A 126,161-nucleotide genomic window follows, 5' to 3' on the forward strand; every position below is an offset into this window, starting at 1 on the left:
GGCCTTCAAATCCATCTAATACTACAACTGTTATGATATGTGGCATCGGGCCATTTTGTAAACCCCTTCTGTGCTTATATCTCGCCCCATCAAATAAACATTAATTTTGAAAAGGTTTTAAGGTTTTAATTGAAGCCTACACATCAAATATAACTTGCCATCAGGACTGGAAAAAAACTGCTCATATCAGCTACATTTCAATTTACTGCGGCCAATTACTGATGACAAGATTATTAGACCTATTATTTCCACCGTAATTAAGACTATCTTGTACAGATGCGCTACAGGCCTAGAAGGACCACTGGCCCTTGACTGCTGCTCTGCTGTGATTTTGTTTATTTCTCTTTAACCTCCGGACTGATTCGTGGCACATTTTTCCAGCCATACCTCCGCTGTCTCTCTCTCTCTCTGTCCTTCCATTATAATGTTGCAGTATCCCACGGAGATAAGCTACTGTAGATCTCAAAACATTCAAAACGCTTTAATGGGCCATGTTACTGTGATCGACCAATGACATGAACGGAGGGGGGAAACACTACTGAGAGCGCCACTGGCAGCATGAATAAAAGCAGGCAACGTGCGGAGGGAGGGAGGGAGGTTCGAGTCAGGGGTAGGCTACGGGAAAACGAGGTAGAGGGCGGAGTCTCTTTGTGCGTGCGTGTGTGTGTATGTATGTGTGTGTGTGTGTGTGTGTGTGTGTCCTTCCTCGCTCGTCCCTCCTCCTTTTAGACAAACCACCCCCACCCCCACCACCTCATGCCCCCCCCTCCCTCCCTCCTCCCCCTCCCCCCGCCCCCCCTCAGCCGCCCGCCCCTGAGTCTGGAGCAGCAGCAGCAGTGGAGCTCACTGCCTCTCCTCGCCTCACAGTGCGGGAATATACCAGTGGAGCAGAATGGATACGGAAGGGAGCCAGAGCAGCCTGTCCTCCACCACGGACAACTCCCCCCACGACCCCTGGTAAAAGCCCGAGCCTGCCCGCCTGCCTTGTGCCTGCCTTTGGGCCCGGTTTGTTTGTTTTTTTTGCAGGAGTTCACCTTGGACTTTAGCTGAGTTCAGTGCGGAGCTGAGCGGAGCAGCGCCGAGACAAAAGACAAGCATGCTGTGTGGGATCCGCTGAGCAGAGGAGACACAGACGCACCGCTGCTTTCTGCCCGCTTTCTTGTTTGTTTGTCTCGGTTTGCTTCAAAAGGGCACACTGCAACTTTTCCTTCATCATCTGGAAATCCCTCTTTTTTTTTTTCCTCCTCTAGGGGATTATAACGGCCCGACTGGCCAATTGGTGACTTCGCAACATGGCCGATGTTGTCTTCTTACTTTATTGATGCTATAATATGTCTAAATCCTCAATTCTGTGGGCTGGTGTTACCTGTATTGTCTTTGAAAGATGTGTGTTGTGCCATATTACTCACAGCCTCTATTTCTCTCATTCAGCAAAATGTTCATCGGGGGTCTGAGTTGGCAGACAACACAAGGTGAGCTGTCCCGCACGCTACTTCAATAAGTCAGTGGATGAAAGCCCTGTATAGTCCTGTTTTGTTCTTACCTAATGCATTTGACATGTCCCAATATTTGCTTCTGTACTTTCCTCCGGGAGCTTCTCGAAGTTTATGAGGAACAGAGTGAATAGCTCCAAATCAAAGCCTCCTATTCAATAAGGATCAGCTCTTGGGATTTAGACTTGCTGAGACGCTGGGAGATTAACGCTGGAAATGCGTATACAACGACTCGTCTGGGTTTTTTTTTTCTCTTGTGTGGTTATTACACTGATATTGCGAGAGAGCGTAATTTATCGTTGAAGCGATGTGGCATTCGTGTTTACACCACCTACCAGGCTATTGAGAAGTTGAGACCATTTAGATGCTCAGCGCAGGTTTTGTTTTCCTCATTGTTGCTTTACTCCGCTGTATCCATTCATTTATTTTAAGACCCTGAGCGCAGGCTACAGGATGGATACAGTTTATTCTGCGATGCGATGGCCAGCGTATTATTTCTGTATGAAAACAACAATCGCCACATAGTGCAGCTTTGTTTGCCATACGCAGGGCCTAATGGGCTATTATGCTGAATGGCCAAATAGCCAATGTTTCTCTGAGGACCGGAGGGACACAAACACAACGTGGTCTGCCCGACCCCATTGTCTCCCCACTCCACTGCCAGCCTATAGTTTTATAAGGCCTGCCGTAAAGTGATTTTCCAGTTTTTCGATTTAACGGTATTCCCGCTGTTTTTGTTTCCAGAGGGCTTGAAGGAGTACTTCTGTAAATTTGGCGAGGTAAAGGAGTGTATGGTGATGCGGGATCCCGTTACCAAGCGGTCGAGGTAAGGGAGGCGTGTGCGCTCCGCCGTCCTATCACTGGGTGCCTCATTCTTGCTTGTATGTTTCCATGAGAGTGTTTTGATGGGACGGCGGTGAGTTCTCACTCTGTCTCTTGTTGCTTTGCCCTTTTTTTTTTGCAGGGGATTCGGGTTTGTAACATACGCAGAACAAGCTGGTGTGGATAAAGTTTTGGCGCAAAACAGACACGAGCTGGATTCTAAAACGGTGAGTTCCCCCTTTAAAACTTAGGAGTGGGATGGTGCTGGTGGCCTTGAAGAGCTCTTCCTATATGCAGTCTCTCAGATTCTGTCTAGCATATTTTTTCCTCAGAGCATTTTCCTCCCACCGTATGGCTTGTAAAGTTGAGCACTGCATTTTGGAGCGGCCCCCTCTCTCTCCCTGCTCATTTCCCCCTCCAAATCCCGGTTCAGGGCGCCAACATGAAAGCGTTCTTTCTTGGTGTTCATTGCCATGGTTACCTGGGGACCTGAATGGGGTAGGAGCCCCTGCAAAACTCACAGTTTTTTCTTTTTTTTTTTTTGCTGGGAATTCACAGGGTTATTTTGCAGGAAAATACAGCACATTTTTAGCAGCAGTTCTGTTAATTCTTGAAAAAAGAGGAAACAAATCATTTGGAGCAGTAGTTCCCAAACTGATGTCCCGTGACCTTCATGTTTCCTCCATGCCTTTGAATGAGGGAGAGCTTAATTTCAGTATTAGTGCATCACACAAAGTTAGAGGAGAATGCATGAGAACCTCTTTTCTGATCAGAGGTTGTCGTTACTGTTATTTCCCCACCCACGGTACAGGTATGCATCAACAATATTCTCAGACAGAATAACCCCTTTATTAAATGTGCATCTATGGTTTATAATTTACAGACATGAGGTTGCTTAAGTGCTTGGGAGTCCCTGGTTCATTGTAACTGCTGTCATGGTTTGCAGTTTGGAGGCATTTTGCAGTGTCACAGGCTCATTTTGTTATACAAGTGGCTGTAAGCTGCCTTTTTGCAGATTGTCATTAAAACACACAAAGGCCCAGTGCTAGGCTCAGATTTGAATCTCTATGAAGGTGTGAAAAGTCCCTGTCTTGGTCATGTAGATGGGTTGTATGAATGGGACTGGGTGTGTCTTCGACAGCTTGTGGTCTTTCCTAGCCACACACACACATAGACACTGTAGGATCATTTGAGAGTGAAAATCAGTGGCACAGAACGGCAGGAGAGGGGTGGAGGAAGGTAAAGTTGGTTGGTTGGTTGTTGGAGCAGGCCTGTTGCCAGGGGTGACACCAGCCACGGGGGACAGTGCTGAGACTCCACAGCCTGATGGGATTTATGTCTCCATAACAACTTCCCAGCTTTGTACATCACCTTATGAGTTTGATAGCAGAGCTCTGGCACATAATGTCATGTCATGTCAGACCTCTACACTTTGGAGTGTGTGTATGATTGAGAGAGTATGAGGGAGTGCTCTGTGTATTTTGAGGTCTGATGATAAATGCATATTAGGTTTTAAGCTGCTGTGTAGCTCAGGGGAGCATTATCGCCCCCATGAAAAAATTAGATACTTGTACTTAAGTAAATGGTGGAAAGTAGCTGTTTCTGTACAGTGGGCTATCTCCTCTATAACATTCACAACAAAAGAAACACCTTCCACCCAGCTTAACAGTTTATGCCAAACTGTTATTTTACTCTGAGTTTGGAAATAAGTTCTGAGCCACTGCAAACTCTTATTCAATGACTAATATTACCTCTTAAAACTGTGGAGACTTTTGAGACTGGAGACTCTGAGGCAGAGCTGGTGTTTGTGCGTGTGTGTGATGCTAATACTGGTTTGGAGGCAGAGGCTTTTGGAAGCTCAGCTTGGCAGGCCACTGGTGGGGTTAGGCGTTGCCCTATTATAAACCAAAATACGGCACAAGGCTAAACAATAATAATGTGAACAACTCAAACGCAGCTTTGGATCTCAGGTTGTTGGGCCAGCAGACGGCCCAGGAAGCACTCCGTTGTAACAGTTTTCCAACCGTGCATCTTAAATAAGGGCGCGGTTGCCATTTTGTCTTCCTTTGATTTATGAAATAATAGCGCAATTGTTTTGTTTTGTTTGCAAACCTCAGCTTTACAAACAGGGCTATACATTTAAGGGAAGTAATGACTCCAAATGGTAATTTTTTATTGCTTACAGCCTAATATAGACAGTTACATAATAAAGTATAACTGAATAAAATGATTGCACACAGTGAGCGTGTGGGCCCACGACAGCAAAACAGCGAATTTATAGCAACAAAACGTTATTCAAGGTCACTGGGTTTCAACTCATTTTAATTATGTAAAGTTACAAGGCCTTTCAGAAGTTGAGCATTTCTTGTCAAAACATGCAGGAGCTTCGAGTAAACCGTGGATTAAATAATGCTGCAAATAATGCGAAGACTGGAAACCTTGATAAGCAGCATTTTGAACCACCATGCGGGGCGGTGTCAATCTCCGTGACATTTCCAGCACCTGTCCACTCTTACATTATTTTCTGCATTCGTATTTATTCCTTGCGTATTCTGTCTCTCCCTCTCCCCTGGACTCTTTCTCCCTCCCTCTCTCCCCAGTTGGAGGGGGATAACCATTGTTTGATCAGCATGAGATGAGAGGAGAAGAAGGAGGTTGACATTCCTCCCTGGAATTAGGGAGAATGTTCTATGCTTTGCGTGTTTTTTTATGCTCACCCCATGGAGGGTGAGAAAACCTGAGAGGAAGCAGGGAGGGAGGAGAGGGGGCAAGGTGAATGAGATGGGTCTTGCAGAGAGAGCAACAGGGTGTTATGTAAAGCACAGGTGAAGAATAATAGGGAAGAATAGAGGAAAAATATGTAGCATGGTGTAAATATGTAACTGGTACAAGGTCCACGGTACTGTTGGTAGAACTGGGCAGAGATGGTATTAAACATTTACAGTCCTGTTGTATCAATTATGGCTTCATCCAGCCTTAGACAAATTAAGCCACCGGCTAAATGCTGATTGAGCCCAATAATTGCAAACTTTCTGTGATTATGCTAAAAATCTCAAACGCAGTGGATGAGAGCTAGTCGGCTCTTTTTAGAGAGCGGTCTATTGAAGTTGTTTTGGTAAGAGGTTAGATTTCCTGTCGGGGCAGAATAGATGGCCTTAGGGCAGTGGTGTGCTGTTGTGTTTCTCTGGACAGAGAAGAAGGACACAACTGGTATTTGTTTTCTTGGACAACTTCGCTGGGACCAGTTTCAGGAAAGAGAAAGGAACAGTTTGGATACTCTCTCCCTCGACTGAGGGCTAAGTGATATTAAATTGTTCGGTGTGATGTTATTGATAGTGTGTTTTCAGATGAAACCAAATGGCACCTATGTGATTGATTATGTGGAAATTCTCGACAAACGCTTTTCTTTACTGATCTGTGCTGCTGAAGGTCTGTGGTGCACTTTTTAACTCATAAATTAGTAGAATTTTTCAGTTGTACTCAGGGTACAGTAGAGAGTACTTACGAATCACATATTAAATGATAGTGAGTTAGTAATGTGTGATAATTTAGTAATTTTTATTTTTAATGTGCAGTGTCCTAAGAAGACCCTAAATTTTGGTATAGGCACACAATTTAATGTTCAGTGCTGCATTTCTTATGAGAAAAAATGGTCGATAACAGTGTGTGTGTATTATACAGCAATAGATACACAATCATGTATTGCACTGTAGTGATCCCATATCTTTTAATGTATATAAATTGGAAGTATGTGATGATGAGATTATTTGCTCATATTTTTACACCATATAAACAGGTATGTTCCCTTAGAAGTGTGATAGGTGTGTATTAATCAGGATACAGTCAACAGCATGGTGCTGATATAGTTGCTTTCATCTGTAGCCACGTACTGCGAGGACACGTGTTAGCACCAGGCCGTATGGACGGGGCCACACAGGACCTCTGGCGCCAAAACCAGTGGCGGCTACTGGTTCGAGACTTGGTTAGTGGAGTTCGATGCTAGCAACATCTCCTAGCTGTCTGGAGATTAGCTGTTAATGCTGACGTGGACAAGACTGGAGAGGGGGATGGAGAGAGACGGGAGGGAGGGAAAGACAGAGAGAGAGAGAGAGAGGCCCAGCTCCTGAGCTGTAATTAGTATAGATCTGAAAAGCAACTAATCGGATTGAAGGAAACAAGCTGGATTGGGCTTCCGAGGTGCATGTACGGCTTCGGAGCTGAGGCTAAAGCCAGGACCTGCTCTATAGGTGGAAGGAGGGCGCTCTCCATGCTGCATGTGCACACCCCCACCACACACACACACACACACCCGCCCTGGCGAGCCGTTCTAGCTGGGTTGTAGGGATGGGGTGGGGTTGGGGGTCCTCATTAGTGAGCTTCGTTAACTAATTACTGTGCTATTGTTCAGCTGTGCAGATTGACCCTGCTGGCCTGGGCCCAAACCAAGTCTCTCTCTCTCTTTCTCGCTCGCTCTCTCTCTTGCACTCTCTTTCTCTGTCTTTGCATTGACACGCCAACTCCTTTTGTTTCCTCTTTTGTTTATAGCTTTTGGTATAGCTTATATTGATTGTATTGCCATAATGGTATGGCCTACAGTGCCTTTCATCAATATGTTGTTGGCCATTTTGTTATGCGTCTTTGGAGGCAGTGTCTTGGCAGGCTGTGCAGTGTGTCGCAGCTTGGATGTGTGTGTGTGTGTGTGTGTATATGTGACTGACACATTTTGCATGCTTAGAAAATGTGTGTGACATGTTTAAGATTGGCTTGTCATTAATAGATACGGAGAGGTGGCCGAGTGTGTGCGTGTGTGTATAGCGTATGCGTGTGTAAGCATGAAACTACAGATTGTGCTTGGCTGTCCAAAGTTGCATGTGTGTGCAACTTTGTACCTTGTATGTACACACGTGTTGGCGTTTGGTGAGGTTGGTGTGTATGTTTACACTGTATTATGAGGGTGCTTTTTTTTGCATGTGTGTGTGTGCGTGTGTGTGCCTGTGGGGGTAGCAGGGGAGCCCCAGTTCCTCTTCGGGCCCATCTGTTTTGTCCTCTTTGTCCTGTTAATTAATGAAATCAGAGGGGCTGCCTGCTGGGACGGCCCCACTGCACCGCTACACTGGACAGGCCCACTTTCTCATGGGCTGACTCTCTTTTCCAAATGAATGGCCCCTCTCTCTTTTCTGCATACTCAGTTTCTCTCGCGCTCTCCCCTGCCTCTGTTTTCTCAATTGTTCAATTCTATCTATCTATCTGACTGGGGCTTATAGTGGAAGGGCCTTCTCTTAAAGTGTTTGAGGGCTGCAATACTGTTATGCTGTTTTGCAATTCTTTGCTCCCAAGGATTTTTGTGTGTATTGATTTGCCTCTTTTTGTTTTGTTTGTTTGTTTCAGTATGTTACACTGGTGGACGGGCTGGGCCACGTGAGGTGACTATTGGTTATAGATTAGTCTAGTCTTACAAGCTGTACCACTAAAATCTTATTGTAGGCTCTGCCGCCACTATGCTGCCTAGATTCAATGGAGGTTGGATGTCATGAAGCAGGATGGATACGTTAGTCAGGCCATTTCACGAACACTCAGTCATAACTCTCTCTCTCGCTCCATGTCGAAAACAAAAAACAGATGAAACTACTCCGGGTTTTTAACGGCATTTCGGAGCAGTCACATTTTCAACAGTCTGATTGGGTTCATGGAGTTGCCTCTCAAATTTCAAGCGTTTCTCTCCGAGCTATTTCTGAGTGTTGCAAACGGTGACCTGGCTAAGTCATTTTACTTTTGCTTTGTGGCCTATCTGTCTTCCTGGAGGCTAACCTGGCAGTCTAGCATGCAGAGTCTCTGATAGTTGCTTTAGTTTTCATTCATTGTACCTGTGCTTTCCTCCGAGCACAGCCAGATGTAGAAACCAACGTACGGTAGATAAATTCTGTTACTATGCTCAAGTGGGATGATTTTTAACAGCATGGCATGACTTAGCTGTAGCTGCACTACTATAGATATTGCATTAAGCCTAACGTAGTCTGGTTGGTAACTTACTGTGTTTTAGGCTGTTTATCAGGATACACTCTTGATAAGTGAAGCACATCAAACATTGATGGTTTGCTGACTTGAAGAATAGCGGCACCTCCAAGCAGAATTCAAGATGAAATGCATGTTGCAAGATTAACTGACCAAGACAGCTCTTGGAAATCACACTGGCTCTTGGTTGCTCTGATTGCATGTTACATCGTATGCAGACAAGTTTGAAGACACAGTTTTTTTTGCAAACAAGACGTCACTGTTTTTTTTTTTTTTTTTTTTTTTTTTTTTTGCCATGGCTGCTGTTGTGTGACTGCAGCCTTGTGTCAGTGCACATATGTGGGAATCTGACCACTGTCACTGTAAGCCCATGGGCTTACACTGACAGTATCTTTGTCTGTGTGGCAGTACTCTATGTCTCTGTCTCATAATCGCTTTAGGGCAGCTCATATCCTGTAGTCTTGTTAAAACAGTTAAAACGCTGGTGGACTGACCTGAGCGCAAGAGCCTATTACCGAGTCCTGCATTGTCGTCCTCTTAGCATTTTAACATGTGTTTGGTCCCAAGTCGCTCAGGACAGGTCACTTCTATTTCTATAACTCTGACCAGAGCAGTCCACAACACAACTGTTTGTTTTGAAAATTCAATATGTGATGTAATAAATCCCAATATGTGCGTTCTTGTGTTAGCATAAAAAATGTACAATACAATATCATACAATGATGGTGAATTGGTGTGGCTGTTGCCTGTTGTAGTAGTTTCTCTGTCAGTGTTACACTTCAGTTTTTGCGTGGTATATTTTGCCATAATAACTGTGCATGTGAAACAGCTCGGTGTCTGAATGCTAAACCACATGCTTCAGAAAGAAAAAAAATACAAATTCAACTCAGTTATCCTTTGCAATGCAGCACTACTGAGTTGAATTTAGTGTATGCCGTGAATAAAGTGAGACTTGTGTAACAATGGCTACATCTGCACTTTTGTGGCAATTTTCACTTCGTCATTCTTTGTCAGCTGTGTATCTATCTTTTCCCTCTGCTGGTTGCAGTTTTGTCTTGTCACCTTTTTGTTTTCTGTTGAAGTCTGAAAGGGAGGATAGGCAGGCGCCGTGTGTTGTTAATCAAACAATATCAAGGCTCACATTTATAAAGTTAAATTTGGCACGCTTAAGCGCTGATCCAGCCGGGAATGCTGTGCTGCCGTGTTTGCGAGAGCACTCTGCTGTTGTGGTTAGTCAGGGGCGGCTTTGCGTGTCCTTGTCACCTTTGTCTCTGTGCTCAGACCAGCTGGAGGTGACATGACTCCTCTCATCTTTGTCCCACTTCAAGGTGCAAAGTCCTTCTCCAATCCCCTCCAAGGACATTGCAGCCACGTCTTTATTACCCCGATATTTTGCTCTCGAACTAGTGGTAAATCTCATGTTGATAAAGTTGCTCATAAGATATTTTTGTTGGTGTGAAATTATCAAAGGAGAGGGATGAGATGCTTGTTGAGATTGCATGACCCCCATCCCTTGTATTGTGTATTTTGTTATTATAACAGTAGAAATAGCATCTGCCCCTTCGATAGGCTCTTTTCAAGTGCTAATATCAATCCAATACCTCTGATAGCTGCTGCTTGAGACTCAGCGGGTTTTGCTGCACACACGCAATTATTCGAACAAAGATGGAATTCTAAGTCAGTAATACACGGCAAAGTCCTGTGATCTAAACTCATCACTCTTGTTGGCTCGAGTGAGAACAATATGAAATTCCACACAAATTTAAAATGCCAGACCAGGCGTGTGCATATTTAGCATTATTACAGTAAAGGCCAGCTCATTCAAAACTCATTTGCTTCTAATTTTATCTGTAACCTTGACCACTGTGTTGAGACATTCCACTGGGGGGGAAATACAGATACACTAAAATCCAAAAAGCAGGCTGTCTGGATTTGTGAGATTTTTTTTTCTTTTTTCCAAAATACCCATCCACAAGGAATTCATAATATTAGAAGATTCAGATTATAGCCGTGTGGAATTTTGTGCTTAAGATACATTTAGCTGCGCTCCAGCACACAAATCAAAAATACTGCACACAATTAATAGAATGTATTTGTGTCTCTCTCTGTGTATTTTGTTCCCTTCGCCTGTTTGTTTAGCTGGTCTGTTTATATTTTTGAGGCTTGCAAAAACAAGGGTGTAGTATACATACTCAAAAATTAGCATAGGTACTATTGCAAGGCTTGTAGGCTTTCTAATAGAGGCAGACCTAGAAGCTGAGTGCCATAACTAATTCCTAAACATTATACCATATACAATATAACACCACATCTGGAGCTGGTAGGGATCCAGTGTCTTACACAGGGAAACTTGAGCAAGACGTCCACAGCAGTCAGAATGTTTTCTGACATGGGAGCTCGAACCCTGGCCCTGGTCTTTTCAGAGGAGAAATTATGTTTGCTCTCTGTTTCACCTTTCTTGATTTACAGTTTATACAGAATTATCCCATCCACTTAACCTATTTGACTCAAGAATCTTAGTCTGCTCCCTCTGCCGCAATTAAAACTGCAACAGAATTATGTCATTGCCGTAATCCTGATGCTTTTCAGTGACTTGTCAAAAGTGGTGTAAGGTGTTTTTTCCCTCCTAACTTTCATACCCCTTCATTTCTCCCCCACAGATCGACCCAAAGGTGGCGTTTCCCCGTCGAGCCCAGCCTAAGGTGAGTGCGCCCTGAAAGAGTTAACAGGAAGGAGGAGTAGTGATGATGTCATGTGTCACTCCTAATCACTCAGCCCTGGTTGGCTGGGATTAGAGTCAGGCACGTGACCAAGGAGGGGCAGCAATCCACTTGTCCACCCTGACACTGTGACCCTCTGCCCTGATCCCGCCCTTGATCACCACCAGTAGCCAGCATCGCACACACACACACACACTCACATGCACACGCACACCCACATGAATGAATTCTTATCCACTTACTCGCATGTGCTCAATGCCTGTACATGTATATATTGACTCTTACGCAGCAGTCACTACTGTGCTCCCTCCTAATTGTGTTCTTGCATGTGTGTTTACGTTTTGACCCCCACCCCCGTACCCCGCCTCCATAAATTAAACTGAATTAGGTTGAATGTTCAGTAGAGCATTCACAAACCCTCTCAGATTAGATAAACACCAACAAACACAAGTCTCTTTATCACCAGCATCTCCCTCTTGGCTAATGTGATTAGAGGTAATGATGCCTTCTTCTTCTGTGTTGCTAGCTGGTGACCAGGACAAAGAAGATCTTTGTCGGAGGACTGTCAGTCAATACCACCATCGAAGATGTGAAGCAATACTTTGACCAGTTTGGAAAGGTAATCTGCACACAGCGAGAGCACTGAGCAGTAAAAATCTGGTATCCATTTGTAGCCATCACACACACCATCATGAGCTGGCTGGTTTTCTAAATGGACTCTGCACCTGTCCTGTTACATTCATCTACCCGTTTGTTATATTTCAGCTTTCTCTGTAAGTCTGTTTACATGTTTATTGTGCCCTTTTGTTCCAATTTCCACCTTAAAACACAGAGTGCGTAATTATATTGACAAAAAAACTCAAACATGAGAAAAAGGGCAAACGTTGAAAATGGAAGAAGAAACTGAAAGAGAGGGAGAACTGAAAGCAAGGAAAGGCAAATGCTGTGTAGGCATTGATTGTTTTGCTGTGCCAGCTTCATTATTTAGTTGTTTGTTTGTTTATCTGTTCTGTTGGCTGTTTTGCCGTTGCCCTATACTATTTTTGTGCTTTTGGCTTCTGCTTTTGAACATGGTCCGGCTCAGCTCCTTTTCAATGAAATTTGGTGAAAGGCAAACACATGCTGTGGAGACAGATGAGTGGCCGGGGAGAGGGAGAAAGAAAAAAGGAGAGACAGGAGGGGAAGAGGAGAGGGAGATGGCGGGGGATTGAAAGGGAAGAAGCAACCCCCCATAGAGAGAGAGGGAGGGGAACTGGGAAGGGTTGAAGGGCAGAGAAAAGGAGGAATGCTGAGATGGTGAAGAAGACGACTGACTAGGAAGGAAAAACACCAAACTGATGGGTCACATATGTACCAAACTGTCCATCATGCGCCAAATGTTGCATTCATCTTTTGCACAATTAGCTTACAGATTTAGAGTTTGCAAAATTGGAGCAAATTGGAGAATGAAGGAGCTTTCTGGCAGTCTGTGGGGAGAGAGAGAGAGAGAGAGAGAGAGAGAGAGAGAGTTGGGGGGGGTTAAGGAGTTAGAGAGCACATTTGAGGAGAGTTAGGGCTCTAAAGAGAAGTGAAGTGAGTGTGGCCCTCCAATATGAACTAATCTAATGCAACAGCTGCTGCTGTAACAGCACCCCCCACGACACACACACACCCATGAGCACAACCTCAGACGCTGTCTCCCCTCCCATCCTACATGCACACACCCTGCTCCCGTCCCCTCGTAGCTCGTTGCCGTGGTGACCTGCTTTTGCCTATTGTCCTGCTATAATTCAGTGTTTTTTGTTTCCTTCAAAAATGTGTGTGAGAAGTGTGTATATGCATGGATGGAAGGATTGTGTGTGTGTGTGTGCATGAAAAGTGTGACAATGGCATTGCTGTGGCTACGATGGGAGGTGTGTGCACATGCATTAATAGAAAAACACACACACAAACACACACGCACACACAAAATGAGACACATTCAGTCATCGAGTTGTCACAAACACTAAGTGTCTGGAGTAGAGGGCCTGACAATGAGCATCGCTTTAGGTGTAATGGATTGGAAGGAATTAACAGCACAAACCTCTCTCTTCAACTCTCTCTCCCTCTCATGTTTTCTCTTACTCGGCGTCGGACTCATGTTTGGGGTTTTACCATCATTCAGACATTAGCATATATTTGTATAATGTCATTCTGGCTTGTGGATCTTGTGGAACTTGTGGGTCATGTGCAGTCACCATGAAGTTAATCTTTTTAGTTTGGATGCTGTGTCATAAGCCATGGTTCCTGTCCGTGTGGTGTAAAATGGCTGTTTGCCGTCCTCCTCTGTTTGCCCTGGTGACTTCGGACACTCATGTCTAAGATAACACTCCCTCCGCTGGATGAGAGAATATTTGGACTGTTTGGACACGTGAGACCAGAGCTGTATCATGGATAGCGCCAATCCCACAGTGCATTCCTGCAGAGCAGGAGGTATTTCTTGTTTATTATCTGAGCCTGGTTACAAGGTGCAGGTTGGGATGGGGTAGGACTCAGTGTCCTGTTTATTTTCATACTGTGGCACCGCCCCGCAAGGAAAACACCGAATGTACAACACATTTTCTGCAACACTTTGATAGGCGTTCAAGATTATTTATTTGAAGTATAGATTTAAAAGTGCACCTATGTAAACCACATCTGACTGGACTGAAATAGGATGCCGCTCAATTGATGTGTCAGGTGTTCTGGACAAAACCAACCTATCAGACATCAAGTCCTGGTGTTCATGTGTGATTTCCGCACTGAACAAATGTGTTCTTCGCCTGCTTAATCTCCAAGGCCGAGCATATCGTGGCAGCCATGTTTATGTGAGAAACTGGATTGAATCCAGACGGAGGGTCTAGTAATTCCCCTCCACCTGTTTGAGAGGTGAGCACACCTCACCTCCGGCCCAGGCAGAACTTGAACCTTATTTGAATATGAAAATTGTGCTCTGAAAGGGAAATTTCAACATCTCCATTGAGGACGTGTCCATTTTCCTGCATTTTAACCCGTGCTTCTGATCGAATCTGAGAAAATGATATGGAAAACCCCTAGTGATCACCAAAAATCCCTTTCTCAAACCCTTCTTTAAAAAGATGTGAGGGAATGAGCTACAGCAGTGAGCGACAGAGGGAGTGGATGAGGTGAAAAATGCGGCATGGAGAGGACAGACGGGAAAAGTTGGGACTCCACTCACCCATGTGAGTTGGCGATTAGGAGGCTTGACTGAACACTTTGTCTGCTGCCCTGTTTAGAGAGATGGCCGGAGAGAGAGTGAGAGAGAGAGTGAGCGAGTGAGAGAGAGAGGAGAATGAAAGAGGGAGATAAGGGAAGACAGCAGAGAGAAAATGTGAATGCCACCTTTCATAATGTTGCAAAAAGGGTAATGGACTTGCCAGCCGGCTCTTGTTCTACACACAATAGCTGTACGCTCCACTAAGAGCTGGACGTTTTTTAATGCTTTACTTCCAAACTGCAACGGATCATTGTTGATTCTTACATCAGGGCATTTGAGAGCGTCTGTCTGTAACTTTGTGAGAAAATTAGCCCAACTTCTCCTCTTCTCCCCAGAATGCATGTTGAGAAGTTAGCGACTGAGCTGCTGCTAAGCCAATCTCAGACCCCCATAGCTATCCAATCAGATTGTCTTACAGCACCCTGGGCAGTGGACATCGGAGATCGTCTTCTTATTGGTTTTGGCAAGGGCGAGGGGCTGGTGTGCGACCGCAGCATAAGCTAACACACGTGACCGAACACTTTGCCAGTCAGCACACCATTGTATTCTCACTGAAGACAATCACACTGACCCCTGAGCACGAGCAATATAATATCAGTATCGCGCACGACCGGCTGTGTTTATTAAAATGATGAAGGCCGAGAGTTGCGTGCTTGAATTTTCCCCCGACTGGCGAGGCTAATGAACAGTCATTGCTCCAGAATAGACGTTGCTAACGCTAACAGGAGGCTACTTGAGCGTGTAACAGTACTCTTATGATAACATGTTGGCTTGCAGCTGTCTACTTACTGTCCTGTTCCCCGGGCCTCTGCTGTGTCATTGAGTTTGGAAGACCGGAACTGGTGAGGGAGTCGGGGTGGGAGTGGTGGTGGTGTGTGTATGTGTGTGTGTGTGTGAAAAAGTGATTGAGGAACAGAGAGAGGAGGTGGCGGCTCCGTATGTGTGTTTGTGTTATGTGTTGAGAGGGATGAGCGCTAGAAGGGAGGAAGAGAGATGACTACGGCTCACTTGGACTAACAATTGTAGTCGCAACCTTGACCCTTTCCATATTCATCATCGCCAGTCTCCCCCTTTTCACCCGTCTTTTACACACACACACACGCTCACACACACACACACACACTCACACTCAGACGTATGCCCAGTTGCCCACCCACACAGCTGAGACATGAGGAGGGAGATGTGTTTTTCAACCGAGGTAAAGGTTAGAAATCGAATGGCCTGGTTGTCCAGAGCCCTCGTCCACTCATGTTACACTGGCTTGAGTTTCAGTGCCGTTGGCTAATGAAAATAGCTATGTAGTCATACTCTGCATGTGTCTGCATGTGTGCGTGAAGTGGAAAGGCTGCAAGATACGCTCTGCTTTGTAAGGTTTTTTGCAGACGGAGTATGCTGTTGAAGTGTTTTTTTTTTTTTTTTTTTCTCTCTCTGTCTTCAGATCGAGTTATCTCTCATCAACAGAAAACACCTCCAACAAATATTTCAATGGCGATGCCGGGCTTGCCTTCCCCGGCCCATCGTGCCATCAGAGTTTGTGCAGAAGCTGTTAACTTTCCTAGCAATGAAGGACGAGTGCAGAGGGAGGGAGGGAGGGGGGGTGAAAGGGGGAGGAGGAGGAGGAGTGTGAATAGGGCAGTGGAGTGAGTGAAAAAAGGAAAGTGGAGGGAGAAGAAGAATGAAAGGAGAGCATGTTGACAAAGCCCTCGGTTCACTTTGTTCTGCCTCTCTCCCGCTCGCTCGCTCTCTCCCCGTCCAAAATGTCCATTGACAGATTCTGTAACCTCCATCAAAAATTTATCTTCTGTCTTCTTTTTATCACCCCATTTTTCATCACAGTTTTCCCCTTTTTTCTGTTTCTTCTCTTTTTGCCTCACAATCTCTCTCTCCATCCGTCATTCTATTCATGGGAAGGGGAGGGGTGGGGGGGGGGGCCTTCTTCTAATTGAAATTCTTTACAGGGTCTCCATGGGAATAGTAAACTTTGTGGAGAGGGAAAGAAAGACAGCGAGGGTGAACGAATGAAAGGAAGAAAGGGGAGAGAGAGGGAGAGAGAGAGAACAGGACAGAGTTTGTGAAAAGCTAGCCCTCGCTCAGAGACAGGAGAAGGACTGAGAAAAGACAGAGAGAGGGCGAAAGAGATTGGGAGAGAGCAAAGAGCAGGGAAGAATGGGAAGGAATTTCTTCCCGCACTTGTGAACGGGCGAACACTCAGTCATTCAATTTCACATTAGCAGATACTACTTTATAGTTTTGTGCCGCCGTGCTTTTCTCTCTTTCTTTTCATCACTCTCTTCCCTTTTCTCCCGCTCCCCTCTCATTGTCTTTTCTTTTTTTCTATTCTTGCGCCTTTGTCACCTGTCACCCCTCCCTCTCCCCTCCACCCTCTCCATCTGTTTTCCCCTCTTTTGCTCCAGTGCTAAGGAGGGACAATGGCACCCCATACTGTGTAATGATGTTTTGTGTGTGTGTGTGTGTGTGTGTGTGTGTGTGTGGGTGTGTGTGTTAATGTGTCGAAGCTCATCTATTCTTTGCTTTGTTCTCCCAGGTCGATGATGCCATGCTCATGTTCGACAAAACAACTAACAGGCACAGAGGTATGGATGAATAGCATGCATATACACAATGAGCAGGCGCACACACACACACACACACACACACACACACATGCACACAGATATGTTAACATGTGGTAACATAGTACGCGGGACACACAGAAATATGTCCTCATTAATGAAAAGAGGAGCGGCATTATGACACGTTAGAGAGGTCAACCACCAAGAAACTTTTCCCAGATTTGACCTTCTCCTGTTTCACTTTCTCTGTCTTTCTCTGAGAGTTAGAATCGCGCTGCCAGCTGAGGGTAATGATAAAAGGTCAGGAGAGTTACGGGCAAGGGTGTAGAACAAAGTTTGTGTGACAAGTGAGGAAGGAGGGGGGGCGATAGAAAAGAGAGAGATTTGGGTGAGCGGAAGGAGGAGTGTCGGGAGGGGTGTAGAGGTTTCGGGTGTGATAATTGGTCCAGTGGTTGAATGTGAACCCAGTTACCGGCACACCACACACTCCCCTGCTCCTCCGCCTGGCCCACAGCACAGTGACAGCTGAAAGTTTTGTGAAGAAAAAAAGAAAGAAATAATAATTAATGATGATGAGAGAGAGAGACAGACAGAGAGAGAGAGAGAGAAGCTGCTTGTCTTGCACTTTGTGGAGGACGTTTCACACAGTTTAAGCTTGTTAACTCATTCTCATTGACCTTATCCTTTTCAACCCTGCCTGTCCCATTAGTGGCTGCATCTTTGCCGCGCGGCCACACTTTTGTTCAAACCGGCAGACTTAATTCGAAATTATAGTCACGAAGGTTTCTAAAGACACCAACGATGTCTTGCTGAATTACAGGGAAATGTGTATAAACAGAACAATGCGTCTTGGGTTTGAATATTTCACTCAGTGTAAACATGATGTAAAGTCAATGAAGTGTTGCAACAGGCAGATACAGAAAATATGTGTGACACTGTTGTATGATATGGGGAAAAAAAGTTAGATTTTAAACCTTGAAGCTACTTGAGGGGAAATTTAAGGGCAAATCAGGGTTTAAGGGGACAATATAATTGCTATGTAAGACAATGTTTTTGCTTTCTTGGACATTGTTCATCGAAGTGTTGAAGGAAAAACCTGTTTTTCTCTTCCAGGCTTCGGCTTTGTCACCTTTGAGAATGAAGACGTGGTGGAGAAAGTGTGCGAGATCCACTTCCACGAGATCAACAACAAAATGGTACATATGCACAGCGGCGTGTTACCTCAGAACCGCCTCGGGTGAAGAAATGAAACCCAATTCATGCGGAAACCTCATGCAGATCACGCCACGCATTGACGAAGATGGAATTCTCCAAAACACCAAAGCAATATTTACACTAGTGTCACAGGAGTTTTCCTTGAGCTGCACTGTTTAGTTTTCTCAGTTTATGTGAATCAGTGGCTATGGCAGTGTGTTTGTTGCAGTATTTCAGTGAATGTATGAATGAACAGTTATTCCCTGTGTCTTAGGTTGAGTGTAAGAAAGCCCAGCCCAAGGAAGTGATGTCACCAACGGGCTCAGCCAGGGGGCGTTCCAGAGTGATGCCCTATGGCATGGACGCCTTCATGCTGGGCATCGGTATGCTGGGTAAGACCAAAACCTTGGGGGGCATTCGCTGAACAGATTTATCTATGCCAGCAAGAAATAAACCATTTTCAAAGTCAACAGTACACTGACAAAACATAACATGTGAAAAGTATATAAAAGCTATAGATCATGAAAATATAAAAGATCCATGAAATTATGTGTGGTAGCTATAAAGTTATGAAACACATAAATAAAGGGAAAATGTGTTTAAGGCCTGGAAAATCAGAGTAAAAGCGAATAACTACCTCATTTAACTGTAATATTATGGGTCCAAATAGTTCAACTCCAGTCATTTTGATGTTTATTCATGATCATTACACTGTGACTCACTGTTTTCGCCTCAGTAATTGCACTGTGAAGCCTGCTCTAAATGATCTAGACCAGTTCTTTCTGCTCTTCGATCTTTAGGCTGAAAAGTACAACTTAAGTCACATTAGTGTGGTTGTGCAGAATGCCTTCCGTGGCCCCTTCCTTGTAACATTTCTTGACTTCACCCATAAAATGTCTTGGAGCAAGTCAAGAAAAGTTTTACTAGAGGGGGAAAAAAATCCAGTCAACTTGGACTGTACTTAGCTCGCTCTATTGGTTGATTTTATTGTCTAAGCTGATGTTCATTTGGGCATCTCTGTCAAGTAGAAACTGGATATTTATAAAGTTATGAGGTGGGGTGATAATGTTCTTCACAGTAGAGTAAACTTTCTCATTGGTGGCACGGTGGGAGTCATGCTGGTCGCCTGTGGTTGTTTGGCTCCCTCTACTGGATATTTGCACTTAGCAACAATTTTAAAAAAGCATCTCATGGCACAAGTACTGGCTGTACTATTTGATCACTTAAATCTTAACAGGATTGGTTAATTGGTCACGTCAGCCCGAGGAAGATTTTATAGATTGAAAAAACAAATAAAATTATTTACTGGGAGCTAAAACAGTGTACAGACCTCCTCTGTACCCTCTATTGGTCAACTTACCCATTAAGTCCTGAGTTGAGTCCTCAGTAATTCAGCTTGCTTTGATTTCCATGCTAACACCACAGTATGTACTATGTTATGTGGTGATATAACTACAATTAGACTGTTTTAGCCAGTTTTGTGTTGCAGATCGATATGATTTGCACAAAATATGATGAGATGAAACAACATCCTTCTATTAAATATCAATGACTGCTGCCCCTACTTACTCAGGTGGTGGATAAAGGTGATGGGAGTCTGTGCAGCTAAAAAAAAAAAAAAAAAAGTACAACTTTTATTGGACAGTCCCCTCTATATATTCAACAGAATGTCACTTGATAAATTTCAACAAGAGTTCAGGAGAATATCAATAAGCCACAAATTACATTACAACAACATGTGAGTGAAGCATTAGTATTGATCCCACCAAAGTTCTGGGCAAGGCACCAGCACTGGTGCTGGCATTGGTTAAAAAAATTTGTTGGCCTGTTGCCCATTCGCTGAAAATGTGCCTAACATAAGCTGTCATCCAATCAGAGCCCTAACTTTAACCAAGACAGCTGTCACCCAACCATAATCCTAACCTTGTCCAGCACTCTGGTGGGTTTTATAATAACAAAGTAGGCGTTCAGCAATAATTATACTGGTTAAAACACATGCAACACGCGGAGAATGTCAATAGATATGTATATATGCCGTTGAAATTAAATTTAAGGCTTTATCCACATTCTCCTGACCTCTTGTTGATATTTAACTTATATATCAATTTATATTCAGCTGAACATCTATAGGGGACTCTCCAAAGAAAGTGTGACCAAAAAACACTCTGCAGCAAGTAAACATGTGGCTGCTCACCTCACATAGATCCAGCAAGTTTAATTTATGAATATGTAAACGCAGTGGAAACTTTATTAGGTACACCTGTGCAATCTAATCCAATCCAATACAACTGTTCAGCTATAAAATTTACTTTTATGATGCCTATAATGCTCATCGAGCTCATAGTTAGTGGTGCTGTTGTACTGGACCGCATTTTATTGAGAAGTGTTTCCGATATTCTGTCCTCCGTCATACAGATGAGTAGGGAGGACAAAAAATTGGAAACACCTGTCAAGTCCAGTACAAGACCTCTGCAAACTACAACCTCAGTAATAAACACAGGATTAAATTTACACATTCTCCACAGTGTCAACAAAAACTGAAAATTATAAACTTTCTTAAAAGGTAGAATTAATGGCAGAGCTGTTGCATTGAACTGCATTGGACTGCACAGGTGGACCTGATAAAGTGGCCTCTGAGTGTAAGTCGTACAATAAAAGCCACTAAAAACATTTTGTTGCTGAAAGGTCAGTCTTTGTACTTCAAACAGGAGCTAGTTGGTTACCTTCATTGAACAGATAATGCATTTTGATGTTGTAACTTAATGGGTAAGCGGCTTGTTGTGCCTGTGTTACCCAAACCATGTTGCATTCCTTTATGGTTATCTTTAATGCATTTCTACTTTATGATACTGATTAGTGTTTCTCTCTTTTCTTACAGGCTATCCAGGTTTCCAGACTACTACCTACACCAGTCGCAGTTACTCTGGCATTGCGCCTGGTTACACTTACCAGTTCCCTGGTAAGCCCACACATTTCCGCCTAATTCATTTTGTACAGCTGTACACAAATGGAAAAAAAAGACAGGCGAAAAGCTGAAGGCAGTTGTTTGTACATAACTGAGCTCACCTGTATCATTCAAACATGTGTTGAGCACTGTGGGTGTTGTGTGAACTACATACACAATTTTAAACAACACAAGATTAGAGCGTGTTAACATAAAACATATGCATGTGTATGGATGGTCGCGCGTACATGCACACACACACACACACACACACACACACACACACACACACACACACACACACACACACACACACATAAACACTTAATAAATCCAGCAGAGTCTCTGGCTGCTTGTAGATTTAAGAACATGATGTTTACAATTTTCCTCACCCTCTCTTAATCCTCCTCTGTTTCTAAAATGTGCTCTCATTGCTCAAATGTTGGTCTTTTTTTCCCTTAAAATTTTCATTATCTACCAGTTTTCCTCTGCTTGCACCTCTTATAATTGTCTGTGTCTGCTTCATGTTTGTATAACCCCAGTTCATTTGGCTGTATCCCCCTCTTTTTTTCCATCTCGTTCCTCCCGACTGTCCAGCCATTTCCCTGCTAGAGATTTTTCTGCCTTAAAAAATGACTCACTGTGCTTGTGTGCCCTTGTTAGCGCCGCACCGTGGCCAAGTGCGTACGTGTGGCTTTGTAGTGTGGTTGGTGGATGGTGACTGTATTTACAAAGCGCTCTCTCTTGACCTTCTCTGTTTCTAGAATTCCATTTAGAGAGGACCCCCCTCCTGACATCATCCCACCCCCCTGAGCTGGCAGGTCAGTGGCTCCTCACTCCTTCAAGGGCCCCTAGAGCAATAGCTTCTCTCAAGAACGCTGACCGAGGATCACTTTGTCCTCACGGGTCTAAGGCTGCGTTTTCACTGTCCTCTGTTTTATTCTAAGGATTAAGATCATAAAAATACTCCGTGTAGCAATTCAAGTCTGAGTAAGTTTCACTGTTGCTATCATGAAGAGAATCAAGTCGTTTACCCTAACAGTAACCCATGTAGTGATAAAACTGGTTAAAGCAGCTTTGTTTTCCTGCAGTTGCAGCCAAACGTGTTTTTTTAAATGTAGTGAAAACGCACCTTTAGAGAAATGTGTGATCCTGTGACTTTGCAAATGATCTGTCTCACTTTAGTAAGCTTTCTGACTGTGGGCCCACATCTACAAGCAGCTACTACAGCTCTGTCTTTATACTGCCATCTAGTGGCGGAGAGTTGTGTTCATGTCTAGTTGGAAATTGTCTTATTCTATCTAGAGATGCTTGTTTGTTTATGCTGATAAAATCCAGAGCCCCAGAGATTTTATTTAGATTTTAATTAGATATTGCTATTTTGGTTCTCATACCATGGGACAAAAGATGCATGTTATTGTCCTTTGACTGGACTAGTTGTCACTTCTTGCCTCTAATCAGTTGAACTGTGATGACAGATGTTTGAGCAGATGTCAGTTCAACCATCTCAGAGTTGTAGACGGCTCCCTAAAATTTGATATGAGAACAGACCATCTGTTTTTTTTATTATTATTATTATTTTAATTTTATTTTTTTCCACCTTCATTATTCAAAGTTACATCTGTATATGCCATACAACAACTTGATCTGCTTGTCTGTTTGAACCCTCAGCCATTCCCTTGACTGCATATGGACCAATGGCAGCGGCAGCGGCAGCAGCAGTAGTTAGAGGTATTTGTGTGTGTGTGTGTGTGTGTGTGTGTGTCAAAGGTTGCAATAGAATGTGTCTGCTTCTATAGGTTTTCCTAAGGTGTGATGTGTGTAAGTGACATGATTCATCAAAGAATCATGTCACTGAGTGTGTGTCAGGTGTGTGTGTGTGTGTGTGTGTGTCAGGCCCTCTGGTATTAGCGTTTGACTTGCTGTCATTGTTGTTTAGGCTCCACCCCGTCTCGTACAGCTGGCTTCTTGGGCACCAGCAGCCCTGGGCCAATGGCTGACCTGTATGCTGCAGCCAATCAGGACTCAGGAGTCAGCAGCTACATCAGTGCCGCCAGCCCCGCCCCCAGCACAGGGTTCGGCCACGGTCTAGGAGTAAGTCACTGACACATACACACACACACACACACACACACACACCCAGGCACATGCAGAACTGCGCACACACTGAGATAAGTAACACAGCATTCATACTGTTGTGCTGCTCTCTCCTCAGGGTCCTCTGATTGCTACTGCTTTCACTAACGGCTACCACTGAGAAGACTCAGGTCACTGAAGATGGGCGGAGTTCTCCTCTGCTGATGAGCCAATCAGAATGCTGGGTGCCCATGGCGGCACAGCGTGATTGGCTGCCACAGGCTCTACTGGGGTCCTGGCTCCTTGCGACTCCACCCACCGACTGAAGATCTTTTTAAATCCTGAACTCTGTTTTGCTGTACTAATCTCACTTCACCATAATGTCCCCCCTGTCTCTCCTGTTCTTTTGTCCTCATATAGGCTAATACCTAGATTCCCACTGTCCTTTCCTTTGAATTTTTCTGCAGCTTGAAAAAGAAAACTGCAAAAAAAATCTCTCTGAGGAAACGTTTGTCATTGTGTTCATGACAAGTACACAGAGGACTCTGTTTTTGCTTACTATTTGAGTTTTTTTTTTTTTTGTATTATGTTATTTTATTTCAATGTGATATGTTGTTTCATCATGAATCCTTGAAATCTGTTACTGATGTGAGCAGAGAGAGATGTAATGCTGTGCAAGGTGGGGCGTCTTTGTCTAAAAGGAACCCAACCATTTTTAACAGAGGAAGAACAAAATCCAACAACACTCAAATTCCTTTTTTAACTCAAGTGTCACGGAAACACACACAAAAAAACTAAAATGTATATTTTGGTAGTCTTTAAAAACAAACCTTTGTAATATTGTTATTAATATTGACGGTAATAATGATAATCTGTAAGGTATTTTATTCTGTAATTGGTTTTAAAGCAATGTTTTTATGTCTTCCTGTAAGATATTGTATATAGATGTTGGGATGAGGGGAGGGTTGCGGGGTGGAGGGATTACTGAACCAGTTGGCATGTCTTTTGTTGGTTTGGAAAGGGTTAAAGGTACTGACAGCAATTGGACAGGGTGCCATCAACAACTACGAGTGGTCATCTCACCATTTTTCTCAGTATGCATACAATATTTGTGTGTATGCATGCGTTCCAGGCTTGTCTGCGTTACAAGTGGCCATTCCAGCATTGCCTCGGCACAGTGCTGTTTACTATAGTTCTTAATAAACTGTCTGGCATATCCACTTATCCAGTTAAATGATAACATCGATCTTGTCACAAATTCATCACTCACTTACTTGACTCTTGGAAAAGCAACTATGACTGTATTAATTTATCACTGGACCAGATTTCTTTATGTATTACTGAAACCTGGTCAACAACCGAAATAGTCATAATTAGAGAAAAACATTCAGTTTAAACTCATATCCCATCCTAATCTGGAATAAATGACTGACCAAGGAAGAAATAAGACCCTAAAGGAGTTTTTAGGGCAACGAGGAATCAGGGGGGGTTTATGGGTTTTGGGGACTGACTTGACTACCGCTTTTTGGAAAGGATTATATATTATATTTTTTGCGCAGTTCACTTCATAATGTCTTTGTCTCTCTCTCTTCTTTGTTTTTGTTTTTGTTTTTCGCCATTCTTTTATACGGTGTTATCGACCGTGAAAACAAATGAAGGACATTCTCAGAGAAGCAGTTCTAGAAAAAACATCACGATCATGTTTTGTCCTGTTATCACTATTGAAGGTGCATGTGCTTGCGTCTGAGCGTGTGTGAGTGAGTGTTTGTGCGCATACATCAAGGTGTAATATGGAACTACTTTTGGCAGCGAAGGAGCATTTCGATTGCCATTTTTTTTGGTACTGAAAAGATTGCCTGGTTCCATTTTGGTTCACTGGCCCCTCTCCCCCGTGCCTCCTCCCCATTTCACATGTAATGGTTATATTCTTATGTTTTGTGGTCTTCTGGATCGAACATGTTGTTTATACACAGTTGCTGCTCAGTGTAATGATGACCAGTGGGGTTGGGTCAAGGAACCAGACATGGAACAGGGCCTGCTCCCAGTCAGTTCTGATGGAGGCTGTCTGCATGGAAAACACTGGTTGGCAGGGAGGAAATTGCTGGAACAAATTTCGACATTTGGGGGGGGAAAAAAACGGTTTTCATACAGATTTGGGTTGCTCGGTTGTGTAAATCTCCTGCAACCTGTTACACCACGCAGTGTGGGTCTGAAATAACTCCCTGACCTGGCCAGCTAGTGCCTCTCTCAAACTGCCTGGGACACGACATAAAACTACTGCTGGACACCAACACTGTAACTTTTTAACTTACAATAAAGCAATAAGTTATTTTTTACCTTACAAATGAAAATAATACTATTATTGGTAATAGGAGACGACGTATTGATAATTCTGCGGCATTAAGACTTATTTTCAGAAAAAAAAAGAAACTATATTTTTCTGTTTTCAGATCTTGTTCCCCATGTACATTGATTTTAATGATGTTGTTTTGTTTGTGCTGATGTCAGGAAAAGGGCCAATGCTTTGAATGGAGCTTGAAGCTCTAAATGAGCTCTTGAACAACAGTTAAACTAAACTGATTTGGGCTGTTCCCCACCAAGCTTTATCACAATGCTTTTCTTTTTTTTTCTTTGTTTTTCTCTGGAAATTTCAATTTAAAAATTCCTAATAAATTATTCTAAAGCATTTGATGGCAGCAGTGTTTTTTTTTTTTTTTTTTTTTAATTCCCGTAATATAGATTTTGTAATATGTTAAGATCTAGTTTTATTGGTTGTATGTGTGAAGGATGTAGGTGGTGAATGGGTGCATTTATATTACATCACCTAACCTGCTGAGAGAGAGGGCAGTGGTGCAATCAAAGGCTCCAAAAATGCATCTTTTCAAGCCTGAGAAAAGTTACTGCTCCTTGCCTTCTCTCAGCCAGGCGGTCTGGAGGTCTCACATCTCCAATAACTTTTAAAAAACGCATCTTTCTCCCCGCATGTACCTCATGAGACACTCAAAAGGGTGACATAAAGGGAATGGGCTAATGTAAAGAGTGAAAAGTAACGGTGGGAAAGCATGCACAGATAAATGTTAACTCTGATCATTTCAAGACAAACGGCTGATGGAAACGAGCAAAAAGTCAGCATGGAGCGGCAGAGTGTCAGATCTTTGTGTCTGTGGTGTACTGTAAAAATAACACTCATTTTCAGGTGTCTGTATGCAGTGTATGCTGTGTGGTCCCGTGACAAGCCAGCAGTAGTAAACAGATTCCCTGCACCCCCCTCTCAAGGCATTATCCTGGGTGGGGCCCAACAGGGTCAGTGATCTCCCTTCTCCCACTCTTACACTCTCTCTCCCCTTGAAGTTGATTTTTTGCCCACCCTGAGGCAAAAGAAGGGAACAGGACTATCGCCAACAGACAGATCTCTCTCCCTGCAAACACTCTCACTCACCCTTTCAGATGCCTCTCGCTAATTTTTTTTTTCTCACTTCAGGTTCACCCCTTGCCTTAACAGTTGTACTGCAGCTTCTTCCAGTTGGATTTCTTTTTTCTTTCTTTAAGCTTCCTATATTTTGCTTGTTTCAGGTCTGTGTGTGACTCTTTTCCATTTTTGGACATTTTTTTTGGTAACTTATGTCAGGCACAATGGCTCTGAGAGTGCTAAGTTCGGATGTGAAAAGTTCCCTGAGTGGGAGCGCGTTTTTCGACCACGGTTCTTTAGGGGAACAGGAACCCCCACCTCCAGTGCGTAGCTACCTTTGTTTGACTATTTTCACCTGCTTTTGTCCAGCATACCCCGTCAACATAGTGGCTTTGGTCTTCTCTATCATGGTAAGTGCAAACAATAGAAAAAGAAAAAAAAGTGCTATGCTGTGTAAAATACACCATTCACTAGTGCAATTGTTTGGTGTATTTATTGGTGTTGGATGGTGGGATATTAAACAATAGAATAATTATTAACATATGTTCAAAAATATCAAAGAAAATACCCCCTTTCCCCTATCTTTATTATTTCTCTAAAACTTGATAACCACAACAGTAACAGCAGGAAAAGTCATTTATGGCCTCAGCCTGTGCATGTAATGTGGCCACACTGATGTCATGTGATGTGGAAGGATGAAGTGTCATACAGTGTGAGTCATTAGATAGAGAAAGTATGTCAGAGAGTAGAAAATCTGTTCTTTCATCAGGGTGTTTAGTATGTACTGGTGACACAGTGTACTGACATGCTGGCTGACAGGAGGTGGGGGTGGGAGCGGATGTGCTGGACACTAAGATGTAACCCAGTCACATGCACCTGCTCTGCCCATCAAAGAAAGTCTCTTAGTCTTCCAGTTTGGAAAATGAAACAAAATTTCCATGTTGCACATTTGTCCCACAGATAGACACACACAGGCAGATATGAGCCAGACGACAAACCAGACTGTTAACACTGTCTTCTGTTTCAAGAATTACAGTTTAATGACTAGTTCTTGCCTTCACAACTGCTCAAAAGCATGTGACTACGCTTTACTGGTAAAAGCTGCAAAAGTTCAGTTAGTTAAAATAACTCATTTGGAGTCATTCATTTGGCGTTTCTTGTTTTGAGTCTGGTGAGAGTCAAAATGCATGCTCAGTCAAATGCTTTGAAAAAAAATCGTGAAGTGTCTGACAAGTGCCAAATGTCTGAGTTTCATTTCAAATGAAGTATTTGTCCTGTTGTTTTTCTCAGTCCAGGAAGAGCTATGACCAGGGCGACTATGACGGGTCCAGGAGGTTGGGCAGGAACGCTCTTTATGTTGCTATTGCCTCCATCATCATTGGCCTCCTCGTCATCGCCATCTTCTGCACTGTCCAGTTTACCACAGTAAGGCACAGTGCTACTACTTACAGATGTTATATATAACAGTTCAAAATACCAATACATCATAGTCATATTAGTTTTTATGAAAACACGGTCAAGGTGGCTGATAGCCTCTGCAACATGCCGGCAGCATCGTTGGTGCTGGTGATTCTCAAAAATAAAACCAGATTTCCCATAAACTCCATTGCTTTGTGTTGCTTCTTCAATCAACAGTCAATCCTCTGTCATTTTACTGAAGAGGATAAATATGATATATTTTTTTTAGCATTTCATTTTTCACCACCTGGTTTTTGTATCCGGTTTGCCAGTCATTCTATTCTTAGTATGTGTGAAATTAAGTAAACTGAAACAACATATGACTAAGTTAGGACATATTTCATGTAATTTGTAACATTCCTTTGGTGTGTCTATCTGTCCAATCAGCTGAAATCTACTGGATGGTATGCCATGAAATTTGGTGTGCACTTTCATCCCAGAGGATGAACCCTATCAGCTTGGTAACACCGCGACCCTTTCCTCTTGTGCCACCTTCATGCAAAATTGGGCTCTATCTCAAAAGCTATTGGGCAAATTAAATTTGTTGAGCACACATATGTTCCTCATAGAATGAAACCTGTCAGTTTAAGTAAGACCGTGGCCTTTCCTCCAGTGCACAAATGGACAAACTAAGGCCTGGGGGCAAGATGTGGTCCTCAAGACAGTTAGATGTGGCTCTCAGACATGAATCATTATTTATTGTTGAATCCAATCCCCTTGCATTAATACTCCCAAAGGAAGATTCCTAATGACTGTGGTTAGTCAGTAGGATCAACAATAGATCTTTCCTCCAGTGCCACCCGGGTCCAAACAAAGACTTGTACACATGTCCTTAAAAGCAATTGGCAGATTTAAGTAATTATTTAAGTAATTTGCAAATTGTACTCATGCTTCCCAGGGAATGAACCCTGTCAGTTTTGGTGTCATCATCACCTTTCCTCTGGTGCCACCCTTGGGCCAAATTGTCACATTTGCAGATGAGATATCACAAAATCTAATTAATGGATCGCCATGATGTTTGATGATGATGTTTGATGTTCTGGCCAAAATGTCAAATTTAGTCTCAAAATCTGTTTGGTGAATTACCACAAAATGTGGAAAGCACATTCATACTCCCTAGAAAATGAACCCTGTCAACTTTAGTGACCTCATTACCTTTCCTCCAGTACCAACGCACAGCCAAAACATATAGATCCCATTCTCGCACTAATTGCATTCCCCTGACACCCACCAAGCCAGTGAGGCATCAGCGGCACAGCCTCATTTGTTTTCACTGCAGCGTCAAAACCCATCAGAAATACATCTCAGAATCGACAAAATCCATGATAGAGGAACCCTCAAAAGCAAATTAATCATCAAATGATCAATAGCACAGACTTTAGCAGTCATTTTACTCCTCTTTTCATTTTCACATTAGAGTGTTGGATCCAGAACTCCTATATGGGCATAAAAATGATGAATACTGATGAAGCTTATATATGGCACCTTTAATAAGGATGCATTCTCACATATAGATAGACTTCCTTTGATGTGAAAGTCTTTGTTTAATGCACTTCTCTTTGTATTCCAGATGGACTTTTAGCACTGTGGAGATGGAGAGAGAGGATGACAGCAAATGAGGGTCTTGAACAGAAAGCTTTTAGATGACATGTTGAGCTGTCCTGAACTGTTGGGGGATCTCTGGACCGGCTGACACGGATCGGTTCATAAACCCGTCTATCAATGAAAGGACTCTGCGTCTGACTTGACCCATGTGAACTCTGATCTGTTCGTCACGTGACCCCTGCTCCCACCTTCTCTGTTCTTCGACACATGAAGAATCAAGGATTATAGAACCTGGTGGATGTACGTAGTTACTATTTCGATGATTAATTTCAGTGATGCTTTGAAGGTACAGTAAAGGCAGCTTCCTACTTATTTGCATAGTTCACATATGTGCACATACACACACACACACACACACACACACACACACACACACACACACACACAAGAGACAACACTTTGTTTACAGGATTTTTGAAACTTTGGGATGATTAAATGGATTAGCAGTTGGCTTGCAGTTTGTTTATTAGCTCTGACACCTCCACCTGAGAGAAGCCAGCATGTTGTTTTTTTCCCCAATTCACATCATAACTAAAACAAAGGTAAGATTACAGTGAGAGCACTCATTTTCTCAATAACATTAACATATTATTTTTTCATACACTGATAATTAAATTGAAAAAATATATATATATATCATATTACATTCTCATTTCCTGTTGACTCCCTGAAATTCCAAAGCTTTATTTGACTTCCTCACAAAATGATGCCAGTATTTTGTGTCACCAGATAGATATTTTTTTTTTTCATATTTGTTACATGATTCTGGTGCTGTGTATGTCTGTGGTAACAGTAATAAAATACATTTCTTAGGACTGTGGATTGAAATTTTCATGGTCTATTTGTGATTATGGTGATTATTGTTTGTTGTGCTTCAAGGCTTGGTTCTTAGAGTGATACTGTTTTTATATACGCATTTTTTATATATGTTTTATATATGCCTTTATTATATATTTCACTGATATCACATCTTATTTCCTTGATTGGTGCTCCTTGTCACATTAAATATTACATGTGTCACGGGGCAAGGTGGAGGACCCAAAAGCAGGAGCCGCAGGCAAACAAATGCTCAAAAACAAAATTTAATAAATAAACTAAGGCAGGCACAGAACAACACAGAACAGAATAACACAATGAACCAACAAGGAACAGGACTCAAGACAGGACTTAAATACACAAGAACTAATGATCAAACAAGACACACCTGGGGAAGGGGCTGGAGCACAAGACAGGAGAACACAGAGGATAGGCTGAGGTAAAACACTGGGAGGGAACAGAACAATCAAGGATGATTAACAGACACAGGACAGGTGTGGCACAGGGAGGAGAAAACAAGGCACAGGTGAAATCACTGAAAGGAACTAGGCAAAAGAAACTCAGGAAACAGAATCAAACCAAAACACAAGAAACACAAAACCATGACAGAAGCACAAATGAAACAGAACCAAACAAAACACAAGCAACCCAAAACCATGACAGAACCCCCCCCTCAAGGGACGGCTCCTGACGTCCCAAAAACAGTCTCAGGGGCACGAGGATGGATGGCCGTCAAAAGACGGGGGGAGGAGGAGGCCAAAACACAGGGCTCAGAGCCAGAGTCTGGTGGAAGGCCGGAGGGCAGATGACCAAGCGCGGGGCAGCGCCTGGGCGGACGGCCAGGGCGCAAAGAACCAGGCACGGAGCAGCGCTGGGGCGGACGGCCGGGGCGCAGGGAACCAAGGATGGGACGGCACTTGGGTGGACAACCGGGGCGCCGGGAACCAAGGACGGGGGAATGCTCTGGCGAACGGCCAGGGCGCCAAGAACCAGGCACAGGGCGGCGCTCGGGCGGACGGCCGCGGCGCCGGGAACCAGGCACAGGGCGGCGCTCGGGCGGACGGCCGGGGCGCCGGGAACCAGGCACGGGGCGGCGCTCGGGCGGACGGCCGGGGCGCCGGGAACCAGGCACGGGGCGGCGCTCGGGCGGACGGCCGGGGCGCCGGGAACCAGGCACGGCGCGCCTGGAACCAGGCACGGCGCGGTGCTCGGGCGGGCGGCCAGGGCGCAGGGAACCATGGACGAGGCGGTGCTCTGGCGGACGGCCAGAGTGCTGGCGGCCATGGCGGAACCTCCCCGGATGGCGGCAGTGTGGGTGGCACCACACTGCAGAGCGACCATAACTTCCTGCAGTGCAGACTTGGGACCGCCAGACAGTGGAAGCAGCAGGGTGAACTCTGGACCGCAGGACAGCGGCAACATGGACTCGGGGCCGCAGGACAGCGGGGACGTGGACTCGGGGCCGCAGGACAGCGGCGACGTGGACTCGGGGCCGCAGGACAGCGGCGACGTGGACTCGGGGCCGCAGGACAGCAGCGGCAGCATGGACTCGGGACCGCCGGGCAGCGGCAGCAGCAGCAGCAGCAGCAGCAGCAGCAGCTGCAGCGTGGACTTGGGACCGCCGGGCCGCGGCAGCGTGGACTCGGGGCCGCCGGGCAGTGGCAACGTGCACTCGGGGCCGCCGGGCAGAGGCAGCAGCGGCAATGTGGACTCGGGGCCGCCGGGCAGAGGCAGCAGCGGCAACGTGGACTCGGGGCCGCCGGGCAGAGGCAGCAGCGGCAATGTGGACTCGGGGCCGCCGGGCAGAGGCAGCAGCGGCGGCGGCGACGTGGACTCGGGGCCGCCGGACAGAGGCAGCAGCGGCGGCGGCGACGTCCACTCCGGGCCGCCGGGCAGCGGCAACGTCCACTCCAGGCCGCCGGGCAGCGGCAACGTCCACTCCAGGCCGCCGGGCAGCGGCAACGTCCACTCCAGGAACTTGGACAAGAACTGGGGTCTGGGCGGCCAGTCGGACTCTGGGAACTAGGACAGGAACTGGGACCGGTTCAGCCAGTCGAACACAGGGAACTGGGACAGGGACTGGGACCGGGTCAGCCAGTCGAACTCGGGGAACTGGGACAGGGACTGGGACCGGGTCAGCCAGTCGAACTCGGGGAACTGGGACAGGGACTGGGACCGGGTCAGCCAGTCGAACTCGGGGAACTGGGACAGGGACTGGGACCGGGTCAGCCAGTCGAACACAGGGAACAGGGCTTGCTAGACTACTAAAGCTGGTAGCTGGGCTTGCAAGGCTGCTGAGGCTATTGACTGGTCTTATAGGGCTGCTGAGACTGGTGGCTGGACTTACTGGGCTGATGAGGCTGGTAGCTGAGGCTGCTGGGATGTTGAGGCTGGTGGCTGGATTGCGGCTAGCCTGCAAGTGGCCGACACCCCCGAGAAGAGCACTCACAGGAGCAGCTGGAGCCCGGGCCGCAACCATCGTCCTGACGGAGGAGGTGATCTGAGCGACCTGTTGGGAGATCTGGGCGATTTTAGCCACCAGTGACCGGTTGCAGTCAGCCAGTTCTCCAAGCCTCTGCTGATGAGAGTTCAGAAAGGCGCCTTGTCCAGCCAGGGCCTGGTGCACCGGATCCGCAGGGCCCACGGCGCGGCCAGCTCCCTCCAAAAAAAAACAGTGCTCCGCTGGGTCCTGTATTGGTTGGTTCATTCTGTCACGGGGCAAGGTGGAGGACCCAAAAGCAGGAGCCGCAGGCAAACAAATGCTCAAAAACAAAATTTAATAAATAAACTAAGGCAGGCACAGAACAACACAGAACAGAATAACACAATGAACCAACAAGGAACAGGACTCAAGACAGGACTTAAATACACAAGAACTAATGATCAAACAAGACACACCTGGGGAAGGGGCTGGAGCACAAGACAGGAGAACACAGAGGATAGGCTGAGGTAAAACACTGGGAGGGAACAGAACAATCAAGGATGATTAACAGACACAGGACAGGTGTGGCACAGGGAGGAGAAAACAAGGCACAGGTGAAATCACTGAAAGGAACTAGGCAAAAGAAACTCAGGAAACAGAATCAAACCAAAACACAAGAAACACAAAACCATGACAGAAGCACAAATGAAACAGAACCAAACAAAACACAAGCAACCCAAAACCATGACAACATGACTGTCTGATTATTTCCTTCATCTAAATTCAGACAACAGCAAAATCCTCGCGACTTGCCTTGAACACACATCTAAACAAATTGAGCTCTCATCTTTTCACGCTTCTATCTAAGAATGAGTTATTATTTTTGATTTCTGTTTTAACAATACACCGAAGGCTGATTTAGTCATTTCATCAAACACTTAGGGAACACTGAAAAAAAAATTCAATTAATTTGTGTTTTGATAGCAGGCTTATTTCTGCTTTCATGTTCTTCATGTCTTGACTGTAACATGCTCCTGCTTTCCCGTGCCAGCAGAAAACCCGACATATGGCTCCAGATGGTGACAAATTCTGCAAAAGGGTGGTTGAATAAAACTAAACACAACCACGCCTGTCTTTTAGGATCTTTATACTGCTTGCAAATAGATTTTTTTTTTCACCTTAGTTCACGAAAACACCCTCCAAAGAAATCTGCCAAGTCGGTAAGTTTGCTGGTAGCTTGATATGTCATAGTATATCCCCGTCTAAATATAGAAAAGTTCCCCTTGATATTGGGCTGCAAGCTTGTCCAACATGTTCTGGCAACACAGTCAACCAGAACTGACCCTGTTGCGAGGTAACTAAATCACCTCACAAGTGGCATCAAATGTGGGAGGAAAATAAAGTGATAATTCAGATGGGTGCAAGCAAGAGGATCATCTGAATGCTGCTGATTCTGTGGGTCAAATATCACTTCAGGAGCCCTGGGTTATGGTTACTTTCACACGCTTGGAACAAAAAGAGGCATACATGATAAATATTTGTTTGAATTTTGTAATTCTAAAAATGTGTGTAAAAATTTTGTCCTATCTAATTTGCAATTAAAACGTCCATTTTTACATGTTGTCACTGTTAAACAAAAACTTTGTATCTCCACCACATCAGCTTCTTTGGAACCTATTTGGCTTGTTTTCAGCTTCTTTATTTTTCTTTTTTACAGCTATACTGGGCCCTGGGTATAATGGGCCCTAAGGTTATGAAAATGATTCATTATTGCTTCTTATTCATTATTAATAACATGAAGGCCCCTGTTTGTGGCTTCACATCTGATGGTTTTAACTACGCTAAAACAATATTAAACAAAGCCTTCAGTATGGTGCGACACTGCTAAATTTCAGCATTGTTATTCCTACATAGTTGGACATCTCATTAATGCGAAACTTCAGAGATGAGAAAATAATTGGATGACTTGCATGACTTTGACGGTCAGTAAGAGTTTCCAGGCATCAGTGTTGATTTTCCAACAGGAAATTGATATCAGTATGATATAATACACCTCCCTTGAAATGAAAATTTACGGACAAACTTACTGAGTCACCCAATATGTATACGTCTGGGCTATGCATTACAGATAGTAATAATTATGTTTTGCTCTCCAGCCTGTATTCACAGTATCTCCACACCTGAGGCTGTGCTGTTGTGTTGCTAGGCGCACCGGGGCCAATGTGGTTTGAGAGTACTCCATGATTCAGATGAAGTGCTCATAAACAGGCCACTAAAGCGAGGTGCCTTCATTTCCACCAGATAGAGCCTCCGCACATACATATCCCATGACACATTCATCACGCGGACTCGCAGTATGATCCAGTTGTAATGAATGAAAGAGGATAACTGTGAGAACAACGCAGGAGATCGAGAGCAGGGGTGGTAAAGAGGCACTGACAGGCGTACCAGCACCTGGTTACCAAGATACTGCAGGTTCCTCATTCTCACCTTCACTTTTATGAATTCTGCAGCATCAAAGCATGAAGAATAATGTGCATCACCATCTTTTTAAAGGAAATGTGATTCAGTTAAAGGTGCACTATGTAAGGCGTATGTGAAATAGCGCTCCCTGCTGATGCAAAGATGAATTGCAAATACAAAATTTCCAACTCTGCCGTTCCCATTGATGTATTTGTCGATACAAATGCATGCTGCGCAGACGAGCTTTGTACAAACCTCCAAAACTTTATTTTAAATTCTAGAGGAGAGCCCAAGGTTTCTTTAGATACCAAATATGTCCTGCTAAGTTACAGGGAAATATGTATAAAATGACGCCCAAAACATCTAGATATTTCCTATGTGATGTAATGGTACATCCATAAAACACCTTGTGTTTGCTTCAATGAAGCATTACCACCAACAGAAAACGAATATGTACGTGACCTGTGGTACAATATGGGATTTTTTTTCTAACTGTGAAGCCACTTAAGGGTAAATGTAAGGGAAAATCAAGGTTCAAGGGGTTGAAGTACAACACACCTGCACTGTTTGTGATAACCAACAGACCAGCAGAGATTCCTGGCTTTGTGACATGTCCTCTGTAATATTTAAGAAAATACAGTGTAAAACGAAACACGGCTAAAAGTAGAACACAATAACGGATGGGGCTCAGTGAGGGTTATAGGGCTTTCCTGCTATACGTTAATAACTTGGCTATGGCTCATCAAATCTGTCTGTATTGACCAATTTTCTCTCATCCTAGGTGTCACTGCAGCTCCATGGCTGTTTGTCATTTGTGTGTGTCGTCTGCCAGCGCTGAGGCTTTCTGCTGTGCTGCTGCTGCCTGTTCTTTGATTCATAATCTCTCTGCTTGTTTGCTGTTTATTATTTTTGCAATATCTGCCTTGTTCTGCTTTTGATAAGATATGATTTCACTTATTTGACTGCATTTTATTTGAGTCAATTTGAGACCTTATCATTTGAACATGAACCTGATTTTTTTTTTATGTATGTGTAAGCCCTGTTAGCTCTGTATGTAATATAAATGTATCTGCTAAAATAAGGAGGGATAAATATGGATCTAAATGATTCTAAGATTTTCTGCTGGTTATGAAAATGATTACTATTTAACATAACTATACAGTGTCACATTCACCAACTCATGCAGTGATGATAAGTAAGAATAGCAATAGATTTTCTAAAACAAAAACAAAACAAAAGTAATGCACTTTGTCAAATCTTCACTCACTGCAAAATAGTCTCAGTGTTTTGAGAGATTATATAAATTGGATATTTCAAAGTATTGTATGTCTTTATTGGTCAAAAACAGAGAATACCATTTAGTTTATGCTTCACATGACCTTGTATCATACTGAACTGCTGTTTTTGCTTTGTATGATATATTCAATAGGAAAACCTCAGAGCTCTTATCTTGCTGTGCCTGCCAGACATCTGCAGGCTCAGCAACACCTGCTTCTGTCCCAAAATGTATGTCTGCACATACAGTTCCTGCAAATATTTAACTCTGCGTAGACATATAAAACATGCACAATCTGTCAAGGACATGGAAACCTCACTGGATGATGTCTTATTTCTGTTGTAGAATGTATCAACTCACATTTTGGCTCATGGACAAGTTATGATTCAGCTTCAAGTTTGTTAGTGACACATGATATTCTGTAATGAAAATGTGAAATGAAAATGTGCAAAATGCTGAGTGATCTAAACAGTGCTGTACAGCTGTGCGCCATCCCCTTTCTCCCACAACCATCCCACATTCTCTATCCCAACTTTTTTCCAAAATTACGTTAAATGGGCGGGTTTCTTGAGAGAAAGCAGCTATAAAAGGCGGAGTTTTTGGCATGTCTACTGACAGCAGCAACATGACTTCCGTCATCCTGGTCCTTGCTCTCATTGCGGGCAGTAAGATATTGAAAAATGCATTAAGTCTTATAGCAAGACCTGAGCAATATGTTATAGGACATTGATAAAAGATGAGACAAGGAAATTAAGGGGACTGTAACTGTTAATGTGATAATCACTTTGGATTCCAGCTTCTATTAATGTGTATTGAACAATATACTGTAGCTACATAAAATTTATTCACTAGGTTACATCATCTCCTATAAGTCACATTACTATTTATACTACAGTATAATCCACAATGCTGTGTCTGGTTGTGTGTAGCTTATGCCTGTGGCACGCCTCCCATTGAGCCTGAAGTGACGCGGGTGGTGAACGGAGTGGATGCCCGTCCCAACAGCTGGCCCTGGCAGGTAACATCTGGATGACTGAGTGCTGTCTGAGTCCTGACAGAGAGCAAATGTTATTTTACTCCTCTCTTACAACTGAGGAGTCGCCTAGTATATTCATTCCCTGAGCTGTGGCAGAAGACAAAATACTGATTGTCAACAAACTAATTTATTATAGAGAGTATGTTGTATTCTTGGTGTATGTGGCCATTAAGGTAGCTTTTATATAATTGCTTTGAATTTCTGTCACTTGTTAACTGAAATACTATTGCGCTTTGTTTATTAAAGGTATATTTCAGCCTACCCTTTCACCTGATTATAACTGAGCAAATGCACTAACACGATTCACTCTGTTGTAGTCATCATCTGAAACATTTAGGCATCAGTCTGTGATAGAGAGTAGCAACAAGACGGTGTCTGTTTGCTTTCCCACTGCTGCAGATTTCTCTGCAGTATGAGAGGAATGACGTTTGGAGACACACGTGTGGTGGATCACTCATCGCTACCAACTGGGTCATGACCGCTGCCCACTGCATTGAGTAAGGCAGCACGTTGATGCATCACCTGTGAGTGGAAATGATCATCCCACAGCCAGAAAATTACAGCCGTTTTAGACTGAACTGAATGTTTCATTCTGTGTAGCATGAAGCTGAACTACCGTGTGGTTGTGGGCAAACACAACCTGGAGGTGGCAGAGCCCAGCGCCAGGGCCATCCTGCCGGCTAAGATCATCGTGCACAGACAGTATAACCCTGTGCTGCTGTCCATTGGGTAAGGCCACCTCACAGCTGTCCAAAGTGTTTAGTTGATTGATTGGTTGTTAAGATATAGCAGTTCAATCAGCAGTGAATCAGCAGTGCAACAATATTAAAATTACTGACACAAATTGACTTAATTTCATTTAGTTTAATTCATTTGCAGGAAGTACTGACTGTGTCTCTCTTCTTGATTAGTAACGACATTGCCATGATCAAGCTGTCAGAGCACGTGAGCTTGACTGACCAGGTTCAGCTGGCCTGTATCCCTGCCCCCGACACCATCCTGCCTCACAACTACCCCTGCTACATCACCGGCTGGGGCAGACTCTACAGTAAGGCTAACACATGCAGAAACAATACATGACATGAAGGGAAAGTCTGATTTACTAGCATTACCTCTCTGAAACAGCAATTCAGCAGCTCTTTAGTTCCCATAGGACAAGTTGGGTTGATAAATTTGTGTGTGTGTGTGTGTGTGTGTGTGTGTGTGTGTGTGTGTGGTTGTGTGTGTGTGTGCGTTTCAGCTGGAGGTCCCACCTCTGCCACTCTGCAGCAGGCACTGATGCCTGTTGTGGATCATGACACATGTACCCAGAGTGACTGGTGGGGTGTGTCCATCCGTAGGTCGATGGTGTGCGCCGGGGGAGACGGTGTGGTGGGAGGCTGCAACGTAAGTGCAACTGCGCTCCCCCAGGAAGTAAACACTGAGACTATTTCCATTTATCAAAACATTTTGCTGCAGCTTTTTATAACCGAGGAATACTGAAGAAACTAAGGTAATTTGCTGGCAGCCTAAAAGCTTTTTCTGGTTTCTGCTAATATACTCCAGTGCAAGTATTCAAAACAGGACATGGCCTAATAAGTTCTGCTTCTTGAGCACTCCCTAGTGGTCTGCAAACCCAAACTCATCAAGTGGTTCTTAGTCGACCATGGCAAATTATTTTCATAAATATGTGAAGGTTACTGAGGATTTCAAAAAACATAAATATTACAGTATTTATGAGTAAGAGCAATATCATCATATCTGACATGACATGTCAAGGGTGTATCAGGCAAAGTAGTCAGATACAAGGCAAAAGTAAAACAGAGCAAACAAAACAAATGATGATTCAGCAAGTGTTCCTCAGAAAACTTGAAAAATTGTCTGTGGATATAGTCCATGTTGCTGTATATAAAGTATGGATGGTGATGGTGTTGCTAATTAATATCACAGTGACTTGGAATAAAAATATCCTTCCTATGGTTAAATTTTGTGATTTTAAGCAGATTCTGATTCATAGCAGTAGGCAATTAAGTGTTGGTCCTGGCACTTTTTCCATCAAAGAGAAAACATTTCAGGGAAAATTCATCTTGTGGGCCTTGGCTGATTCGGAGAGAAATAAGTGGGCCTGAAGTAGACGACATCATCGCCCTAGTTGGTACCTGATAGTACTGTGCTGTTGCTCTCTTGGTCCCAGGGTGACTCTGGTGGCCCACTGAACTGTAAGAACCACGAGGGCATCTGGGAGGTTCACGGCATTGCCAGCTTCGTCTCTGGCTTGGGCTGCAACTACGCCAAGAAGCCCACCGTCTTTACCCGAGTGTCCGACTACAATGAGTGGATCGAGGAGGTATGAGTCTGTTTTTTCACTCATTTCTCTTTGCTAGTCCATGAGCCTAAATGTGTCAAACTTAACTGGACCATTTTGTTTTGTGGTTAGATTGAAATATCCTCATGCAAAATGTCATTTCAGTTGTTCTATTTGTGTTTAGGTGAGGTCAATTTTCCTCCAAACCCTACAACATGAAGTGAATGTCATTTTGCTGATACTGTAATATTTATGTGCCCTTTTCTTTCAGACTATGATGGACAACTGAGATGTCTGATGACTCAATAAAACAATTATAGATTTGACAAATGTGTTTTGACTTTTGACCTTATTTTTTGGTAGTAAAATGTATAACTGAAAACTAATTTCAGTGCAGTTCAACTCATCTCAGCTACTTTTTTGTTAAAGCCAAGGAGTGAGGCAAACTAATTAAAGGGTGATGTAACATTTAGTCAGGCAGTAGCTCACTGTGAACTCACTGTTCTGTACTGCTTTAAAGGACCATGTCCGCCCTGTTTTGGCTTCTCGTCCACACTGATTATTGTATCTGTCTATCACAAATATTGGTTGCATAAGAGTGTACAGAATATGCTTTGGTAGCTTAGAAGTCAAGCCTAACTTGCTCCAACACACTCATTAATGTTAAAAACGGAAAGAAAAAAAAAAAGCTCTATGAAAACTGAAAGTTGCTATCCATAGGTATTTCCACTTTGTAAAAGCTTGTTTTATGGCCACAATATCTAAAAAATACTGTAGGTTGTTACAATCTGATAATTATATTCTAACCTAAAAGCTTGCAATCAATCAATCAATCAATCAGTCAATCAGTCAATCAATCAATCAATTGCTTTAAAAAGGAAAAGTTAAAGGTCTTTTAACTCTTCAGACTTTGCATACTGAATAATTATATGACATGATAGACAACAACCACAACCACAATACATGTAATTTATCACATGTAATCTGTGAATATTACATGTAATTGCATGTAATGCTCCATCTGAAATAACCTCTTCAACCAACAATGAGAATGGAGATTTTAAAAGTTGATCATCTCATTTTATGACTGGAAAATAAATATTTTACATTTTCAATACACTATATGGATATGTCTTACCATGGTCATCTTCAGAGGAAGCTGAATGCAGCCACTTTTTTCAACTTCCTCATGTCAAATGGAGAAAATATAGTTAATTACAGTTCATAAGAGGGAAGGTTCAAGTGGAGACGGGAATGGGGAGGGTCGCGTGAACGGCAGCAGACAGCACTAAAGGCACAGAGAGAAACACATTTTAAAAAGGCAGCAGCAAGATGATAGGTTAACAAGGAAGGTGTGCTACTAGGCTATTTGATAGAAATGACCAGGTGGTGTCAACAACTGATCTGACTCATTTGACAGCCAGGCTATGACGGCATGTGAAGTTCTGAATGAGCATGTGTGAGAGGAGAAAAGGCACGATAACGTGAAAAATACAGCATATCTAAATCTTACACATGCGCATGAGATAGTCTTCCTGACTGAACATTCACTAAAGCTCGATTTACTGTAACATAACAGCAAAATGAAGTCTACATCTTGCTTCTGCCACCATACCATCCACCTGTGAAAATGAACTAAAACTGCCTCCATAGACACTGTAATAGTAAGACTACAAGGGTGGAGTGAGCAAATGTTACAAATACCTAAAAAGGATCTAACCGATTTTCACCCTGCAATTCAAACCTGCTATATCAACATGGAAAATGACAAAATGACACACGTGTGGCTCCTTGTACATGGGATTTGAAGCCTGTGATATTTGAATTTACAGAGGAGAGAGAGAGTGATGGCTGTGAAGGGTTTTTCATATGACACTCAGCGATCTTGTCAACCTAAGAATTACTCACTCTATCAGCATACAGCCCATCAGCTGTGCCACAAGATGTTTTCAGTGGCATGCCAAATCTACAACAACTTAGAATTCCTTGGGCTTTTATACCAGATTTTTCAGTGTTGGTAAAATGTGTGTGCTTCTCTGACACAACCACAAGTAAGAGGCCAATTTTAGAAAATGTAATGAGTTTTGTTTTACACTTTGATAACATAAAACTCATAGAGGAGGAGTTACTGACATTGTTACAAAATGCATCAGATTTTATTTGTTGCTGGCTCAGCCATGAAATGCAATATTCTGCAATATCGCATCAATTTTGAACCAATCAATTTTGAACTTGTCTCCTATATTGTCTTTACAATGTCTGTCAGTAACTAATGGTGGAGCGATGAGGATATTAGCATTTTTTGAGAGTAATACTGAACCATGCCAGGGCCTTGAATATATTTTTTGGCTGCTGGCAGACATCCAGTTTCTTCAAGTTATCATTTTAATTTCGTTTCAGTCACTAAAAGGTTACTGAACCACAGGTAAATGCTCAAGGAAACAGAAATAGAGCTAATCCCATGTTTAGTGAGAGTCATTTTAACTCAAAACATGATCATGTAACAATCAGCTCATAGGCCTTAATAATATATATTACCTGGATCTAACCTCCAAATGCCTTTTAAATATTACATTTTTTTTCTTTCCATGGAATGTTGAAATTTCATAATTTAGATCTTACATCCAACAAAATAGAACAAGCTTCAATACATTTTACCTCAGCTGGTGTGGGTGGGCGTCACTGACAGTCTTGGTTAATGCTGAAGTGACACCTGAAATCTCTAATCAGAATCTGTCTTGAAAGGTGGAACTATGTTTCTCCACCATCATCACATGAAACCACACTGAACATTTCAAACATGTTTGGACCTGTTATGATTAAGTTATTTTAGGTTTTCCTCAGTTCTGCTTTGAGGCCAGTGACGCTGATCATAAGACATCGCAACACAAATTAGTCTCAAACTCATTTTATGGTGAAATACATCAGGTCCCTGGAGACTTTTGTTAACACCTTAAAACTCTCAGCAAAAAGTGTTGATCTGTCCAAGCTAAATCAAATGGTGTGTGTGTAAAGGCAATCTATGGATGAGAAACAGCTCAAATAATTAAGATTCACTGAACATCTTTCCAGTTTGCCTCAGTGTAATCGAATTCGAGATCCTCCAGCAGCTGTTACAATTGCTGGTTTATTGAACGGAGGAAAAAAAGACCAAGGCAAGTAGAGGTGATAATGTTTACTCCCACAATGGAAAAACTGACCTGCTTATCGGACAATGCAACTGACAAAATCAACTTTGTTAAATACCCGGAGGTATTGTGCACAACAGAATATGGATTTGGTCTATTTGTTGCCACTGCAGTGTGGGATGGTGCATATCTTTCCCTTTTTTTTTTTTAAGATTATTTTTTGGGGACATTTCTACTTTATTAGACAAACACTGTAGAGAGAGACAGGAAAGACAGGATGACACACAGAAAAGCCAGGGTGCTAGGTTAGCCTCAATAGTATGTAGTACACGTTCTACACGGTGAGCCACAGGGGTGCCCCACCTTTTCCCTTTCTATCACATCAACCTGATTGGGCTGTTTAAGGCCAAGTGAAGCAACAGCAGGAGGCACTACCACTGCAATTCTTGTGGAGAGTGCCGGGTGGTGGAGAAGCTCCTTTCCAGTCTGAAGCAGAGAGAACCCCCTCTCCTGTGCCTCTGTCTGAACAGCAGGGACTTCCAGCTGGGTAAGGACATCGTGGAGAACATCACTGACGGCCTGTACAGGAGCTGCCACACCATCTGCCTGGTCAGCCACCATTACCTCCAGAGCACATGATGCTCGCTGGAGGTGTGTTTGGCCAGCTACTGTCTGCATGCAGAGCACAGTGCCGTTGTCATCCTCATCTTTGTGCAGAGAATCTCCCGTCGCCAGCTGTCTGCTCAGTACAGATTGGCATGCCAGAACCAATCTGAACGAGCCTCACAACCCCAGACAGCACAAGGCTTTCTGAGATAGGCTGTATGCCAAACACAACCCTGCAACTGAAGGGTGACATCAGGTAAAAGCGGCCACATTCACAGAGGTGCTCTTAGCACAGAACTAATGAATTTAGAGGCTTACCCTTTCACTGTTGAAAGATCAATAAATGCACACTGTGTGGACCTAGTGAGGTGTTGCTGGTAGCTGTAAAGCAACTAAAGAAGAGAAAGAAGACTAAGTAGCATGAGGCAATATATATTGTCGTTTGGGGTATGGGATTGGAACATACCTGTCAAGTATCCCGTTTTGGCCAGGATTTTCCCGTATTTTACCCTCCTTTCCCGGCCCCCTCCCGTATAAGTATTTTCCCGTAAATTTCCCGTATTTAAAGTGCATTTATTAAAAATAATAACAATACCCCGGGGCGAGCCGCCCATTTCCAGTCTGCCCTCTGCCACCCGCTACAGTAAACTACTGTATGCACTGTAGATGGCAGTTTTCGCGAGGTTAGTGTGACATTGTCAGAGAAGAGTGACAATTGACCTCCGAAACTGTCGAGGTAAATAAACATCCCATGTCTGATTAAAAGGACCAAAAACGTTTTTTAGTTAAATGGAAGACATGATGAATGTATTTGAACTACTTATTTATAATGATGTCGGGCCATGCCTGTGTATTTCAACGTGATGATGTGCATACCGGGGGCAACGCCCCCCCCCCCCGACACAAAAACCTCCCGGATTTTACTACTCAAATGTTGACAGGTATGGATTGGAACCACACTGACAAAAGCAATATGGTTTAAACAATAGTATGAGCTTTAAATATTTCATTATGAACAACATCATCAGTTTTGAGAAGTATTTTAGAAAATTATAATGAAATGGTGAGGTGCTTTCACAGTAGCTACTGGTAGGGGGAGATGCTTTTTTTTAAATCAGCCTGACTGGTGCTGAAAGGTCACCACAGTGTCAAGGAAAATGTAGGTTTAATGTAGAAAAAAAGGCCTGCTCACTCTGCAGTTCTATTTTCAGTGATACTAAAAATCATTTGACAGGTACACTAGGCTAGGCAGGACCAGGCTGTTATTTATAGATGTGAAATGAATGTATTCAGTTTGTGAACTTGATTTTCTTTTCTACCAGTATAGGTGTATCCTGCTCTTTCTTCTCCTGGTCTCCTTCCTTCCCTCTTTGCCTCTGGGAGGTGCTGCTCGACTTTAGTTTTTCAGAATATCTGAGCGCCGTCCCAGTTTGGGGAAGTAACAGAATATGTCCCGCCTACGCACAGCCAAGGCTCCTATCTGTTCTGCATGTGCTTCTCTCTCTGGGAATAACTGATTCTGATCTGGAGTCTTGTTATTTTGAGGTGTCTGTGTGAGTTTCTGTGTGTGCAAGAGAGAGAGAGAGGGAGAGAGAGAACGCCGATGTGACAATTTCTCACAGGAAATGAGTATGCCTTCATCTGTCACATTATCCTATCTATATCATGTGAGCTTTAGCACTTGCACAGTCCTCCAGGCATGTGTTTTTTGCTACATTACTCTGCACTGTCATGGAGAGAAGCTGCCTGACAAACTTATATGACACATTTGGTTGACAAAACCTTCACTGTACAATGGGTTTCAATGCCGTGCGGGGAGAAGAAAACAAAAGCAAAATCATGATTAAAACAACACTTTGAGTTGTCTGAATATGATGCCTCTATTATGGATACTGTCAACAAATAAAGATATGAAGGCACCAATATATTCCAGTCATTGTTTTTTGGGCCCAGACAGAACCTGCTGATTCTTGACTGTTCCTGCGATATCTGCTGGTCCACAAATTTGTTTGATTAGTTTGGAGTTAGTTCAAAGTTAAATCCAAGCCATGTTCTGGTGCTTTTCCAATTTCATGTACACTTAAATGTGGAAATAGTACCTCAAGTCATTTATAAAGAAATCTGACCAAAGGTTGACTTATTTTTTTTTAAAACACTGAGGAGGTGCCTTGAAAAACAAATGAAAAACAATTATGATTTTTACATTACTTACTTTACATGCACTAATGTATCACGTTTATTCCGGTTAACGCCTTGTTCCAGTACTATAAAACAGACCAAAGTGAGATTCATAGCACGTTTGAACTGTAAATGGAAAAAATGTATCATTGTAAACACATTTCAAACATGCTTAAACCCAAAAGCTTAGGTGTCACAACGTATAATTCACAAATTTGTATAAATATCTTGTGATTCCCATACTTTGTAATGGACAAATTTGCCTGAAGAAATTGAACCTTTTTTTTTTTTTTTTTTTAATGTTGAGTAACTATATGATGAAGTGCTAATGGCTCATTAGAATATTAGTTTGATTGTTCCAAAAATGCTGCTGCTGGCTGACTTGGAAAGCCCAAGAGAGTTTGCCAAATACAAGCGTATAGAGAAGCCTCTGCCAGCGATACCACCTGTGCCTTGTACCTTGCCAAATTCAGTAATAGTAAATGGGCACCTTTTTATTTAATCTGCACCTAGGAGACCACAAATCCCATTCTTAAGTTTTCTCTGAGATAACAACCCTTTTGTTTTTATTTAAATTAACATTAGCAATAACTAAATTTTTCATATTCCCCTTATGTCCCTAAGGACATTTTCTTCTAATTTCATTTTACCTTTCATTCAGGTAGGCTTGCACACATGCCATCCACATGTACACTCAAGGCCTTACGCATAGCTTGCACCAGTATGGGCCATTTTCCTCACAAAGAAATAACAGCAGTGGCTGTCATTATGTCTGAGAGAGAAATAACTTAAAAGGAGCCATCATCCCCAAAAGACATCCCATTTGAAAGCATCCCAAAGCACTTATTTGTCGCCTAATGTTTTTTCCTGGTGCAGCAATTTCATGTGGGCAATCCTGATCATTCCACCCATCCCGCAATACTAATTATTTCTGTTTTCTGTCTTTGTCAGCTGCCTTCCAGCCTTCAAAGGGATATCTGTCCTAAGAGCGCGTTGTTATGGAAGCAGTTCATATGACAGGCCTTAAGGGCAAGAGCTGGCGTCTTGAAATGTAAACGCTGGACGGCCCTGTATCCTTGTGTTGGATCAAACTGGTGAACTGAAGAGAGAGGTGGCTGGTCATTGCACTTCTAAACCCCAAAGAGTGCATTGTTAGAACAAAAGCAGATGGAGTGGTTGGAGAAAAGGAAGGCAACAACAGGATAGAAGAAGGAGCAGCCATAACAGATAATGTGTGAGGGTTTGTCTCTAATAGACCACCATGTCAGCAAGTCTATGTATCATTGTCAGGAGAAGCTAACTCCAAAATACTTAAACCTACTGTGACTCCATATACAATACGTAAGAAGTCCTTAAGATAGGTAGTGCAGTGACCCGTTGGCAATGCAACAACAATGCCTTTGACTAAGCTTTCATTTGGGCTCCCCTCAAAATAGCTCTCAATGCCTCCTTCAACTCCCACCTCTGTGTTGAATGTGTTGAACCACTGAAATAATTTGTTATTTCACCATACTCTGCGCTGGGATGTGAGCCGGAAGTCATTGTTTTGTCTGACAGGCAGCTTTGCTTGTTCTGTGTAACAACACCACCCCCTCTAACAGCACCCCCCACAACCTCCCCCGCGTCCCTCCTCCCGTCTGCAGCAGAAGCCCTTTGTAATTACATCCACAGCGTTCCCCTCTCCCCTACGCTTGATATCAGCGCTGACATCCTCGAGCACAGCCCCTCCTCCCTCTCCGCTTACTGGAGAGCTCTCTCACGAGCAGCGTGCAGTCCTGTCTTGTCTTCAGTCCGGTGTGTAGTGAGGCAGAAAGGATAGAGAAGGAGAGCGAGCGAGACGAAAAAGGGGAAAGACCGCGGTAGACGTCTGGAGAGGGAACTATTATCAGTGTGAACAGTATCTCCACAACGGATGACAGCGGACGACTGACTCATATAGTGGGATATTTGTTTAGAACACAAACTGCTGGCTGAGTCTGCGGGGTAAGTGAGAAACTTACAGGAAAGATAGTATACAGGCACAATGTAGGAATCTCTGAAATCTCTCAGCATCTTGGTGATCTAAAAGTTAACATACACTCACTCTACACACAGCATTTACCAGTGGTTTTGCAGCCAAGTAAATCAGTGTTATTAGGAAGATGTTTTTCCACAACACTGGAATAGCTTTGCTTCTTGGGAATGAAGTATAATTAGATGATGATATTCTCTGTCACTCATATGAGCCCTTCAGCTATGAGTTTTGCTTGCTCGGACTCTCAGAGGCACCCTCAATTGTTTTCATGAATAATATTCCTCATTTACCACCTAAGAGCCAAAGGGCAGGGACATTATGCTCCTCTCCACCTGGGAAGTGAGGTACTGCACCAAAGCCGGATCAAATGCACTATGGCTTTTGTCAAATCCACCTGGCATATTCTGCATACAGCCAAGTTTGCATGATAAATCTCCAACCATGAGATTCTGACAGATCTGTTTGCGCTTTCTCTCTCTCTCTCTCTCTCTCTCTCTCTCACACACACACACACACACACACACACACACACACAAACACAAACAAACCGGTGCACTGACACAAAACCATATGCACACTCACAGGTTCCCCATGCAGTTTGCCAGAATCTATTTCCTGACATCTTGCGAATCATCTGATGTCTATGTGTACTAAAACAGCTCTGACAATTTCAAATAGGAGATGTGTGTGTGTGTGTGTGTGTGTGTGTGTGTGTGTGTGTGTCAGAGTGCTTTCACTCACATGTGCATGTTTGTGTGTGTTGCCAAGCAATGCATTCTAGTGGGGTTACCCAACAACTCAGGACAGTGCCAGGTGGACTATTTAGTATTAGATAGCAGCATGTAATCCAGAGAAAGAAACAGAGATAAATAACTAGGGAGAGAGAGGGGGAGAGAGAAAGAAAGAAAGAAAGAAAGAAAGAAAGAGAAAGACAGAGAGAGAGAGAGAAAGAAAGAGAGAGAGAGAGAGAGAGAGAGAGAGAGAGAGAGAGAGAGGGAGAGTGAATAATTCATTCAGGTTATATGCTTATGATTCACTAAGGTTGTGGAGGAGTTGGAGTGGTTTCTCATGGGGAGTGGCTGCACTCAAGCTATTAACCAGGCTTTGAGAACGCAGAACAAAATTTCTGAATCAAGAACTAGGGCACACCCATATCATGCATTCACAGATAAGGGAAGTCTTGCAAATTGAAGAGTAAAATGTAAGAGTAAATGTAAATGTTTTCAATAAACCCCCATTAACCCTAAAATGCACAATGTATTGGATACCATTTGAATGCACAACATGGGTCCAAATGGACCCATATTTATTTCCTATTAAATCTGATGCATAGTTGAGGTTTTCTTTGTTACTTTGTTTTAAATTAATTAATCTACTCATTTGATATTTAAGGTAATCGATAATTATTTTGACTTTGATGATCACAAATCATGACATTTATTTTTATTTTCTTAGGTTTTGCATAATGGACCTCACCTGTATTCAAAATGAATACGGGTCCTTACTCTGTGCTGTCACATTTGGGGTAGTGATACAAAATTGATTTTTATGTAAAATGTAAGAAAGGAAAAAAAAATGTTAACATCTGCGATAATTAAAAACAATTTAATTAAATATTACCATAAATATCAAAACAAGAGACCCTCAGTTATGAATCAGATTTCATTGGAAATGAATGCTGATCCATTTGGACTCATGCTGTGTATTTTAGGGGTAATTATACAAAAACACCTTTTATTCTTGAAGTGAAAACCTCATAAACCTTCAATCATAAAATACAAATAAATTGGGGATGTCCTAAAATGCTAAATGATAAAATAAATTTATTTAAAAATTACTGCAAACAACAACTCACCCAGGTCCATTTGGACCCATGCTATACACTCTAGGATTACAACATGAAAGCCACAGTAAAAATAATCCACATCACAATGAAATCTCAACTCACCTAATCGAATTTGACTTTTATATTTTTTCTCCTGTTATTGTTACAATATCACAGCATAAACATTATCTAATCATTCTCACAATTAGTAATGGTGTTTCCGCTTGGTAATTTCCATCTTGTATGAAAGGGAAAATCCAATTAGTCACAAATGATTCAGCAAAATAGAAGAAAACTAATTAGCTAATTCACAGAATGAATTAGCTAATGCCATTTGTAGCTTTAATGTGGACATTCTTATGAATTCAAAAAGCCATGCTGGTGAATTAATAACTGGGGAACACATTTTAAGTGTCAGCATTCTCAACATTGTTATCTCCTGATATTACAAATGTTATTCTCATTTACTGATATTGTGCATCTGTATCACTGATATTAATTTGAAAGCCTATGGAGGCAGATCAGCACACCAAGTATGTAGTGTCTGTATGAGCGTTTGCAAGATTGGGGCAGTGCACATAAAAAGATTGTCTTGCAGTATCTACTGTAATTTGATATAGATACAGATTCATAGACATAATAAATGAACTTGCCACTCATACACCAGATCCTATGTAAGATCAGAATGTAAAAGTAAGCACCGAATGGTTTCCCCTCATCATCAGCTCAGCTACTCACACCAGGTCAGAGCAGTTGGTGTTGGTCCTGGTAGGGAACTTTAACATTAACAAAGTTGTTTCGAAATGATTATTATTACTATTTATCAATTTGTTACTAATTGTCCTATTTGTTTTGCTCTTGCAGACATTGGAAGACCTTTGTTGTGGCTGTGAACTGTCCAAGTGTTATGGTAGCAGTGCAGACTACTTTGGAATGAGCCACAAAGCTAATCTGAATAGCTGAATGGTGGTATTTTACCCAAAAGAAGCCAGAGAGAGGAAAACAGATCCTTTGGAGGTACTGTCATACATATCTGCAGTGAGAGGTACAAACAGACATCGCTGCTGTATTCCTTGGCTCATCTAACACTCGGGGAGACAGCAATAAACAATGAGCACAGCACCAAGGAACTCTCCCCTCTTGGAGTTACAATGCATATTGATTTTCTGCCTCGCTCTGCACAGGGAGTTAATACAATGAAACAACAGTGATCCATCTATAGACGCACGGAATTATAATTACATGGGTTCAAGTTTCACTTGAGTATTGAAGCACAGGTGATGCTCAAAGTCATCCTCATTTCCCATTAATGGACTGGGACATCATGGAACCAGCATAAAATTTAGCATTCAAGTTGACTAAAGCTGGACTCTCTGCATTCAGTCTCCATTATGGAATCAGAAGAAGGCATGACAGGGCTATCCACAGCTGCGCTGGTGGCCATAGCATGCAACACATTTGTTGCCATCCTCCTCCTGCTCCTCTTTCTTATCCTCTACAGAGCCTGCAAGGTGCCTTCTAGCCAAGAGAGGCTGCCGGTGCTTGCTCCTAATGTGGGACAAACCCAGCAGAGGAACGAGCACAAGTATCTGTTGACCTCCTGACTGGAGAAGGATGATTTAAATCTAGCAAGCAGCAAAGGCCTCCAAGCAACCCTCAGGAAAAGAGGGGGAGAGAGAGGACTGAATGCGAGTAATGATCATGCTTGTCCTTCATAGTTCATAGTAAATTCAGCTGTAGATCTAAATGGTAGAGTAAGCAGGTGTAATGTCAGAAATTGCTGTGCCTAACAAAGGTAGCAAAGAAAATTACAGTGACATGAGGCGACTACTTCTGTACGGCCATCACCTTCCCATTTGATCCAGTGCATGAGGGAATGAAAATGTGAATGTACACTTTTAATACAAACATAAGCTAAGCAACTGGACATGGCCACATGGATGAATGAGAGTCAATTATGGAGACAGGGAGAACTGAATGTTCAGTACGCAGCTAAGCTCAGCTGGCCTGTTGTTGAAGGTTTCTAAATTTACCATCTCATTGTATAAAAAAGAAAGAATCAGCCTATTTCAGAGAACAGCAACTTCAGTCTGTGTGTATAACTGTCACTCATAAATAGACTTGATCTGTGAGCAGGGGTGGAATTTTGTTTTCACAGGTGGGGTGGAGGGGTGGGGGCACAGTTAGTACAGTTAGCAAATGATTTCCAAAAAATAAAAATACTTGAATGAATATTTTGAGTGGAGAAGCACAGTGGTGGACTGACCGTGCTCAATTGAAATGACATGTAAAAAAATAATACAGCAATTCAACAATGGTATAATGGCGATATTCCATGGCCTCTTATACAGTCTTGCTTCATTGTGTAATTTATAATTCTCACCTCTCCACTTTCTACATGCTGTCCCTGCTCCCTGTCTAACACCTGCTGGGGTGGCTGCTGTTCCTGCTTAGTTACAGACACAATACATTATTAAAAGAAATAGATAGATAGATAGATAGATAGATAGATAGATAAAACTACTTTCAGGGTTTATGTTTCTGGTAATTGATGGTAACATTTTAACAGTGTAGCAGTGCATTTCCCTCTCTCACAGGAAAGCCAGTGAGAGAGGGAGAAACAGAGATCTAAGCACACAGCTTTCACAGCAACAATCAATCGCCAGGCTGAGCTTCCCAAGTGCAGAATGATCACCAATACTGTTTATATATGTCGCTAGCTGGCTAGCTAAATACAAATAAAAACGCTCTTAGTTCCCTGCACAATTAATGTTAGTGAACTGGGAATTAATGTGTCTCACTCTCACACTCTTTTTTTCAAAAAATTTCTTGTCTTCCATCTTCTGTACTTTGGGGGGTTTGAACATCGCTAACATTTCTGCTGAGCTGTTGGTTCGTTGTTTGAATCGGTTTGAATTAAAGTGCAAGAGGAAAGGGGAAGGGGAGTTGGAACTGGGACAGGGAGCATGAGCGGACGGTGATTCTGTGTGGTCCTAGTGTGTGCAGTTTTCTTCCTTTTTTTTTTACATATAAAAAGTGGAGGTGTCCACTACTGCCCCCTCAGTATATGCAGAGGAAAATCCCCCTCCCTCCCCAAACCTTCCTTCCCACCCCATAAATTACGCCTCTGTCTGTGAGCCATAGTGCCTTTCTGAGGGTGTTACATAAGGACTAGAGAGGCTTTGCTGAGCTTTGTGTCCTCTTGAATACAGCCCTCAGTCTGGCATCTGCTTGTGGCTGCCAAGGATGGCCCACTCACACTGCAGTCAATGGGAGAACTCTCGCACAGGGCTTTAAAAGTCCCATAACATTACATTTTGGGGATGATAAAGTGGTAGCTTCACTACAAAAACACCCATGAAGATCTGTCATGTAACTGAAACTTCTGACTGAACAATGCATGGTTACATACAAGTTATATCCAAACAATCATGATAAACTTTACAATGTGTTGTTTAAATTTTACAATTCAGGCATTTAGCCGATGCTCTTGTGACTAACACTGAGTAACCAGGTAGAGTTTCACACAAAATAACTGTTGCATTAGGATATGTGGCTGTTTTCAGAAAAATCCACTGTAAAACACTTTAGCACCATTAAAAAAAAAACTATTAGTATTTCTAGTATCGTATTTCTGGGCCAGTTTTATTGGGGGTAGACAACATGAAGTTGTGTTATAGTTCCAGCACAAAAATGGAACTTGACCGTAGAAAAAAACAGCCGTGTTATACATAGTAAAAGTCAAGTTTTGGCATCATTCCCTCAGAATTAAAGTGCAAGGGCTTCTTTGTAGACTCACCATTTTGTACAAAAATCATACAGGGAAGACATCCAGTGTAGAAGAGGCAGGCGTATGCCAGTTTCTCCTTTGACAGTAGCCTAAAGTGTCTGTCTATAATACAATGTGGTCACAAGACATGATGCATTTTGGTAAAGAGGCTCGCTTTCCTCTCAACACAAAATGAACACCTTACCATTTAATGTAACAAGTTCAGACATGTTCTCTGGGGGTTGTTGAAAATCATTTTATGAAATGTAGGAAATCATTAACTGAAGTAGACAAGGCAGGCTGAACGAATGTGAGTACAAAAAGGCAAATTACAACACATAATCAAAAAATAATCTCTGGAATACACTGAACATCACATATTTATGATAATAAAAAGTGTAGGAGTGTCTGGGGATTGCATTTTCCTTAATGGATGCGCTGTAGTATCTAAATTTTGACTTTTGGGTAATAGAAACTCTTTCTAAACACTAGATCATGCTAACTTTGCCCAGCCCTGGAGTATGCTTACTGCTGGTGCAGAATTATGATAATTGCTACAGCTATATCGCAACTACTATCCAGAGGCCACAGTCATTTGTTATATAGTGTGTCCATAAGAAAAAAATGTGATTAAGCATTCCCTCTGGCTAAACTTGTGGAGATGAAGTAATGAATCACAGTTAAGGGGAGAGTGCTGCATGTGTGCATGGTGAGATATCACAGGCAATGCTCTAATAAAGAGAGAGAGGGAACCCAGGACAGTGGCAGTGTTTGATTCCAGTAAAGCAATATAGTACAGGTTGCCACTTTATGGAAGGACAAGATCATTATAGTGGGGTGGCATAGCTAAACTATCGTTCATTTTGTGATAAAAGCACCAAATTTGGTAGATGTGTTGGTGGATATATTTCAAACAGATCTGGATATTGGGCCATCACAAAAGCGCCCCCTAGTGGCCATAGCAGGCATTTGATTTGTTAAAATGAATAAAAATATAAAAATGATTCATTAAAATGTTTTAAAAATGTAAATACACATTAAATTAAGAAAAAATACAGTTATACACACTCAGTTTCTCAAACACTTTCGGCCCCCCCCACCCCCACCCCCCCCACCACAACCACCACTGCAAGCCAGCTAGCCAACGAGCTGGCTAGCATATAGTCAGGACTGAAAATTGAAAAAAGTCCCTTAGAAAACAACATGGTAGGCATTTTTGAGGAAAAGCACTTTATCTGTTGTTTCTGTATGATTATTTAATGCTGAATCCATTTCTGCCGTATGCCAAGCTGTAAAAGTTACAATTTAGTCATAATTATTGATTAATTAGCATAATTATTGATTAGTCGCCCAAAGTCAGAAATGGCTATCAGTTTCCTATTTGTCAATATTCTATATATGATTGTTTGGTATCATTGTAAAGGGGACCTTCTCAGCTTTCATTTAAGCCCATGGGTGTCTCTTTCTGACAAACACAGAGGTCACATGACCTCCTTAAACCATAAATTACACACATTTTCCCACATTTTTCGCCTAAACTACTGTATATAGTTTCTTTTATCGCAGTGGGATCAAGGGATATCAAGGACCCAAAAGACAACATCCACAATACCTAATGGACTTTGAGGATTCAGGAAATGTATGATATACCCATACTATTTCTTTGTGAGAGGTTATTGTGAGCCTTAAAATAGCAGTAATCGACTCAGGCCCATTCACCTCCATTCATTCTCCAGCATTACGTAAAAACGACCTCACCAATTGTTTACTGTAGATATAATGATATTATTACTAATACAAATGTAATAATAATCAAAGGCCAGGTAGACATTTTTCATCAATTTAATTAATTAGTAAAAAGTAACTGAACGTGGCCACTAATTATTACAAATATGGATGATAATGATTGGATCAAAACAGTAGTGCATTACAATTTTTTTGTGATCACATTTTTTTTTCTTCTTCAGTGCATTACATATTCATGCAAAGGTCACTTGACTTTCGGCACTGACAAGATGCAGTGCATGGGTTTGGCATCCAGTTGTGCAGCCACAGGTCACTAGCTCCTCACAGGCATCTGGAACTGCAGGCAGTGACATGAGTTCAGGAACAAGTGCATTGTCCTCCATCTTCCATCCCATATTTTCAGGGGGTGGGAGCACCGGGTACTGCAAGTGGGCCTGCCTTCAGACCAAAGTCTGGAAGTGAACACGCTGGATGTGAAAGTTCAGAGCATCTCTGGTGGGTGGCAGTCTCTCTATGGTCATGCTCTTGACAAACATGCCCAAACGGACTTCACTGATGTTGTTTGTGTTGACTGCACCATATAATTTGCAGAAGAACACTTCTACATCCATGATGGTGGAGTCATTCACCTCCGGACCTTCACCAAGCCCATTGAGTAGATCACTGGGCTGCCTAAACACATTCCAGCAGGTCTTGTCAGTGCTGAAAGTCAAGTGACTTTTGCATGAATATGTAATGCACTGAAGAAGAAAAAATGTGATCACAAAAAAATTGTAATGCACTGCTGTTTTGATCCAATCATTATCATCCATATTTGTAATAATTAGTGGCCACGTTCAGTTAATTTTTACTAATTAATTAAATTGATGAAAAATGTCTACCTTGCCTTTGATTATTATTACATTTGTATTAGTAATAATATCATTATATCCACAGTAAACAATTGGTGAGGTCATTTTTATGTAATGCTGGAGAATGAATGGAGGTGAATGGGCCTGAGTCAGTTATTGCTATTTTAAGGCTCACAATAATCTCTCACAAAGAAATAGTATGGGTATATCATACATTTCCTGAATCCTCAAAGTCCATTAGGTATTGTGGATGTTGTCTTTTGGGTCCTTGATATCCCTTGATCCCACTGCGATAAAAGAAACTATACAGTTTAGGTGAAAAATGTGGGAAAATGTGTGTAATTTATGGTTTAAGGAGGTCATGTGTTTGTCAGAAAGAGACACCCATGGGCTTAAATGAAAGCTGAGAAGGTCCCCTTTACAATGATACCAAACAATCATATATAGAATATTGACAAATAGGAAACTGATAGCCATTTCTGACTTTGGGCGACTAATCAATAGCTATGCTAATTAATCAATAATTATGACTAAATTGTAACTTTTACAGCTTGGCATACGGCAGAAATGGATTCAGCATTAAATAATCATACAGAAACAACAGATAAAGTGCTTTTCCTCAAAAATGCCTACCATGTTGTTTTCTAAGGGGCTTTTTTCAATTTTCGGGCCTGAATATATGCTAGCCAGCTCGTTGGCTAGCTGGCTTGCAGTGGTGGGGGCAGAAAGTGTTTGAGAAACTGAGTGTGTATAACTGTATTTTTTCTTAATTTAATGTGTATTTACATTTTTAGAATATTTTAATGAATCATTTTTATATTTTTATTCATTTTAACAAATCAAATGCCTGCTATGGCCACTAGGGGGCGCTTTTGTGATGGCCCAATATCCAGATTTGTTTGAAATATATCCACCAACACATCTACCAAATTTGGTGCTTTTATCACAAAATGAACGATTGTTGTGATATATTGAGCTAAGCCGCCCCACTATTAGGAGAGAGAGGGATGAAAAAATTAAGAAAAATAAAGATGGGAACCACAGTGACTCAAATCAAAGTTCTCCCTGTAGATGGGATATTAAAAGGCTTCTAGCTCATCACTGGACAGCTGCCCAGGACTCTGTGCACAAGCCAAATAAGTCATCTGGATTGGGTCCAAAAATGCTCAATCTATTACGCTAATTTACCTCTCTGTTCACTCAGAGTAACTCTCCCCTGTCATTCTTTGCTTAACAAAAGAAAAAATAAAGACTTGTTTGATACATACAAAAGAGCTTAATTTAACACCTCCATACGAAGGTGACTAAATCACTGGAATGAGAATGCTAATTGTCTGATTAGTCAAATATATATGAACGACTATGGAAAAAAATGCATCATTTATGGAACATGAATAATTTATGCACAATAGAGAGAGAATAGAATGAAAACCGTTTAATAAATATATCCAAAATCAATCCATTGTGTTGTTGTTGTTAAATCCACTGCATGTACTGATCTTACAACTTGCTGTTCATTACTCTTGCTAACGTCAAACAAAGAAAGGAACTTTTATGAGTGGGAATGTGAGGATTAAGAACCACTTTACTGTGCTCATGAGAGTAGCCTTGGCGGTCATTTTAAACTGCGCTTGCCTCTGGCTCCCTCAGCAGGCTCAGTAGCTTCTCCATCTTGGCTATTTCCACTTCTGGACCTTTGGGCAGCTCCTCACCCTTCTTCATCTTCACACACACACACACACACACACACACACACACACACACACCATAAATTACTTGACCTTATGCTCAGATCAAGCACCAAGGCGGCCCACAAACATAGCATGCTGGCGTTAAACATTGTAACATGAGGAGAACAGAAACACAATCCGGCAGAAATGAAAATGGATGCAAGATGAAGGTCAATAGTAGAATTGTCCATATTTTGCTTTTATATAAGTACTTTCCCACCACATTGTGAAACATACATTAAAGAAATAGAGCTATTGCTAGAACTGAGGAGTGAAGTCAAGAGCACATTCAAGAGGGTCCAAAGTGTGTGGCATGGACATGTTATTGTTACTGGCAAATGAAATGCTCCTGTTTGTAGTTTCAAAAGCACATTGGCTGGAGAGCAGTTTTATGGCTCAACATTTGTCCTGTGTTATTGCAGAAGTCCACTCTCCCTCTCACAGGGTGGATATTTGACAGGCTTCTCCTTATCAAGGCCCCATCACTATGGTTACAGGCCTTACTCATCAGATTTTAATTGAATAAGCCTGATACAATCTTGCAGATTCACCACAGCTCCACTTTACTTTAACCATTTTGTAACGAAATAGCATGGCTGACTGATGGAAATTTTAATGGCAACATATGCTAAAATGATTTGGCATTGAAAGAAATATGTCATGGACTTCCATTTGCAAGCACAAACAGGCAATTCATTTGAACCCACCCAGTCTCAAATGATAGCTAACCCTATGTTTTTGCATACACAGTGGGCTGTTAACCATGGCTATCTAGTAATGTTCATACAACTGGAGGGAAATGCTTGTTTCAAAGATAAATAGAACGAGTGCAAAAGACCAAAAAACATACAAACTGGAGGGCAGCTGGCACTCTTACTAAAAATTAAAGAACTGTGTTTATCCAGTGCAATATGTTTTGGATAAACATACACAAACAGTATATTAAAACAGTATATTAAAAATAAAGTTTAAGATCTAACTGGGATCAAAGGACAGTCTGTGGATACAGACAGTAGGTAGCACTCAAAAGGGAGTTCAGTTTTCAGCAGTGTCTTTCCGGTGAGGAGTAGTACTGTAGAAATTTATTAACACCTCCCTGAAAACAAATAAAGATGAACATGCTGGAATTTGACCTTAACTAACACTCAACTGCTATTTACATTTACATTTGTCTAGAGTGCAGGTTATTTTTAGTTGGAAATGGATAGTGAGGGGACTTATCCAGAGAGACAGCTGCATGCACACAGTGAATCAACCCAACATAACATCGCGATGCTAAATAATATCTCTGCTTCGAGAAATGGCTCAATAAGGCTTTCTCCACAGTACAGAAAAAGGCTGACTGGGCACAAAGCAGCACAGATCAACTCGTAAAACTCCATCTTTAACTCACTGCTTCCCCAAGATTGCAGCCTATGCTCTATCTTTTTTGTTGTTGTTGGTTATTGCTGTTATGCAGAATACAGAAAAAAATAATAGATCTTTCCTCAGTTTTCAAAGGTTATTAATACAAATTGGATACCCAAACTGTCCTGCAAGAACTGGAACACTACATATGCTCTTTTGATGAGCTGAGATGATCAGTTGACTATCAAATAATATGATATATTGTTGCTCTTAGACTGCCAGCACTGGTTATGATTAGTGGGCAACAAAAAATAAGGTTTATGAAAACAGCAGGGATAAAATGAGCACACTGAGTTTTGATTAACAGTAGTCAGGCTAATTTGAATATAATAATATTCAAAATAATAATCATCTTTCAAATTATAATTTGGAAATTCAATTATCACAGCTGGCCCACTGAGTTGTTCCATGTAAAGACCTAATGTGAGTTCAAGAGAAACAGTTTTCAGGGTTCAGGATCTAAAGATGATGGCTATTTTGGACTGTGTCTAAAGTACAGGAACAGACACACCATTAATGTTTTGAAATGTACAGTATAAGCAGATTAATTTAATTGTGAGACATATTCTCACCAGATGGAAATCTGAAAATCCATATAAAATATTATAGTAGTATAGTATAGTATAGTAGTAGTAGTATAAATGTGCCCAACACAAATGAACACCGGAGGCTGCAGAGCTAACCCTAAATGGACCTTGATTAAATGTTATGACTCAGTTGGTGTCTTTTGCATGTAGCCCTTGACCTTGCTCTGTGTTTACTAAGTCCACTGTGATTACTCTGCACCTCATTAACTGTTGTCATCAATGGCAGCAGAGAGGACAATGACTCATAACAAGTGAACAGACAAAAATGGAAATACTTTACTTTATTCTATAGCTATGAATACTAGCCATAACCTGCCTCTAATGATACAACCTTTCAAGTTGATCCTTAGAGTAGAAGAACAAATCTCCAAAAAATACATGAGTTTTTGATATGCCCCTACAAAGCACAACTGTGTTTTGAATGAATGGTTGTATGGAAATATTTCACTGCAAAAAATTGCTTTATTTGGTTAATGTTTGCATCCTCCCCAAAACTGAAAACAGGACCCTACGCAATAGGGCCATAATGAAATTCTGTGTTTTGGTTGGCTGCACTTGTTACCTGTTAGGGGTTGATGACATCAGAGGGTGAAGGGAATAGTCAAATAACCTATTTTTTATGATATGATAACTCTCTGGTACATATAATTATATCATGTTGTGATACATAGCTTTTGGGTTTTTAATTTCTTATTCAGTTTACGCCTATAAATCGTGTGTTTAAGTGTGTACATTTCAAAGATGGACAAAGGTACTGATGAAATCTGCTCTAAGAAATCTGGTTCATAACTCTGCAAATGATGAAACATTTGATCTGCCTGCATTGATGTGGAACAACAAGTGGCGGTCATGAATAATGCAAAAGGCCAGATATGCATCCAGAATCTTTACAGGTCATATGGCATTGACAGATTTTGAGGGGTGAAAGAACAGCACATGCTGTACCAAATGGTAACACCTGCAGAGCAGACTTCTCCTACTAATATTATACACTATTATTGAAGGCACTCTGGATCATCTTTCAATGCTAAAAATAATTGAGAATTTAAAACTAGATTATTTTTGTGTTTATTTCACCTTCATGAGTACAGGTGATATTGTGAGCTGCACACTGTATACATATTACAGATGTTGCTTAACAAAGTGGATGCTTAAAGTACTGTATACAGAAAATTATCTGTCAGTAGGCTATTTGGTCTCCACTTGGATGGGTAGGTTGATGTAAAACTCTTATGTGTAGAATCTATACTTCAATATATACAAGGATACAAGGATACAAGGAAGTTTATTTGTCATTATACAACAGGTTGAATAATTAATTCTCAAATTAATGTTGAAAGCACATTATAACAGCTATAGAAAAATAATAGAAAAATAAGCCTATTATAATCTATGTATTTGTGAAAATAGGTTCATTCTTTATTTTCCTTTCAGTGTGTTTATTCTGTCAGGATAATTTGGTATGAAATATGCAAAACAGCAGCCAAAAGAAGAGCACTGCCTCATTTGACTTGTAGCATGGAGGTATTACATTATATATTATATTATATTATAAACTAATTAAAATTACATTATAAGTGAGCAATTACAGAGACAAATATAGATGCTCAGCGACTGAATGAAATAAGTGTTTAGTGGAGGGTAGATCCCCTGCATTATACTGCTACTGCTATACTAGCTGGTACTATATTAGCCTCTTTTTTAATTTTTATTTTATTTATCCTTCATTTAGTCAAGAAGGTCCCATTGAGATACAAGATCTCTTCTTCTAGGAAGTCCTGGTCAAGACGACAGCATGGTTAATTTCACATAAAAACAAAACAAAACAAAACAAATCAAAAATTTAGCAAGAAATGCCAAAGACAAGGTCTGTGCTGCACAGAGCATTACCAGCTATACTACATTTTGTTCCACAAAACAAAATCCATTGAATATCATCACCTATCATCAACTTTGCTACTCGTTCTGGCTTGCAATGGTCATATTAATAATAACAATATCATAATGATAACAATATAATAATAATAAAATACAGTATAGAGGCTGAGCTCTGGCATTAAAAAGTGTGGCAGCCCTGCTGCCAGAAACCAAAACCAGAAACAGCAGACATAATTGCACTTTTAAGATGATGTTTCTGATCTCTTAAGTAGGAAATCAGAGACTCTTGACCATTTTTCTATTTGATTAAATCATATACATGGGAAACCTGTGGGGCTGAAACATCAAAAACAATATGAGCTGTAGAGGGCTGTACTTTGCTCATATTCCTGAACAGAGATATTTAAATACTAAATAATAATATTCCTTTACCATCTGTTATCACTTTACTCTAGCAAAGACATAGGGTGAAGTGAAATGTCTTAAATCACCATGAAAGTTCACACATGACTGTGAACATGACGTATCTCTTTAAGTGATTTGGTAAAAATGGCCTGTCCAAATACACAATTGATTGATGTTTCCAATAACGTTCTCTTCAGATGGCAATTTAGCGTCCAATCGATGCCACATTGAGGCCATGTCCACAATAAGTGCACCAACAACCCATTGTTTTTTCACCGGGGAAACAAGTTACTTTGCAGATTTGAATGTCCACCAGCAGATTTATTGGGCTAGGTATGTATAAGTAATTCTGAGCCCAAAATATCCATACTGTAGAGGGTAGCAAAAGTAAGAAAACTCATAATGAGCAACATAAATCTACACGGACCTCACAGTACTAATGTTTAGAAGACTAGACTGTACTTTTTAAATCTGCATGGGCATCACATCAGTAAGCCTTGAAAGGCTAGACTGTCCTTTTTTAAGTTGCACAGACAGGACAGTAGCATGCCTGGAAAGGCTGGACAATCCTTTTTTAAGGTGCCCAGACAGGACAAGTAGCATGCCTGGAAAGGCTGGACAATGCTTTTTAAAGTACACGGACTGGGCAGTAGCATGCCTGAAAAGTCTAGACTATGCTCTTTTAATGAGCATGAGCAGGGCCGTAGCAAGGTTTAAGAAGGCCTGACTATACTTTTAAATGAATAGACATCCACCTGCATCACCCAGGGATTGAAGAACATATAAACAGGTGTAAAAACTAAGAAAGTCAGTCGTCTTCCTCGATGACCAACTCACTGTTTGTTTCCATTTGAGATCTCAAATGAAAATAAACTTGCCTGCTCACGATTCTGCCTGGTTCTTAGTCTTGATTTTTGGAGCCTCCAAGACTTATTGGTGTTTTTGGTACCAAGTCTAAGAAGTTTTCTGCAGTCAATCTGGCCTGATTTGGACCGAAGTTTTCCACATCAGGTACACACTGTAAATTTTACCACAGGCTATACATACATGCTGAGCGAGTACATCTATGGCCACTAGATCACTCACCTTGGGTTGTTTGCGGAGGTTGGGGGAGAGCTTAAAACTGGTGATGTAGCCTTGGTCATCCCCTACGATGATGAGAGGATGGACCAGGTTGAACTCAATGTGGGTCAGCTTGGTCTTCTTGGCTACCACTTGCTGCTGGCAGATAGCTTCATACTTGTTGACATTTAGGTCAAAAATGTGAACCTGAAAAAAGAGTAAAGAAACAAATGAGAGGAATTGGTGTATTCTGCTCATAGTTTCACAGCTTGACCTTGGACCATCTGAACTGACATTACAGCATTCCCTAAACACTGCTTGAGGTTACAATAATAATAAAAAATTGACCCACCCAAAAACCGACCTATCCATCAATGAAATGAAGACTAAATCTGCTAATATAATACATCGGTTCCACTTCCAGCTGTCTCCTTATTTAATGTGTATCTGTGTCTTGTCTCTGATATGAGGAAGAGAATGGAAGTGCACAGGCCTCTGCAGGGATACAAGCCTGACCATCTGGTGCAAGGAAGTGTGTTTCCACTAATTCTGTGTCTGTGCACTTCTGTGTCCATGTATGTGTGTGTGTATGCGTTGGCAGCCCTAAGACAAAATCATTGGCATCTCATCCAGAAGGAACTAGATCACAGACATTCTTCCTTCAGCCTAAGTGCATTTAGGCAATCTGTCGACAACAAATGAGCCCACTCAGAAGAACAGCCCACTCCTTTTAACCCGCATGATGACTGTGCCTGGGCCGCTGTGTGTGTGTGTACCAGCATCACACATAGCACCGTAGTCATCGCTTGCAACCAAACATCCATCACATTCTACCAGGACATGACTCTCTGTAACCTCCACCACTACAGCCATTATTTTCAGTGCTTTTGCTGTGGAGATAAGCTTTAATACAATATTAGTCATCACTGATTGCAGGACGCACTGACCACAGCTACAATTCACACAACCACTACGGTCAGAAATATGTTTTACAATGTTGAAACTATTGCCTCTAATACTGATGTTTGCCTTGGCTTGTGAAAACAACAGGATTAGAGCACAATTACATTGTGGCATCAATATAGATGCATATATTGTATTGGGCTTTGTAGATTATGATCAATATGCTATCAAAAGTGTTAATTTCTTTACATGGTATTTTTTTCTGCAAATTACTAATAAATTCAATAATAAGGGCATTTTATCATTATAATGTGTCTCATGATGAGTCTCCTAATGCCTTACACTGAGTGTGCAGATATATCTCTATTTTTTTTTTTTTTTTTGTGATTTATTGCTCTTGATTAGTTGTTTTGGAATAAGCACATTTCAGCAGTTCTAAAAGAAAATGTGACAGACCATCTACAGAAGGTCAAGAGCTGCTGTGTAGAGAGCAGATGCCAATTCAGTGTATAATCATTGAGGGATAAGGCCAGGCTTCTCATTATTTCATCCTGACACTTTAATTCCTCAACAGCCAGCTCAGATGGATAGGGGAGGCAAGATACAGAGTGGAAGGAGATGCTTGTTTGCACTGCTGAACTCATTGTCACTGGTACACCTTTGCCTGCCAGTCAAGTTATTATCACAATCAATGCACGCTAAAATGTACACATGTGGGTGCATGCGCGTGCGCGCACACACACACACAAACATGCACACACACCTCATTGTCTCTGTGACATTTTGCAGCGTGGCAGCAGCAGGCTGGGCCGTCATAAACAGTAAATACACGTTAAGGAGCACACAACTCATGCTGAGTCACCAGAGCTCTCAGGCACCAGTCACAGCAAATGACAAATACCCTGCAAAGGAATGTGCTATCTGAGGGAAGATTACACAGAGCAACACTGAGCACTGTGAAGGCACCACTGAACACTGGAGTTTTGTCATTTTTCTGTCAGTACAAATCTAACGGTGACCAAATGTAATGGGAAATTTGGCTTTGCCTTAAAGTGAATTCAGATATTCATAGGTATTCAGTAGAGAAAACTGATTTGGAACTTCAGTATGACACTTACAGATGACACTAGAACTTTTTTTCTCCTAACAGTAGATTAAATACCTAATAGTTCATTTTGTCTTCAACACATCTTGATGTTAGAAGCAAAACTGTAATGACAGTGAATGTTTGAATTAACTTCAGTACACTATACGATCTGAAACTGAGAAAATATATGCCAGCCACACTGACCTTGATCGACATCAATTTAATACCCACATCCCACCCCCCACCCCCCTGCTGCTTTGAGAGGAGAGGATATTTGTGCTTGTATGCCAACTGATGAGCTTTTAATGAGTTTTTAATGGCTGCTGAAAACTGATTTTGATCCAGTTTCAGGAATAAATTACAATACACTTGAGACTTTGTATGCTGTCTAGTTAAGTTTGTTGATTTTATTTCACTTCTGAGAAAGTTGGTTAACATGTTGTTGCCTTTATTTTTTGATTTTAACAACACTTGTATGTCAGCTGTTTGCAACTTGCAAACTGAAAACACACCTTAATTCTTAAATTCAACTGATTTGAATTTGTTGAGAAATCTGATGATCCTTCACCCAGTTATATTTCTCGTCAAGACTACTGTTTGGAAGTGCTACACAGCAATTTGTATTTTGTACTCTATATGTTTGGTTGTGCTGAGGCCTAGCTGAGGCCTAGCACTGCAGAGGAGAGAAAGGAACACCAGTCACATGTCTCTCAAACTGCTCGGCACTCATTTCCTCCCTGTCACTGTCCTTCACCTTCACTGGGCACATTGAGCAGCGAATGTGTTGGACACAACACTTTTATTGTATGGCTCAGACTGATGAGATGACTATACTGATTACTTTGGTAAACACACTGGGACAGCTGGCAGCCATACTAACAAAACATGTGGAGATGAGCAACACTGTGCCTCCAGATTACAAATGACCTGGCAGGGGCCTGCCTTTCTTACAAAGCATTGTGTTTGAACCAACTTGACTACCTGATGCTATGAGAACTATGGCTAAAAGTGGCAGTTTGCACAAGCTTTTGTATTTTGGACTATAGAGCAGTTATACATTTAACTATCATCCAGTGTTACATTCTTTTTTTTTTTTTTTTTTTGCAGGACTTGGGCTTTTCAGACATGTCTGTTAATAAACACATACATAATACTGCATAATGGATTTTTTTTTATCTTTTGTCTTGTCCACAACATCACTGTCTATGTTATTAAAGATCTCTGAGCTGTCTGTATTTCATAGTTAAATCATTCACTGTGATATCAAACCTGAACTAATCACTGGTCAATCCTTTCAGAACAGCAATGCAATAATGCAATCAGAGATGCTCAATAAATCCCAGCCAAGATCATGTACAACTTCATGTACGAAATACCTATATCTATATCTCTATCTATCTCTATCTCTATCTCTATCTATCTATCTATCTATATTACTAACAAGCAAGAATAGCTAAAAACTGCAAATTTTAAGACAAGCTCTTGGTTACCAGGTATAGATATGGAGTCACTCTCACCTTGCCATTCACAGTGACAGCAGCAAATACAGTGGAGGAGTATGGAGCCCAAGCTACATCTCCAACTGCTGCATATAGTTCAAAGGTGAACATGGGAGTGCTGAAAATGAACATAGACAAACAAGCTCAACAGCAGGAAACCAGTAACTTTGTGTTATATCACATCAAATGCTTATTTGCATGTACCCTCAAACTAACACAAACTAAGAAACAGAGGTCTGAAAAAAATAAATAAAACACTCACATCATATAGGTTCATTGTGTGTTTTCAGTGCAAAGAGGCATTTGAAAGAGATCTTCACAATACCTGAGGTAGTACTACTTGGTTGAACATACAAATGAGTGGGAATTTTCAGCTTGGATGCACATGCAATTGGAAAGTGGTACACAGCAAAAAGAGATGCCTTGCTCCAAAGCCATTATCGTTACTCTTTTGACCAGTGAGTGGAAAAGAGGAATATGAAACCAATAGTTTTCATGCTACAGAGACTTTGAGTTGCAAGTGAATCTAGCCAAACATCCTCTTTTACCACCCTGAGGATATTTAGTCTCCTAAAAATAATTTTTCTCAGATCTCTCTTCGATATGCATCTGAGCATTGTTTTATGTCCCATTTCTTCAGACAGGCTCCCCAGGGAATAAGGACATTCTTAGACTGGAATCCATGATAATAAGTTACAAAATGTCCAGACACCAATGTTGTCATCAAAGCCTGGCAGAGAGACGCAATGGAGACCAAGTGGAAGCCTCCATGCACACTGTGTCTTCATGTCATTAACTTGCGAAACACCACTGTGAGCAAGAGGAAGAACCTAGGATGTGTGTGTGTGTGTGTGTGTGTGTGTGTGTGTGTCTGTGAGTGTGAAACCAAAAATTCTCCTTTTAATATTTTAATAGTTGTGGCTTGGGTGGACACAAGTCCTTCCAGTAGAACGACACAGCAGAACACAGAGAAATATAGTCCATACAATAATTGAGTTAGAGCTATGGGGATTCATAAATTAGGGCCAAGTTGATCACAGAGGAGGCTGAGAAGCAGATTTATTAAGCCATCTTTTGCCTGACTAATGGATTCAATGTGAGATATGCAGTTCTTTAACTTCAAGCCATTTAGCACAGGACTGGCTGAGTCTGTTCTAGAAAATTATAGTATGTGTCAGGCTCAGCCCTCAAACACCTGATACTGAAATTCAAGTTATGGATTACAGCATTGTATAATATTGTGTTGCAATTCTAACTCTGATTCAGAAACTAGGTGAGAATTTATATCTGAGTCAGAGGAGTGTCATGATTTCACAGTCCTGCAGAATTGTAAAATACTTGTGTGTTGTGTGTGTGTGATAGTCAAGACCACTCCTGTATCCAGGAGATTTGACTGTCTGTAGGATGTTATGGAGCACCTTTGAAAACCCAGCCTCTCATCATGATTTGATGATTATGATCATTATTCAGTCAGGCTGCTCATACTGACAAGGAGTGGGAAGCACAGTGTGTTAGTCAAATGCGGCAGGAAAATTATGTCGGGGCCATGATGAGATAAGGAGGTGATGAAGATTAATTACTGTATCATTATGAAGATACTGCAGGCATGGTTATTTTTTTTCTGTCCCTTCTCTATTGACTTTCATGCACAAAACATTAGTAAGGTCTCTAACCTTGATTATATAAACACAGTCCCCAAGAGAAACTGTTTACTTGATAGTGATCACAGCAGCAGTTATCTGATGATGTGTGGACAGTATAGCATGTGTAATGGCATTCATACAGGAAAACTGCAACTAACCACAGCAGTTGTCTGTGGAGAGACACATGAGAAACTCGCCATGATACTGTACGATGTAACAGTATGGGCTCTAGTTTCCCGGCGCAGCGCAGGGTGGCGCAGTGAGGCGAACCCCGCGCAGAGCTAGTTTCGACCGGCGAAACGGCAGAGGCGGACAGTGTCCAAGTTTCGCAGACGGACTTGCGCGGAGATGGGAGTGGTGGCGCAGCGGGGGGAGGTGCCGACAGATTCAACTTGGCGCATTGACAGTTTCGTGCCAAAAGGCTTCGCCGAGGTGCGCCAAAAGCTCGCCTCCTGAAACCACGTCTACTTTCCGCGCAAGGCGGAGCGGAGCCGGCGCAGTGGAAGTTTGGCTGCCTGGCGCACATCACCAAAACCTCACAATCAGCACAAACGGTGCCAATCTCCTTTGATCTGACATCAGTTGTGACGGGACAGTTGATATGGAGATATATGTATGTGCTGATTGTGATCGTAGCATTGAATAGTGTTTTTTTCGGTATTTATTGCATTGTACATGTGCCCGACATTCCAGAAGCCTGCCTGTGAGGTTTTGGTGACGTGTCCGCACAGCTCGCCGGTCTCCGCTCCGCGCCGGTCTCCTGGGCTCCGCTCCGCCTGCGGCAATAGACCTCCATGCCAGCTGTGTAAACTTTCATTACGCCTTCGCGCAGCGCATTTTAAAGGCAAGGACAAGGGCTCATTTGATTGGTTAAATGTGAATCGGCTGTGTCAAACCCACTCCACGCCTTCTCTCCTCCCTTGCGCCGGTAGGAGGGACGGCGGAGTACTTGCGCCACCGAGCACGGCGTGCCAAACTTGGAAAATCCGCCTGGCCACACCCAGTTGGCGAAGCGCATCTGCGCTACGCCCCCGCCTCGCCAGGTCTGCGAAACTAGAGCCCTAAGTCTTGTCTGAGGCAAGATTATTTAGTTTAATTCAAACTTAAGCAACAGACACTAACAAGACCTGAATAACTATTTTTTAAAACTGAAATTTGGATAAAAACTAAACATTCTGGAAAACATAAAACTGAAATGTGTAACTGAAATAAAATAAAAATAGAAAAGTAAAATAAAGTATAGGTTAATTTTTTAAAAATTTCTATACTCACTGAATAGCAAGTTATTGTTGTCAGTTATTTCAAAATAACTGACATGGAAATAAATGTGTGGTAACACAATAGAGAAAAAACAGGAATCCCACTCATTCTAGTTCTTTTGAACTAATTCTAGCTCAAATGAACACTGTGGCCCATTGTGAGCCTCCACTCTTTCACTCTGTCAGTGGTCTTACTTGATGGTGTGGTCCCAGATCTTGACGGTCCAGTCGGAACTGCAAGAGATGAAGACCTTGGGGTGGAAGTGGTTCCACTTGACAGCATCCACTGCCAAGGTGTGAGCATCATAGGTCTCAAGGTACTGGCTAGAGTAGGTCTTAAAGCACTATGGGAAGACAACAAAGAGTTCCACTTTGTAACCAATGGGGTGCTAGAAACTTTGTCTTGATAATTTTATCACTGTATTCCGTGATTAAATACCTGTATCACCTGCAACAGCAGATAATGATATAAAGATAATGTTGTATATTACTAATTCTACATAATGTGCTGCTGGTAGTGCGTGGTGAACATATGAGGACCATTGAAACATCTTAGAACTTTTATGAAAGTCATTGGTAACCAAGTAACCAAGAGCTTGTCTTAAGTGGACTGTAAATGGTGCTTGCCCAAAACATTTTCCAGTGTAGATTTATTTTATAAACTATAAACATCATTACTATATATGAAAGAAACAGCACAGTTTAAACTCTTGAGGCTATACAGTGGGCGCATGAGCTTATTTTCTGTAAACTAAAATAAATCTGATGTTTACTTGTCATTGATAGAATAATGGTTGCAAAAGCAACAACAACAGTATTGTGGCAGAGTTAGATTGCAGGGATAAATCAGCTGGGCCACCCAGCACCAGACAGCTTGCTGGCCTGTGGGGACAGCTGTTGCATTTCCAGGAAATGACAGCAGCTAGCAACCCTGCGGGGAGCTGAGGGAGTCTTAACCTGTCACACCAGGGTTTCTGTTTCTGAGTAACTGAACCTGGAGGTGAGGTGAGAGACGTTTTCCATCACATATGTGTGTATGTGTTTCTGTGGCACAACTGTATGTGTGTGTGTGTGTGTGTGTCTGCACGAGAGAAATAACAACCCTAGGAAGTCTTTTTATCCATTGCTGCATGTGATCTTTACACTTGTTTTTGTCGATGTTATATGTTGAAATTGAATGAGAATGACCCATTCAATTTCTGTGTTTATCATGCACAAAGCTTTACATCATGCTATCAAAAGTGTTTCAAGAGTATTCCATTATAATTACTCCCAGTGAGTGAGGTGCTCCAGGATATTCCAAAGAGTAACATTTCATCTTTCAAGCCAGGAATCCTAATGTAGTGAGGATCATTTTTTATCTGTTGTGAAGAAAGACATTGATATGACTAACAACAGAAAACAACAAGTGAAAAGACACTGATGAGCTTGTCCAGTCATCAAGGTCTGGGGGATTGCAGTAGGCCCTTGACAATATACACTTCTAATTATCATGTGTGAAGCAGCAGTTACCACATCCTGTCACAATTTATAAGTATGGGGACCATGGGATTAGATAATCTGACAGGTTTAGCATCAGTGGAGGCTCATGTAATGAATGTGGCCTCCAAAGCACACACAGCACGATAAAACTGGCTTGGTGATGCCGCTACTATATCAATAAGCAATGTATTTCAAGCTTGGCTCTCTTGAAGAGCTATTCGTTTTTAGCACTAAGATTAGCAAATTTGACTATTTGGTCTTCACCTTCTTCATTTCATGTATTTTCACCAATTTAAACCATATATTTTCCCACTGTTTTTCATGGGGATTCATGAATAGAACCTCCAAAATGATATGTACAGCTGTGTGTGTGTGTGTGTGTGTGTGTGTGTGTGTGTTTACACTGCTGCATATGTGTGTGCTCATGCATGTGTCATATTGCTAGAAATAACCTTGACTCGATCATCCATCTTTCAGCTAAAGCACTTCTCTCCCTACAACACTTAGCTGCTGTTTTATTTCTTTGACAGCCACGTGAGGTGAACTAACCTGTGGCACAAAGTTTAACTATATAAAGATGTTTCCATGTGAATGATGTCTACTTTCATTAGTGAGCTGTTTGAACATTTGAAAGTTCTTAAATCAGTAAATGAGGGTACAGTAATTGCATATGAATGAGACTTTTAGAAGTGGCTTGCTGTCTACAGTATTGAAGAACACACACATGATGGAGAAGGGCATAGAGAGGATAGGAGGCAAGCCAAAAACTACCAGCTGTCTGATGTGGACAGAGCCTCTGCTTAAAGAGTCTAATTAAATGCTTAACGCCAAGCCGGAGGGGCTCCCACGGGCCAATGCGGACACACACACACACACACACACACACACACACACACACACACGTACTATTAATGGGAACTTTCTAGCTTGTGTACCCTCTGGAGTACAAGCCCAGCATGATATCTGGAACTCCACCACAAACAAAATGAGCTTCCATTTTTCAAAGAAGATAATGGGAGTGAAAAGGCCTGAGATGATCCTAATCTCCTCTATGGCATGGTGGCATGGTGAGCCTATTTTAGGACTTAGTTTTTGCTGAAACGGCAACATTTTTTAATACAAAAGTCATTAATATGAAATGTGAAAGCCTCCCTTCTTTTGGTTATATGTTGGTGGTAAGAGACAATTTTGGAATGACTGAAGCGCCAACAACGTAATGGTCAAAACTGCATAGTGGGCCTGGATATTAGAGCATTAGCATATTATCTCTGGATTGTCTGACATTTTTTATTTGTCTATCATTGGCTACCTTGAAAGGCTGGAACTTTGACTGATGAAACAGGTCACCACAGCACATGCAGGTCACTTCATCATGCTGCTGAAGTAATGCAGTATCCTGTATTTGTCCATTAAACCAAATTAAGGAGACTTTAACCCCTGTAACTTACCTTGTGTATTTTTCCCTCCTGAGTGCCAACTAGGAAGAGATGGTTGATCTGCTTATGGAAGTCAAATGATGCTCCAGAAGCTGTAGACAAGACACATTACACAGTAAAATTAGCTGTGCACTGCTACAGATACTGACCAAGCCAATACCATGTTTAAGCATAGTATGGGTGTCAGAGAATTTACATAACACTAAAATTAATTATTAAGGCCCAAATCCAACAAAGCACCTTTCATTCATTCATTTCATTCATTTTGCTCATGTAGAAGGCGGAGACCTGTGACCAAACTATTTTTTTGTTTGTTTGTTTGTTTGTTTGTTTGTTTTTGTTTTTCAAATAATGCTCATGTTAACCTGCTTTGAATATCAGGTGGTTGGTGTTTCCCACATATGCAATGTGTACCATGAGTTCCATAATGTTTAGACAATCACAGAAAAATACAAGAATACAAATCCACATATGATGTGAATTATCAGCCGATGATGTGAATTATCTAATTACAATGAAGAATACCTATATGGTTTTTCAACCAGTGATAACAACTACAAAATGATTTACAAATAATATATAACTCTTCCTTTTGCATAAGCTCATAATTGAAATCATTGACATCATTGACATAATTGACTAACTGACACACTGTGCAGCCTTACCTGTGCTGAGGTGCGGCACGCCCTCCATTGTCAGTTTGATAATGTCTGTAGACACCAGCTCATTCTGAAAGCATTCGAAATTACTGTAATGTGCTTATAGCTATATGCAACATACATGTGCAAATGTATGTACATGCTTGTGAACACATATGGAGAGAGTGAGAGTGAGAAAGAGAGAGAGAGAGAGAGCACATACAAAGCATATCAGCAGTAGTGTCTATGTTATGTCTGATTTACTTTGTACTGTACTTATGCATCATGGTAGAGGAACAAGGAAAAAACACAATAATTTAATTTAAGCATGGCTCACAAGACTGTAAGTCTGCTTTTATAAAGATATTTCCTTAGTTAACCTTGACTAGGGTCCAAGACACTACTCGGCCATCAGATGACACAGAGTAGAAGTTGTGGTTGCCATCCATGTCATCATTCTGCCAGCGCACCTGAATGGAAATATAACCAAACACTGTGATCCACACAATGAGAAGATGTCAAGTTAAGTTAAGCCTATTGCGTTTCATCAGTCTAGTCAACCACCTTTCTGTTTACTGATCTACTTTGATCTACTTTATTTTAAAACTTTCGTATGGATGCTGACATGGATCATCCCTGCATCCCATTTAAACTTTTCTGTATGTCAGTGTAATTTGTCATCATTTATTGTTGTAGGTCATGATTATTGTTTTTGTTGTTATTGTATTGTTGTCATTTATTATTGTAGGTCTTGTTATTGTTTTTGTTGTTATTGTTGTCAATTATTGTTGTGGATTCTAAAAAAAATGCCACTTAAAAAATTATAAATAATAATAATAAAAGAAAAGAGAAGATGTCATCAGAGAAGACAAGTAGAGAAACAGAGAGACCAAGAATATGAGAACATCAGAACCTAAGTGGGGCACTGGCTGTTATCTGGTTCAAGGTTATAATCTGGAGAAAAGATTTCCTCTTCAAGTATTTTGACATTTCATTTACTTATTTTCCAAAAAAACAGCAGCTTGTGAAGTGGTGACAGGTAATACTGTATGCCAAATGATGGTTACTATTTGCATTTCCATCTCTACTGATGCATGCTTTGATTTACTACTCTGTGTACTCATTAAAGAGCAATAGAACATTGAATTGCACACTGACAGACTCAGAACTGATCAATCTGTGAATATGTGGAGAAATTTTACAACTGAACACAAAATATATCAAAGCCAGCATTTCACTTAAATCCTCTATTCTTCACTCAGTGTACATAAACACACATGAATGCATAAACTGGATAATTATCTTCACCACCTTCACCACCTCCTCTATACTCACCTGCCAGACAGGGTCAGTGTGTTTGCCAGTCTTTGCTGTACTCTGGTAGACAGGCTGCTGCCCATCTTCCTTCAAGTTGTAGACAGCCACACACCCATCATAGAAGCCCACTGCCACCAGGTAGGATACCTGCTCATGGATGTCGAGGCACATGATGCCACAATTTGTGGGGTAGATGTACTCTGGGAAGGAAGAGTTCTTCAAGGTGTAGAAGACCAACACTCCACGCCCCTGTTTACTGAAATCATCTAGGCACAGTGAGAGGCACAGTGAAGGTCATGTATCAGATATGACAGTGTCCAGAAATCCAGAAACCAGGTTTGATGTGGGTTTATAATGTTTAATTGGGTATGAGCACAACTGATGAGTTATCATTCCTGCAGTCAATCCTGTGCACTTACATGAGCCCATTCCTGCGGCAAACAGGTCTTGGTATTTCTTATTCCTGATGATGACAAATGACCTGTCAATCACTAATCCTCTTCATTTAACTTAAGAAATTACTGACATTGCTTTAATAGGCATAAATAGTAATGAGATAGCGTGAGAGATGTCATTTTGATGAGCAAACCTACCAGCAGAGGGCAGTGACAGTCAGTTTTTTGGCTTTGTCACACTGGAACTTCCACAAAGGGAGAAGGGTGCCCTCCTGCTCCCTGAACTCATCAGAGCAATCCTCATAGTATTTGAAATCTAAAAGATGAAGAGAAGAGAAGAGGGGAGAGGAGAGGAGAGAAGAGGAGAGGAGAACAAAGCAGAAGAGGATTAGTCAAGACAAAACAAAGGAGCAAGAAATGAGATTGCAGATCATCATACTGTCACATGACATCATTACAAGAGAACCATACCTATTGCAAGGTCACCATATATATTCTGATTGACCATCCGTTCAAGGATCTTGGTCGCTTTGGCCATTTTGCAGAGGTCATCACTCTATAGAGGCAACAGAAATAAAATTATTTCAGATAGCAATACTGTAGAACATACAGTGAGTGCTGTGGAATTCATTACCAATATTCAGTGTCCATCAAAATATCATTGATAATCTTTACACTTAGCATTATTATGCATCCTAGTTAATCATAGAAGATCTGAGAATCCAAACCCTTTGAAAAACAAAGTATCGATGCAATACATCTCCAATCTATATAAGACAGTTGTATTAAAGGAAATAAGCTCTAATGTGCAGGTCCAACTAAGAAGAGAGTGGAAATCAAACAGGTGGCAGCACAGACAGTGACAGGCTTGTTAAAAATGGAAGCTATTCCCACATGTGGACAGGGAACAAGTGATATTAGATTTTCAGTATTTATGAGAGGAATATTTCAGAGGCAGCGACAGACACAGCAACCTGTGGAAACAGATAAATCCTTGCCAAATTTAATGCATATACAGTTGGAGGGACACATTTTAATAGCAGATGTAAAAGTTATCCAGTTAAATCAATTCTAGTCTTGGTTTCAATATGAGTTGCATTTTAATGCCAAGTGTGAAGGATGCTAAGAAAGTATGCGAGTAGGCAATTTACCTGAGTCTGAGTCTCCATCAATATCATCTTCTTCTTGCCCCTGTCATCATCTTCATCATCTTTCTTTGATGGTATGGCTTTCTGCTTTTCCTTATTCTTCTCTTGCTTCTGCAGCTCCTCCACGTACGCATCATAGATCTCCCACTACATAAAGAGAAGTAGGGCCATCATTGTCAACCCATGTGAGCACAAATCATTGACATGCAATACTGTGGGAACGGGCCTGGCCTAGACATCCCTTTGAAACATGCCAGAGAAGAATATGCTACTACCTGATTGGCAATGGCAGAGAAGTTGCACCGAGGAGGAGGTTCAGTTTGGCAGTTTCTCTCCTAGAAGTAAATTAAAAAGACATCTACTCAAAGAAATGCTTCTACTATGCTATGATAACTTGGGCTCAAGCTGAAATATATGATACACTAGTGTGTCATTTTGTACACATTCCAATATCTTAAGTTGCATTTTTGTAAATATTATATATAACCTCTGTCATGTAAAGAGTCCTCCTACCCTTGGTGGGTTATTGAGAGTCTGAGAAGCCCTCTCGCAGAAGTTGATCTGGTTAGTAAGTTTCTGCTCCTTCTTGCCAGTCTTGGAGGCAGCACTGTCAGGCCTGTCCTCTTCTTCAACCTCTTCCATTTCTGCTGCATCCTCTCCAGGTGTTGCCTGTGTAAAACCAATACAGGCACTGCCAAAGACCACAAAAATCACTGGGAAAAAATGAGGCACACTTTATGTTGACAGTGTGGGAAATTGTTGCTCTAAGATATAAGTTTGAATTCAAGGGCTCTGTGACACTGCATTTTTAAAACAATCCTTTAAAGATACGTCAACCTTGAGCTTCTACCCTTTACAATATACCCTTACACCATGCACAACATTGCTTCAATATTAGTGCAACAAAGTTGCAGTTTAGCAAAAAGTTGTAGTGAATTTAATTACCGGGGTCTCTGGCTTCTCCTCATCAGGTTGCGCTGCAGCATCAACTGCAGCTTTCTCTGGAAATGTCGAAAGCATAATGTGACTGTGTGGAAAGTGCACTTAAGTGAAATTGTCAGCAATCTCCAATCAAGTTTTTATAATTTCATGACACATTCTGATAGTGCCACCTTGTGGAACCAAGTAAATACTGCACTAAAAGGAAGAACCGTTAATATTAGCCATTAGGAAACCAGACTACTGAAAAAGACAATAGAATGCTGTCTGCAGTCAGTCATTAAAGAAGACAACAAATTTTTGGGCCTGGATGTCCAACAAAAAGTGATATACTCAAACCTACTGTAAATCTAGCATAGGCAACATATAACTACATACCCGCAGGCAGGCCCTGCTTGGCCATTTGTCTACGGGCTTCATCAGAGTCTTTGTACAAGAGGTTTCCCTCCAAGACAAAATGAACAGCCATCTGATCCACTGCACTTATGGGCTTGTAGGAACGTTTCTGTGAAATACAAGAAGCAAGAAAATGTGTTCAATATGTTATTGTTAAGAACTAATAGAACAATAAGTTTTATTATGTATGAATTCTAATAGAAGAAATAGGTCACTTTTTATTGACTACTTGGTTGGGAAAAACAGAGATTTGCTAAAGAAAAACTCAGGAAAACTGAGCTATCAGTAGGTGATTGTGATGTTCAAATATGATAGACTGAAACAAAAATATCCTATTTTGTCATTAAACAGTCAGCTTGGAAGTGAAGTGGCTTGCAGTGCATTGCAGCAATTCTCATCATCCATAGTAAAAACTGTGAAGTTATAGGCCTGAGTTTAACTTCCTTACCTTGAAACTGTAGCGGACAATATTTTGGGGGGCATGTGGGTTGGTTGCAGTCAGGATCCTTGTGAAAGTCTCATTCAGCTCCTTGTGATGCCAATATACATCCAATATAGAAGAGCATATCAATAAGGATTAGACAACACTGAATCAGTTGGAAGAAGAACTGAGACCCGTTCAGACCTGTAACAAATTAGTGTGGCTCACAAACATGGAGTTTATATAAATCCCTAGTTTGGCTAGTGTGTATTATATCCTCTGTTGGAGAAATAGTTAGAAAACAGAATAATGCATTGACTACAAGTTCTGAGCCAGTTTCCTTGGCACTGGCACATACAGAACTTCTTCAGCCAACAGGATCTCTACTATCCCTGTCTTACCACAGCATCTCTCCTATCCGTCTTACCGCCTCAGTGAGCTCCAGTTGGTCTGGAGGCTTTGTAAGTGTTTTTCCATGGGACCACTCATCCCATTCATCGCCGTGCTCCATCCCATCCTCCTTATCCTGTACAAAAAGAACAGTTTCATTACTTCCTCTACAGAAAAATGCATCTTGCATGACAACCACTGATAGGACTTATATTTCTGAATGTGAATTTATAGATGTGGTCATTATTATGTCTACTCTGTCCCAGCTTTGAGACTCCCCACCTTACCTTTTTCTTACTTCCAGCTTTCGTAGCCGTTGTACCAGGTGCACCTTGAGGTCGATTTGTTCCCTGTGTCAAGACAAATAACGAAATGGCGAGACGTGGTTACTTTAACCATGGCATTACAGTGCGGTTTAGTTTGCTTAACAGTAATGTTGCTGTTTGAAACGCTGCGTTAGCTAACTTCGTTAAAGTGAACCTACCTGTTTTCTCACTGGTTTGTTTACGTTAGTCACGGACATGGCGCAAAAAAACGAATTGGCTATAATTACGGTTTAACGACTTAAAGAATTTTCGTTTGCTTGTCTCAAACCCTGAAAAAAAAAACAAGCTTTTCAAATTGTCCAGCACAAAGCCAAACTTGCTCTCAGTGACTGTCTCCACCAAATCCGTTGCTTCGGCAAATGTGTAGCTACATGAGTTGCCATGACAACCAGCCGTCTCAGTCCCGTTCCTCTCAGTCCAAGGGGTCCTATCTGTATGGTAACCCTAGATTTGTGTACGAACTCTCGCGAGGCATCTAAGATTACGATTAAGATTAGATTGAGGTTGAGGAAAAATTAGGGTTAGGGACAAATTTGGGGTTTTTGGTTAGGGTACAGGATAAAGTTACGGTTAGGCGAGAGTAAAGGGGTACTGTATTGAATCAAATGCGCATGTGCGAGAGTTTGCGAGAGTTTCGCAAATGTAGGGTTACCGTTTAGGCACGACCAAGTCTTGCCAGGACTGTTTGATGACAAGTATATGTCAATATCAAGTGTCTCTCTCTCTCTCTCTCTCTCTCTCTCTCTCTCTCTCTCTCTCTCTCTCTCTCTCTCTCTCTCTCACTCTGTGTGTGTGTGTGTGTGTGTGTGTGTGTGTGTGTGAGCTGATAACGAGACAAAGACGTCTAAATGCTTTTTGATGGTTGTATAAAAGGACAGAATTGCATCGGTAGAAAGGCCAGCAATATTAACGACAGGCCTCTATTTATTTTACATTCATTTATATAAAATAAGTATTTGGCCAGTTCGTCATACACAACTTCTTAACTTTCATTTTCATTCATTCATTTAGTCATTCGTCATTTATAGTATAAATTCATTTCAATACAGTTTAATGCCAAAGGTCTGACATAAATAGGGAGAGTGGGGTAATTTGTGCCAAGGGGCAAGTAGTGCCACCCCTGTTATCTAGAAAACTATAGAAGAAGTTGGTCATGTGACCACATATTTTTGAAGAGGCATCCATTTCACTCATCTTGTAAAGAAGGGAGACACATGGCTTGACAGGTAAGCACATTTAAGTTCAAAAAACATTTTTTTGCCCTCCAAAGTAAAATTTCCACGATCAAGGTTTTTTGATTGCTGTGTTTGAACAATTATAGAAAACTTTGAAAACAGTTCGCACAGGTTTTAGTACTTTAGCAAGCTACACCATGAGTCTATGCAGTTAGCATGATGTTAGCTCAAAACAGCTTGGGGATGCATTTTTTTCAAAGTGGTGGGCTTGGGGTAATTTGTGCCAAAGGGCCTTGGGGTAAGTTGTGCCAGTGGCACAACTTGTGATTATATACTATATATTACTTTATTGTATTTTATTGTTATTGTGCATTATTTTCTTACCTTTGATCACTAAAACTAGTCAGATTCAGATTCAGATGATTTTCAGGTGCTCATTTTGGAATTTTTATTTTGTTCTGGATATGTGTTCATGTGGTGCTAGGCTTTGTTATAGAAAAGTGGCCTGTGATCTTGTTAAAATAATAAATAAATGTTAAATAAATAATTTTGTGTTGAATTTGTTTTGCTTTTATATAGCATTATCATTTGTGAGATTAAAATGATCTGTTTTACTTCATTTATCAATGGCACAATTTACCCCAGTCTATTCTCTCTAATGGCACAATTTACCCCGCACCAGGGGCAAGTTGTGCCACAAAACCACTTTTTTTTCGAAAGCTATATTTCTCAAACAGTTTATATAAGATCCAAAGTGATTGTTCCCAGGGATGCACAACATCCTAAACTATATGTGCAGATTTTAGTTGGAGGCATTACTGTAATCCCCTCGCTTTAAAGGCACTTAAAGTAAAAATTGGCACTATTTACCCCACTCTCCCCTACTACCTTTTAAGAGGGTTTATAATGTTAAGTTTGTGCTGACAGAATATGTAAATTTAATTATATGTTTAGTATTTAGGTTGTAGTTTGCAGAGGCCTTGTACTGGACAACATTATATTGAGAGGTGTTTCTAATTTTTTTGTACACCCTATTTATATACATGAGGAAGGCAGAATATCAGAAACAGCTCTCAATAAAATGCACTCCAGTCCAACAGCAGTAGGCTACTAATTATGACCTCGATGCCAAACATAGAATTGAATGAACACCTCTATTACTGTGACAAAAAGAAAACCTGAGCATTATAGGCATCAGAGAAGGAAACTTTATGGCAGAACAGTTGTATTGGATTGTATTAGATTGTACAGGTGGACCTAATAAACTGGTCGCTTCTTCCGGGCTTATTTCCATAGACCTGGTTGCTTGTTTCTCTCGCAAAAACTGGCAACAATGCCAAAGATTATCAGCATTACCATCAAGTACTCAGTTGGATTTTTAGCCACAACACTTTAACAGTGTAAAGTTGACTCACTGTACCATATGAGCTTTAAGGCTGAAAACATATGTTCTGGTGGTAATCATCATCATCAACACCATTACTATCTAACATTATTATTTAACCTGCAGAGGGGAAGGGACGTGGTTTGATCATTTAAAAAGCTGACTGCTGTGAAGAAGGTGCCACTTCAGAAACGCTGGACATGAGAAGTGAGGAAACTGCTGTTTGATAATTAAAGATTACAGTAATGAGCTGTAATTAAATGTTCAAACAGCTTGCCATACGTTCTTAATTATTCATAATAAAATTCTCAATTATGTTAATTGCAACAGAGTACCGTGAATGGCTTGTCATTTGTAAAGCCACCGGTGACAAGCGATTCTACGGCTGAATTTTAATTTAAACCTCTATTAACAGGCAACAGTGTTTGCTGTTTACTGTTTTGCCCGAAAACTATTTGTCATATATTTTCTTGTGACATTATGAATGTGGCAAATGGGGAAATTTTAATCAGTGCGTACACGACTTGGGAAAAAAAAAATACTCGGGCCAATCTAAAGCAACAAAATTGTCGACAACAACACTGATTTCAACTGTAAGTCGTATTTGTAGATTTTGTCATAGGCTATTATTGCTCGTCTTTTCCATCACCACGCCATTAGAGCGATCTCCCATGTGATTGGACGAATGAATCATGAATATTCTGTAGACCCGGAAGTGGGGCGGTACTGCTGTTTTGCTGTCGAGTCACCTCTGTCAGGCTGGAGGAAAACACACCGCTATAATGCAACATCACGAAGGATCTTGACAGCTCAATCTAATCCGAGACAGATAGATAAAAATACTATTTATTCAAAACGTTTGCGTCGTGTCGGTAAGACTTTGCCAAAATGATGGAAGAAATCGACAGGTTCCAAGTACCTCCAGTGAACGGGGAGACACAGCCTCTGGTAAGGAGAAAGACGAAAACAGAGCTTCAGTCTGTCTCAGTTGAATGCATATTGGTACATTTAGACTAGTGTACGTGGTTTATCCTGTCACCCTTGTCACCTATTTAGCAATGTATGAGAGTAAACAAGGTAACAAATCTACTAGCTCTCCGGGCTGCATGTATGAATTGATGATACACAGATGGAGGGATAGCGCCTTTCTCCCTTTAACAAACGGGGAAATTAAGCCCGCATCCTATCTGGAGAGTAGGCTAAACTGCGCCCTATATTATTTTATACCCTGTCAGTCAACATTTGTTTGTGGCAGTCTCGCCCAAGCTGCTGCTTTTAGATTTTTGCAATTTTTGGTGACGTGTTCTTTCGACTGGGTTGTGGTGGCTGTATTGCGCACACAACCCAAATGATGGTATGAATAGAGCTTTTCTGCCCCATCCGATACTGCAGACTGCTAGCCTGCTGGCTGGTCAGAGCAGGCCTGCTGTGGGAGGCTGACCAGCTTCAGTGGCTCAGTCCAAAAAAAAAAAAAAAAACTTATCATGTCTCTATAACATGCACGTGAGATAAAAATAAATACAGTGTGCATATCTTGTTTTCCATGCTTCATTTTCATGGCACAAGGGCATAGTGGATCCCCATCTGGATGCTGTTATAATAAGCCCAGCATGCATCCTTTACAAGCTCACCTCCACTGCTCTTATTCCCTACATTTCACATTCAGATGAGCCTCTTTTTGAGTGTTGTAATTCTGACATGCAGGCCTGATTCTCCACACTTCAAACGAAGCCTACTCAGACAGCTGTCCTTTTTAAAGTGTTAGCCATAGGGGGGTTAGGCAAAAGCTAGAGCTCCAGGTTCTACTGTTGATCACTGTGTCCATGCTTGCCTTGCTGAATACCCCAGAGGGTAGCGCTAGCAGAAATCACAGGGCAACATACTTTAGAGCCTGCTTTATTATGCAGCAGCGATACCATGTCCTATTAAGATTTGATCAGCCTGCTCTCTCATGTTTGATTTCAGAGGGAGAGCTGTTTGGAGTTTTGATCAGAAATATTTGCATTTGAATAGTGAGTAGCTGCTACCTTGTGTGAGTGGTCAGCTCATGCCCTGAAACTCTGAGAGCATTGCTTATTCTGTATTTAACTCCTTATGTAATTAGCCTCCCCTGAGTCCAATGACAGTGTGGACCCTTTCGATTTGACCTCTTTTGCAATTCCAATCTATGAAGCAGTCTCTTACTTACCATTTATACAAAATCTGACGACATCAGGACCGCAGTTGGTGTGGGACACATGGCTCTGCATTTTAATGCTAATAACTTCATTGTGATTCCTAAACCACATGCAAGTGCAACTTGGCACCTGCTTCCTACTCTAAAATCAATTTCATGGGAATAAAATGGCTTTGTCCAGACTTTCATGAGTTGTGTCAGTTATGAAAGAAAGAGGCTAAAGACTGTGGTAAGATACAATCAAATAGGTATACTGTATCCAAGTGAACAACTATATACATGAAGGTAGGTCTAAATTGTTAACTCTTATGTTTTATTCCATCATGCTTGTTTCCATAGTTATGTTCAGTAAACTGCAGCCCAGTCTGAATCTGTAAGTTAATTTTGCATTCAACCTAGATTGAAATTAGTTTGAGAATCAAGAGTGATATCCCCATAAGTACCCTTTTCCAAAGTGTCCAATCATGAGGCCACTAACTTACGTAAGGCTGTGCACGGTAGCCCAGCTCTCAATATGACAGATTGCCTTTCAACACATTGAGATTGTAATTTAGCCCCCTTGCCATTGTCATCCATAAAGATAGCACACCACCTTTCTGATGATCACCTGATCCATCAGACTTTACTGCTATTGGCCAAGTGGAAGCCATGATGGATAATCCCACCAATAGCCTGGTGTCTGTGCTGTGTCAGCAGCCTTGTGGCTCTTCATCATCTCAGGCAGTAAAACAGTCTCCAACAGGAGAACAGGCTGATGAAACCGATACACTGAGAGGACACTTCATTAAACTCTATGTGTGAGTGTGTGTGTGTGTGTGTGTTCATGAAGGTCAGGGCTGATCTTGTTGAGGTCATGACATCTTGTTACAGTATGTACATTAAAGTCAACATGTAACCCCATATGTCATAGGTTAAGTGTAAGTCATCTGCTGACACAATGCCCTGGTTTGAACATGCACATCTATTTATTTCGGAAGGAGAGAGGCAAATTTGAGTCATGGTTGTCTGGTCATATACCATAGTGAAGAAATTTTAACATACCAGAGGCTTATACATATTAGCTCTTATTGTTTTCATTTTAATGAAATATCACTAGCATTGCACCAAATAGTATAGCATTTTAGACTAATGTAACCTGTTCTATCTTAAGAGAAATAGTCTACTATTATCTGGTTTATTGTGGACTGCCTGACACCAGTTCTCAGTAACTGTGTTACTTGGTGTTCAAAAAGTAGCTCGTAGAATTCTGTCAGTGTTGAATATTCCTCATCATACTCTGCCTACTGTGCTTAGATTTTCAAATGGATTTGTTTTACCGGTGGATCCTATCTCATTTTAATACAGTATTTTTGTAAGAAAGTGTGGAAAACATGACTGAAAGGAATACTGTAGGGTAAGCCCAATGATCCAATGGAAGGGGCCTGTCACAGAACTGAAAGAGCTCATGTTCGCTGCCCTCACAGTGGGAATACCTCACTTAGCTTTACTCTCCCAGCTACTACTAGTCTGTTGTGCCGTGTTCATTGTTGCCAGGTGTCATTAACTATAGCTATTGCAAATGCATAAACCATCACCAGATAAAGCTGTTGTATCCACTGAGGGGGAATTTGTGTATTGGACTGCAGTGAAAACCTCAGCCTGTTATTTATCACTAGTTTTTGGAGAGAAATGGGGAAATCGGCGGGTGGGGTACATCTTTCACTCCAAGAGATGAATTACTATGGCTGAATGCTTAGAATGTCATTAAGAGATATTAGCCTTTGCTCTGACTGACAGTAATATGTAGCCTTCTGCGTTGACTTTACATAAGCTAGATAGACATTGCATACTTAAGCTCATAGTGCCACCACTCTCCTGTCTTACAAGGCTGTGTTTTTGGCAGCTTGTCTTTACTTGTGATACATGAAAATCAATGAGCAAAGTAAGCATCTCACAGGGGAAATATACTAGGCACAGATGCGATGCGTCACATAGTTGGGGTGTAGCACAGTGGAGAGGCTTTATGGGGTGTGAAACGTGGCAGTGAACAAGCGTCAAATGCCTCACTAGCACCTACCTAAGACCTCTAAGATTTGAACAAACTTCTGAATGGACCGACAATTTACGTATGCATTGTAAGTGGAGTGCAGGTTACATGTGATGTGCTACTGCTGCAGGAAATGTCTATATCCCCACATGCAGTAGTTCAGTGCATATATCCTGCTCAGCTGCCTCTGAATCAAGAGGTCACTGGTTTGAATCTCACCTGCGCCATTTTCCAGTTGCGGGTGAATTTCACCAGTGGGAGTCAGTAAGGTTACCTGCGCTCCACTTACAACATGTATGCACATGCAGTCTGTAAGATGTAGTGTGTTAATTTGGCATTTGCTACAGCTTGCCAAAGTACACTTATACACACACTTTAGCCATAGCAGGTATACGGTGAAGGTACTGTGCATTATTTCACTGCCATGTTTCACACCCTATACAGTTTTTTTTTTTTTTTTTTTTTCCCACTCGCTACACCACCGGCCTCTGTCTTGTGGGTGGTTGCATACCACCCATTTGCCACAAGGTTGCACTGCTGCCTTGCATTGCCTGTGGTGCAGTGAAGTATTTATTTGAATAAATTTTAAACAGATTTTATTTGTTTTTTTGTATGTAGTTTTTAGCTGTTGGAGGGCTGTGTAGCTGCACGCAGAAAAAAAAATTAGACCAACGGTGTGAAAATAGAGACCACTTGCGTGATACCCATGCAGGTACATGCAACTTCATGGTCAGTGTAGCATCCTCAGTGGACTCTGGTGTAGCAGACGTGCCATGCTGCGTCCATGCGTGGTGTATTTAGGCCGTCATTGTCCTTGCTAGGCATTCATGAATTTTTCATCAGGCAGTGAGATTGGATAAGCTCTACTGGTATGGAACTGGCCTAAATTCTTTTAGTACTCTCAATAATACCATGGACATGTTTTAATGATTCGGACTTAGATCTGCATCTAGACCTATCTGTTTCATAATCCCCTCAAATAATCTTCAAAGACACTATAGATTTCAGAGTGTGCATTCGTAGTTCATAGGTTTTATTAATTAGAATTAATTTTAGTTATGATGAACAGGCCTACAAGTAGGCTGGCTATGTGCCTTTTTAGGCATCTGACACTTTAACTATGCATTTCCCTACATATTACCAGAAGATTATTTCACATGATACAGTAGCATGTTGTATTTCAGCAGCCTAGTTAAATGCAAAACAAAGTAGATGTAGGGTACAAATTTGAGCTGTGGTTGCTTAATTGCTTGCAGTATCCTCAAAAATACAGCAGCTGATTCCCTGGAGAGAATGCAGGGTAATAATGTAAACTACTGAATGATAGCCTTTCCCGAAGTGGCCTGTGGAGTCCTTTCGAATGCAACAAGGGTAGGCCTGTGGGATGAACATAATGTAGAGCTCTGTCAGTGGAGCAGGCCAAGCCCTGTGCCCAACACGGCTCTGCTCCCCTCGCTCAATCTGGGGAAACCGTGGCTCCAACAGGAACCCCCTCTGTTCTCCCACGACCTCCTCCCCATGCCGTCACTGCTCACACAGAAAAGACACAGAGCCAGCAACATGGGCAGAACACTTAGGCCCATTGAGGTTACAAACCTGGCTGCCATAGTAGTGCACAGGCTTAGGAAATCTTACCAGGGCATTGGAGACAAGCAGGGCCTAAAAAGGGCTGATTATCTGGGTTATGTGGGTTTTCATTTAGACAACATTTTTTGGTTAGCCTAGATAGTGAAAAATGAATCAGAGGGTCACTCTCATGACTGAGCTGATTGTGTTTTGGTCAACAGTGTGATGAAAATCAGGTCCCCAGAGGAAGTGTGAAGTGTTTATTTTTTAAGGATTGGATATGTTTACTAGTTTGGTCCAATCATAATAAACAATGTGCCTTTGTGTTTTTCTTTTTTTAGGATCCAGCAGCATCCTCAACCTCAGAGGCAGACTCAGACACTAGAGAAGGAGAGACTGTGGCCATGAACTACAAGCCTTCGCCACTGCAGGTCCAAATAGGTATTATAGCCAACACACTACAAATCAATAATCAACTTCAAACTCTGATATTGAGGTATGATCAGTCATACCTTATGTTACCCTCTTTCATGAAAAGCATTTAACATAGTGAAATTTGTCACTGGATGCAGGAGGTGAGTTGCTGCAGCATGAACATTTGTGGATGCAAGAAATTCTTTTCCTGAGTAGATCATGAATACTGTATGTCAGTAAAATATACTGTCTCATCATAACACATCTGACTGAGGTGTCATAACACCTCTGAGCTGTTATCATTATTTTACTCCTACAATATCGTGAAGGCTATGCTGCAAGAGTCCCGTTTTTCTTTAAAGGGTTTTGTTCCAAAAAGCTGGAAAATATTACTTCCTGAAATATAACAGTCTATATTTCAAAATCACAAAGGTTTTCATCCTCTAATAAACATTTTGTAAGCAAAAGTCTCAAGATGATGTATAAGTTTAGTAGCAAACCATAATGTTTCTAACTTCTATGCTAGAAATCACAGTTCTTTCAAATAGTGGATATTGCAGTTTAGAGTGAAACTCGCATTTCTTCTGTAGGAACATTTATAAGTCTATTTTGACCAACAAAAAGAGAGACAGAAAATAACCAAGACAAGGAAGAACAGAGTACAAATGCAGACACTAACATGCTGTCCGACCATACACCGATGTATTCATACAGAATGACTCACTGTATGCAGTTCTCCATTTTAATTGGAACTCAAGCCCTCTCTGTCATGATGTTTTCTGTTGAAACATCCAGAGGTGACAGACTTGAGTTAGTCATAGTATCTTCAGGCCAATGAAGAAGGAACGGAGATTGATGGGTTCATCACTCTGCCTTGTGCTTTTCCTCTTTCCATTCTACTCCATCCTAGTGTGGTGTTGCAGCATGAACATTTGTGCACTTGATTGAGTAATGCAGTGACACCAAGTTTGTTAGTCTGTCTCTTGGAGTCACATGCTGATGGTAATCAGGCTCAGAATCTGCAGCACTCACTAGCTTGTCCGCATTGGTCAGCAGATTGTGGAGAAATTAAAAATAGTCTGGCCCAATGACAGCATGTAGGGTAGATGTGATATTAAAATTGTGTCCACACTTACACTCGAAAGTTGCCTGCACTGACTAAATTGGGTCTAGTCTAAGGGTTATTATGCAATACACAGTATAATAAATGTACAAAACATTTTGGGGTTAAAATGCTAGTTCAGATTCTTACCCATACGGTGGTATTTGCTACTGTATGTGAGTGTGATGGCAGGTTCAGTCCTGTCCTGACGTGGAAGTGCTGCGAAGCGCTGCTCACTTCCTTTTGGCGGCCATGTTAACCAGTTGGACTGCTCAGACCAGACAGAGCAGCTCACCATCTGAAGCGACAGTTTCAGTGTCTAGTCTTATTTTCTCCTGTTATCTTATTGGCACATCTCTCTTCTGAATAGTCTTATCTCCACGGAAAACACATTTTATGTCAGAAGCAAAACAGCTTCATGTCTAGAAGTACAATGACTAAAATCATGCTTGTCACTCAGTCTGACCGTGTAGACCCAACCATTAAATTATTACTTATCCCACACATTTGTCAGTTGTGTCTAAATGAGAGAGAGAGGGAGAGAGAGAGAGAGAGAGAAAGAGGGAGAGAGAGAGAGGGAGAGGGAGACAGGGAGCGGCAGATAGAAGGAGAGAGAGGATTTGCTTGCAACTGGATCTGAGAAATATACTTTTGGCCAAGCCCCTGTATGCACTTGAATTAACACTTCGCAAAACTTCTACATACGGTCTGAACCAAATGAAATACATCCACCAAGTTTGGTCCATTAACTCCTTCCCTGTTGCAAGAACAAAAGCTTCACCAGGAATGTGCTGTTGTAAAATGAATGAATTAGATATAGGCTAGACCGGAGCACAACACAGTTTTGAATGGCGACATAAAGATGAAAATTTGTTCAAAGGATGCACAACAAGATACATTTGATCTTTGATTGCACTTTGAAAACTCTTTCAGCCCTCTGACTTCTAAAATGGCAGAACTGTTTTCTGTCATGGCACTAGCACACAATGAACTCATAGGTTGAATGGGAGCAAATAACACTATAAGATAAGAATCTGAACTATTGCTTTAACCCCAATTTTATTTATTTATTTATTTTTTAAAATGGCAACACTTTTTATACTCTTCTCTTACATTTCTAATAGTACTAAATTGATATAGCCTAGCAGTGATAGTGAGCTGAACCTTATTGGCACATGAACTGATGACCTCATATCCTGTGGTTGCCCAGAGAAACAGAGGGATCTTGCTAGAAAGGGATCAGTGAAGAACGGCACCGTGGGAAGTCCTGTCAATCAACAGCCCAAGAAAAATGCAAGGACAAGGTAATATCTTCACCTGTTATTTGTTTCTTTGTTGTGTTTACCTGATTACCTGGAAGTGTTACACTTTGCATTATTTATCATTGTGAATGTATTTCTGGATCTGTTTTGCCATCCGTTCATTCAAACGCCTGTGACCAACTAAAATGCAAAACCTAAGGACAGCATGGTCAGCCATCCAAGCCTTAATTTGCTGCCAGCATTCCAGGGACACCATCAGACTTCCTAATGTTACAACCAGATTCAAACTGTGAACAGCAAGGCTTTTTAAAGAAGTGGAATTGGCTGTGTTTTCTTAGTGTGAATGATGATAAAGGAGTCAAAGCATTGGGGTTCGAACCACTAGAACCCTCACTATTGAGGACCGACTCATCTGTCTAACCCCAGTCTCTGATAGATTAGGAGAACTGTGAGAAAGGCGGTTCCTGCAGACAGGTCTGAACCACAAGCCTCAGAGGCCAGAAGATTATCCAGCAACTCCTACAGTCTGAAGGCTACAGATTAGCCCCAATTTCTCTTCTTTAATGGCATGCTAGGAGCGTGCCATACCCCTGACTGGAGCTGTGAAATGTCATTCAAGACACATATCCCCTTTTTGTGTAGAGCTGTCTTACCCTGGGCTATCACAGTCCTTACATGGTTTAGAGAAATAAATATTCAGGATTAGTTTATCCGGGGGGTTTCATTATGGATGCATCATATTACTTTTGTGGCAATGTAAGACATTTGCTGAGTGCTAAGTGTTGATCCAAATTTGGCCTAGTGCTTTCTGTATAAAACTGTGCTATTCTCTGTACCCTGCTCCAGGTTGGTGGTGCCAAACAAAGGCTACTCTTCTTTAGACCAGAGTCCAGATGAGAAGCCCTTGGTAGCCCTGGACACTGATAGGTATGTGAATTTTTCCACATCAGCCTTGTACATTTCAGAAACATTGAAAGATGAACTGACGTAATTGTACGCACTGACTAGGTTTTTCCAGTCTCACAGAAAAAAATCCTTGACAGAAATAAAACAACTGATCTAATGTAGAAAAAGAGAAGTTGGCTCGGTAGTGCTGTGTTTTTTTTTTTTTTTTGTCAGTTCTGTCAGCATGGTACAATAATCCTCAGTGCAACTTAGGAGATTTCTCAGCAGAAGGGTTTCCTAAAAAAGGGCAAAGCCTCTCTCAGGGCACAGGATTAGAGAATAATAGGGGTGGGATTTGGACAGGACCGCAGAGAGTGCCCTTGCTTCCACCCTGAACCAGCGTGTCTGTATCTGACACAGATGAATCCCACCCTGTTCCCAGCCCACTGTTTACTACCACATGGCAGATATCAGCCCCCTGGAAGTCAACCAAGATTACATCATATATTACTTCATGTATTCCCTCTGACAAGCTCTCTGACTCACAGCCACCCAGGACACACATTTGTTTGTTGTCCACATTTTATCTTCACACACACACCCCTTTGCACAATATCTCTCTGTCCCATTCGCTTGTACTGTATTAGCATGATGTCACTATTCCCCCGCTTTTTCTGCTAATTGGCTGTTTAGCAGCGCTGGGCATGTTATCCTGCAGCTGTGTGCACTATGTCTGTTCATTCAGTGTCATTAATAGGGCCAGTTTTTTCTCCACCAATCAATAGAGGGCTCCAGATTCTCTCTGCTGGTCAAAATGTAAAGAAATCCCTTGGAAATATTAACATTTTGTTTCCTTTGCTGATTCGCAGATTCAGGTATCACTTGAGCGATGCGTTACTGTTATAGTGACACTTTTGTCCCAGGAGACACTTGTGCGTAACTGTTGATTTCCTCTGTTGCAGTGATGATGACTTTGACATGTCCAGATACTCCTCATCAGGATACTCCTCAGCCGAGGTGAGATGTCTGAGGGACCAGGTATCTATACACACTAAAGTTTTTAATGTCACCCTGTAAACAGTGTCACATGGTGAAACTACCAACATCACAACCATCACCCAGTTCCATACTCACAGCAGGTATAAGTGTGAAGAAGGTTTATTCTGCACTGCCACACATTCATATATGCCATTGACAGTCACCTTTAATGAACCAGTAAATGCTAGTTCTCATCGGTAAACCCCCAAATAAATTGATTTATGTTCATATGTTCCCCTTGGAGAGAAAAAAAAATCCTTTTTTTGTTTGTTTGTTTTTGCCCCATTGTGTAACTCACCCCATAACTAATGTTAAAAGTCTAAATTATACTGTCTGTACTCTCTGTTGCTGCTTTGCATTTATGCATTACAACTGTATGACATTTTATTGTGTAGTCCTGGATCAGTGTGTTTTTGAAGGACTGTAACAGTATTTTCAAATCAACATGGTAAATGCTTGCACAAACATTATCATTCCTAGCATTAGCATGATAAAAATGGTCCTGAAGCCCTGCTGATATCTCCTATCTTTTGTTTGTACAGCAAATCAACCAGGACCTGAACATCCAGCTGCTGAAAGATGGGTACAGGCTGGATGAGATCCCAGATGATGAGGACCTGGATCTGATCCCCCCTAAAGCAGTCAACCCCACCTGCATGTGCTGCCAGGCTGCTCCCTCCACAGCCTGTCAAATCCAGTAGCACCGCCCCCCCACCAGAGTCTCCTGCCTGCCCCGTGCACTGAGGCCAACCTCCACCAGAGACCAGTGAAGAGGAGTTACTTTAAAAAAAAAACTATTGGGTGGCAGTAGCACAAAGGAGAAAAGGGTTTATCTAAGTTAAAAAAAAGAGAATAGGTCAAGTCTATAGAAAAGAGTCAATATGTACAGTATCTCTATGCACGTTCCTCCTATGGCAGGGTCTGTGCATCTTACTTTTGCATTGTGAATTCAGCGGGGACTCTGTCTAATGACAGAAATATTTCCCTCAAAGGAAAAATATGGAAAAATAACATTTTCTTCATTTGACCTCCATCTCATCATCGTGGATATTCTGGTATACAAGGACCAGCAAAGAATGTACCCTATTGTGGATGAACAAAACTGATATTATGGGATGAAGAGAGCTCAGAAACTACCAAGACCCTGTGAGGGTCTCATTATATGTTGTGGCGGCGCACCAACCATGGGATGTGCTTCTTCTAATGGTGTGTCATTGAAGGTCATATTTAATGAAAGGGAAGGTTTGGAATTGTGTGGATTTGCAGTAACCAGTGAGTCTTTTTTTCCTCTTCTCACTGTTTTTTCCAATCAGTCTACTTTGTCTTCCTGTGTATATATGTTTCACATGTGAAAATGACATGTGTCTGTGTGATTATGTCCAGGAAAGTAGTGCTAAACCCTCAAGCTCCTGATAAAACACTAATCACACTAAGATATTGATTCCAGGTACTAAATTTGTTTGAACAACTGTTACCCCAGGGGTGAATTCCTTGTTTCACATTCAGTTGCAACAACTACTTCATAAACCTGGAAAAACAAATAGTTTTGCATGCTGCTTGTTATAGTATGTCCTCATGACATACCATGAGGACACACCATGAGCATCTTAGTGCCATTTAGACTTGTTACATGAGATGCACTTTCAAAAACTACATGTTTTTGAGGTAATCTATAGCTTCACTTACTGTAATGTCAGTAGATCTGCAGAAACACAATGCTCTTTAGAATTATTATGAGAACAGCTCATGTGTTACTGTGTACTTCCTTCTGTTTGTCCATGTAGCCCTGACATGCAGTGGATGTTTCAGTGGATCAAAAAAAGGCCCATCACCACCAGTGAATGTGGTTTCAAAATATGGCACATTCGAGAATGCATTTAAAAATGGACAGAAATATTTAACACTCATTCTTTTTGCAAGAAATGTGTGCAGAAAGAACATTAAGCTGTTTTGAGTGATTAGATGTACATTATGTCAGCTCTGAAGTGTCATATTTGGTGATCAAAATTGATTCAGATATGCCTGGTTGCAAATCAAAGAATGAAATTTTTCGTTTCTTTTCCTGTATTTTTGGCTAAGTTTAAAGTGTGTGGTCACCCCCCGGGCTCCCCTTCCTTTCAAATAAATTATTTATCAGATTGCCACATATAAATACTATTTGGGGAATGACAGTTATATATGTAGCACCTGACATGCCCTTTGTATTGTCAATGTTTTATTCATTTATTTTCAGTGAGGATGAAAGGGAAATTGTCCTTGCTGATTCATACTGTTTACTTTCAAAGTTTACATCATGCTAATAACATCTCTTGAGTTCTAAATCCATCAGCCATGGTTCAGTAAGGGGTCATACTCGTGTGTGTGAATCTACTCTCAAACAAAGCACTTAATGATGGTGGACAGATTTGAGCTGGGTTTCCCAAAAACATCCTAGCATTGAGTATGTTTAAATGTGTATTAACATCATAACAATTTTAACTTGGCACATGCAAACTCCCAGTAATACTAAGGATGTCTTTTTTAGTTTATTAAACAGGGAAAGCTGTGATCAGGATATGAGGATACATCTGGAATACTTGTGTTCATATGAGCAGGCTCATTCTTAGGTTAGATAACTTGGAGGATTTACTTTTTAAAAATGAAAACCACAGCTAGTGCTATCAGTTGAAAATTAAACAAAACAAATACAGATACATGTTACAATAGATCAAAAAGAGAAACTTGGAACATTTCATTTTTTCACCAAACCAACATGTGCAGGACTACTCTTGTGTTTTCTCATTTGGATAAGTGTCAGCTCTGTAATTACAGTGTGTGGTCACAAGGAAAAGATAGATGTTTTGACACTTACTCTAATTACTGAATGACCTAATTAATGAATTTTATTGCAACACGGCTTATTGTATCAGTTTTATTGCACACACTAATCTAGACATCCATAAATTGTGCGAGGGTAGCTTAAGTGTTTTTTTTTTTCATCACCTGACTGATTGATGTAGCCTCAGTGTTTCTTCTTTCCACAGAAAACAGCATTTATGAGTTAAAAAAAAAAAAAAGTACACTAGAATTTATTAAAAACAATTTTGTTTACATTATTTTCAAATTAGGTGCCAAGTGTGCTTGTGTGAATAATGAATTGCATTGATTTGAAAAAGACAACAATAGATCTTACGTGAATAATAGTTCACGTAAGATGAAGTGGCCAAGACAGCCTCTAGCTGAGTGTTGGACCAATAGGTGCAAACAGTCAAATTTGTAATTGTAGGATTGACTATGAGTTGCAGGACCATTGACCTGCATTCTTTTCTATCCTAAAGATTATTCTAATAGATTCACACACATAAGTTATCATGGACTTCTTCTGTTGAGTGCACTCCTTTTGGCCAGTATATTGTCATTTGGGATGTAAATTGACTCTCATCTTAAGTTTACTAAAGTAGATTCTGCCTTAAGTAATGCATTGTAACAGAAGATATTTATCAGCAGTTGTATGTTTTAATTTATTTTTAAGTATGGGGAAAAAAACTGCATTTTAACATAGACAAAGAGATGCTTTTTATTTGTCAGATGCTTATTATGATTGTTAAGACAATGTGAATTGGTTCCATTTAGAATTTAAGTGTTAATGTTACTGTAGTATAAAAAAAATCAATAAATATCAGATATCTGAAGTTTGAAATTGTAATGTGCTTCTGTAACTCTACTGGTCTCTTATGAAAAAGCACCAGAGCTTTCGCTCATGTGTCTAACCCTAACCCACTGTCAATAAAGAATAACAACACTGAAATTAAGTGGACTGCAAATGTATACTTAGTACAAAGTATACTACAACTACAACAACTTAAAACACAGCATTATTCTTGGAAAAGAAGAAAAAATAACCAGGAATACTGAAGCCTGGAAGCTTAAGTCTCACATTGTTTTTTCACCTTCAGTGAAGTCTGGTCTCTCTCCTGATTTCTTGCAGTCACTTATCAAGGGGTCCAATCAAACAGTTTGTCAAACTGCTGTCCCTGCAGGGTATGAAAGATGTCTCTGCTATATGAAACAGATTGTCAGTGTCTCCAATAGTATTTCTTCTCTGGTTTCTGATTAGCTGCTGAAGTGAGTAAGTGTGATATGGCAGGACAGGTTAGAGAGGTGAAGAGGGATGGATAGATTGAGGGATGGTGGGTGGGGGTTGTGCGATTAGCCTTGAGCTGATCCCTTGGGAGCAGATGGTGAATGGAAGCTTATCTAGACACCTTGAGTCCCTGGAGCCAGTTTGTGTCCACGTTGCAAGGAGTAGCAACGTGCAAGCTGAGCAACACTTAGTGAGGAGGTCCATGACTCTTCCTGTCAAAGAGACAGGTGAGTACCATTTCTCAAAAGCATTTCTCACTCTCAAGAGGCTGATACCAGGATGTGCTGAACTTCAGAGTTGTAAATAGGAAATATAGCTCAGTAATGGTCTCTGTGAGCTGTAAGTCCTCTTACAAATCATCCTGGTTAAAACTATGGAACTATTTGTGAGAAGAAGGCATGGCAGGTCCATTACCTCCTGCCACCTATTCTAAATGCAGTGTACTGATATCTGTAGACTACATTGAAATAATTTAATTAATTTATTTAAATATACATTTCCCATTGAAAATGATTCCGATGGGTTGTAAATTAAATAAAATTACAAAAATCAATAGACCAACATATACTGTGTGCAGTCAAATGTGAGTAGCTTGGCTTTATATGGTTCCTAACGCCAATCTTCCCTCTTAGGCCAAGACTATATCAGAATTTGAGCAGGACTTGGCATCATGTTGCTGAGAGTCGCTGCCACTCTCCTGCTGATTTGTGTGCAGTCTCTGCATGCATCCGCCCTGCCTGCTGCATCCTCCTATGAGTTCACTGCCTACAGGATGCAACAATACAACCTGGCACAACATAAACATGGTAAGCTGATTGAAGAGAAGGCCATGCACCCTAATCAATACTGTGAAGAAGCATAGCTGCTATATTTATTATTATTTAGTTTTGCATTTTCATCATGTGTAACTGTATTCATTCATTTTGTGTCTTCAAGTGTTTAAAGGGGAAAATAATGTCATAGGGCTGAGTGAAAATGATACTGGCTTTCAGCTGAATCATATTATAATGATATGGTTATTTTGGGATATTGTGACATGCAAGTCATCTGTCTAAATTACTTAACTCTCTGACGCAATGCACAAGGCATGACACATTTTAAGGAATATCACTTGAAGACTGAAGAGTTCCATTTGACATCACATCTAACATTACCATTCGGTTCAATAGTTTAAACATTAATTTGGTTAATTGACATGTGATTTTGCATGCATGGGTTACATTGTGATACTGATCAATTTTGTTAAACCCTTGTGAGTATTTTGATATTGATTTCAACCATGCCACTCAGCCCTATGCCATCATTTTCCAAAATCTATATGTTATTCCCATGTACCAGGATAGGTCAATCAACACACACAGACTATGACAGAAAAAGAACCAAAAGAAAGGTTGGAGTTACTGTGGTAACTCGTGTTACAGCAAGAGTGACCTGAGTCATTGTGAAGTTTATTTAGCTACATGACCCGATCAAAATAATTAATAAATAAATAAATAAATAAAATACAGCCAAGGGTGATTAATGTGCCAATCCAATCTGTTTTAACTGACTGATGAGACTGAACTGTGAGATCTGATGAGTATTATTTGATCTGCCACTTGGGTTAAGCAAAGGAGGAGAGCAGAATAGCCATTTTTGGTCATAATAGGGATAACTTTGGCAATGAAGCAGGAGTTGACATGATGCACTGATAAACTGATTTTGGTGAGGATTATCATTTGATAGAAAATAGAACCTTGTCTATATGTTGAACCTTGCCCACTTTATTTGTATCCTGAGGTTGTCGTGGAGCCATCGTGGTGGCTGAGGCACGCGCAGCAGACGAGCCGGTGCTAACCAGGCGCTGTGTTATCATGAAGGTGCCAGACTTCACCACAGAGAAATACCTTGAGGCCCAGAGACAAAATGCCGCTGCCATACTGATCCTGTTGCCCAAAAACACCTCCACCATCCCTCATGACATTATACAGGTAACAACTCATCAGTCATAGAACATCTCTGTGCCCCAGGACATGCTGTAGGGCAACCACAAAAAAAAAAAAAAAAAAAAAAAAAAAAATCAAAACATCTTTTCTGTTCCACCAGACACAATTCAGGAGGCAATTTGTAAATGTTATAATGTTTTTGTGCTGCATCATATCTACTTCAGCTTTGTCTTTTGTGGTGTAATTAATTGTAATTAATTTTAAATGTGGGGATGGACAGGAGTATTTTAATTTCTTCCTAATTAGTGACACAGGACGGGCTAGTAAATCAATGTGTGCTGAAAAACATGGAGGAAAAAATCCTATCTTTGCGCAGTTGCTCACACAGTCCCTCTCTCTCCCCAGTCCTTCATGGTGAGTGAAAGTGAGGCCTTGCTGAAGGAGACCATCATGCCTGTGTATGTGGCGCCTGAGGATGAACAGCTTCTCTGCATGTATGAGGAGGTCAAACAGGCCGCAGCCACCCGCACCTCTTCTATATTCATCCGAGGTGAGAAAAGCAGGAGTATACACGCGTGGATTGATGGATGGATGGACTATGTATGGTGGGTGACATGATGATTGACACAGAGATGGTTAAATTTAACATTATATTACAAGAGAATCTGTATGTTTATACTATGAAAAAGACATCCATGATGGATTTGAAGATGTATCAAGAAAACTGGCAGAATGAGTAAAAAAGTCAGGACAATTCTATGACATGACAAAAAAGGGAAAAACTTAGATAGTGGTATCAAAAATGGGATGTATCATGTTTATTGTACTGAAAGTAATATGTTCTCTTCATCGGCAGTCCTTCGCAGTATGGTTACAGCTACAGCATTTCAGATCCTAGTGAGCAACAACAGCCCTATTAAGGCCATCACTGACAACACAGTGGTCACACTGGAGGTGAGAGAAAATCCATTTTTTTGTGCAACATAAGTAAAACGCTTTGATTGACGTTATTGAAATTTCAGTCAAATGATGGATGTCCTGTGAAATGTGATTGGTCCTCACTAGGGCGTGCTTCCTGGAGCAGGGGAGGATCCGCCCACCATCGTCATTACTGCTCATTATGACTCCTATGGGCTGGCTCCGGTGAGATCTGTCACTTTTGCCATATAACATAAAACAGTAATTACTGTGAGAGGAAGATTGTTCACATGGTTCGAAAAACTTCATAAAGGACTGCTATGGAAACTGTCAAATGATTTGACCGTCCCTCTGTCTACTCTGCCCCTTTCATTTGCATAAGACTACACTTAAACCCCAAATCCCTGGCTAATGGCAAAGTATTGTACATAATCTCCAGATGTCATGATAAAGTCTAAGTCAGTAGTGTACAGCAGATGTTACTTACTGAATTTTGTAATCCATTCCACTTCTTTTGGTTATCAAACCAACCATACCTTATTAATATGTACCAGCTTGTGTGTAAAATGCACAAATTATGTTTGTAATTATGTTTATTTATGTGTACCACAGTGGTTGTCACATGGAGCAGACTCTAATGGCAGTGGGGTCACCATCCTACTAGAGCTGGCACGACTCTTCTACAAGCTTTATAGCAACCCAAGCACCAGACCACAGTGAGTTCCAGTTCTTCTTAAATCGACCTTTTAACATAGCAAATCATATGCCATTCCTCGACTACTTTCACCATATAGTGCAATGCTTAATTTTTCAGTATGGGTGGAACCGTTGGACATGAAATTCCTTACCCGGATGTTAGTCCCATATTTAACTCTGTTATGCAGGACAGCACTCTTTCCTTGTAGATGGATACTGATATAACTATTTGCCTCATTATTTCATTATTTGAAATAATGGGGCCTATCATATCATCAAATAAAGAATGCTTTGATAATAGCTCCCTAATAGCTAAAAAGCTTGAATGTTCAATCATACTTGTTCATTCATTCAAACTTTTATTTATTCTCAAGGGACACTGAAGTCACCCTCATTTGCAATATTGCCAAGATTCAGTTTCAACCAGCATGTGAATTAAAATGACCTACACTTTTGTCATTGGTGTTTCAGATATCATTTAATGTTCTCCCTAACTGGTGGAGGCAAATATAACTTCCTTGGGACCAAGAGATGGATTGAAGAGAACCTGGACCATGCTGGTAACATTTTCCTTTTGTCTTTTTGCTTTAAGCTAAGAGGAGACATCTTAGATCTTAACTATTTCAGTCCAGGTTTTGGCATCGTGATGCTAAATAGAATGCTTAAGCTTTATAAAATATAAACCCATATTACAAGCAAGTAAACATTAACTGTCTGGTTAAAACATGATTTAATTTATTCCAGCCAACCTTTTTCTACTCAATCAGAATCCAGCCTGCTCCAAGACAATGTGGCATTTGTTTTGTGTTTGGACACGCTGGCGAATGGTGATGAGCTTTACATGCATGTGTCGCGCCCTCCTAAACCTGAAACACCTATGTATGCTTTCATTCAGCAGCTGGAGGAGGTAACGACCACAACTGTTAGGAGTAAAACATGGAAAAATCTAATCTTAGCCCTCATGCACTTTGGCACTTAAGTAAACTCCTCCATTGTAGGTGGTTTCCTCCAGATTTCCTTGGGTGAGGATGGGAATGGTTCACAAAAAGATCAATCTTGGAGAGTCCACAGTCGCCTGGGAGCACGAGCGCTATGGCCTCCGCAGGATCCCGGGGTTTACTCTGTCTCATGTGGAAGATCCCAAATCTGAGCTCCGTGGCTCCATACTAGACACCATGTAGGTGTTGAATTCTTTTTCTGACTATAATGTCTAGATATTTGAGCTATCGAAAAACCTTGTCTGTTTTGAAAATAAATATACTGTATATGTTGGTTGTGTTACCTCCCTAATTGTACTCAAATGGATGTCCCCTCACAGGTCACAAGTGGACTTCAGAAAACTCAAGCGTAATGGCATAATCATAGCAGAATCACTGGCTCGGTATATGTACAACCTCTCTGACAAGGTGATTAAATGTTTGAAACCTGTATTGCATGTAAATGAACACAAAACCCCAGAAACAGTGGTTTAATAGTTTGTTGTATATCCATAACAGTGTCAGTCATATCTACCTAATCATCAGCATCTGTATGGCTTGTTTTCTTTCACAAGGGTTCACCAAAAGATGTGCAAGTCTTCAAAGGCCATATGGTAAGGCTATGGGAGAGACTTGATATTAAGTGCTGACCTCTGCTGTTTCTTTACCAGTATTACAATACATTTGTCCTGCTGCACTTTAATCTTGTTAATTTGATTAAACTGAAGAGTTTATATATGGTGCTTGCAAAATATATTGACTGGGCTATTAGTAAACAACTGCGATTCATTTTAAATATATTCAGAAGGTTAAAATGCGTTACATTGAAGCAAAATGAAGTGCTATTTGGGGTTGCAGAAAGAGATCTCAAGGTTCAGATTATTTCCAACAAGTAATTACAATAATGATATAATTCTCAGACTGGGACTTTATTTCAAATATTGGTCATTAAAGTTATATTCATTAGAAACATTAATTATCATAACATAGCTGTTTATGCATCAACACTTACAAAGTTTTCCATATTTTACTCTGTGTTCCTGTGCCTAAATCCTCTGACACAGGACTTCCAGGACAGTCGTTTAACCAGTTTGATGTCTTTCCTGACATCAATGCCCCGGGCCACCCAGTTACTGGACAAGGAGCCCCGTCAAATCCTGCTAGTCAACACACTGGAGCACGAGTTCAGACGCTACCTACTGCAAGTCCACAGGCACACCTTCCGACAGGACAAAAGGTGGCTAATTTTGTAGTAGTAGGCAAATGTGTACTGTATGCAGGTGTGCGTGGATACCGTATATACCTGCAAAAACAGGCACACTCATATTCAGTCAGTATACACACATACAGTACCCTCCTCTGTGGACATGGTGTTATCATGTACAAAGGACCATAATCATCACACTATACCAGGTTATTGCTTGCTGATTAACTATTTTAATTATTGTCCTTACAGGGAGCCTGATATTACCTTTTTTGATCAAATGAACCAACCAGTAATGATGTACAGGTAAACCTTGATGTTCATATTTACAGTCTTTTTTGTGTAAATGGTAATTTGAATATGAAACTAAGATGCTTGTTGCTTTTTAACTTAACCAGAGTGAAGCCTGCAGCTTTCGATCTCTTCTTGGGTGGCTGTATTGCAGGTTATTTGGGGATAGTTTACTATGGCATTCAGGTGTGTGCATTTACTCATTCATGTTGTCTACATGGACATATTCATTGTAAAAAGCAGATAACTCGCATGTTATAATATTTTTGTCACATACTTGCAAAGGGCAAATGTCAGATGAGCCAAATAGATAGATAACACTTAATGAACCAGGGTTACTTGAGATGTGCTCATGTGTGTTTTTTCTTTTACAGAATTTTGGCTATCTCTACACAAAACTCAAAGCAGCAGTGAAATCAAAGCATCAGTAAATAAGACTGTACATACTGAGCCTGTGACCAGTGCTTTGAAGCATGAGGAGACCCAGCACTGCCCCCGTTGGACTTTACTGTTCCACTGGTCGAGCAGAGCATGAAAGCAATACAACATGAATCTTGTAACATTTTTTTCAGCGATGTATGCTTTGAAATCTTTTATAATTTATATTGTATTGGATTTCCATGTTGTTTTCATTAAAGAGAAATCCATTGTATTGCAAATTGTTTTTAATATGAAAAAACAATAACAACCACACATAATGCCTTTTTAGGAGGAGATGAAATTTAAAATAAACAAAGAAAAATAGGGGACAAATGTAGGGATGCAATATGTCTTGCATCAAAGTAAACTGACTCAGGCAACACAATCTAAGTAGAGCTTGGATTTGGACTTGATTTGAACACCCGTTAAGGACATCCCTGCCATATCATTACCCTGACTCCACATGTCCTCTGCTGTACATCTGTTGACTTGGACTTGACTGGATTTGACTTGGCTGTCAAGCAAGCCCCAGCCATTGCAGAGAGATGAACAGCCAGATCCTGTCACAGATAACTCAGTTAGAACAGTGGAGACACAAAGGGACCCTACAGTGCTCGGTGAATTATTGATGGTCATGAGGCATACTAACTGTGAATAGAGGTGACCTTGGGTGGTGGTGGGGGGTTCATAGAAATCCCATCCCTCCTATGGCTGATTCTAATTCCATAGATCTGATAAGACCGTCTGTCTTTGCTACAAGGCGGCGAAACAGTGTTTGAGATCTGTGCTGGCCAGTTTGTGAGGGCCCACGGGATCTGTGTAATGGATAGTGAACGCAGGTGTGTGTGTCTCTGCAGGGGGCCTTGGGCTTAGCTAGAAGTAGAAGGATTAGTGGCTGAGTGCTCAGGTATCTCTGAGTGCTTTTCTGCTTCGACAAGGATGCTATCAAGCTGGTTCTGACACCAACATTCCAGACTCAGATTCACCATATCTGGAGGGGAGCCACAATATATATTGTTTACAGTCCCTTGTGTTACAGTAGGATCCAGGCAGGTTTTGTAGCTATCAGTTTACCACAGGCTTTACTTTTACTTTATTGGTTGCATGCAGAAGGAAAAATACTGTGACAGAATGCATGTAATTGGAATGCACAAAATTGCATACACACACAAAAAGGGGAATTTATGGCCTATCAGCAAAATAGGTGGCTTGCATATCCCAGTAACAATTTTGAATGGAAAAAAATAAGATAAAACCACACTTGATTAGGGAAATCATGCAGAAAGAAATCTTAATGGATGTAAAGTTGTCGGAGGTCAAGTACGAAGGAAAGGGAGGAGCTACGAGGTCTTAGGGGTGGAGAGCGGTGTTCATAAGGTTCAGGCAGACTGGAGGGCAGCAGTGGACAACATGATGGCTCCGCAGCTTCTCATCAGCACATATTCAGAGCAGTTTGGCCCTCCTGGCAGAGTGAAACCAGCAGAACCTCGACCAACCTCAGCGCACCGCAGGAACAAGCCCCATCCCCGGCTGGTAAGAGGCAGAACAGATCACTGAATAAACTTGCCAAAAATGAATTTTTACAGTTACTTGATAAGGATAGGGAAATGTTTTCTGACTATCTAATCTAAAACTTTTTCATATGAAAAAAAGTTGAAAACCTCAAGAGAAAATCAACCCCCAGGAAAAAATCATTCATGTAAGTCATAGTCGTTAAATCGAGTTATTTTTAACTTTTTTAATGCAGGGGAAAAGAGACAGGGAAATTTACAGAAGGTTCATGTGAGGGCAGACTGTACCTCTTGTGTTACTTATTGTTGTTGCTTTCCTCATTGTTGTTTTTCATTAAGCCAGACTAAGCTCTTTTATACTAATTGGTGGCTGGTTGTTTACATATCCCTGCACCGGGTGAAAACTGTGTCCCATCCATTATTCACTACTTCCTCAATGCCTACTATCTATCCAGATACAGGGCAAACAGAGCCAGGAAGAGCCTACAGTATGTCCATCCTAAAGCAAAACAAAGCTTAATGGTTGTACGATTGAAATGACAGTAATGAATTTTGGTGAGATATGTATCAAACTCAAAATACACAATACCGTTACCATGTAATAACATAATGGTATCACTATAGGATTATTGAAGAAATGCTGCCTGGGATGAATGTCCATGGCATGTTCAATTATGAACTCTCTTTTCTTCTTCTTCTTCTTCTTCTTCTTCTTCTTCTTCTTCTTCTTCTTCTTCTTCTTCTTCTTCTTCTTCTTCATTTGTTTCCCAGGACTTCTTGCTTCCCCGGAGTCTTCAGTCCAGCTACAGATCACCAAAGACAATATTACACTCCACACCTCCTGTGGATGTCGGCCGTCCCCTCTTCCCTCCTGTCAGAAACCTGTCCTTCCATACCCTTCCAGGTACTGATGAATCTCAATCTGTCTGCTCTTAGTTTGTCCACTTGTGTGGGTTTTGGTTTGTGGATACATCACTGTTCCAGTGTTATTTGAGAATGAATTAATCTAAAAATATTACTGTAGTGCACCTTGAAAGTCCAGATATACACCAATGTATGTCATGCCACTATACAGTATAGTGTGTAAATGGTGATGCTGTCTTGCTTTGTCTCCTCTAGCTTCTCTGCCAGTAAATAAACTTGACATCACTTTAAATGCTGTGGACACAGGCAAACCTAACTATATGCCTCTTGGCAACCCACCCACAATACATGCTCTGCCCTCTGCTGACGGATTGAAAAAACTACAGCTGGATAAATCTGCTGTCATTAATGGTCACTTCCAGATAAGTTTCAGGAACCCACCAAGGTAACAGTTCAAAGGTCTCATCTGTTGGCCAGGTTATGATGACCACTGAATTACGCACTGTAAAGGTCTCCCATTTTACTAACTGGTCTGGATTTTGTCCGTGCCTACACTTTTTCCTTTTGATTGCATGGATCATATGGATTTGCTCAGGCCCTTCCGGACAGATTTCCAGAGAAATGCCCATCCTTCCTCAGCACAGCAAAAGAGGTGAGAATATGAATTTTGTGTGGCCTGTGAACCTTGACCTTACTGTACAATTAATGAGCATTGTTTCCAGTCATTCTATCACAGAGGTCTTCACCGGGATAAATTAAAAATGCTGTTGCTATCAGGTTGTTGCTATCAGAAACAAAACATAAATTAAAAATGCTGTTGCTATCAGGTTGTTGCTATCAGAAACAAAACAAACACTAACATTAAGATAATAATGCACTGGTGATTTTGCAAGTCTTGATAATAGTGATAATGCATTGTGAACTGACATTGTTTCTGACAGGCAGCTCTCAGCCACTCACCCTCAGATGAAACTCCAAACTGAACACCACCTCCCACAGACACAATACCGGAGGCCCCATTCCACTAGTGTGCTGGATTCTAGGTACATACTCAGTTTAACATTAAGCATTTACTAAAGAGAGTGGCATTGGGTGGCAGGTGGCTGGTGGCCATCTTAAAAAAAGGCCTTTCCATCCCAGCTGTCACCCTGATTCTGGGGAGTCTAAAAAAAATGTTGCTGATCGGAAATTTATGATATCAAATCTTCCATATCTGAGTTCAAGTGAGCGCAGCATGGTGTTTGGAAACTTGTGGACAAATTCAAGAGGATGAGATTATATGGTACTGCACTTTTTCTCTGTCTCACAGCAGTCAGTACCCTGTAGGCTTTGCATGGACAGATACACTATATCATTAGAGTGGAATATGGAACACACATGAACTGAAACACTGCACATACAACCATCAATTCATGGAAAACCTATAGAGAGAGCATTATTGCAAAAAACTGTGCCTCTCTTCTGTCTTTGTGTGCTGTAATTAACGACCACTGAGGCCTAATGTTTTGTGTGCTTTGCTTCAATGCATTCGCGACAGAGGTGGCTACAGCTGCTTCCATGTGGTAAAGCCCTACCAAGCTGGACATTTCATCATACACCCGGAGTTTGTGTCTGAATGCCTTCATTAAAACTTGCTCATTAGAGCACAGGTTCTCAAAATGGGGCCTGTAGACCCCCCTGGGGCCCTGTGGAGGCTCCACAAGTCCCCAAATATGGAATAGTTCAGTTTCACTGTTTATTTCACTAGAAATCATCCTTATGAGAGAAAGTGTAAGACTGACTAATCCAATTCCAGGCAACACTCACTACTGTTATTTTTGTGTGTTTAAGTGTGTCTACTGATTTATGGAAATGGAGTCAGAAATTTTAGGCAATATGAATATAATATTGATTTTGTTCATAAGAGTACTTCTAAATGTAATGGGGAATTCTGTGTTCAAATTTTATTTCTTGTGACTTGTTTTCAATAATAGCATGTTATGCTGCTGTTGTTGTGACTTTGTGGTAATTGTGTGTGTAATGTCTTCAGTGTGTGTTAATAAAGTGGATGCTCTTCCTAATGGACTACATTTCCCGTGTATAACTTGAGGCAGCAGTGGTATGGGTTGAGTTGGTGGGCGTACACTAGGCGGAGACGCAACAACATGCCTGAGTGTCTTGTTCCTATTCTGGAAACTGTGGCAAACAAGTCCTGCCTGGAGCGGAGGGGCTGCTGCTGCTGATCGGTAGGCAAAACTAGTTTTTAAAAAATAGCTAAAATACGGAACCGATCAGTATATACTAGTGTCATCGATTTCATGTATGTTTTTGCCTCATGTTTCTAGTCAACTGCACACTACCCATCTGGGCGCATAACGGCTCTCTATAGCCCATGGACCATATGTAACAGAAGTTGTGGATTCATTAAAACAAACTTTTCTACACGTCAGTCATCGAGAAAGAAAGCAAATAGCCATTGTTCATACTAACGAGTGCTCTGTAATATTCTGCCCGATACACTGTCTGTCATAATTTAGTTTATTAGTCGAATAAATGACCAATAAATTGCCCTGCTGCAGCGCGCACGCACACATGCACGCACACATACGCTCTCTCTCTCTCTCTCTCTCTCTCTCTCTCTCTCTCTCTCTCTCTCTCTCTCACACACACACACACACACACACACACACACACACACACATATGCACCCACACATCACACATAGAGCAAGTGAGACGTTCTCAGGCAGTTGTTTTGATTGTATCAGCATTTCGGTGTTTGTTTTTCACCATACAGATAGTGAATCGGCTGAAACAGCAGATAGAGATACTCCGTAACCACATCATAAACAAAGACCTGCTTCAATAGAAAACTGACAGTTCTCTGTTTTTTCTATCTCTACCAAAAGACCTCTAATATCTGAGGCACGCTGAGCCTTATAGGTAGCTAATTGGTTAACACTGCAAAAACGCAAAATCTTACCAAGATTATTTGTCTTATTTCAAGTCAAAAATATCTAATTTCTAGTCAAAATATCTAATTACACTTAAAATAAGACATGATCACCTCAGAAGTAAATTGTTTTTAGACAATTTTCACTTGTTTCAAGTGAAAATTTACTTGAAACAAGTGAAAATTTGCTTGTTTCATTGGCAAAATTTGCCAGTGGAAAAAGTGAAAATTCACTTGAAATAAGTGAAAATTAGCTAGAAACAGTAAACAAATTTTGCCAATGAAACAAGCAAATTTTCACTTGTTTCAAGCAAATTTTCACTTGAAACAAGTGAAAAATGTCTAAAAACAATTTACTTCTGAGGTGATCATGTCTTATTTTAAGTGTAATGAGATATTTTGACTAGGAATAAGACATTTTTGACTTGAAATAAAACAAATAATCTTGGTAAGATTTTGAGTTTTTGCAGTGAAAAAACTCACCTGTTGTGTCTCTGCTGAAACAAATAATGTGTATAAAAGATGCTTCATGGGGAAGTTGTCTGAATTTCTGATTACTTTGTAAAGCATAACACCCTGTTACATTATATATACAAGTGTTCTGATGATGATTTTTATTTCTCAGGTTGAGTTTCCCTAAACCAAGCGCCCAGCAGCTCTCAGAGGAAACCAACAGCTCTCTGTTAACAATGGGTTTATGTTATCACTCCTGTTGCCGGGGTGGAAAAAAATCTGTATTAAGGCTAGTTGAACACAGAATTAGTCCATAAGATTGCTAATTAATACCAAGCATCCATTATTATCGACCCTTGCCGTAAGCACAGACCACAAGAGTCAATTGCAGTTAAGGCAAGTCAGCTAGCAGGGAAGCTGCAGAGGACAGAACTCCCTTTGGTCTGCTCCTCTGCATCCTAATCTAATCTATTCTGATTTACCATAGCCACAATAACTAACATCAGCCATTTAATTACCTACAAGAGCTTCTGCTGTATGCCTGCTGGGAGGGACAGGCAAATTTTTGAGCAACCAAAGTGCACATAAGTCTGTCTGATTTTGTTCAGAAATTACTGTTTATAATGCAACTTTTTGTTTTGCCAGATTTGTTAAACTGTCTTGTGTTTGGCTAGGCTGGACCAGGAGGGTACATTCACTTTTAGCCATTAATCTAACTTAATGGAGCAGGACGTATTGTATGTGTTCCTCTCCTTTTTGGCAGTGGCGGAGCTCTAAGGCTTAAATCCTTTTTGCTGTTACTCTACTTCCTTACATACAAATGAGTCCTCTTTCAGTTGGACTGATACATCAGGATTACTGCTGTGAACCCCCACTTAGTCCACTTATGGGTAAATGACAGTAGATTTGTTTCAAGAGCACAAAAAAAAAAAAAAAAAATCTTTGAAGTTTGCACCTTGATAGTGTAATATGTCCAACGGCTGCACTTCATCTTGTGGCTATGTAAACCAATGGTAAGAATATAATGGAGGCTTCTGAGTTGAGCAATGTAAAATAGAAGGCACTAAGTTGCAAGTCCACATCTTAAATGTGTGTTTATTTGGATAGGATTGTTTTCCTTGATGTCTCTGATACTCAATTTAAAGTCAGTTGTTTCAGGTTATTAACAGTTGGTTTGGACAGACTCCAGCAACAAGCGAACATTTAGTAATAATAATTTACTTTATTATTAACACACTTTTCATTAAAACAAAATTGTTGTGGCACAGCCAGGGCTGCAGAGCAAATATTGCACAAGGACCTAGAGACCTGACTTTTCAAAGTCTGTTATCTGCTATCTGTTATCTTTTATCTCTTTCTCTCTTATGACATGCAGGCAAGCAGACAAAAATGATGGGGCCGGAGTGCAACACCAACTGAGACAGCCTGCACAACACTTTGTATTCCCTATACAGACTCGGAAGCCTTGCCTGGAAAACATCCCTACTAAGAAGGAAAAATATCTATTGTTTGATTTTGAAAAGATCAGTTGGGGGAGTTGTTTGAATAAAGACAAATCATGTACCAAGTAGTACCAGGAGGAGCGGGTGGCACAATTACAGATGTTATCCCAAAGCAAAAACACACCAAGGACACTCGACCCCTAGTTGGAGCTGGAGTAATAGGGTTGGTGCTGGTGATTGCGGCCGTGACTGCATGGTGCTATTACATTGCATCTCTACGCAAAGCTGAGCTGCTTAAGACTCAGCTTCTGGATCTGAACAAAGATGGCTACATCATTCGCAACCAAGGGGGGTCAATTGTCTTCAGAATGGACTTCAGGTTGGTATTATTCACTCGTGGTTGTACAGTTAGAATTGGATTAATTCAGATATAAAGAAATGTAACATTCCCAGTGTGGGAATATTCACAGCTGTAATACTTAAACAGCTTCACTGACAATATAATCAATGTAGATTGAAGCCAATATCACTTCATTATGGAATACACTAGTTACACAGTTTCATGCTATAGAGTTTATTAATACATTGCTAACTGTTAATAAATGCTCAAATTGTTGTGTAACAGCTGATCAAACACCCACCACACTATTGTTACTTTGGTGTTGTAATTCTGTTCTGTAATGTCCTTTGTCAATTAACTGTTATGTCAGAGGAAATGTAAGTTAATAATGTAATGGTTCTTGAATTGTGTCAGGTCTGGGACCCTGGATTTAGATTCTTGCTCTAAAGAGGGGGAGATGCTGAGCTGTGGCCGTACCACCGACAGAAAACTGAACTTCTTCATTGAGACGGTGCGGCCCAAAGATACGGTACAGTGCTATCGTGTACGTTGGGAAGAACTGGTTCCTGACATTCCTGTTGAGCATGCCATGACCTACAAATTCTCACACTGGTATGGTGGTGCAGTGTCAGCAATTCAGCATTGGCCTATATCCATCTCTGGCCAACAGGCTCCCAAACCTTTTGTTACTAGTGACATTTACTCAAACCGCAATGAGTTTGGTGGAATTTTGGAGAGTTATTGGCTTTCATCCAATGCTACAGCCATCAAGATCAATAATTCTGTGCCCTTTCACTTGGGCTGGAATGACACAGAAAAGACAATGTACTTTCAGGCACGATACCATGACAGTCCCTTCAAACCAAACCCAGGGGAGCCACCATGTGCTGAACTTAGTTACAGGGTATGTGTGGGCCTAGATGTTACATCCATTCACAAGTACATGGTCCGCAGATATTTTAATAAACCAAACAAAGTGCCTGCCAAAGCCATGTTTCGCCATCCCATTTGGTCTACTTGGGCACTGCACAAGACTGATATTGACCAAGAGAAACTCTTGACGTATGCTGCCAACATCCGAAAGTATGGTTTCAACTGTAGTCACTTGGAATTAGATGACCGATACACCAGCCGCTATGGGGAATTCCAGTTTGATCCAACAAAGTTCCCCAATGCTTCAGCCATGTTCCAGAAACTGAAAGCAGATGGATTTCTAGTGTCGCTCTGGACTCATCCATTTATTAACTATGACTCAGACAACTTCCATACTTGTGTCGAGAGAGGGCTGTTTGTTAGGGAGCCTACAGGCCGACTGCCGGCCTTGGTGCGTTGGTGGAATGGCATTGGTGGCATTCTGGATTTCACAAATCCAGAAGCCCGTGATTGGTTTGCCTCCCACCTGCGTTCATTACGTTCCAAGTATGGGGTGTCATCCTTCAAATTTGATGCTGGTGAGACCAATTACCTGCCATGGAAGTTTAGCACAAGGACTCCCATCCGGGATCCAAGCACTTTCACAAGACGTTACACAGAGATGGCAATTCCCTACAATGATCGTGCAGAACTTCGCAGCGGCTACCAGTCGCAGAACATATCTTGCTTCTTCAGGCCGATTGACAGGGACTCTGTGTGGGGTTATGAGATGGGACTCAAATCCCTCATTCCCACAGTGCTCACCATCAGCATTCTTGGCTATCAGTTCATTCTACCAGACATGATTGGAGGGAATGCCTATCAGAACCGTACAGATGGAAATCGTGCATTGCCTGATCGAGAGCTCTACATCCGCTGGCTGGAGTTGTCTGCCTTCATGCCCTCCATGCAGTTTTCGATTCCCCCGTGGGAATATGACAATGAGGTGGTTGAGATTGCGCGGAAATACACAGCCATCCATGAGAGCATTGTGGCACCACGGGTGCTGGAGCTGGCTGGTGAAGTGCTGGACACAGGAGACCCCATTATACGGCCCCTGTGGTGGATTGCCACAGGTGATGAGACGGCCTATAAAATAGACTCCCAGTTTCTGATTGGGGATGACCTCATGGTAGCACCAGTTTTAGAGCCTGGAAAACAAGAGCGTGATATCTACCTTCCGGCTGGCCGCTGGCGAAGCTACAAGGGGGAGAGATTTGATATTAAGGAGCCATTGCACCTCACAGATTATCCTGTGGACCTTGATGAAATTGCTTACTTTGTTTGGGTTTAACAAGAATATAGATTAGATAGCCCATGCTTCAAGCTCCATGCTCCAGTTCTCCTTTTGAGACAAGCTCCATATATTTTGCTTTTATGCTTTACCATAAGAAATCAGTGGCAATAGAGAAAATCATTTTTTTTTTTTTTTACTGCAAAAGGATTTTAAGTTGAAGTCAAATTGCATTACAATTATGAAATTGTGTCATTTTAATAGCTGTTTTTCGATTCCCATTTCATTCAAACTATTGAATGAAATGCATTTTTTTGTGTAGCTTAATGTACAGAAGAGTTTTAACGCTGCATTGCCAAATAACTATGCAATGTCTTCCATTTATGACATAAGTCCATAGATTATACTTTTATTTAAACACACAATTTTCTATTGTCACCTGAAATTGTTTAAAGGTCTTAATGGTTTATTTAGAAAAGTAATTGTTGAAAAGGGAATATGCAAACTGTGAATTGTATAAATTATAACTTGTTCATTTGGCTTTTAGTTTTACTCTTAGTTTTGAAAGTTCTTATAAATGTATTCCATGCAATATTTTGGTCAGAGTCTCATAGCACTTTGCAATTAAAAATAAAGATTGGGAGGATGGTGGAGAGGGGCCATTAATATTACAGGAACCAGGAACTGGGTATACTGATTGTGAACAGACATTTATTTCTCAGCTTAAAACAAACTACTGTATATCTAGCAAAAATCTTGCTTTGAATGTGCCATCCTATTCAGTGTATGACTGCTTTGACATTAATGACTTCTCCTATGTCTCTCCTCATAGATAATTTTCTTGATGCTCCACTTAGTTTGAATTGATTTAAGTTTTATAATTTGTTTTTGACCTGTCAAGTTTTAAATTACAAACATGCTCACATTTTACAGACAGTGATTGTATCATGGAACTACTCCGTAGCTTTAGTATGTTTCCTTTTCTTGAGCATTAAGTGTTTAATGCATTTTCTCAGGTAACAGCTTCCTCAGGTTCTCATAATCCACTGCTGACTGCAGATGCAAGTATACAGTTAGGGATGTTAGTGATATACCGACAAAAGTTTGCTGTGTAATATATTGAACACCATCCTCCAAATAATAAGCATTGCATTACTAATAGTTGACTATAGTGTTTTGGTTTATATATGCATATCAATATGCCTAGTTAGTGGTGCTTCATTGAATGAGTCCATAGATGGAATTAATTTAGCAATCCTTAGCTATCAGAAGGAAAGGAACAGTGTATTTTGTTACCTTGTATTTTGTAGTATACTGTATAAAGTATACTGTGAATGGGGAGGGAAAGTAATCAGGTTGCCCCTTGCACTTTCTATTCAGAGTTGCCCATCAAAATGAATTAGACCATTTCAAATTACACAACATGAGAAGCAAATACATCTCACAAAAGTAATCTTTACCTCAGTGTTTCATATGAACTGGTAGTATTAAGATGCAATACTGTAGTTTAACTGTGATCTATTTTTTCTTTCCCAAAATGGGCCATGTAGCCTGTTGCACTGATTACATTACTGCAATAGTCCACTTCAAGTTATTCAGTGCAGCAGCATATTTGTGGATGTAATAATGTACAATTATTTGTACACTTTTATGACTAAAAGAAATAGCCCCTCACTCATAGCCAATATGCCAATGAAAGTTTAAGATTTGACTAATCAGCCGTTACAAATCCCCCCATAGAGAATTTTTTTTTTTTTTTTTTTTTTTTTCCCCCCCTTTAAATGAAACTAGAAAGTGGAGCAAGTTGACACTTTCTCTCCTGAATTTTCATAAAGGAGTATCTCTGCAGATAGGAGTAGCTCCAAATGGCAGGGACAACTTCAGCCATAACCCTAATACTAGCTGTAGCCAGCAGTGGAATTATATCTTGAGGAATCCTCAAGCATTTCTGCCTAAAAGGCCTCCGCCCACATGTGGTTGAAAACCCTCCCAGTTGGAGGACTCCTGTCTGCAGAGATACATACTTGAACTGCCACTGAGTTGATTTTTGAACAAATATTGCCACATACTGTATGCGCTTTGTATCTTATTATGTGTAGTGATTGACTGAGTGATTTATTGTTATTATTTGTCAAGTTGGTAGGGGCGTATACTTGGTCAAGAGAGGTCAGCAAGCATGTGTGCAGTGGAATATGGCATTTTCAAACCAGCCAACACGGGCTGTCAGAAATGCCACAATCTGGTCTCCTAATCTGGTTGTTGACATTGCTTGATTCAGAGCTAGCCACTAGTCAGAAAAAATGAAGTTTGGTCCTGATTGGGTAAGACAGACATTCACGTTTGCATTCACAGTAATGGACAGGCTGTTCAGGGTGTTTACCTCCATGGATTCAAATGGAGGACTTATACAAAATCAGAAATTAGAATTTTTATTTATGGTATTTGGAGATGCTGGTACTCAGTTAATTCCAAAACCACAAAAAATTAGGATCTGATAGCTGTATATGTTGATTTTGTTCCTCATTTACACCTAGTGTTTCACGGTGGTTATAATCCTGGTGTAACACCTGAAAATATACATGGTGATGAATCTCCTCTGCTTTTTAGAATATATGCAATTGAGCTGCACTGCTGAGCCTAATTATTTCAAGCAAATCTGGATAAATGATTTGGCTGCCTGAAATGGATGTCTGAAATGGCATTCCAAATTCATCCCATCCTAAATGCTTTATTTTGTGTTTCCGGATCTTTAAAAAATGTGATTGATCCACATAATCTAGGAACAAGAAACAAGCTTTTTTCAAAATTGTAAGTTTGAGTGTTGCTGCATTTGGATATGGTCTACGCGGTAATGGCATACACGCAGCTTGTATACAGTTTCAGTGCCTTTATCACATTATTAGATAACAGCTATTTCCCCCCTTTTTTCCATTTGTTTTTCAGAGCAAATGTTTTAAAATGAAGCCTGTCTAAATATTTTTATGTTCTTTACTCAGAATAGTATTCCCAGTAAAGAACAGGGTGCCATTTTTTGCCAATTTTTCTTGAAATTTTATGGGCTATAGCTGTTGGAAGTGTCTTCTTGTGGTTTTTCTGTCTGCCTGAAAGGGTTTTGATTGAGAGAGGGTGGAATTGCCTGTACTGTCCAAATTAAAACTCTCCGGAGTTGTTTTCTATGCCATGTGGAACTGAGTGGGAGTGAATTACTATGCATAGCAAAACTGGTTTAACCGTATATTTTGTAATTATATATGCATGTAATAACACATTTGACATTAAAGGGATACAGAAAAAAAAAAAAAAAGAACCTGAACAGAACTGATATCTTGCTGGAATTGTCCTTAAAAACCATCAGGGACTGATATTTTCATTGTATTCAGTTTTTTAATTGTATTATTTTTTTTCAAGGAATCAATGTTATGCCTTTCACGCTTTTTGTAGACCCATGATGAGTCCCACTGGGTTTTATTTGTGACTTATGACATGGTTTCATCATAGCCACACTATTTATAGCAATTCTCTTTCAGCCTGTGGGCCAGGCCAACAACTAAGACTATTTCTGTCTCAGACTATCTTGCTTTTTGAAAAGCTTAAGAGGCTGTATCTTCAGTTGAATGTGGTCTAGCTTTTGGTACTACCCAGTGCATACTTCCTTCCCTCAGGTTTTTATTATTATTATTATTATTATAAGACTGCATCCTTTTGCATGCAAGTGAAGGACATTTATTTCAATAACAGGTGACACTAAAATTTGCATGTGTTACTAAAAGAATTCAAGTTTCACTTTTGTTTCTGTTACTCAATTTTTGTTAAACTGATTGTTAATGGGATTTTTTTGGGGTAAATATTACATGATACAAAAGCTACTTACTTAAGGTAACAATGTACTGTGTGTGATGCTGTGTGTAATGCTCAATTACTGAATTTACTTTAAAGCAATCTCTAATTAAATACCAAAATAAAGCTGTACAGCTGTATGCAAATCTTTAGCTGTAGTCATAAATGTATGTTTGACTTCTAATGACATATCAACAGCTTAAAAAAAAAAAAAGGTATATGGACAATAAAGTCAATGAGCTGACCTTAATAAGTGCAATCATTGAGTTAATGACCTCTAACCTCCTGCAACCATTTATGCTGTATGTCTGCAGCATGTGAAAGCAAATGTGTCTATCAATTCACTGTTGAATGAAATGCCCTTGGGGTGGGGGGTGAGTCCAACTTTCTGATGCCCAGCTCATCATGGGCTAATAATAACAAGGTGATGAAGCAATTATGCAGGTTACTTGGAGGGTGCTTTCAGATCAATAAATCATCTGGTGATTCATGATGTGAGAACAGGGAGCATGTGATATGAAACTGTATAGATGACTAGACACCTAGAATACAAAAAATAAACATAGTAAGTGATAAAAAAGAATATTTGTGAGAAATACAGCATGGAGCATTATTTGTTTCAAGCTGAAAAGACCTTGCTGGGCTAATTATTACAGAGTATAGCCAATCTTGTTTGTTTGGGGAATTTATTCCATTCCACAACAGCAGGATATGCTTCAGAACTACTACACTTTGTTTGCCAATGTCCCATCTTTCTTCAAAATTGATCTTGACTCGCAGCCTGCGCAGGGGAGACATACATTCATTGATTAGCTGTCTGTGTGTTGCAGGAATCAATATTATTTGTCGATTTGCTTTCTGCAATCATATTGTTTGGTTCAGCCTATCTTTTCATAGACTGGCCAAATTATTTATGCATGAGCTTGGAGAGGAGCAGGAACATTTCTAGAAGAAGGGTTGCAAAAGAGCATTCCATTAGAGAAAAGGAGGACTATTTTATACCAAGGCGATAATATAAAGTATCATCAAAGTGATTATTCCTCAATTCTGTTTGTGTTTGTGTGTGTTTTCCCATATCCACTTAAATATTTTATCAATTTGTTGATTATTTAAAGAAGTTGCAGATAAGAGAACAGTGTAACTCCTTCATTTCATATTCCAATCACAATGGTATGAATAAATAAATAAATAAATAAATGAATAAATAAATAAATAGAATCAACATATAAAGATCATAAGTCATAGGTTCAATATCTGTGGAAGCGTTCATATTCAAAGTATAATTTGAAAAATGAAATCTGTAATGATGTTTGTTTTGACCATGTGGTGCTACAAAAGTCCAGGAGGGTGCAGTGTAGCTTCACTGATGAATTCCTCCTCTGACATGTCAGTGGACCATGGTCCAGATGTGACACACACACACACGCACACACACACACACGCACGCAGGCACGCACGCACGCACACACACACACACACACACACACACACACACACACACACACACACACACACACACACACACATACACCAGGCAGGACACAAACCTGGAAGAGTACTCCCCTCTTCCTTCCCCACCTGTGAGCCCACCTGTGTGTCCATCTGCAGAGGAGAGATGCCAGTTGTTCTGGTTGTGAGCCAGTGTGTCTCAAGTACCATCCCATATTCTTCTATGTACCTGTCCGCTCGCCTGTCTGCCTTTTCCTATAGCACATCATGGCTAAAGTCAGAGAAGTGAGAGGACTTGAACAACAACCTTAAAAAAACATTCCTGATGTGCATGAAGATGATGAGTATGCACAAATTACACCTTTGTAATTTCTACTCAAATTTTTGCTGTCAAGCCTCCTCTGAGCAAAATGTTCTCAGCCGTTGGAAAGATTTGAGAATATTTACTTAAAGAATGAATGTGAGGGAATGAATGTATGAATGCATGATTTCATTACTTGAAACATGTGTCTGTGTATGAGGCATGCCAAGTGCCCTGTGCCACCAAATATTTGACACTTATAAGCTGCAAATGCAGCTATGGCAAACTGGCATTCATTCATTCATTCATTTTACTTTTTTAATACTCGTATGTCCACTTGTTCACTCAGAATATTGTCAAATACGGAAAAGCATTAGGTGAATGCTCAACCTAGTGAATACAATATTATTATTATTGTTATATTACATTAATAAATCAAGTGATATATGAGTCAAACAATGATTTATATTAAATTGGTTGTCTGAGAAGAAACTGCTAGATTCTTTTGGCTAAGTGTAGAGTGGCAGTCATTAGAGATGACCACAGGGGAAATAAAAAAAGAAAGACAGAAAGAAAATCCCATGGCTGCCGTGTGTGATCTGAGAATCTTTATCCGCAACTCAAGGCTTTTACTCCACAACTAGAATGACCTCACATCTGGTGCAGCCACGGCTTGTCTGATGGGAATATTTCTGTCCTCGCTAGGTAACAAATAAACCCAACACCCTGGAGACTGGTCTTGCATCTGTTTATCTTTTTCACCTGTCTGTTCCCCACACTGCATCAGACTGACACTCCTCTGCAGCATTTGTGGATTTCAGAGGTTGCCTCTGGCGTTACAGGGACACAGATACTTGCTGTTGGCCAGTGGCAACACTGGTTAACTCCAGTGCTGGACTGGACATGGATGGGATGTGATGATGTGTACAGTCAGAGAAAAATGGGAGCACCTATGCAGACATGCTTACAGAGTAAAATTAAGAACATGAATAAGTGAGCAGCTAAGGATGACAGGGAGGGCACTTCCTCTGTGCTTTTGTCAGGGTAAGAGGTTGGATGAAATGTCAGGCTTCGAGGAACAGATGCATAATTGAAACATTGCGTTGCTGCAGCAGCAGTGCACAAGGTTGTTTGATTGATACCGTTTTAGAACGCTCCTGTCCCTTCATGCTCATGGGGCTTACCTGAGGAGAAACCAGGGGAGGGGGAAAGGTGCTTAGGTGGCTCATCTGGGTTTTGGAGGAAAATTGGTGCCATCCATCAAACAGCGCATTTAACAAACGCCAACGCAGGGCTGGCCAACAAAGGATTCGTATATAAGGCGGTGAACTGGGGAACGTGTGAGGTGCAGGGACTGGTGAGGGTCTATCAATCAGCCAGTCAGCTCCTTTATTTAACAAGCGAGGGCCACAGACCCTGAGGGCCACACTCCATATTCTGGCTGGTTGGGCTTGCAGTCTTCTTCTGTAAGAAGAAGAAAAAAGGAAGAGAGGGATGAAGGCAGGAAGGCAAGAGGGACATGAAGGGATTGGGGGGGTGCATAAGGGTTTGGCCCGTGTCCCCTGGCGTGCCGGTGTGCTTCATCTTCTCGGTGCAAGGGCCTGGAACTGCTGCTTGATGGGATTTTCAGCCCTGTGGCCTCCGCTGTCCCAGCATCCATCTGGAGGGCTGCCGTGTGCACAGCAGAGAGCCAGCCACTCAGCGACACAGCCATAAAGAACAACCCGTAGGCCAGCCAATGCCACTGATCTGAGGCCCGCAGCTCTGTTCAGTGGACAGGCCAACAGTCAGTGGCACACATTCCTGTCAGGGACACACACTGATCCCAAAGCTACTGTGTGCTCAGTGGAACAGAGGACACACTCTGTGAAGCAGCCCACATCCAACCACTGACTCCTTCAGAGCTCAGAAAATTGGAATGGAACAAGGACTTCACTATTCAGCAACCTTAATGGTGTGGAGAGAGAAATATTTCTCTCTCTCCCTCTCTCTGTCTGTCTGCCTCTCTCTCTCTCTCTCTCTCTCTCTCTCTCTCTCACTCTCTCTCTCACTGTCCGTCTGTGTGTCTCTCTCTCTGTCTGTCTGTCTCTCTGACTCTCATCCTCCCCCATTTTGTGTGTATGTTTGCGTACATTTTTGTCACAGCAGTGGCATATCTGTCTTAATTTTTGCATTGTGTGCACTGTAATTTTTTTTTGTTAGATTTTCAAGTTTGTTCAGCATTCAATAAAATAAAGATCCAATAACAGAAGCAGTGTACAGTGCTGCCTTGCAGAAAATGCAAATGAATAGGTAATAGCGACACAAATTTCACAACAACCCTGACTTGAGTAAGCCTGTTAGGAGGCTTATATTTATATGGCTGCAATAAAAGCCTCCATGAAAATAATGCCTCCTTTGCATGTTCATTCAGACATGGAGGCCATCTCCAAGGGGAAGTAGAATTTAATACCAAGAGGCTCAGCATCCAGAGCAATAACATCAGCGATATATAATTGAAAATCAAGACCAAATATGCAAAGACAATCATTACTGGCTCTCATTATTTGCTCCAATTTATGTATGCCCCAGGGGACACAGTAGCAAATAATAGATCGGTATTGCAGAGAGCTCAGGTACTGTACACACCAATTCCACATTAGTAGCAAACGTGGATGTGATTCAGCCTAATAGAACTGATATGACTGTAGAAAGTTTGGACTGAAAATGTTTTTGTTTCTCCTCAGGGCTAGACAGCATTATTAGCATATTTTTCTCTCCTGACGACTGTAAATTCAGTGAATGTAGCCCTGTGGTGGGTAAGGTGGGCAGACGGCAGACTGTATAAATAAACAGAGTCTGTCTGAGGGCAGCACTGTGGCCCCCACCTGCCCACCATCAATCAATATTACAGCGGCCACTGGCAGCCCAATCGCCCTTTTATAGGCTTGTGAAATGATCAAACATCTGCTCATAACCATGCTTCATATATAGATGTATCATACATGCAATATCAAATCCTGCATGTTATCATCGTGCACAATAGGGTTTAACAACAATATGGCCGACTTAAGATATGTTCTATCCAAAAGTATACATGTAGAATAGCAGAGTTGTTATTTTTCCCAAGAAAAGTAGCCTTGAGACAGATCTCATCAACAACAGAGTCCAAAGCAACACAAACAAGAGCTCAGCAGGCATCTTAAGGCTCACCACATTCTCTGGGTCAATAGGCTCAGAGTGTATGACGCATTTCTGATGCTGTTCCTCATCTCATTGTTCCCCCATAATCGCATGCCTGCTTTTGTTTCTGTGTACTCAAAAGACTCAGTGAGGATTATGCTGCGCAAGTGTCAAATATTTCGTTGTCTACGGTTTAAAAGTGTGCCATTTTGACAGAGGCTCACCAGACATAACAAAACTCGAGCCCAGTAAGTAGTTTGGCGGTCAGAGTGGACAAAGGTTGAGAGGGCTTGGTCCATGGGGAGGAGGAATGAATCCAAGTGGTCCAAGGTTAATGGTGGCTTGAAACAAAATGGATTCAGTGCCAGGGGCGTGCTGACAGGTGATTTGACACGAGTGAAGGTGGGCCATCAATCTCCTGCTGGCCTCTCTGACCCGCCCCACCCAGTCCAAGCGGCTAGGGGGCGCCAGGTGTCATGGCACCCTGACCTGTACAGGTCTCTAGATGGCCCACCTGCTGTCTGCCTAAAGCTCCCCCTATGGCTAGGAGAGACTCCCATCACTTTACGCTTGGCTGGAATAATGAAACTGTGATTGGAAGATAGTGAAGTGTGACAGGCAGAGGTAGACTCAAAGTATTCTAGCCAAATTCAAACCACTTACTCTAGGTTTCCTTTTACAGTCCCTTTTTTTTTCTCTTGAATTGGTTTGACGATTTAATGGCGCAAAAATGATAATCTGCCAGACTATCTTTAATTTGCTTTCCACCTCACCCTGGCAATACTCTTCATGGTTGTCCTCTGCACTGTAGAATAAAGCAATTTAGCAACTCATTCAACGTGAAAACATATACCATGTAAAGTATACTGAGGTGAAGAATACCCATGTGAGTGTGATTATGTGTGATAATTTGATTGCAAATGTTTATGTGCATGTGTGTTTGAGTGTGCGTGAACTCACTCCTCCCTGGAAGATTCCCCAGGGGGCTCCGCTTCATGTTTAAACCTGACATAAATTCCCTGTCACAAATCCCTGGGGCAGCCACGCTTGTAGGCACAAAAGCAAATATTTCCTTTCCTGATCGTGGCCAATCCCTTTTAACATCCCCACCCACTGACCACCCTCCTCCCACCCTCCTCTGAACCTAGCCTAGCACCGCAAGCCAGCCATTTGTCACAAAGTAATTATAGAATTATCGATTGGCAAGCAATTAACGCCTTTTTTCTCTTTTTCCAACCTCCCCATTGCTCCACCCCACCCCCGTCCCCCATCCTTTAATTTGAAGTCGGAGTGAGAGAGAATAAGAAGGGGAAAAAGCCGTGGGAGTAACACATTTAATCCCACTGGCATTTCCTAGTGCTCCTCAAATTAATAGGGCGACAGGGACAAAAAGGCTTTTCTCTTTCTCCCTCTGTTTCCTTTCTTATTCCTCTCCTTGTCTTGCCTGCTGATCTATCGTTAACCGCCCGGGAGCTGCTTAGAGTATAGCTGCACACTATTCTGGCTTGGACCAACGACTTCAACATGGACCCTCTAGAGTAAATATAGCACTCCACGTCATTGCAATGGTGAAATAAACAGTTCGCCCAATGAAATGGGTCTTCCAACATGAAAACATTGCTTTAAGGTTGCTCTTTTAAAACCATATTCTGTTGTAGTCAGATTCTTTATTTTCCCTGGCAGGCTTCACCTTTCCCTCTTCCTCCTCTCCTGTTTTCCAGCTGCCGTTGGTAGTAGTGGTCCAGATGGACGTGCAGGGGAACAGTGCTAGAACCTCCGGCTGGCAGGTGTCTGAGTCAGGATGGATGTCATGGAACATCACCTTAGTAACATATGGACAGGGACAGGGGAGTTGATTTCCCTTCTGGCAAGTTGGATAACGCATCTTCTCTTTCTGTCTATCTGTCTCTGTCTCCCTGAATCTCTGTCTCTGTCTTTCCCCTTCCCCTGCCTTTCATATCCTGCTGGTAATTCCCCTCTTACCCACTCAAATGGATGTGGTACTCAAGACTTTTTACAGGTCCAGCTGAGAACTGATACTGTATGTTGCAAGTCCTCCTTGTTTAAGATGGGAGCAATATACATCATATAACATCTGACATATTCGCCTCATAAAAAGCTTTGAAAACTTAAAATGTAAAATGTGAGGCTTGTATACGGAAAATTTACTACAAGTTGTTAAATTATTTAAACATAATATATAGTCTTAAACTATGGATCAGACCCCAAAATGGGTTATGGATCTACTTTTAGTGTGTTCCCGCATAGTAAAAGTACCAATAAATATTAATGAGTCTGTATCCAAGGATGAGAGACTAAATTTCTAATTTAGGTCTTGCACTGAAAGAGAACCCCGAGTTAGAGGATTTAATTTTCCTCTGCTTTCTCAAGTAGAAGGCAAAGCTACTTCTAAATTGCAAATCCTGTCATCAGACCAGCATTGGCTTAGCATTGTTATGGCGCCTGTGCAGAGCAGATGAAAAGGAACAGTTGCTGTCATTGATCAAATCAATGGTGACACTATTAGTTATATTGAAAATAATCATAGCGTTTAGACTGATTTTCTCACTGAGGTGGCTACATTTTAGAGTAGCAAAGAGCTGAACTGTGTGCATGCAGCAGACCTAGGTAAAATGTTTGCAAATATTCCTATTTGTGTCTTTAACTTGCTTGAAATACCAGATGAATGGGGGGCCATACATTTAGTGCCAGAAAATGTAGAAAGTCACAGCAAAGAATTTGATTTAATACTGTTGCACCGTAGGCAAGTTAAAACGAAGACTAAGAATTATTTGCAAATAGCACTGCACACTTTCTCTCTTTTGCTCTCGCTCTCTCTCTCTCTCTCTCTTTCTGTGTCTATCTCTCTCAAAGTGCTACTCTCCCAGCGTGACTGGCATTCATTTGACAGCCATTTAGGAACAATTTGAAGCCACAGAAGGACCTTCCTCTTTCATGGTGTAGTGTTGATCAATAATTCCCCTCAGGATGTTATTCAAACACACATACAGCAATATTCCTTCCTGAAAAACACTGTGATATTGACCTGTTTTTTCTGCCCTGCAGCCCTTCTGATTTTCTCAAAGACGGGGTAACCCAGGAGACAAACATTGTTGTGGCCCCATGGTCTATGCAGGCTCTCTCTTTTATGACTCCTGCACCATGGCTTTCTGTCACAGTTTCTTCAAAGCCTTCGCACATTTTTGCGATGCATTCTCTATGACTGACCTTTAAGGGAGCTTTTAAGGTAATTCAAACAATTTGCTTTATAGCTTTGTTTTACCTCAGCACGAAAAAAGAGCTAAGGAATTGACATGGATGATTCACTACAGTTGAAACTAACAAAATCATAATCTTAATACAACCTAATCTTTCCAACCATGCAGTCTTGCTCATTCAGTGTATTTTTTTTTTTACTATTACACATGTATTTCCATTGCATCTCATTCATGACAGGTTCAACAAAAACATCAAGACTGCATTTAGTTATTTGACAAGGACAAAGCTCTAACCAAAGGCAACATGTTTAACACTGATTAGCTGAATTGTGTGAGTTGAGCATCGATGCTGGTACCAGATTAAGCTGTCACTGTATTCTGTGCTGCCTTTTTTTTTTTTTTATATAATGACTTGTTGATTAATTTAGTATAACAAAGGAAGGATATCACTACATTGACTAGAAAGGTTGTTAGAGTATCTTTCATCCTCCTCAGCTGAGGATAATGACTCAGCGGGTAACTGTCTGCTGGATTTGTTTAATGAGGATAAAAACAGGCTGGAGCAACAGGTTGCCCTTCTAGTGGGAGTGTGAGCAGGACTGGAGGGTTAATAGAGTTGTGGGAATGTAGGGTGGAAAGGAGGCTAACTGGCAGACAGAAGGGAGGACCACAGCGGTGGTCTTGTTCCCAGTCGGGCCAGGACCTGTGAGCACAAGGTGGACACCCCTCATCAGCCCCTATCCCCTCCCCTACACTTGCCTTCCAGGCCCTCATTTTCCACATGATTAGCTTGCCACCTGTCCTCCGGCTGGCCCTTGGCCTCCAGGCCGCCCGTATCACAGCGCCATTTAGCACTGGCAAGATTTTCAGTGAGACATGCTTTATCATCATGGACTTGGAGGGAAGAAATGTCCCAAAAATTATGTAGATAGTTATTTGCTGGCAAGTACTTAAAAGTGTTTTTTTGAAGTGCCAGTCAAAAAGATTTTAACATAATAATGGATTTATTTCTTACAAAACACCATCATTACACAGGGCTCATAGGTGTTATTCACTGCCTTTGGTCATGTTCATAATGTCTTTCCATAGTAAACAAGAGGGAAAAGTGTTGTTTTAGCATAAAATATACTAATTAATTAAGCAGGCCTAGATTTTTCAACAACTGCAATATTTTAGCATTAACCAGTACAAATAACAACTCTACAGCTCACTGGTGGTCTCGGGAACAATTACCTTGAGTTACCTTGGTTTAAGACAACATGCCATCTTGGTGTAGTTCAGTTATGTATCAATGGAAGGCACTGTTTACTACAGAATACCTGTCTGGAGGCTCTATGGCATGGCTGTGCCTCCCCCTAACTCCTCAGCAATCACAACTCTTACAGCCACTGCTGCACATGAAACAGCAGATAAATGTGAATGGGTTCCTTGGTTTTTTGGTAAGCTCATGGCGTCACCATGGTGTTAATCCATAAGGAATTCATATTCTGTGGATTTTGAAACCAGAATAAGGAAGACTTCCACACTTGGACATTTTGAATATATGGTAAGAAAATTGTTATCAAATCATCATTAACATCATTAAATGTAATTGTATAGTATTTTGAACCCATGTTATTGTCATATATAAATATTTTCTGATGCAGGTATTGATTTATTTGTAAGGTCATTCAACGGCATAATGTTATCTGCTGTAAAACATAATCAATGACCTGAATCACATCAATCACAGCCCCAAAACCTAACGCCAAAAACCATAGCTCAATATTGCTGAAACCTCATTCTCAGATTTCCACATTAAAATCTCATTTGCTAACACGCATTCTTATTTCATGAGATTTCATATTAATCACAACACCAGTCCTTGGCGCAACTGTTCAGTGTTTCTCACAGTTCATGGGAGCTGCTGTTGAATCCAAAGCACGTTAAAGGTGTGTTTTGTGTGCAAACTGACAGCGGCTGATTTTATTCCTCTCCCCCTGAATACATTTTCCACCTGTTTGAACCTGTTGTGTGATGCATAGTGACGCGGCGCGACACACCATGTTATCCCTTGGTAATTCAGCCCGCTGGTAATACATTTATGCTCTGTCAGAGCAGGGGATTGGCCTTGACCCATGTTGGCCTCGCCTGTGATGTTGGTGGCTTTGGACAGCAGGGACAAAGAGAGAGGTAGTTAAAGAGGGATGGGGGTCATGGTGTGGAAAGAGAAACCTCCTCCACTTGAAATAATGACAAGCTGGTACATTAATTTATCATCGAACTTCATGTTCATTTTCGGGCCTGCATGATCATCCATAATATACCACTGAAATCCTATTACCATGGTGTGTGTTTATAGTGTGATCTGCATGCATATTTGAAGAGTGTAGTTGCAAAATGAGATACCCACTGCTTGAAAAATGTGATCCCTTTTCTTACAAGTTGTTGTGCAAACTAAAGCAAATTATGGAACTTTTTGAAGGATGGTTGCTATCGTAACTCCTTGATGGCAAAGAGCCTGTGAAAATACTGTATTAAACGATAAACCAGCATCAAAGAAAACATACTGATGGGTGAGATGGCATATGGAATGAACTGGGCAAAGGAGTGGCCAGCACAGTAAATCTGCAAAGTGGGAGA

The 126,161-nt window shown here is 41.2% G+C and overlaps 6 protein-coding genes and 2 pseudogenes across 9 annotated transcripts; 7 read left to right on the forward strand and 1 right to left on the reverse strand.

Annotated features, from left to right (window-relative positions):
* The first annotated feature begins 821 nt into the window (after positions 1-821).
* Positions 822-25,755, forward strand: LOC115358937 (RNA-binding protein Musashi homolog 1-like). 2 transcript variants are annotated; one of them, XM_030051093.1, is made up of 14 exons: positions 822-957; positions 1,432-1,472; positions 2,238-2,319; positions 2,458-2,542; positions 10,988-11,029; positions 11,574-11,666; positions 16,828-16,876; positions 17,969-18,051; positions 18,324-18,441; positions 20,928-21,008; positions 21,758-21,814; positions 22,665-22,724; positions 22,933-23,087; positions 23,209-25,755. In XM_030051093.1, exons 1-14 carry the CDS (start codon positions 893-895, stop codon positions 23,248-23,250), a joined length of 1,053 nt encoding a protein of 350 aa, XP_029906953.1. In that variant the 5' UTR covers positions 822-892; the 3' UTR covers positions 23,251-25,755. The 2 variants fall into 2 exon arrangements, with proteins under 2 accessions (XP_029906953.1, XP_029906954.1); XM_030051094.1 differs by lacking the exons at positions 822-957; positions 1,432-1,472 and adding an exon at positions 1,506-1,870.
* Positions 25,756-26,702: 947 nt separating this feature from the next.
* LOC115359810 (transmembrane protein 233-like) lies at positions 26,703-29,518 on the forward strand. Its single transcript, XM_030052454.1, has 4 exons — positions 26,703-26,888; positions 27,769-27,913; positions 28,324-28,340; positions 29,507-29,518. The coding sequence occupies exons 1-4, from the start codon at positions 26,703-26,705 to the stop codon at positions 29,516-29,518; spliced, it is 360 nt and encodes a 119-aa protein (XP_029908314.1).
* A 7,625-nt stretch (positions 29,519-37,143) lies between these two features.
* Positions 37,144-39,886, forward strand: LOC115359751 (chymotrypsin-like elastase family member 2A; annotated as a pseudogene).
* Positions 39,887-42,330: 2,444 nt separating this feature from the next.
* On the forward strand, positions 42,331-43,785 carry LOC115359811 (toll-like receptor 13; annotated as a pseudogene).
* Positions 43,786-57,375: 13,590 nt separating this feature from the next.
* dnai1.2 (dynein, axonemal, intermediate chain 1, paralog 2) lies at positions 57,376-78,694 on the reverse strand. Its single transcript, XM_030052372.1, has 20 exons — positions 78,462-78,694; positions 78,265-78,327; positions 78,015-78,113; positions 77,615-77,695; positions 77,149-77,275; positions 76,777-76,832; positions 76,345-76,500; positions 76,107-76,166; positions 75,835-75,978; positions 75,155-75,239; positions 74,882-74,999; positions 74,708-74,751; positions 74,307-74,554; positions 73,352-73,441; positions 72,999-73,062; positions 72,346-72,425; positions 69,611-69,759; positions 66,532-66,631; positions 63,049-63,231; positions 57,376-57,677 (listed from the first exon to the last, which is right to left on the reverse strand). Exons 1-20 carry the CDS (start codon positions 78,498-78,500, stop codon positions 57,576-57,578), a joined length of 2,088 nt encoding a protein of 695 aa, XP_029908232.1. The 5' UTR covers positions 78,501-78,694; the 3' UTR covers positions 57,376-57,575.
* A 2,893-nt stretch (positions 78,695-81,587) lies between these two features.
* Positions 81,588-95,002, forward strand: fam219aa (family with sequence similarity 219 member Aa). Of its 2 annotated transcripts, none has more exons than XM_030052122.1 (6): positions 81,588-81,810; positions 86,972-87,071; positions 89,357-89,450; positions 90,255-90,335; positions 91,256-91,331; positions 91,874-95,002. In XM_030052122.1, exons 1-6 carry the CDS (start codon positions 81,751-81,753, stop codon positions 92,030-92,032), a joined length of 570 nt encoding a protein of 189 aa, XP_029907982.1. In that variant the 5' UTR covers positions 81,588-81,750; the 3' UTR covers positions 92,033-95,002. The 2 variants fall into 2 exon arrangements, with proteins under 2 accessions (XP_029907982.1, XP_029907983.1); XM_030052123.1 differs by having other exon boundaries at positions 91,256-91,310.
* Positions 95,003-95,566: 564 nt separating this feature from the next.
* Positions 95,567-102,117, forward strand: LOC115359785 (nicalin-1). Of its 2 annotated transcripts, none has more exons than XM_030052412.1 (16): positions 95,567-95,681; positions 96,087-96,260; positions 97,234-97,424; positions 97,785-97,929; positions 98,236-98,333; positions 98,445-98,522; positions 98,910-99,013; positions 99,465-99,553; positions 99,761-99,900; positions 99,992-100,170; positions 100,312-100,399; positions 100,546-100,584; positions 101,035-101,207; positions 101,427-101,480; positions 101,573-101,651; positions 101,840-102,117. In XM_030052412.1, the coding sequence occupies exons 2-16, from the start codon at positions 96,125-96,127 to the stop codon at positions 101,894-101,896; spliced, it is 1,650 nt and encodes a 549-aa protein (XP_029908272.1). In that variant the 5' UTR covers positions 95,567-95,681; positions 96,087-96,124; the 3' UTR covers positions 101,897-102,117. The 2 variants fall into 2 exon arrangements, with proteins under 2 accessions (XP_029908272.1, XP_029908273.1); XM_030052413.1 differs by having other exon boundaries at positions 95,574-95,681; positions 96,093-96,260.
* Positions 102,118-106,452: 4,335 nt separating this feature from the next.
* Positions 106,453-111,647, forward strand: myorg (myogenesis regulating glycosidase). Its single transcript, XM_030052100.1, has 3 exons — positions 106,453-106,485; positions 109,020-109,465; positions 109,841-111,647. The coding sequence occupies exons 2-3, from the start codon at positions 109,203-109,205 to the stop codon at positions 111,630-111,632; spliced, it is 2,055 nt and encodes a 684-aa protein (XP_029907960.1). The 5' UTR covers positions 106,453-106,485; positions 109,020-109,202; the 3' UTR covers positions 111,633-111,647.
* The last annotated feature ends 14,514 nt before the right edge of the window (positions 111,648-126,161 follow it).

This window comes from Myripristis murdjan, chromosome 5, assembly GCF_902150065.1.
Source record: "Myripristis murdjan chromosome 5, fMyrMur1.1, whole genome shotgun sequence".
Classification (NCBI taxonomy): Eukaryota; Metazoa; Chordata; class Actinopteri; order Holocentriformes; family Holocentridae; genus Myripristis; species Myripristis murdjan.

Excerpts from the sequence above, each read along its gene's own strand:
- dnai1.2 (XM_030052372.1), bottom strand. The coding sequence starts at position 78,500 with ATGTCCGTGACTAACGTAAACAAACCAGTGAGAAAACAG. Across the intron at positions 75,000-75,154 it reads ATATGGTGACCTTGCAATAG|ATTTCAAATACTATGAGGAT; the intron begins GTATGGTTCTCT and ends TTCATCTTTTAG. Across the intron at positions 63,232-66,531 it reads CTGTCACTGTGAATGGCAAG|GTTCACATTTTTGACCTAAA; the intron begins GTGAGAGTGACT and ends CTCTTTTTTCAG.
- LOC115359785 (XM_030052412.1), top strand. The coding sequence starts at position 96,125 with ATGTTGCTGAGAGTCGCTGCCACTCTCCTGCTGATTTGTGTGCAGTCT. Across the intron at positions 100,171-100,311 it reads GGCTCCATACTAGACACCAT|GTCACAAGTGGACTTCAGAA; the intron begins GTAGGTGTTGAA and ends GTCCCCTCACAG. Across the intron at positions 100,400-100,545 it reads TGTACAACCTCTCTGACAAG|GGTTCACCAAAAGATGTGCA; the intron begins GTGATTAAATGT and ends TTCTTTCACAAG.
- LOC115359810 (XM_030052454.1), top strand. The coding sequence starts at position 26,703 with ATGGCTCTGAGAGTGCTAAGTTCGGATGTGAAAAGTTCCCTGAGTGGG. Across the intron at positions 26,889-27,768 it reads CTTTGGTCTTCTCTATCATG|TCCAGGAAGAGCTATGACCA; the intron begins GTAAGTGCAAAC and ends TGTTTTTCTCAG.
- LOC115358937 (XM_030051093.1), top strand. The coding sequence starts at position 893 with ATGGATACGGAAGGGAGCCAGAGCAGCCTGTCCTCCACCACGGACAAC. Across the intron at positions 2,320-2,457 it reads CCCGTTACCAAGCGGTCGAG|GGGATTCGGGTTTGTAACAT; the intron begins GTAAGGGAGGCG and ends TTTTTTTTGCAG. Across the intron at positions 23,088-23,208 it reads GGTTCGGCCACGGTCTAGGA|GGTCCTCTGATTGCTACTGC; the intron begins GTAAGTCACTGA and ends CTCTCTCCTCAG.
- fam219aa (XM_030052122.1), top strand. The coding sequence starts at position 81,751 with ATGATGGAAGAAATCGACAGGTTCCAAGTACCTCCAGTGAACGGGGAG. Across the intron at positions 81,811-86,971 it reads ACGGGGAGACACAGCCTCTG|GATCCAGCAGCATCCTCAAC; the intron begins GTAAGGAGAAAG and ends TTCTTTTTTTAG. Across the intron at positions 87,072-89,356 it reads GCCACTGCAGGTCCAAATAG|AGAAACAGAGGGATCTTGCT; the intron begins GTATTATAGCCA and ends GTGGTTGCCCAG.
- myorg (XM_030052100.1), top strand. The coding sequence starts at position 109,203 with ATGTACCAAGTAGTACCAGGAGGAGCGGGTGGCACAATTACAGATGTT. Across the intron at positions 109,466-109,840 it reads GTCTTCAGAATGGACTTCAG|GTCTGGGACCCTGGATTTAG; the intron begins GTTGGTATTATT and ends GAATTGTGTCAG.